The 144,179-nt window shown below is 46.4% G+C and overlaps 4 protein-coding genes across 4 annotated transcripts; 1 reads left to right on the plus strand and 3 right to left on the minus strand.

Annotated features, from left to right (window-relative positions):
* Window positions 1-6,165: 6,165 nt before the first annotated feature.
* On the minus strand, window positions 6,166-86,738 carry abcb6b (ATP-binding cassette, sub-family B (MDR/TAP), member 6b). The gene is made up of 17 exons (XM_042320113.1): window positions 86,602-86,738; window positions 86,136-86,376; window positions 72,430-72,622; window positions 71,965-72,086; window positions 70,378-70,487; window positions 70,176-70,241; window positions 69,449-69,574; window positions 67,902-67,978; window positions 66,412-66,475; window positions 62,495-62,580; window positions 61,958-62,015; window positions 61,717-61,821; window positions 55,937-56,111; window positions 55,751-55,863; window positions 53,960-54,054; window positions 46,717-46,785; window positions 6,166-6,969 (listed from the first exon to the last, which is right to left on the minus strand). The coding sequence occupies exons 1-17, from the start codon at window positions 86,647-86,649 to the stop codon at window positions 6,834-6,836; spliced, it is 1,884 nt and encodes a 627-aa protein (XP_042176047.1). The 5' UTR covers window positions 86,650-86,738; the 3' UTR covers window positions 6,166-6,833.
* A 13,428-nt stretch (window positions 86,739-100,166) lies between these two features.
* LOC112243561 lies at window positions 100,167-102,942 on the minus strand. Its single transcript, XM_024411380.2, has 3 exons — window positions 101,738-102,942; window positions 101,106-101,591; window positions 100,167-100,954 (listed from the first exon to the last, which is right to left on the minus strand). Exons 1-3 carry the CDS (start codon window positions 102,570-102,572, stop codon window positions 100,317-100,319), a joined length of 1,959 nt encoding a protein of 652 aa, XP_024267148.2. The 5' UTR covers window positions 102,573-102,942; the 3' UTR covers window positions 100,167-100,316.
* A 1,107-nt stretch (window positions 102,943-104,049) lies between these two features.
* On the plus strand, window positions 104,050-118,056 carry LOC112224970 (proline-rich extensin-like protein EPR1). Its single transcript, XM_042320114.1, has 3 exons — window positions 104,050-104,092; window positions 114,793-117,239; window positions 118,003-118,056. The coding sequence occupies exons 1-3, from the start codon at window positions 104,050-104,052 to the stop codon at window positions 118,054-118,056; spliced, it is 2,544 nt and encodes an 847-aa protein (XP_042176048.1).
* Window positions 118,057-124,824: 6,768 nt separating this feature from the next.
* Window positions 124,825-129,035, minus strand: LOC112246177 (cytotoxic T-lymphocyte protein 4). Its single transcript, XM_024414465.2, has 4 exons — window positions 128,456-129,035; window positions 127,836-128,198; window positions 127,116-127,252; window positions 124,825-125,045 (listed from the first exon to the last, which is right to left on the minus strand). Exons 1-4 carry the CDS (start codon window positions 128,511-128,513, stop codon window positions 124,959-124,961), a joined length of 645 nt encoding a protein of 214 aa, XP_024270233.1. The 5' UTR covers window positions 128,514-129,035; the 3' UTR covers window positions 124,825-124,958.
* Window positions 129,036-144,179: the final 15,144 nt, after the last annotated feature.

The following is a 144,179-nucleotide window of genomic DNA, read 5'->3' on the forward strand; positions in this document are numbered from 1 at the left end:
ACAGATTCAACAACATGGACAATCCACAGCACATACAGGCACTAGGACATACAGGCACTAGGACAGTGCCACGAGAATTTTCAATTCCAATAATGATTATTATTATTATTTATTTTACCTTTATTTAACCAGGTAGGCCAGTTGAGAACAAGTTCTCATTTACAACTGCGACCTGGCCAAGATAAAGCAAAGCAGTTCGACACATACAACAACACAGAGTTACACATGGAATAAACAAAACATAGTCAATAATACAGTAGAACAAAAGAAAACAAAGTCTATATACAGTGAGTGCAAATGAGGTAAGTTAAGGAAATAAATAGGCCATGGTGGCGAAGTAATTACAATATAGCAATTAAACACTGGAATGGTAGATTGGCAGAAGATGAATGTGCAGGTAGAGATACTGGGGTGCAAAGGAGCAAAATAAATAAATAAATACAGTATGGGGATGAGGTAGGTAGATAGATGGGCTGTTTACAGATGGGCTATGTACAGGTGCAGTGATCTGTAAAATGCTCTGACAGCTGGTGCTTAAAGCTAATGAGGGAGATGTGAGTCTCCAGCTTCAGAGATTTTTGCAATTCGTTCCAGTCATTGGCAGCAGAGAACTGGAAGGAAAGACGACCAAAGGAGGAATTGGCTTTGGGGGTGACCAGTGAGATATACCTGCTGGAGCGTGTGCTACGGGTGGGTGCTGCTATGGTGACCAGTGAGCTGAGATAAGGGGGGACTTTACTTAGCAGAGACTTGTAGATGACCTGTTGCCAGTGGGTTTGGCGACGAGTATGAAGTGAGGGCCAACCAACGAGAGCGTACAGGTCGCAATGGTGGGTAGTATATGGGGCTTTGGTGACAAAACGGATGGCACTGTGATAGACTGCATCCAGTTTGTTGAATAGAGTGTTGGAAGCTATTTTGTAGATGACATCACCGAAGTCGAGGATTGGTAGGATGGTCCGTTTTACGAGGGTATGTTTGGCAGCATGAGTGAAGGATGCTTTGTTGCGATATAGGAAGCCAATTCTAGATTTAATTTTGGATTGGAGATGTTTAATGTGAGTCTGGAAGGAGAGTTTACAGTCTAACCAGACACCTAGGTATTTGTAGTTGTCCACATATTCTAAGTCAGAGCCGTCCAGAGTAGTGATGCTGGACGGGCAAGTGCGGGCAGTGATTGGTTGAATACCATGCATTTAGTTTTACTAGCGTTTAAGAGCAGTTGGAGGCCACGGAAGGAGTGTTATATGGCATTGAAGCTTGTTTGGAGGTTTGTTAACACAGTGTCCAAAGAAGGGCCAGAAGTTTACAGAATGGTGTCGTCTGCGTAGAGGTGGATCAGAGACTCACCAGCAGCGAGAGCGACATCATTGATGTATACAGAAAAGAGAGTCGGTCCAAGAATTGAACCCTGTGGCACCCCCATAGAGACTGCCAGAGGTCCGGACAACAGGCCCTCCGATTTGACACACTGAACTCTATCTGAGAAATAGTTGGTGAACCAGGCGAGGCAGTCATTTGAGAAACCAAGGCTGTTGAGTCTGCCAATAAGAATGCTGTGATTGACAGATTCGAAAGCCTTGGCCAGGTCAATGAATACGGCTGCACAGTACTGTCTTTTATCGATGGCGGTTATGATGCCGTTTAGGACCTTGAGCGTGACTGAGGTGCACCCATGGCCAGCTCTGAAACCAGATTGCATAGCGGAGAAGGTACGGTGGGATTCGAAATGGTCGGTAATCTGTTTGTTAACTTGGCTTTCGAAGACCTTAGAAAGGCAGGGTAGGATAGATATAGGTCTGTAGCAGTTTGGGTCTAGAGTGTTCCTGCCTTTGAAGAGGGGGATGACCGCGGCAGCTTTCCAATCTTTAGGAATCTCAGACGATGCGAAAGAGAGGAACAGGCTAGTAATAGGGGTTGCAACAATTTCGGCAGATAATTTTAGAAAGAGAGGGTCCAGATTGTCTAGCCCAGCTGATTTGTAGGGGTCCAGATTTTGCAGCTCTTTCAGAACATCGGCTATCTGGATTTGGGTAAAGGAGAAATGGTGGGGGCTTTGGCGGGTTTCTGTAGAGGGTGCCGGGCAGTTGACCGGGGTAGGGGTAGCCAGGTGGAAAGCATGGCCAGAAGTAGAGAAATGCTTATTGAAATTCTCAATTATAGTGGATTTATCGGTGGTGACAGTGTATCCTAGTCTCAGTGCAGTGGGCAGCTGGGAGGAGGTGCTCTTATTCTCCATGGACTTTACAGTGTCCCAGCTCTTATTCTCCATGGACTTTACAGGGGAGGAGGTGCTCTTATTCTCCATGGACTTTACAGTGTCCCAGAAGGAGGTGCTCTTATTCTCCATGGACATTACAGTGTCTTTACAGTGTCCCAGAAGGAGGTGCTCTTATTCTCCATGGACTTTACCCAGTGTCCCAGAAGGTGTCCCAGGTGCTCTTATTCTCCATGGACTTTACAGTGTCCCAGAAGGAGGTGCTCTTATTCTCCATGGACTTTACGCTCCTCAGAAGGAGTGTCCCAGTGCTCTTATTCTCCATGGTCTTTACAGTGTCCCAGAAGGAGGTGCTCTTATTCTCCATGGTCTTTATTCTCAGTGTCCCAGAAGGAGGTGCTCTTATTCTCCATGGACTTTACAGTGTCCCAGAGGAGGTGCTCTTATTCTCCTTGGACTTTACAGTGTTCCAGAACTTTTTTGATTTAGTGCTGCAGGATGCACATTTCTGTCTGAAAAAGCTCGCCTTAGCTTTTCTAACTGACTGTGTATATTTGTTCCTAACTTCCCTGAAAAGTTGCATATCACGGGGCTATTCAATGCTAAAGCAGAACACCACAGGATGTTTTTGTGCTGGTCAAGGGCAGTCAGGTCTGGAGTGAACCAAGGACTATATCTATTCCTAGTTCTACATTTTTTAAAATAATAGCCAGGCATCATCTGAAAGGCCTGAAGTGTTTTAGGGAGCAAATATAGGCACTAGCATGCACACATATCCATCTCGCTCATTGCAAGAACTGAATGCTGTCCTGAAACAAACATCTTGTTTCTACATCACATCCCCAATTACACGTTATGATGTTAATGATCTCTCTAGCTACACGTTATGACGTTAGCGATCTCTCTAGCTACGTGTTATGTTAACGATCTCTCTAGCTCCATGTTATGTTAACGATCTCTCTAGCTACATGTTATGTTAATGATCTCTCTAGCTACATGTTATGACGTTAACGATCTCTCTAGCTACACGTTATGTTAATGATCTCTCTAGCTACATGTTATGATGTTAACGATCTCTCTAGCTACACGTTATGTTAATGATCTCTCTAGCTACATGTTATGATGTTAATGATCTCTCTAGCTACATGTTATGATGTTAATGATCTCTCTAGCTCCATGTTATGATGTTAATGATCTCTCTAGCTACACGTTATGACGTTAACGATCTCTCTAGCTACGTGTTATGTTGTTAATGATCTCTCTAGCTACACGTTATGACGTTAGCGACCTCTCTAGCTACGTGTTATGTTAACGATCTCTCTAGCTACATGTTATGATGTTAATGATCTCTCTAGCTACGTGTTATGACGTTAGCGATCTCTCTAGCTACATGTTATGTTAATGATCTCTCTAGCTACATGTTATGTTAATGATCTCTCTAGCTACATGTTATGATGTTAATGATCTCTCTAGCTACATGTTATGATGTTAATGATCTCTCTAGCTACATGTTATGTTAATGATCTCTCTAGCTACATGTTATGTTAATGATCTCTCTAGCTACATGTTATGTTAATGATCTCTCTAGCTACATGTTATGTTAATGATCTCTCTAGCTACATGTTATGATGTTAACGATCTCTCTAGCTACATGTTATGATGTTAATGATCTCTCTAGCTACATGTTATGATGTTAATGATCTCTCTAGCTACATGTTATGTTAATGATCTCTCTAGCTACGTGTTTTGTGGTGATGTATGGATGTGGGAGTCACACGTTCAAGTTAATTTACCATGTTGAATGAATACATGGAAAAACTGACTCACCCGAGCTCTCAAAATAGATAGCAATAAGTTACTGCCCCCATATCCTTCATGTACATCCCATGTTCCACTCGGCTTTAAGAAAACCATTGAAATTCAAAGTGTACTGTAGGTTACTGATTCATGAGTTTCAATGGAAACTGGATTTTAAATATACATTTTCTGTGTAATTTTAAAGCCGTAGGTAAGCAGATGAATATATTCCAAATAAATACACTTTGTAGATACAATGGTAGGTATGTTTCTATTTATTGCAATGTACTTATGGGAGATGTGCAACTGATCAAGACTTTAATAAATGTCCGTCACAATCAGTTTAATAGAACAGCAGTAGAATTCACAGTTAAAGTTGGAGTGTTTCCTCTAACACACAATTCATCATCTTTGGTCTGAGGGTATTTGACACAGCTTATCCAGAGTTGGGAGTCTGCTTCCCACGTGCACCACGTGTTATCATTAAATATAGTGTGACGCGCTTTGTAAAGTCACCATCTAGTGTAACTAGCTTTGTAAAGTCACCATCTAGTGTAACTAGCTTTGTAAAGTTACAGTGCCTTGCGAAAGTATTCGGCCCCCTTGAACTTTGCGACCTTTTGCCACATTTCAGGCTTCAAACATAAAGATATAAAACTGTATTTTTGTGAAGAATCAACAACAAGTGGGACACAATCATGAAGTGGAACGACATTTATTGGATATTTCAAACTTTTTTAACAAATCAAAAACTGAAAAATTGGGCGTGCAAAATTATTCAGCCCCTTTACTTTCAGTGCAGCAAACTCTCTCCAGAAGTTCAGTGAGGATCTCTGAATGATCCAATGTTGACCTAAATGACTAATGATGATAAATACAATCCACCTGTGTGTAATCAAGTCTCCGTATAAATGCACCTGCACTGTGATAGTCTCAGAGGTCCGTTAAAAGCGCAGAGAGCATCATGAAGAACAAGGAACACACCAGGCAGGTCCGAGATACTGTTGTGAAGAAGTTCAAAGCCGGATTTGGATACAAAAAGATTTCCCAAGCTTTAAACATCCCAAGGAGCACTGTGCAAGCGATAATATTGAAATGGAAGGAGTATCAGACCACTGCAAATCTACCAAGACCTGGCCGTCCCTCTAAACTTTCAGCTCATACAAGGAGAAGACTGATCAGAGATGCAGCCAAGAGGCCCATGATCACTCTGGATGAACTGCAGAGATCTACAGCTGAGGTGGGAGACTCTGTCCATAGGACAACAATCAGTCGTATATTGCACAAATCTGGCCTTTATGGAAGAGTGGCAAGAAGAAAGCCATTTCTTAAAGATATCCATAAAAAGTGTTGTTTAAAGTTTGCCACAAGCCACCTGGGAGACACACCAAACATGTGTAAGAAGGTGCTCTGGTCAGATGAAACCAAAATTGAACTTTTTGGCAACAATGCAAAATGTTATGTTTGGCGTAAAAGCAACACAGCTCATCACCCTGAACACACCATCCCCACTGTCAAACATGGTGGTGACAGCATCATGGTTTGGGCCTGCTTTTCTTCAGCAGGGACAGGGAAGATGGTTAAAATTGATGGGAAGATGTATGGAGCCAAATACAGGACCATTCTGGAAGAAAACCTGATGGAGTCTGCAAAAGACCTGAGACTGGGACGGAGATTTGTCTTCCAACAAGACAATGATCCAAAACATAAAGCAAAATCTACAATGGAATGGTTCAAAAATAAACATATCCAGGTGTTAGAATGGCCAAGTCAAAGTCCAGACCTGAATCCAATCGAGAATCTGTGGAAAGAACTGAAAACTGCTGTTCACAAATGCTCTCCATCCAACCTCACTGAGCTCGAGCTGTTTTGCAAGGAGGAATGGGAAACAATTTCAGTCTCTTGATGTGCAAAACTGATAGAGACATACCCCAAGCGACTTACAGCTGTAATCGCAGCAAAAGGTGGCGCTACAAAGTATTAACTTAAGGGGGCTGAATAATTTTTCACGCCCAATTTTTCAGTTTTTGATTTGTTAAAAAAGTTTGAAATATCCAATAAATGTCATTCCACTTCATGATTGTGTCCCACTTGTTGTTGATTCTTCACAAAAAAATACAGTTTTATATCTTTATGTTTGAAGCCTGAAATGTGGCAAAAGGTCGCAAAGTTCAAAGGGGGCGAATACTTTCGCAAGGCACTGTACCATCTAGTGTAACTAGCTTTGTAAAGTCACCATCTAGTGTAACTAGCTTTGTAAAGTCACCATCTAGTGTAACTCGCTTTGTAAAGTTACCATCTAGTGTAACTAGCTTTGTAAAGTCACCATCTAGTGTAACTCGCTTTGTAAAGTTACCATCTAGTGTAACTAGCTTTGTAAAGTCACCATCTAGTGTAACTAGTTTTCTAAAGTCACCGTCTAGTGTAACTCGCTTTGTAAAGTTACAATCTAGTGTAACTAGTTTTCTAAAGTCACCGTCTAGTGTAACTAGTTTTCTAAAGTCACCATTTAGTGTAACTAGTTTTCTAAAGTCACCGTCTAGTGTAACTCGCTTTGTAAAGTTACAATCTAGTGTAAGTAGTTTTCTAAAGTCACCGTCTAGTGTAACCAGCTTTTCTTGGAGCAGCAGTAATGTATCTTGGATGCTGTACATTAGGATGCTAAGTTTGAAACTCGCCTCAGAACCTCGCCGTACCCGCCCAAAATGCCACAATATGATTTGAATCTTTTCCTTCAGATGGTTGAGCTCTATCCTGGCTCAATCTGCTCCTCTGTTCCCTGGTTAGCTGTAGGTTAGCTCTGTGCTGGGATACTGGCTCAGGGACCGTGGTGGGGAGTAGTGGCCTGCTGACCCTCTGGGTTAGAGTTGTATGTCTCTGTCTTGGCTGTGCTGTGCTGCTGTTTCAGCCACATAGCAGAGTACAAACCTCCCTGGGACAGCAACTCCTCATGCCTGGAGGGAGGGAGGGAGGGAGGGGGAGAGGGAGAGAGAGAGGTTAAAGAGGAGAGAGAGGGAAGTGGAAGAGGAGAGAGGGGGAGTCAAAGAGGAGAGAAGGGGAGTCAAAGAGGAGAGAGGGGGAGTCAAAGAGGAGAGAGGGAGTCAAAGAGGAGAGAGGGAGTCAAAGGGGAGAGAGGGGGAGTCAAAGAGGAGAGAGGGGGAGTCAAAGAGGAGAGAGGGGGAGTCAAAGAGGAGAGAGGGGGAGTCAAAGAGGAGAGAGGGGGAGTCAAAGAGGAGAGAGGGGGAGTCAAAGATGAGAGAGGGGGAGTCAAAGAGGAGAGAGGGGGAGTCAAAGAGGAGAGAGGGGAGTCAAAGAGGAGAGGGGGAGTCAAAGAGGAGAGAGGGGGAGTCAAAGAGGAGAGAGGGGGAGTCAAAGAGGAGAGAGGGGGAGTCAAAGGGGAGAGAGGGGAGAGTCAAAGAGGAGAGAGAGAGAGTCAAAGAGAGAGAGAGAGAGACAGAGAGAGACAGAGAGAGAGAGAGAGAGAGAGAGAGAGAGAGAGAGAGAGAGAGAGAGAGAGAGAGAGAGAGAGAGAGAGAGAGAGAGAGAGAGAAGAGAAAGGCAGCAGGAGAGGGGAGAGTTTCAAGTCAATGTCACCTGTTAAGTACAGTGAAATGCCTTTCTTGCAAGTTCTAACCCCACCAATGCAGTAATCAATATCAATGTAAAGATAACAAGGTAGAACAAACAGAAACAAACCTAAAAATAACATCACAATGTAAGAAGCTATATACAGGGTCAGTTAATACCATACTATATACAGGGTCAGTTAGTACCATACTATATACAGGGTCAGTTAGTACCATACTATATACAGGGTCAGTTAATACCATACTATATACAGGGTGAGTTAATACCATACTATATACAGGGTCAGTTAATACCATATTATATACTGGGTCAGTTAATACCATACTATATACAGGGTCAGTTAATACCATACTATATACAGAGTCAGTTAATACCATACTATATACAGGGTCAGTTAATACCATACTATATACAGGGTCAGTTAATACCATACTATATACAGGGTCAGTTAATACCATACTATATACAGGGTCAGTTAATACCATACTATATACAGGGTCAGTTAATACCATACTATATACAGGGTCAGTTAATACCATACTATATACAGGGTCAGTTAGTACCATACTATATACAGGGTCAGTTAATACCATACTATATACAGGGTCAGTTAATACTATATACAGGGTCAGTTCAATAGCATATTTATAATGTACAGGGATACTGGAGTGATGGAGGTAGATATGTATAGGGGGAAGGGGACAGGGATACTGGAGTGATGGAGGTAGATATGTATAGGGGGAAGGAGACAGGGATACTGGAGTGATGGAGGTAGATATGTATGGGGGAAGGAGACAGGGATACTGGAGTGATGGAGGTAGATATGTATAGGGGGAAGGAGACAGGGATACTGGAGTAATGGAGGTAGATATGTATGGGGGAAGGAGACAGGGATACTGGAGTGATGGAGGTAGATGCAGTTGAAGTCGGAAATTTACGTACACCTTAACCAAATACATTTAAACTCAGTTTTTCACAACTCCTGACATTTAATCCTCGTAAAAATGCCCTGTCTTAGGTCAGTTAGGATCACCACTTTATTTTCAGAATGTGAAATGTCAGAATAATAGTTGAGAGAATGATTTATTTCAGCTTTTATTTCTTTCATCACATTCTCAGTGGGTCAGAAGTTTAGAATGTTTCAGGTAGCCTTCCACAAGCTTCCCACAATAAGTTGGGTGAATTTTGGCCCATTCCTCCTGACAGAGCTGGTGTAACTGAGTCAGGTTTGTAGGCCTCCTAGCTCGCACACACTTTTCCAGTTCTGCCCACAAATGTTCTATAGGATTGAGGTCAGGGCTTTGTGATGGCCACTCCAATACCTTGACTTTGTTGTCCTTAAGCCATTTGCCACAACTTTGATAGTATGCTTGGGGTCATTGTCCATTTGGAAGACCCATTTGCAACCAAGCTTTAACTTCCTGACTGATGTCTTGAGATATTGCTTCAATATATCCACATAATTTTCATCGCTCATGATGCCATCTATTTTGTGAAGTCTACCAGTCCCTCCTGCAGCAAAGCACCCCCACAAAATGATGCTGCCAGCCGTGTGCTTCATGGTTGGGATGGTGTCCTTCGGCTTGCAAGCCTCCCCCTTTTTCCTCCAAACATAACAATGGTCATTATGGCCAAACAGTTCTATTTTTGTTTCATCAGATCAGAGGACATTTCTCCAAAAAGTACGATCTTTGTCCCCATGTGCAGTTGCAAACCGTAGTCTGGCTTTTTTATGGTGGTTTTGGAGCAGTGGCTTCTTCCTTGCTGAGTGGCATTTCGGGTTATGTCGATGTAGGACTCATTTTACTGTGGATATAGATACTTTTGTACCTGTTTCCTCCAGTATCTTCACAAGGTCCTTTGTTGTTGTTCTGGGATTGATTTTCAATTTTCGCACCAAAGTACGTTCATCTCTAGGAGACAGAACACGTCTCCTTCCTGAGCAGTATGACGGCTGCGTGGTCCCTTGGTGTTTATACTTGCGTACTATTGTTTGTACAGATGAACGTGGTACCTTCAGGGGTTTGGAAATGACTCCCAAGGATGAACCAGACTTGTGGAGGTCTACAATTTTTTTTCTGAGGTCTTGGCTGATTTATTTTGATTTTCCTGTTTTGGGGATAGAAGCTGTTCAGGAGCCTGTTGGTGTCAGACTTGATGCTCCGGTACCGCCTGCCATCAGGAATCAGAGAGGATAGTCTATGTCTTGGGGATAGAAGCCGTTAGGAGCCTGTTGGTGTCAGACTTGATGCTCCGGTACCGCCTGCCATCAGGAAGCAGAGAGGATAGTCGATGTCTTGGGTGGTTGGAGTCTTTAACCATTTTCCGGGACTTCCTTTCACACCGCCTGATATAGAGGTCCTGGATGGCAAGGAGCTTGGCCCCAGTGATGTACCGGGCTGGCCGCACCACCCTCTGATATAGAGGTTCTGGATGGCAGGGAGCTCAGTCCCAGTGATATACCGGGCTGGCCGCACCACCCTCTGTAGCGCCATGCGATTGAAGGCAATGCTGTTGCCATAACCAGCAGTTATGCAGCCAGTCAAGATGCTCTCAATGGTGCAGCTGTAGAACTTTTGAGGATTTGAGGGCCCATGCTAAACCTTTTCAACCTCCTGAGGGGAAAGAGGTGCTGTCATTAGTGATTTGGACACCGAGGAACTTGAAGCTCTCGAGCCGCTCTACTACAGCCCGGTTGATGTGGATGGGGCCACCCTGTTTCCTTTAGTCAACGATCAGCTCCATTGATGTTGAGGGAGAGGTTGTTGTCCCGGCACCACATCCCACTGGTGACAAGCTTGGAGGGAACAATGGAGACGATGTTGGAGGGGACAATGGTGACGATGTTGGAGGGGACGATGTTGGAGGGAACAATGGAGACGATGTTGGAGGGGACAATGGTGATGATGTTGGAGGGAACAATGGAGACGATGTTGGAGGGGACAATGGAGACAATGTTGGAGGTGACGATGTTGGAGGGGACAATGGTGACGATGTTGGAGGGGACAATGGTGACAATGTTGGAGGGGACAATGGAGACGATGTTGGAGGGGACAATGGAGACGATGTTGGAGGGGACGATGTTGGAGGGGACAATGGAGACGATGTTGGAGGGGACAATGGTGACGATGTTGGAGGGGACAATGGTGACGATGTTGGAGGGGACAATGGTGACGATGTTGGAGGGAACAATGGAGACGATGTTGGAGGGGACAATGGTGACAATGTTGGAGGGGACAATGGTGACAATGTTGGAGGGGACAATGGAGACGATGTTGGAGGAACAATGGAGACGATGTTGGAGGGAACAATGGAGACGATGTTGGAGGGAACAATGGAGACGATGTTGGAGGGGACAATGGTGACGATGTTGGAGGGAACAATGGAGACGATGTTGGAGGGAACAATGGAGACGATGTTGGAGGGGAGGGGAAATGGAGACAATGTTGGAGGGGACAATGGTGACAATGTTGGAGGGGACAATGGAGACGATGTTGGAGGGAACAATGGAGACGATGTTGGAGGGAACAATGGAGACGATGTTGGAGGTGACGATGTTGGAGGGAACAATGGTGACGATGTTGGAGGGGACAATGGAGACGATGTTGGAGGTGACGATGTTGGAGGGACAATGGTGACAATGTTGGAGGGGACAATGGAGACGATGTTGGAGGGGACAATGGTGACGATGTTGGAGGGGACAATGGAGACGATGTTGGAGGGACAATGGTGATGATGTTGGAGGGAACAATGGAGACGATGTTGAAGGGGACAATGGAGACGATGTTGGAGGGAACAATGGAGACGATGTTGGAGGTGACGATGTTGGAGGGGACAATGGTGACAATGATGTTGGAGGGGACAATGGTGACGATGTTGGAGGGGACAATGAAGACGATGTTGGAGGGGACAATGGAGACGATGTTGGAGGGGACAATGGTGACAATGTTGGAGGGAACAATGGAGACAATGTTGGAGGGGACGATGTTGGAGGGGACAATGGTGACGATGTTGAAGGGACAATGGAGACGATGTTGGAGGGAACAATGGAGACGATGTTGGAGGTGAGACGATGTTGGAGGGGACAATGGTGACGATGTTGGAGGGGACAATGGTGACAATGTTGGAGGGGACAATGGAGACGATGTTGGAGGGGACAATGAAGACGATGTTGGAGGGGACAATGGTGACGATGTTGGAGGGACAATGGAGACGATGTTGGAGGGGACAATGGTGACGATGTTGGAGGGAACAATGGAGACGATGTTGGAGGGGACAATGGTAACAATGATGTTGGAGGGGACAATGTTGGAGGGGACAATGGAGACGATGCTGGAGGGGACAATGGAGACGATGTTGGAGGGGACAATGGAGACGATGTTGGAGGGGACAATGGAGATGATGAGACAATGGTGACGATGTTGGAGGGGACAATGGTGACAATGTTGGAGGGGACAATGGTGACGATGTTGGAGGAACAATGGAGACGATGTTGGAGGGGACAATGGAGACAATGTTGGAGGGGACAATGGAGACGATGTTGAGGGGACAATGGAGACAATGTTGGAGGGACAATGGAGACGATGTTGGAGGGGACAATGGAGACGATGTTGGAGGGGACAATGGAGACGATGTTGGGACAATGGTGACGATGTTGTAGGGAACAATGGAGACGATGTTGGAGGAACAATGGAGACGATGTTGGAGGGGACAATGGAGGGGACAATGGAGACAATGTTGGAGGGGACAATGGTGACAATGTTGGAGGGGACAATGGAGACGATGTTGAGGACAATGGGACAATGGAGACGATGTTGAGGACAATGGAGACGATGTTGGAGGGACAATGGAGACGATGTGGAGGGGACAATGGACGATGTTGGAGGGGACAATGGACGGTTGGACAATGGTGACGATGTTGGAGGGACAATGGAGACAATGTTGGAGGACAATGGTGACAATGTGTTGGAGGGGACAATGGAGACGATGTTGGAGGGACAATGGAGACGATGTTGGAGGGAACAATGGAGACGATGTTGGAGGGACAATGGAGACGATGTTGGAGGGAACAATGGTGACGATGTTGGAGGGAACAATGGAGACGATGTTGGAGGGAACAATGGAGACGATGTTGGAGGGGACAATGGAGACGATGTTGGAGGGACAATGGAGACAATGTTGGAGGACAATGGTGACGATGTTGGAGGGACAATGGAGACGATGTTGGAGGGAACAATGGAGACGATGTTGGAGGGGGACAATGGAGACGATGTTGGAGGGGACAATGGAGACGATGTTGACGAGGGTTGACAATGGTGACGATGTTGGAGGGGACAATGGAGACGATGTTGGAGGGGACAATGGTGACGATGTTGGAGGGACAATGGAGACAATGTGGAGGGGACAATGTTGAGGGGACAATGGAGACGATGTTGGAGGGGACAATGGAGACGATGTTGGAGGGGACAATGGAGACGATGTTGGAGGGGACAATGGTGACGATGTTGGAGGGGACAATGGACGATGTTGGAGGACAATGTTGGAGGTGACGATGTTGGAGGGACAATGGAGACGATGTTGGAGGGGACAATGGAGACAATGTTGGAGGGGACAATGGTGACGATGTTGGAGGGGACAATGGAGATGTTGAGGGACAATGGAGGAGGGGAAATGGAGACGATGTTGGAGGGACAATGGAGACGATGTTGGAGGGGACAATGGAGACGATGTTGGAAGGACGATGTTGAGGGGACAATGGTGACGATGTTGGAGGTGACGATGTTGGAGGGGACAACAGTGACGATGTTGGAGGGAACAATGGAGATGATGCTGGTGGGGACAATGGTGACGATGTTGGAGGGGACGATGTTGGAGGGGACCATGATGACGATGTTGGAGGGGACAATGGAGACGATGTTGGAGGGAACAATGGAGACGATGTTGGAGGGGACAATGGAGATGATGTTGAAGGGGACAATGGAGACGATGTTGGAGGGAACAATGGAGACGATGTTGGAGGTGACGATGTTGGAGGGGACAATGGTGACGATGTTGGAGGGGACAATGGAGACGATGTTGGAGGGGACAACGGTGACGATGTTGGAGGGAACAATGGAGACGATGTTGGTGGGGACAATGGGACAATGTTGAGGGGACGATGTTGGAGGGGACAATGATGACGATGTTGAGGGGACAATGGAGACGATGTTGGAGGGAACAATGGAGACGATGTTGGAGGGGACAATGGAGACGATGTTGAAGGGACAATGGAGACGATGTTGGAGGGAACAATGGAGACGATGTTGGAGGTGAAGATGTTGGAGGGGACAATGGTGATGATGTTGGAGGGGACAATGGTGACGATGTTGGAGGGGACAATGGAGACGATGGGAGGGGACAATGGTGACGATGTTGGAGGGGACAATGGAGACGATGTTGGAGGGACAATGGTGACGATGTTGAGGACAATGGAGACGATGTTGGAGGGGACAATGGTGACGATGTTGGAGGGGACAATGGAGACGATGTTGGAGGGAACAATGGAGACGATGTTGAAGGGGACAATGGAGACGATGTTGGAGGGAACAATGGAGACGATGTTGGAGGTGACGATGTTGGAGGGGACAATGGTGACGATGTTGGAGGGGACAATGGTGACGATGTTGGAGGGGACAATGAAGACGATGTTGAGGACAATGGAGACGATGTTGGAGGGGACAATGGTGATGATGTTGGAGGAACAATGGAGACGATGTTGGAGGGGACAATGGAGACAATGTTGGAGGGGACAATGTTAGAGGGGACAATGGTGACGATGTTGGAGGAACAATGGAGACGATGTTGGAGGGGACAATGGAGACGATGTTGAAGGGGACAATGGAGACGATGTTGGAGGGAACAATGGAGACGATGTTGGAGGTGACGATTTTGGAGGGGACAATGGTGACGATGTTGGAGGGGACAATGGTGACGATGTTGGAGGGGACAATGGTGACGATGTTGGAGGGGACAATGGTGACGATGTTGGAGGGGACAATGAAGACGATGTTGGAGGGGACAATGGTGACGATGTTGGAGGTGACGATGTTGGAGGGGACAACGGTGACGATGTTGGAGGGAACAATGGAGACGATGTTGGTGGGGACAATGGTGACGATGTTGGAGGGGACGATGTTGGAGGGGACAATGGAGACGATGTTGGAGGGGACAATGGTGACGATGTTGGAGGGGACAATGTTGGAGGGGACAATGGTGCCGATGTTGGAGGGGACAATGGTGACGATGTTGGAGGGGACAATGGAGACGATTTTGGAGGGGACAATGGAGACGATGTTGGAGGGGACAATGGTGACGATGTTGGAGGGGACAATGGAGACGATGTTGGAGGGGACAATGGGGACGATGTCGGAGGTGACGATGTTGGAGGGGACAATGGTGACGATGTTGGTGGTGACGATGTTGGAGGGGACAATGGTGACGATGTTGGAGGGGACAATGGAGACGATGTTGGAGGGGACAATGGTGATGATGTTGGAGGGAACAATGGAGACGATGTTGGAGGGGACAATGGAGACGATGTTGGAGGGGACAATGGTGACGATGTTGGAGGGGACAATGGAGACGATGTTGGAGGGAACAATGGAGACGATGTTGAAGGGGACAATGGAGACGATGTTGGAGGGAACAATGGAGACGATGTTGGAGGTGACGATGTTGGAGGGGACAATGGTGACGATGTTGGAGGGGACAATGGTGACGATGTTGGAGGGGACAACGGTGACGATGTTGGAGGGAACAATGGAAACGATGTTGGTGGGGACAATGGTGACGATGTTGGAGGGGACGATGTTGGAGGGGATAATGGAGACGATGTTGGAGGGGACAATGGAGATGATGTTGGAGGACAATGAAGACGATGTTGGAGGGGACAATGGTGACGATGTTGGAGGGGACAATGTTGAGGGGACAATGGTGCCGATGTTGGAGGGTGACAATGGAGGTGACGATGTTGGAGGACAATGGAGACGATGTTGGTGGGGGACAATGGACGATGTTGGAGGGGACAATGGAGACGATGTTGGAGGGGACAATGGTGATGATGTTGGAGGAACAATGGAGACGATGTTGAAGGGGACAATGGAGACGATGTTGAGGAACAATGGAGACGATGTTGGAGGTGACGATGTTGGAGGGGACAATGGTGACGATGTTGGAGGACAATGGTGACGATGTTGGAGGGGACAATGAAGACGATGTTGGAGGGGACAATGGAGACGATGTTGGAGGGGACAATGGAGACGATGTTGAAGGGGACAATGGAGACGATGTTGGAGGGAACAATGGAGACGATGTTGGAGGTGAAGATGTTGGAGGGGACAATGGTGACGATGTTGGAGGGGACAATGGTGACGATGTTGGAGGGACAATGCAGACGATGTTGGAGGGGACAATGGTGACGATGTTGGAGGGGACAATGGAGACGATGTTGGAGGGACAATGGTGACGATGTTGGAGGGGACAATGGAGATGATGTTGGAGGAACAATGGAGACGATGTTGAAGGGGACAATGGAGACGATGTTGGAGGAACAATGGAGACGATGTTGGAGGTGACGATGTTGGAGGGGACAATGGTGACGATGTTGGAGGGGACAATGGTGACGATGTTGGAGGGGACAATGGTGACGATGTTGGAGGGGACAATGAAGACGATGTTGGAGGGGACAATGGAGACGATGTTGGAGGGGACAATGGTGACGATGTTGGAGGAACAATGGAGACGATGTTGGAGGACAATGGAGACAATGTTGGAGGACGATGTTAGAGGGGACAATGGTGACGATGTTGGAGGGGACAATGGTGACGATGTTGGAGGGACAATGGAGATGATTTTGGAGGGACAATGGAGACGATTTGAGGGGACAATGGAGACGATGTTGGAGGGGACAATGGTGATGATGTTGGAGGGACAATGGAGACGATGTTGGAGGGGACAAAGGAGACGATGTTGAGGGGATAATGGTGACGATGTTGGAGGTGACGATGTTGGAGGGGACAATGGAGACGATGTTGGTGGGGACAATGGTGACGATGTTGGAGGGGACAATGGTGATGATGTTGGAGGAACAATGGAGACGATGTTGAAGGGGGACAATGGAGACGATGTTGGAGGGAACAATGGAGACGATGTGGAGGTGACGATGTTGGAGGGGACAATGGTGACGATGTTGGAGGGACAATGGTGACGATGTTGGAGGGGACAATGAAGATGATGTTGGAGGGGACAATGGAGACGATGTTGGAGGGGACAATGGAGACGATGTTGGAGGAACAATGGAGACGATGTTGGAGGTGAAGATGCTGGAGGGGACAATGGTGACGATGTTGAGCCCACAATGGTGACGATGTTGAGGGGACAATGGAGACGATGTTGGAGGGGACAATGGTGACGATGTTGGAGGACAATGGAGACGATGTTGGAGGGGACAATGGTGACGATGTTGTAGGGGACAATGGAGATGATGTTGGAGGGAACAATGGAGACGATGTTGAAGGGGACAATGGAGACGATGTTGGAGGGAACAATGGAGACGATGTTGGAGGTGACGATGTTGGAGGACAATGGTGACGATGTTGGAGGGGACAATGGTGACGATGTTGGAGGGGACAATGAAGACGATGTTGGAGGACAATGGAGACGATGTTGAGGGGACAATGGTGACGATGTTGGAGGGAACAATGGAGACGATGTTGGAGGGGACAATGGAGACAATGTTGGAGGGGACGATGTTAGAGGGGACAATGGTGACGATGTTGGAGGGAACAATGGAGACGATGTTGGAGGGGACAATGGAGACGATGTTGAAGGGGACAATGGAGACGATGTTGGAGGGAACAATGGAGACGATGTTGGAGGTGACGATGTTGGAGGGGACAATGGTGACGATGTTGGAGGGGACAATGGTGACGATGTTGGAGGGGACAATGGAGACGATGTTGGAGGGGACAATGGAGACGATGTTGGAGGGGACAATGGAGACGATGTTGAAGGGGACAATGGAGACGATGTTGGAGGGAACAATGGAGACGATGTTGGAGGTGACGATGTTGGAGGGGACAATGGTGACGATGTTGGAGGGACAATGGTGACGATGTTGGAGGGGACAATGCAGACGATGTTGGAGGGGACAATGGTGACGATGTTGGAGGGGACAATGGAGACGATGTTGGAGGGGACAATGGTGACGATGTTGGAGGGGACAATGGAGATGATGTTGGAGGAACAATGGAGACGATGTTGAAGGGGACAATGGAGACGATGTTGGAGGGAACAATGGAGACGATGTTGGAGGTGACGATGTTGGAGGACAATGGTGACGATGTTGGAGGGGACAATGGTGACGATGTTGGAGGGGACAATGGTGACGATGTTGGAGGGGACAATGAAGACGATGTTGGAGGACAATGGAGACGATGTTGGAGGGACAATGGTGACGATGTTGGAGGAACAATGGAGACGATGTTGGAGGGACAATGGAGACAATGTTGGAGGACGATGTTAGAGGGACAATGGTGACGATGTTGGAGGGGACAATGGTGACGATGTTGGAGGGGACAATGGAGACGATGTTGGAGGGGACAAAGGAGACGATGTTGGAGGGGATAATGGTGACGATGTTGGAGGTGACGATGTTGGAGGGGACAATGGAGACGATGTTGGTGGGGACAATGGTGACGATGTTGGAGGGGACAATGGTGATGATGTTGGAGGGAACAATGGAGACGATGTTGAAGGGGACAATGGAGACGATGTTGGAGGGAACAATGGAGACGATGTTGGAGGTGAAGATGTTGGAGGGGACAATGGTGACGATGTTGGAGGGACAATGGTGACGATGTTGGAGGGGACAATGAAGACGATGTTGGAGGGGACAATGGAGACGATGTTGGAGGGGACAATGGAGACGATGTTGGAGGAACAATGGAGACGATGTTGGAGGTGAAGATGTTGAGGGGACAATGGTGACGATGTTGAGGACAATGGTGACGATGTTGAGGGGACAATGGAGACGATGTTGGAGGGGACAATGGTGACGATGTTGGAGGGGACAATGGAGACGATGTTGGAGGGGACAATGGTGACGATGTTGTAGGGGACAATGGAGATGATGTTGGAGGAACAATGGAGACGATGTTGAAGGGGACAATGGAGACGATGTTGGAGGGAACAATGGAGACGATGTTGGAGGTGACGATGTTGGAGGGACAATGGTGACGATGTTGGAGGACAATGGTGACGATGTTGGAGGGAACAATGGAAACGATGTTGGTGGGGACAATGGTGACGATGTTGGAGGGGACGATGTTGAGGGGACAATGGAGACGATGTTGGAGGACAATGGAGATGATGTTGGAGGGGACAATGAAGACGATGTTGGAGGGGACAATGGTGATGATGTTGGAGGGGACAATGTTGAGGGACAATGGTGCCGATGTTGGAGGGGACAATGGTGACGATGTTGGAGGACAATGGAGATGATGTTTGGAGGGGACAATGGAGACGATGTTGGAGGGGACAATGGTGATGATGTTGGAGGGGACAATGGAGACGATGTTGGAGGGGACAAAGGAGACGATGTTGGAGGATAATGGAGACGATGTTGGAGGACGATGTTGGAGGTGACGATGTTGGAGGGACAATGGAGACGATGTTGGTGGGGACAATGGTGACGATGTTGGAGGGGACAATGGAGACGATGTTGGAGGGGACAATGGTGATGATGTTGGAGGAAACAATGGAGACGATGTTGAAGGGGACAATGGAGACGATGTTGGAGGAACAATGGAGACGATGTTGGAGGTGACGATGTTGGAGGGGACAATGGTGACGATGTTGGAGGGGACAATGGTGACGATGTTGGAGGGGACAATGGAGACGATGTTGGAGGGGACAATGGAGACGATGTTGGAGGGGACAATGGAGACGATGTTGAAGGGGACAATGGAGACGATGTTGGAGGGAACAATGGAGACGATGTTGGAGGTGAAGATGTTGGAGGGGACAATGGTGACGATGTTGGAGGGGACAATGGTGACGATGTTGGAGGGGACAATGGAGACGATGTTGGAGGGGACAATGGTGACGATGTTGGAGGGGACAATGGAGACGATGTTGGAGGGGACAATGGTGACGATGTTGGAGGGGACAATGGAGATGATGTTGGAGGGAACAATGGAGACGATGTTGAAGGGGACAATGGAGACGATGTTGGAGGGAACAATGGAGACGATGTTGGAGGTGACGATGTTGGAGGGGACAATGGTGACGATGTTGGAGGGGACAATGGTGACGATGTTGGAGGGGACAATGGTGACGATGTTGGAGGACAATGAAGACGATGTTGGAGGGGACAATGGAGACGATGTTGGAGGGGACAATGGTGACGATGTTGGAGGGAACAATGGAGACGATGTTGGAGGACAATGGAGACAATGTTGAGGACGATGTTAGAGGACAATGGTGACGATGTTGGAGGGGACAATGGTGACGATGTTGGAGGGGACAATGGAGATGATTTTGGAGGGGACAATGGAGACGATGTTGGAGGGGACAATGGTGATGATGTTGGAGGGGACAATGGAGACGATGTTGGAGGGGACAAAGGAGACGATGTTGGAGGGGATAATGGTGACGATGTTGGAGGTGACGATGTTGGAGGGGACAATGGAGACGATGTTGGTGGGGACAATGGTGACGATGTTGGAGGGGACAATGGTGATGATGTTGGAGGGAACAATGGAGACGATGTTGAAGGGGACAATGGAGACGATGTTGGAGGAACAATGGAGACGATGTTGGAGGTGACGATGTTGGAGGGGACAATGGTGACGATGTTGGAGGGGACAATGGTGACGATGTTGGAGGACAATGAAGATGATGCTGGAGGGGACAATGGAGACGATGTTGAGGGACAATGGAGACGATGTTGGAGGGAACAATGGAGACGATGTTGGAGGTGAAGATGTTGGAGGGGACAATGGTGACGATGTTGGAGTCGACAATGGTGACGATGTTGGAGGGGACAATGGAGACGATGTTGGAGGGGACAATGGTGACGATGTTGGAGGGGACAATGGAGACGATGTTGGAGGGGACAATGGTGACGATGTTGTAGGGGACAATGGAGATGATGTTGGAGGGAACAATGGAGACGATGTTGAAGGGGACAATGGAGACGATGTTGGAGGGAACAATGGAGACGATGTTGGAGGTGACGATGTTGGAGGGGACAATGGTGACGATGTTGGAGGGGACAATGGTGACGATGTTGGAGGGGACAATGGTGACGATGTTGGAGGGGACAATGGAGACGATGTTGGAGGGGACAATGGAGACGATGTTGGAGGGGACAATGGTGACGATGTTGGAGGAACAATGGAGACGATGCTGGAGGGGACAATGGAGACAATGTTGGAGGGGACGATGTTAGAGGGGACAATGGTGACGATGTTGGAGGGAACAATGGAGACGATGTTGGAGGGGACAATGGAGACGATGTTGAAGGGGACAATGGAGACGATGTTGGAGGAACAATGGAGACGATGTTGGAGGTGACGATGTTGGAGGGGACAATGGTGACGATGTTGGAGGGGACAATGGTGACGATGTTGGAGGGGACAATGAAGACGATGTTGGAGGGACAATGGAGACGATGTTGAGGGGACAATGGAGACGATGTTGAAGGGGACAATGGAGACGATGTTGAGGAACAATGGAGACGATGTTGGAGGTGAAGATGTTGGAGGGGACAATGGTGACGATGTTGAGGGGACAATGGTGACGATGTTGGAGGGGACAATGCAGACGATGCTGAGGGGACAATGGTGACGATGTTGGAGGGGACAATGGAGACGATGTTGGAGGGGACAATGGTGACGATGTTGGAGGGGACAATGGAGATGATGTTGGAGGAACAATGGAGACGATGTTGAAGGGGACAATGGAGACGATGTTGGAGGAACAATGGAGACGATGTTGGAGGTGACGATGTTGGAGGACAATGGTGACGATGTTGGAGGGGACAATGGTGACGATGTTGAGGGGACAATGGTGACGATGTTGGAGGGGACAATGAAGACGATGTTGGAGGACAATGGAGACGATGTTGGAGGGGACAATGGTGACGATGTTGGAGGGAACAATGGAGACGATGTTGGAGGGGACAATGGAGACAATGTTGGAGGGGACGATGTTAGAGGACAATGGTGACGATGTTGGAGGGGACAATGGTGACGATGTTGGAGGACAATGGAGATGATTTTGGAGGGGACAATGGAGACGATGTTGAGGGGACAATGGTGATGATGTTGGAGGGGACAATGGAGACGATGTTGGAGGACAAAGGAGACGATGCTTGGAGGACAATGGTGACGATGTTGGAGGTGACGATGTTGGAGGACAATGGAGACGATGTTGGTGGGGACAATGGTGACGATGTTGGAGGGGACAATGGTGATGATGTTGGTAGGAACAATGGAGACGATGTTGAAGGGGACAATGGAGACGATGTTGGAGGAACAATGGAGACGATGTTGGAGGTGACGATGTTGGAGGGGACAATGGTGACGATGTTGGAGGGGACAATGGTGACGATGCTGGAGGGGACAATGAAGACGATGTTGAGGGGACAATGGAGACGATGTTGAGGGGACAATGGAGACGATGTTGGAGGAACAATGGAGACGATGTTGGAGGTGAAGATGTTGGAGGGGACAATGGTGACGATGTTGAGCCCACAATGGTGACGATGTTGGGGGACAATGGAGACGATGTTGGAGGGGACAATGGTGACGATGTTGGAGGGGACAATGGAGACGATGTTGGAGGGGACAATGGTGACGATGTTGGAGGGGACAATGGTGACGATGTTGGAGGAACAATGGAGACGATGTTGGAGGGAACAATGGAGACGATGTTGGAGGGAAACAATGGAGACGATGTTGGAGGGAACAATGGAGACGATGTTGGAGGGACAATGGTGACAATGTTGGAGGGACAATGGTGACAATGTTGGAGGGGACAATGGAGACGATGTTGGAGGGAACAATGGAGACGATGTTGGAGGAACAATGGAGACGATGTTGGAGGGAACAATGGAGACGATGTTGGAGGACAATGGTGACGATGTTGGAGGGAACAATGGAGACGATGTTGAGGGAACAATGGAGACGATGTTGAGGGGACGATGTTGGAGGACAATGGAGACGATGTTGGAGGGGACAATGGTGACAATGTTGGAGGGGACAATGGAGACGATGTTGGAGGACAATGGAGATGATGCTGAGGACGATGTTGGAGGGGACAATGGAGACGATGTTGGAGGGGACAATGGTGACGATGTTGGAGGGACAATGGTGACGATGTTGGAGGACAATGGTGACGATGTTGGAGGGAACAATGGAGACGATGTTGGAGGACAATGGTGACAATGTTGGAGGGACAATGGTGACAATGTTGGAGGGGACAATGGAGACGATGTTGGAGGGAACAATGGAGACGATGTTGGAGGGGACAATGGTGACGATGTTGGAGGGAACAATGGAGACGATGTTGGAGGGAACAATGGAGACGATGTTGGAGGGGACAATGGTGACAATGTTGGAGGGGACAATGGTGACAATGTTGGAGGGGACAATGGAGACGATGTTGGAGGGAACAATGGAGACGATGTTGGAGGGAACAATGGAGACGATGTTGGAGGTGACGATTTTGGAGGGGACAATGGTGACGATGTTGGAGGGGACAATGGTGACGATGTTGGAGGGGACAATGGAGACGATGTTGGAGGGGACAATGGTGATGATGTTGGAGGGAACAATGGAGACGATGTTGGAGGGGACAATGGAGACAATGTTGGAGGGAACAATGGAGACGATGTTGGAGGGGACAATGGTGACGATGTTGGAGGGGACAATGGTGACGATGTTGGAGGAACAATGGAGACGATGTTGGAGGTGACGATGTTGGAGGGGACAATGGTGACGATGTTGGAGGGGACAATGGTGACGATGTTGGAGGGGACAATGAAGATGATGTTGAGGGGACAATGGAGACGATGTTGGAGGACAATGGAGACGATGTTGGAGGAACAATGGAGACGATGTTGGAGGTGAAGATGTTGGAGGGACAATGGTGACGATGTTGAGCCCACAATGGTGACGATGTTGGAGGACAATGGAGACGATGTTGGAGGGGACAATGGTGACGATGTTGGAGGACAATGGAGACGATGTTGGAGGGGACAATGGTGACGATGTTGTAGGGGACAATGGAGATGATGTTGGAGGGAACAATGGAGACGATGTTGAAGGGACAATGGAGACGATGTTGGAGGGAACAATGGAGACGATGTTGGAGGTGACGATGTTGGAGGGACAATGGTGACGATGTTGGAGGACAATGGTGACGATGTTGGAGGGGACAATGGTGACGATGTTGAGGGGACAATGAAGACGATGTTGGAGGACAATGGAGACGATGTTGGAGGACAATGGTGACGATGTTGGAGGAACAATGGAGACGATGCTGGAGGACAATGGAGACAATGTTGAGGACGATGTTAGAGGGGACAATGGTGACGATGTTGGAGGGAACAATGGAGACGATGTTGGAGGGGACAATGGAGACGATGTTGAAGGGGACAATGGAGACGATGTTGGAGGGAACAATGGAGACGATGTTGGAGGTGACGATGTTGGAGGGACAATGGTGACGATGTTGGAGGGGACAATGGTGACGATGTTGGAGGACAATGAAGACGATGTTGGAGGGGACAATGGAGACGATGTTGGAGGACAATGGAGACGATGTTGAAGGGGACAATGGAGACGATGTTGGAGGGAACAATGGAGACGATGTTGGAGGTGAAGATGTTGGAGGACAATGGTGACGATGTTGGAGGGGACAATGGTGACGATGTTGGAGGGGACAATGCAGACGATGTTGGAGGGGACAATGGTGACGATGTTGGAGGGGACAATGGAGACGATGTTGGAGGGGACAATGGTGACGATGTTGGAGGGGACAATGGAGATGATGTTGGAGGGAACAATGGAGACGATGTTGAAGGGGACAATGGAGACGATGTTGGAGGAACAATGGAGACGATGTTGGAGGTGACGATGTTGGAGGGGACAATGGTGACGATGTTGGAGGGACAATGGTGACGATGTTGGAGGGGACAATGGTGACGATGTTGGAGGGGACAATGAAGACGATGTTGGAGGGGACAATGGAGACGATGTTGGAGGGACAATGGTGACGATGTTGGAGGGAACAATGGAGACGATGTTGGAGGACAATGGAGACAATGTTGGAGGACGATGTTAGAGGGGACAATGGTGACGATGTTGGAGGGGACAATGGTGACGATGTTGGAGGACAATGGAGATGATTTTGGAGGGGACAATGGAGACGATGTTGGAGGACAATGGTGATGATGCTGGAGGGACAATGGAGACGATGCTTGGAGGGGACAAAGGAGACGATGTTGGAGGGATAATGGTGACGATGTTGGAGGTGACGATGTTGGAGGGGACAATGGAGACGATGTTGGTGGGGACAATGGTGACGATGTTGGAGGACAATGGTGATGATGTTGGTAGGAACAATGGAGACGATGTTGAAGGACAATGGAGACGATGTTGGAGGGAACAATGGAGACGATGTTGGAGGTGACGATGTTGGAGGACAATGGTGACGATGTTGGAGGACAATGGTGACGATGTTGGAGGACAATGAAGACGATGTTGGAGGGGACAATGGAGACGATGTTGAGGGACAATGGAGACGATGTTGGAGGGAACAATGGAGACGATGTTGGAGGTGAAGATGTTGGAGGGGACAATGGTGACGATGTTGAGCCCACAATGGTGACGATGTTGGAGGGACAATGGAGACGATGTTGGAGGACAATGGTGACGATGTTGGAGGGGACAATGGAGACGATGTTGGAGGACAATGGTGACGATGTTGGAGGACAATGGTGACGATGTTGGAGGGAACAATGGAGACGATGTTGGAGGAACAATGGAGACGATGTTGGAGGGAACAATGGAGACGATGTTGGAGGGAACAATGGAGACGATGTTGGAGGGGACAATGGTGACAATGTTGGAGGGGACAATGGTGACAATGTTGGAGGGGACAATGGAGACGATGTTGGAGGGAACAATGGAGACGATGTTGGAGGGAACAATGGAGACGATGTTGGAGGGAACAATGGAGACGATGTTGGAGGGGACAATGGTGACGATGTTGGAGGAACAATGGAGACGATGTTGGAGGGAACAATGGAGACGATGTTGGAGGACGATGTTGGAGGGGACAATGGAGACGATGTTGGAGGACAATGGTGACAATGTTGGAGGGGACAATGGAGACGATGTTGGAGGGACAATGGAGATGATGCTGGAGGACCCATGTTGGAGGACAATGGAGACGATGTTGGAGGGACAATGGTGACGATGTTGGAGGACAATGGTGACGATGTTGGAGGGGACAATGGTGACGATGTTGGAGGAACAATGGAGACGATGTTGGAGGGGACAATGGTGACAATGTTGGAGGACAATGGTGACAATGTTGGAGGGGACAATGGAGACGATGTTGGAGGAACAATGGAGACGATGTTGAGGGGACAATGGTGACGATGTTGGAGGGAACAATGGAGACGATGTTGGAGGGACAATGGAGACGATGTTGGAGGACAATGGTGACAATGTTGGAGGGGACAATGGTGACAATGTTGGAGGGGACAATGGAGACGATGTTGGAGGAACAATGGAGACGATGTTGGAGGAACAATGGAGACGATGTTGGAGGTGACGATTTTGGAGGGACAATGGTGACGATGTTGGAGGGACAATGGTGACGATGTTGGAGGGACAATGGAGACGATGTTGGAGGGGACAATGGTGATGATGTTGGAGGAACAATGGAGACGATGTTGGAGGGGACAATGGAGACAATGTTGGAGGTGACGATGTTGGAGGGGACAATGGTGACGATGTTGGAGGGGACAATGGTGACAATGTTGGAGGGGACAATGGAGACGATGTTGGAGGACAATGGAGACGATGTTGGAGGGGACAATGGAGACGATGTTGAAGGGACAATGGAGACAATGTTGGAGGGAACAATGGAGACGATGTTGGAGGGGACGATTTGGAGGGACATTGGTGACGATGTTGGAGGGGACAATGGTGACGATGTTGGAGGGGACAATGGAGACGATGTGGAGGGGACAATGGTGATGATGTTGGAGGAACAATGGAGACGATGTTGGAGAGGGAGACAATGTTGGAGGTGACGATGTTGGAGGGGACAATGACTGACGATGTTGGAGGGACAATGGTGACAATGTTGGAGGGGACAATGGAGACGATGTTGGAGGGACAATGGAGACGATGTTGGAGGGGACGATGTTGGAGGACAATGGAGATGATGTTGAGGGGACAATGGTGACGATGTTGGAGGGGACAATGGTGACGATGTTGGAGGGGACAATGGTGACGATGTTGGAGGAACAATGGAGACGATGTTGGAGGGACAATGGTGACAATGTTGGAGGGGACAATGGTGACAATGTTGGAGGGACAATGGAGACGATGTTGAGGAACAATGGAGACGATGTTGGAGGAACAATGGAGACGATGTTGGAGGGAACAATGGAGACGATGTTGGAGGGAACAATGGTGACGATGTTGGAGGAACAATGGAGACGATGTTGGAGGGAACAATGGAGACGATGTTGGAGGACGATGTTGGAGGGACAATGGAGACAATGTTGGAGGGGACAATGGTGACAATGTTGGAGGGGACAATGGAGACGATGTTGAGGACAATGGAGACGATGTTGAGGACGATGTTGGAGGGGACAATGGAGACGATGTTGGAGGACAATGGTGACGATGTTGGAGGGGACAATGGTGACGATGTTGGAGGGGACAATGGTGACGATGTTGGAGGGAAACAATAGAGACGATGTTGGAGGGGACAATGGTGACAATGTTGGAGGGGACAATGGTGACAATGTTGGAGGGGACAATGGAGACGATGTTGGAGGGAACAATGGAGACGATGTTGGAGGGAACAATGGAGACGATGTTGGAGGAACAATGGAGACGATGTTGGAGGACAATGGTGACGATGTTGGAGGGAACAATGGAGACGATGTTGGAGGGAACAATGGAGACGATGTTGGAGGACAATGGTGACAATGTTGGAGGGGACAATGGTGACAATGTTGGAGGGGACAATGGAGACGATGTTGGAGGGAACAATGGAGACGATGTTGGAGGGAACAATGGAGACGATGTTGGAGGTGACGATGTTGGAGGGAACAACGGTGACGATGTTGGAGGGGACAATGGAGATGATGTTGGAGGTGACGATGTTGGAGGGGACAATGGTGACAATGTTGGAGGGGACAATGGAGACGATGTTGGAGGGGACAATGTTGAGGGGACAATGGTGACGATGTTGGAGGTGACGATGTTGGAGGGGACAATGGTGACGATGTTGGAGGAACAATGGAGACGATGTTGGTGGGGACAATGGTGACGATGTTGGAGGACAATGTTGAGGGGACAATGATGATGATGTTGGAGGGGACAATGGAGACGATGTTGGAGGACAATGGTGACGATGTTGGAGGGAACAATGGAGACGATGTTGGAGGGACAATGGAGACGATGTTGAAGGGGACAATGGAGACGATGTTGGAGGGAACAATGGAGACGATGTTGGAGGTGACGATTTTGGAGGGACAATGGTGACGATGTTGGGGACAATGGTGACGATGTTGGAGGGACAATGGAGACGATGTTGGAGGACAATGGTGATGATGTTGGAGGAACAATGGAGACGATGTTGGAGGACAATGGAGACAATGTTGGAGGACGATGTTGGAGGGGACAATGGTGACGATGTTGGAGGACAATGGTGACAATGTTGGAGGGGACAATGGAGACGATGTTGAGGGGACAATGGAGACGATGTTGGAGGACGATGTTGGAGGAACAATGGAGACGATGTTGGAGGACAATGGTGATGATGTTGGAGGGAACAATGGAGACGATGTTGGAGGGGACAATGGTGACGATGTTGGAGGAACAATGGAGACGATGTTGGAGGGGACAATGGTGACAATGTTGGAGGGGACAATGGTGACAATGTTGGAGGGACAATGGAGATGATGTTGGAGGAACAATGGAGACGATGTTGGAGGGAACAATGGAGACGATGTTGGAGGTGACGATGTTGGAGGAACAACGGTGACGATGTTGGAGGGGACAATGGAGACGATGTTGGAGGTGACGATGTTGGAGGACGATGCTGGAGGACAACGGACGATGTTGGAGGGGACAATGGAGACGATGTTGGAGGGGACAATGGAGACGATGTTGGAGGGAACAATGGAGACGATGTGGAGGGGACAATGGAGACAATGTTGGAGGGGACGATGTTAGAGGGGACAATGGTGACGATGTTGGAGGGAACAATGGAGACAATGTTGGAGGGGACAATGGAGACGATGTTGAAGGGGACAATGGAGACGATGTTGGAGGGAACAATGGAGACGATGTTGGAGGTGACGATGTTGGAGGGGACAACGGTGACGATGTTGGAGGGAACAATGGAGACGATGTTGGTGGGGACAATGGTGACGATGTTGGAGGGGACGATGTTGGAGGGGACAATGATGATGATGTTGGAGGGGACAATGGAGACGATGTTGGAGGGGACAATGGTGACGATGTTGGAGGGAACAATGGAGACGATGTTGGAGGGGACAATGGAGACGATGTTGAAGGGGACAATGGAGACGATGTTGGAGGGAACAATGGAGACGATGTTGGAGGGGACAATGGTGACGATGTTGGAGGGAACAATGGAGACGATGTTGAGGACAATGGAGACAATGTTGGAGGGGACGATGTTGAGGGGACAATGGTGACGATGTTGGAGGAACAATGGAGACAATGTTGAGGACAATGGAGACGATGTTGAAGGACAATGGAGACGATGTTGGAGGGAACAATGGAGACGATGTTGAGGACGATTTTGGGGAGACAATGGTGACGATGTTGGAGGGGACAATGGTGACGATGTTGGAGGGGACAATGGTGACGATGTTGGAGGGACAATGGTGACGATGTTGGAGGGGACAATGAAGACGATGTTGGAGGGGACAATGGTGACGATGTTGGAGGTGACGATGTTGGAGGGAACAATGGAGACGATGTTGGTGGGGACAATGGTGACGATGTTGGAGGACGATGTTGGAGGGGACAATGGAGACGATGTTGGAGGGGACAATGGTGATGATGTTGGAGGGAACAATGGAGACGATGTTGGAGGGACAATGGAGACAATGTTGGAGGTGACGATGTTGGAGGACAATGGTGACGATGTTGGAGGACAATGGTGACAATGTTGGAGGACAATGGAGACGATGTTGGAGGGACAATGGAGACGATGTTGGAGGGATGATGTTGGAGGAACAATGGAGACGATGTTGGAGGGACAATGGTGATGATGTTGGAGGAACAATGGAGACGATGTTGGAGGACAATGGAGACAATGTTGGAGGTGACGATGCTGGAGGGGACAATGGTGACGATGTTGGAGGGGACAATGGTGACAATGTTGGAGGGACAATGGAGACGATGTTGGAGGGGACAATGGAGACGATGTTGGAGGACGATGTTGGAGGGGACAATGGAGACGATGTTGGAGGGGACAATGGTGACGATGTTGGAGGGGACAATGGTGACGATGTTGGAGGGAACAATGGAGACGATGTTGAGGGGAAAATGGTGACAATGTTGGAGGGGACAATGGTGACAATGTTGGAGGGGACAATGGAGACGATGTTGGAGGGAACAATGGAGACGATGTTGGAGGGAACAATGGAGGCGATGTTGGAGGTGACGATGTTGGAGGAACAACGGTGACGATGTTGGAGGGGACAATGGAGACGATGTTGGAGGTGACGATGTTGGAGGTGACGATGTTGGAGGGGACAACGGTGACGATGTTGGAGGGAACAATGGAGACGATGTTGGTGGGGACAATGGTGACGATGTTGGAGGACCCATGCTGAGGACGATGGAGACGATGTTGAGGGGACAATGGTGACGATGTTGGAGGGACAATGGTGACAATGTTGGAGGGGACAATGGAGACGATGTTGGAGGGGACAATGGAGACGATGTTGGAGGGACGATGTTGGAGGGGACAATGGAGACGATGTTGGAGGGAACAATGGAGACGATGTTGGAGGAACAATGGAGACGATGTTGGTGGGGACAATGGTGACGATGTTGGAGGGGACGATGCTGGAGGGGACGATGGAGACGATGTTGGAGGACAATGGTGACGATGTTGGAGGGACAATGGTGACAATGTTGGAGGGGACAATGGAGACGATGTTGGAGGGGACAATGGAGACGATGTTGGAGGGGACCCATGTTGGAGGACAATGGAGACGATGTTGGAGGACAATGGTGACGATGTTGGAGGGACAATGGTGACGATGTTGGAGGGGACAATGGTGACGATGTTGGAGGAACAATGGAGACGATGTTGGAGGGACAATGGTGACAATGTTGGAGGACAATGGTGACAATGTTGGAGGGGACAATGGAGACGATGTTGAGGGAACAATGGAGACGATGTTGGAGGGAAAAATGGAGACGATGTTGGAGGTGACGATGTTGGAGGGAACAACGGTGACGATGTTGGAGGGGACAATGGAGACGATGTTGGAGGTGACGATGTTGGAGGTGACGATGTTGGAGGGGACAACGGTGACGATGTTGGAGGGGACAATGGAGACGATGTTGGAGGGGACAATGGTGACGATGTTGGAGGGAACAATGGAGACGATGTTGGAGGGGACAATGGAGACAATGTTGGAGGGGACGATGTTAGAGGGGACAATGGTGACGATGTTGGAGGAACAATGGAGACGATGTTGGAGGGGACAATGGAGACGATGTTGAAGGGGACAATGGAGACGATGTTGGAGGAACAATGGAGACGATGTTGGTGGGGACAATGGTGACGATGTTGGAGGACGATGTTGGAGGGGACGATGGAGACGATGTTGGAGGACAATAGTGACGATGTTGGAGGGGACAATGGTGACAATGTTGGAGGGGACAATGGAGACGATGTTGGAGGGGGACAATGGAGACGATGTTGGAGGTGACGATGTTGGAGGGACAATGGTGACGATGTTGGAGGGACAATGGTGACAATGTTGGAGGACAATGGAGACGATGTTGGAGGGGACAATGGAGACGATGTTGGAGGATGATGTTGGAGGGAACAATGGAGACGATGTTGGAGGGGACAATGGTGATGATGTTGGAGGAACAATGGAGACGATGTTGGAGGACAATGGAGACAATGTTGGAGGTGACGATGTTGGAGGGACAATGGTGACGATGTTGGAGGACAATGGTGACAATGTTGGAGGACAATGGAGACGATGTTGGAGGGACAATGGAGACGATGTTGGAGGACGATGTTGGAGGGGACAATGGAGACGATGTTGAGGGGACAATGGTGACGATGTTGGAGGACAATGGTGACGATGTTGGAGGGAACAATGGAGACGATGTTGGAGGAAAATGGTGACAATGTTGGAGGGGACAATGGTGACAATGTTGGAGGGGACAATGGAGACGATGTTGGAGGAACAATGGAGACGATGTTGGAGGGAACAATGGAGGCGATGTTGGAGGTGACGATGTTGGAGGGAACAACGGTGACGATGTTGGAGGGGACAATGGAGACGATGTTGGAGGTGACGATGTTGGAGGTGACGATGTTGGAGGGGACAACGGTGACGATGTTGGAGGAACAATGGAGACGATGTTGGTGGGGACAATGGTGACGATGTTGGAGGACGATGTTGGAGGGGACGATGGAGACGATGTTGGAGGGGACAATGGTGACGATGTTGGAGGGGACAATGGTGACAATGTTGGAGGGACAATGGAGACGATGTTGGAGGGACAATGGAGACGATGTTGGAGGGGACGATGTTGGAGGGACAATGGAGACGATGTTGGAGGGAACAATGGAGACGATGTTGGAGGAACAATGGAGACGATGTTGGTGGGGACAATGGTGACGATGTTGGAGGGGACGATGTTGGAGGGACGATGGAGACGATGTTGGAGGGACAATGGTGACGATGTTGGAGGGACAATGGTGACAATGTTGGAGGGACAATGGAGACGATGTTGAGGGGACAATGGAGACGATGTTGGAGGACGATGCTGGAGGGGACAATGGAGACGATGTTGGAGGGGACAATGGTGACGATGTTGAGGGACAATGGTGACGATGTTGGAGGGGACAATGGTGACGATGTTGGAGGAACAATGGAGACGATGTTGAGGGACAATGGTGACAATGTTGGAGGACAATGGTGACAATGTTGGAGGGGACAATGGAGACGATGTTGGAGGAACAATGGAGACGATGTTGGAGGGAAAAATGGAGACGATGTTGGAGGTGACGATGTTGGAGGGAACAACGGTGACGATGTTGGAGGGACAATGGAGACGATGTTGGAGGTGACGATGTTGGAGGTGACGATGTTGGAGGGGACAACGGTGACGATGTTGGAGGGACAATGGAGACGATGTTGGAGGGGACAATGGTGACGATGTTGGAGGGAACAATGGAGACGATGTTGGAGGGACAATGGAGACAATGTTGGAGGGACGATGTTAGAGGACAATGGTGACGATGTTGGAGGGAACAATGGAGACGATGTTGGAGGACAATGGAGACGATGTTGAAGGGGACAATGGAGACGATGTTGGAGGGAACAATGGAGACGATGTTGGTGGGGACAATGGTGACGATGTTGGAGGGGACGATGTTGGAGGGGACGATGGAGACGATGTTGGAGGGGACAATAGTGACGATGTTGGAGGGGACAATGGTGACAATGTTGGAGGGGACAATGGAGACGATGTTGGAGGGGACAATGGAGACGATGTTGGAGGGGACGATGTTGGAGGGGACAAAGGAGACGATGTTGGAGGGGACAATGGTGATGATGTTGGAGGGAACAATGGAGACGATGTTGGAGGGGACAATGGAGACAATGTTGGAGGTGACAATGGAGACAATGTTGGAGGTGACGATGTTGGAGGGGACAACGGTGACGATGTTGGAGGACAATGGTGACAATGTTGGAGGGGACAATGGAGACGATGTTGGAGGACAATGGAGACGATGTTGGAGGACGATGTTGGAGGAACAATGGAGACGATGTTGGAGGGGACAATGGTGATGATGTTGGAGGGAACAATGGAGACGATGTTGGAGGACAATGGAGACAATGTTGGAGGTGACGATGTTGGAGGGGACAATGGTGACGATGTTGGAGGGGACAATGGTGACAATGTTTGAGGGGACAATGGAGACGATGTTGGAGGGACAATGGAGACGATGTTGGAGGGGACGATGTTGGAGGGTCAATGGAGACGATGTTGGAGGGGACAATGGTGACGATGTTGGAGGGGACAATGGTGACGATGTTGGAGGGGACAATGGTGACGATGTTGGAGGGAACAATGGAGACGATGTTGGAGGGGACAATGGTGACAATGTTGGAGGGGACAATGGTGACAATGTTGGAGGGGACAATGGAGACGATGTTGGAGGGAACAATGGAGACGATGTTGGAGGGAACAATGGAGACGATGTTGGAGGTGACGATGTTGGAGGGAACAACGGTGACGATGTTGGAGGGGACAATGGAGACGATGTTGGAGGTGACGATGTTGGAGGTGACGATGTTGGAGGGGACAACGGTGACGATGTTGGAGGGAACAATGGAGACGATGTTGGTGGGGACAATGGTGACGATGTTGGAGGGGACGATGTTGGAGGGGACGATGGAGACGATGTTGGAGGGGACAATGGTGACGATGTTGGAGGGGACAATGGTGACAATGTTGGAGGGGACAATGGTGACAATGTTGGAGGGGACAATGGAGACGATGTTGGAGGACAATGGAGACGATGTTGAGGACGATGCTGGAGGACAAATGGAGACGATGTTGGAGGGACAATGGTGACGATGTTGGAGGGGACAATGGAGACGATGTTGGAGGTGACGATGTTGGAGGTGACGATGTTGGAGGGGACAACGGTGACGATGTTGGAGGGGACAATGGAGACGATGTTGGAGGGGACAATGGTGACGATGTTGGAGGGAACAATGGAGACGATGTTGGAGGGGACAATGGAGACGATGTTGAAGGGGACAATGGAGACGATGTTGGAGGGAACAATGGAGACGATGTTGGAGGTGACGATTTTGGAGGGGACAATGGTGACGATGTTGGAGGGGACAATGGTGACGATGTTGGAGGACAATGGTGACGATGTTGGAGGGGACAATGAAGACGATGTTGGAGGGGACAATGGTGACGATGTTGGAGGTGACGATGTTGGAGGGAACAATGGAGACGATGTTGGTGGGGACAATGGTGACGATGTTGGAGGGACGATGTTGAGGGGACAATGGAGACGATGTTGGAGGGGACAATGGTGATGAGGTTGAGGGAACAATGGAGACGATGTTGGAGGGACAATGGAGACAATGTTGGAGGTGACGATGTTGGAGGACAATGGTGACGATGTTGGAGGACAATGGTGACAATGTTGGAGGGACAATGGAGACGATGTTGGAGGGACAATGGAGACGATGTTGGAGGATGATGTTGGAGGGAACAATGGAGACGATGTTGGAGGACAATGGTGATGATGTTGGAGGGAACAATGGAGACGATGTTGAGGGACAATGGAGACAATGTTGGAGGTGACGATGTTGGAGGACAATGGTGACGATGTTGGAGGGGACAATGGTGACAATGTTGGAGGGACAATGGAGACGATGTTGGAGGACAATGGAGACGATGTTGGAGGACGATGCTGGAGGACAATGGAGACGATGTTGGAGGGCACAATGGTGACGATGTTGGAGGACAATGGTGACGATGTTGGAGGGGACAATGGTGACGATGTTGGAGGGAACAATGGTGACAATGTTGGAGGGGACAATGGTGACAATGTTGGAGGGGACAATGGAGACGATGTTGGAGGGAACAATGGAGACGATGTTGGAGGGAAAAATGGAGACGATGTTGGAGGTGACGATGTTGGAGGGAACAACGGTGACGATGTTGGAGGGGACAATGGAGACGATGTTGGAGGTGACGATGTTGGAGGTGACGATGTTGGAGGGGACAACGGTGACGATGTTGGAGGAACAATGGAGACGATGTTGGTGGGGACAATGGTGACGATGTTGGAGGGCACGATGTTGAGGACAATGGAGACGATGTTGGAGGGGACAATGGTGATGATGTTGGAGGGAACAATGGAGACGATGTTGGAGGGACAATGGAGACAATGTTGGAGGTGACGATGTTGGAGGACAATGGTGACGATGTTGGAGGGACAATGGTGACAATGTTGGAGGATAATGGAGACGATGCTTGGAGGACAATGGAGACGATGTTGGAGGACGATGTTGGAGGGAACAATGGAGACGATGTTGGAGGGGACAATGGTGATGATGTTGGAGGGGACAATGGTGACAATGTTGGAGGGGACAATGGTGACAATGTTGGAGGGGACAATGGAGACGATGTTGGGGGAACAATGGAGACGATGTTGGAGGAACAATGGAGACGATGTTGGAGGTGACGATGTTGGAGGGAACAACGGTGACGATGTTGGAGGGACAATGGAGACAATGTTGAGGGACAATGGAGACAATGTTGAGGGGACAATGTTGAGGGACAATGGTGACGATGTTGGAGGTGACGATGTTGGAGGACAACGGTGACGCATGTTGGAGGGAACAATGGAGACGATGTTGGTGGGGACAATGGTGACGATGTTGGAGGGGACCCATGTTGAGGGGACAATGATGACGATGTTGGAGGGGACAATGGAGACGATGTTGGAGGGACGATGGAGACGATGTTGAAGGGGACAATGGAGACGATGTTGGAGGGAACAATGGAGACGATGTTGAGGGGACGATGTTGGAGGGGACAATGATGACGATGTTGGAGGGACAATGGAGACGATGTTGGAGGACAATGGTGACGATGTTGGAGGACAATGGTGACGATGTTGGAGGGACAATGGAGACAATGTTGAGGACGATGGAGACGATGTTGAAGGGGACAATGGAGACGATGTTGGAGGGAACAATGGAGACGATGTTGGAGGTGACGATTTGGAGGGACAATGGTGACGATGTTGGAGGGGACAATGGTGACGATGTTGGAGGGGACAATGGTGACGATGTTGGAGGGGACAATGGTGACGATGTTGGAGGGGACAATGAAGACGATGTTGGAGGGGACAATGTTGGAGGGACAACGGTGACGATGTTGGAGGGAACAATGGAGACGATGTTGGTGGGGACAATGGTGACGATGTTGGAGGGACGATGGAGACGATGCTGGAGGGGACAATGGAGACGATGCTGGAGGGACAATGGAGACGATGTTGGAGGACAATGAAGACGATGTTGGAGGACAATGGTGACGATGTTGGAGGGGACAATGCTGGAGGGACAATGGTACCGATGTTGAGGACAATGGTGCCGATGTTGGAGGACAATGGTGACGATGTTGGAGGGACAATGGAGACGATGTTGAGGGGGACAATGGAGACGATGTTGGAGGGGACAATGGAGACGATGTTGGAGGGGACAATGGAGACGATGTTGGAAGGGACGATGTTGAGGGGACAATGGTGACGATGTTGGAGGTGACGATGTTGGAGGGGACAACAGTGACGATGTTGGAGGGAACAATGGAGATGATGTTGGTGGGGACAATGGTGACGATGTTGGAGGGGACGATGTTGAGGGGACCATGATGACGATGTTGGAGGGGACAATGGAGACGATGTTGGAGGGAACAATGGAGACGATGTTGAGGGACAATGGAGATGATGTTGAAGGGGACAATGGAGACGATGTTGGAGGGAACAATGGAGACGATGTTGGAGGTGACGATGTTGGAGGGGACAATGGTGACGATGTTGGAGGGACAATGGAGACGATGTTGGAGGGGACAACGGTGACGATGTTGGAGGGAACAATGGAGACGATGTTGGTGGGGACAATGGTGACGATGTTGGAGGACGATGTTGGAGGGACAATGGTGACGATGTTGGAGGGACAATGGAGACGATTTTGGAGGGGACAATGGAGACGATGTTAGAGGGGACAATGGTGATGATGTTGGAGGAACAATGGAGACGATGTTGGAGGGGACAATGGAGACGATGTTGGAGGGGACAATGGTGACGATGTTGGAGGGGACAATGGAGACGATGTTGGAGGGACAATGGAGACGATGTTGAAGGGACAATGGAGACGATGTTGGAGGGAACAATGGAGACGATGTTGGAGGGACGATGTTGGAGGGACAATGGTGACGATGTTGGAGGGGACAATGGTGACGATGTTGGAGGACAATGTGTGAGGGGACAATGGTGACGATGTTGGAGGGAACAATGGAGACGATGTTGGAGGGGACAATGGAGACGATGTTGGAGGGAACAATGGAGACGATGTTGGAGGGGACAATGGAGACGATGTTGGAGGGAACAATGGAGACGATGTTGGAGGGAACAATGGAGACGATGTTGGAGGGAACAATGGAGACGATGTTGGAGGGGACAACGGAGACGATGTTGGAGGGAACAATGGAGACGATGTTGGAGGAACAATGGAGACGATGTTGGAGGGGACAATGGTGACAATGTTGATGAGGGGGACAATGGTGACGATGTTGGAGGGGACAATGGAGACGATGTTGGAGGACAATGGAGACGATGTTGGAGGGACAATGGAGACGATGTTGGAGGGGACAATGGAGACGATTGCTGAGGGGACAACGGAGACGATGTTGGAGGGGATAATGGAGACGATTTTGGAGGTGACGATGTTGGAGGTGACGATGTTGGAGGGGACAATGGAGACGATGTTGGTGGGGACAATGGTGACGATGTTGGAGGGGACAATGGAGACGATGTTGGAGGGGACAATGGTGATGATGTTGGAGGGAACAATGGAGACGATGTTGAAGGGGACAATGGAGACGATGTTGGAGGGAACAATGGAGACGATGTTGGAGGTGACGATGTTGGAGGGGACAATGGTGACGATGTTGGAGGGGACAATGGTGACGATGTTGGAGGGGACAATGAAGACGATGTTGGAGGGGACAATGGAGACGATGTTGGAGGGGACAATGGTGACGATGTTGGAGGGAACAATGGAGACAATGTTGGAGGGGACGATGTTAGAGGGGACAATGGTGACGATGTTGAAGGGGACAATGGAGACGATGTTGGAGGGAACAATGGAGACGATGTTGGAGGTGACGATGTTGGAGGGGACAATGGTGACGATGTTGGAGGGGACAATGGTGACGATGTTGGAGGGGACAATGGTGACGATGTTGGAGGGGCCAATGAAGACGATGTTGGAGGGGACAATGGTGACGATGTTGGAGGTGACAATGTTGGAGGGGATAACGGTGACGATGTTGGAGGGAACAATGGAGACGATGTTGGTGGGGACAATGGTAACGATGTTGGAGGGGACGATGTTGGAGGGGACAATGGAGACGATGTTGGAGGGGACAATGGAGACGATGTTGGAGGGGACAATGAAGACGATGTTGGAGGGGACAATGTTGGAGGGGACAATGGTGCCGATGTTGGAGGGGACAATGGTGACGATGTTGGAGGGGACAATGGAGATGATTTTGGAGGGGACAATGGAGACGATGTTGGAGGGGACAATGGTGACGATGTTGGAGGGGACAATGGAGACGATGTTGGAGGTGACGATGTTGTAGGGGACAATGGTGACGATGTTGGAGGTGACGATGTTGGAGGGGACAATGGAGACAATGGTGCCGATGTTGGTGGGGACAATGGTGACGATGTTGGAGGGGACAATGGAGACGATGTTGGAGGGGACAATGGTGACGATGTTGGAGGGGACAATGGAGACGATGTTGGAGGGGACAATGGAGACGATGTTGGAGGTGACAATGTTGTAGGGGACAATGGTGACGATGTTGGAGGTGACGATGTTGGAGGGGACAATGGAGACGATGTTGGTGGGGACAATGGTGACGATGTTGGAGGGGACAATGGAGACGATGTTGGAGGGGACAATGGTGATGATGTTGGAGGGGAACAATGGAGACGATGTTGGAGGGGACAATGGAGACGATGTTGGAGGTGACAATGGTGACGATGTTGGAGGGGACAATGGAGACGATGTTGGAGGGGACAATGGAGACGATGTTGAAGGGGACAATGGAGACGATGTTGGAGGGAACAATGGAGACGATGTTGGAGGGGACGATGTTGGAGGGGACAATGGTGACGATGTTGGAGGGGACAATGAAGACGATGTTGGAGGGGACAATGGTGACGATGTTGGAGGTGACGATGTTGGAGGGGACAACGGTGACGATGTTGGAGGGAACAATGGAGACGATGTTGGTGGGGACAATGGTGACGATGTTGGAGGGGACGATGTTGGAGGGGACAATGGAGACGATGTTGGAGGGGACAATGGAGACGATGTTGGAGGGGACAATGGAGACGATGTTGGAGGGGACAATGAAGACGATGTTGGAGGGGACAATGGAGATGATTTTGGAGGTGACAATGTTGGAGGTGACGATGTTGGAGGGGACAATGAAGACGATGTTGGAGGGGACAATGGAGATGATTTTGGAGGTGACGATGTTGGAGGTGACGATGTTGGAGGGGACAATGGAGACGATGTTGGTGGGGACAATGGTGACGATGTTGGAGGGGACAATGGAGACGATGTTGGAGGGGACAATGGAGATGATGTTGGAGGGAACAATAGAGACGATGTTGGAGGGGACAATGGAGATGATGTTGGAGGGGACAATGGAGACGATGTTGGAGGGGACAATGGAGACGATGTTGGAGGGGACAATGGAACGATGTTGGAGGTGACGATGTTGGAGGGGACAATGGAGACGATGTTGGAGGGGACAATGGTGACGATGTTGGAGGGGACAATGGAGACGATGTTGGAGGACAAATGAGACGATGTTGGAGGGGACAATGGAGACGATTTTGGAGGTGACAATGTTGGAGGAGACGATGTTGGAGGGGACAATGGAGACGATGTTGGTGGGGACAATGGTGACGATGTTGGAGGGGACAATGGAGACGATGTTGGAGGGGACAATGGTGATGATGTTGGAGGGAACAATGGAGACGATGTTGGAGGGGACAATGGAGACGATGTTGGAGGGGACAATGGTGACGATGTTGGAGGGGACAATGGAGACGATGTTGGAGGGAACAATGGAGACGATGTTGGAGGGGACAATGCAGAAGATGTTGGAGGGGACGATGTTGGAGGGGACAATGGAGACGATGTTGGAGGGGACAATGGAGACGATGTTGGAGGGGACAATGGAGACGATGTTGGAGGGACGATGTTGGAGGGGACAATGGTGACGATGTTGGAGGGGACAATGGTGACGATGTTGGAGGGGACAATGGTGACGATGTTGGAGGGGACAATGAAGACGATGTTGGAGGGGACAATGGTGACGATGTTGGAGGTGACGATGTTGGAGGGGACAACGGTGACGATGTTGGAGGGAACAATGGAGACGATGTTGGTGGGGACAATGGTGACGATGTTGGAGGGGACGATGTTGGAGGGGACAATGGAGACGATGTTGGAGGGGACAATGGAGATGATGTTGGAGGGGACAATGGAGACGATGTTGGAGGGGACAATGAAGACGATGTTGGAGGGGACAATGGTGATGATGTTGGAGGGGACAATGTTGGAGGGGACAATGGTGCCGATGTTGGAGGGGACAATGGTGACGATGTTGGAGGGGACAATGGAGATGATTTTGGAGGGGACAATGGAGACGATGTTGGAGGGGACAATGGTGATGATGTTGGAGGGGACAATGGAGACGATGTTGGAGGGGACAAAGGAGACGATGTTGGAGGGGATAATGGAGACGATTTTGGAGGTGACGATGTTGGAGGTGACGATGTTGGAGGGGACAATGGAGACGATGTTGGTGGGGACAATGGTGACGATGTTGGAGGGGACAATGGAGACGATGTTGGAGGGGACATTGGTGATGATGTTGGAGGAAAACAATGGAGACGATGTTGGAGGGGACAATGGAGACGATGTTGGAGGGGACAATGGTGACGATGTTGGAGGGGACAATGGAGACGATGTTGGAGGGAACAATGGAGACGATGTTGGAGGACAATGCAGAAGATGTTGGAGGGGACGATGTTGGAGGGAACAATGGTGACGATGTTGGAGGGGACAATGGTGACGATGTTGGAGGGGACAATGGAGACGATGTTGGAGGACGATGTTGGAGGGGACAATGCAGACGATGTTGGAGGTGACGATGTTGGAGGAACAATGGAGACGATGTTGGAGGGACAATGGAGACGATGTTGGAGGGGACAATGGTGACGATGTTGGAGGGGACAATGGAGACGATGTTGGAGGTGACGATGTTGGAGGGAACAATGGTGACGATGTTGGAGGGAACAATGGAGACGATGTTGGAGGGAGGGACCAGGATGACGATGTTGGAGGGGACAATGGTGACGATGTTGGAGGGGACAATGGAGACGATGTTGGAGGGGACGATGTTGGAGGGGACAATGGTGACGATGTTGGAGGGAACAATGGAGACGATGTTGGAGGGGACAATGCAGAAGATGTTGGAGGGGACGATGTTGGAGGGGACAATGGTGACGATGTTGGAGGGGACAATGGTGACGATGTTGGAGGGGACAATGGAGACGATGTTGGAGGTGACGATGTTGGAGGGAACAATGGTGTTGAACACTGAGCTGTTGTCAATGAATATCATTCCCACATAGGTGTCCCTCTTATACAGGTGGGTGAGGGAAGTGTAGAGTGCAAATGAGATTACATTGTCTATGGATCTGTTGGGGCGCTATGCAAACTGGAGTGGTTCTAGGGCGTCTGGTTGATGTGTGCCATTACCAGCCTTTCAAATCACGTCATGATTACAGAAGTGAGTGATACAGGGCAGTAGTCATGAGTGATATGGGGTGGTAGTCATGAGTGATACGGGGTGGTAGTCATGGATACAGGGAGGTAGTCATGAGTGATATGGGGTGGTAGTCATGGATACAGTGCCTTGCGAAAGTATTCGGCCCCCTTGAACTTTGCGACCTTTTGCCACATTTCAGGCTTCAAACATAAAGATATAAAACTGTATTTTTTTGTGAAGAATCAACAACTGAAACAACAACTGAGAGACTGACATTTTTTCCCATTCCTCCTCCAGCTCGAGCTCAGTGAGGTTGGATGGAGAGCATTTGTGAACAGCAGTTTTCAGTTCTTTCCACAGATTCTCGATTGGATTCAGGTCTGGACTTTGACTTGGCCATTCTAACACCTGGATATGTTTATTTTTGAACCATTCCATTGTAGATTTTGCTTTATGTTTTGGATCATTGTCTTGTTGGAAGACAAATCTCCGTCCCAGTCTCAGGTCTTTTGCAGACTCCATCAGGTTTTCTTCCAGAATGGTCCTGTATTTGGCTCCATCCATCTTCCCATCAATTTTAACCATCTTCCCTGTCCCTGCTGAAGAAAAGCAGGCCCAAACCATGATGCTGTCACCACCATGTTTGACAGTGGGGATGGTGTGTTCAGGGTGATGAGGTGTGTTGCTTTTACGCCAAACATAACGTTTTGCATTGTTGCCAAAAAGTTCAATTTTGGTTTCATCTGACCAGAGCACCTTCTTCCACATGTTTGGTGTGTCTCCCAGGTGGCTTGTGGCAAACTTTAAACGACACTTTTTATGGATATCTTTAAGAAATGGCTTTCTTCTTGCCACTCTTCCATAAAGGCCAGATTTGTGCAATATACGACTGATTGTTGTCCTATGGACAGAATCTCCCACCTCAGCTGTAGATCTCTGCAGTTCATCCAGAGTGATCATGGGCCTCTTGGCTGCATCTCTGATCAGTCTTCTACTTGTATGAGCTGAAAGTTTAGAGGGACGGCCAGGTCTTGGTAGATTTGCAGTGGTCTGATACTCCTTCCATTTCAATATTATCGCTTGCACAGTGCTCCTTGGGATGTTTAAAGCTTGGGAAATCTTTTTGTATCCAAATCCGGCTTTAAACTTATTCACAACAGTATCTCGGACCTGCCTGGTGTGTTCCTTGTTCTTCATGATGCTCTCTGCGCTTTTAATGGACCTCTGAGACTATCACAGTGCAGGTGCATTTATACGGAGACTTGATTACACACAGGTGGATTGTATTTATCATCATTAGTCATTTAGGTCAACATTGGATCATTCAGGGATCCTCACTGAACTTCTGGAGAGAGTTTGCTGCACTGAAAGTAAAGGGGCTGAATAATTTTGCAAGCCCAATTTTTCAGTTTTTGATTTGTTAAAAAAGTTTGAAATATCCAATAAATGTCATTCCACTTCATGATTGTGTCCCACTTGTTGTTGATTCTTCACAAAAAAATACAGTTTTATATCTTTATGTTTGAAGCCTGAAATGTGGCAAAAGGTCGCAAAGTTCAAGGGGGCCGAATACTTTCACAAGGCACTGTACAGGGAGGTAGTCATGAGTAATACGGGGAGGTAGTCATGAGTGATATGGGGCGGTAGTCATGAGTGATACGGGGCGGTAGTCATGAGTGATACGGGGTGGTAGTCATGGATACAGGGAGGTAGTCATGAGTGACACAGGGTGGTAGTCATGGATACAGGGAGGTAGTCATGAGTGATACAGGGTGGTAGTCATGAGTGATACAGGGTGGTAGTCATGGATACAGGGTGGTAGTCATGAGTGATACAGGGTGGTAGTCATGGATACAGAGCGGTAGTCATGAGTGATACGGGGCGGTAGTCATGAGTGATACAGGGTGGTAGTCATGGATACAGGATGGTAGTCATGAGTGATATGGGGTGGTAGTCATGGATACAGGGAGGTAGTCATGAGTGATACGGGGAGGTAGTCTTGAGTGATACGGGGCGGTAGTCATGAGTGATACGGGAGGTATTCATGAGTGATACGGGGCGGTAGTCATGAGTGATACGGGGCGGTAGTCATGAGTGATACGGGGCGGTAGTCATGAGTGATACGGGGCAGTAGTCATGAGTGATACAGGGGGTAGTCATGAGTGATACGGGGCGGTAGTCATGAGTGATACAGGGGTGGTAGTCATGGATACAGGGAGGTAGTCATGAGTGATACGGGGCGGTAGTCATGAGTGATACGGGGTGGTAGTCATGAGTGATACGGGCGGTAGTCATGAGTGATACGGGGCGGTAGTCATGAGTTATACGGGGTGGTAGTCATGGATACAGGGAGGTAGTCATGAGTGATACGGGGCGGTAGTCATGAGTGATACGGGGTGGTAGTCATGAGTGATACAGGGTGGTAGTCATGGATACAGAACGGTAGTCATGAGTGATACGGGCGGTAGTCATGAGTGATACGGGGTGGTCGTCATGAGTGATACGGGCGGTAGTCATGAGTGATACGGGGTGGTAGTCATGGATACAGAACGGTAGTCATGAGTGATATGGGGCGGTAGTCATGAGTGATACGGGGCGGTAGTCATGGATACAGAACGGTAGTCATGAGTGATACGGGGCGGTAGTCATGAGTGATACGGGGTGGTAGTCATGAGTGATACGGGGCGGTAGACATGAGTGATACGGGGCGGTAGTCATGAGTGATATGGGGAGGTAGTCATGAGTGATACGGGGTGGTAGTCATGAGTGATACGGGGTGGTAGTCATGGATACAGGGAGGTAGTCATCAGTGATACAGAGCGGTAGTCATGAGTGTTACAGGGTGGTAGTCATGGATACAGAGCGGTAGTCATGAGTGATACGGGGTGGTAGTCATGAGTGATACGAGGTGGTAGTAATGAGTGATACAGGGTGGTAGTCATGGATACAGGGTGGTAGTCATGGATACGGGGCGGTAGAGTAATTGTTGAGCCTGCTAGCTTATGTTTTTATATGTTGTGTATCTTTCCTATATCCACTTCCAGTTCTGTCTGGTTTGTTTAAACACAAAGCTAGCGCCCATCTAGCTTAGATGCTCCTCCCTCTACCTGTCTTCGTTATTTTAACACCAAAGCATCATGGGAACTGTAATAATCTCAGTATTCTAACACCAAAGCATCATGGGAACTGTAGTAATCTCAGTATTCTAACAGCCAAGCATCATGGAAGCTGTAGTAATCTCAGTATTCTAACAGCCAAGCATCATGGGAACTGTAGTAATCTCAGTATTCTAACAGCCAAGCATCATGGAAGCTGTAGTAATCTCAGTATTCTAACAGCCAAGCATCATGGAAGCTGTAGTAATCTCAGTATTCTAACAGCCAAGCATCATGGGAACTGTAGTAATCTCAGTATTCTAACAGCCAAGCATCATGGGAACTGTAGTAATTGAATAATTTTGGGCAATTTGGATAACTAGGGCCACTAAAACCTTTCTCTGGAGTCGTGGAGACAAGCTGTGGAACGTTCCTTTAACTCTCTCTTTTCAAAGACACCTCTTAAAACAGTTTCTCACAGATTTGTTGAAAGCACAAGAACGAAATGCAACAATGAGATGGGAACAAGAGGTCAAGTTTGCTCAGCAAACGTGATATAAAAATGACTGTATAGTAAAAGCCTGTTTCTACCAGTAGAATAGAACCCAATGGAACAGTTTTGTGCTTTCAGTTGTCCAGCAAGGGAACAGCTCTCGGCATAATGGAAAATCACACCAGGACACTATTTCACAGGTAGTGGCACCCTCTACTACACTGAAGCTGGAGGTTAACTGCCTGACAGACTGGATCTTTTGCAAGTGTATAGCATCTTGTATAGGGTTTACTATCACTAAAGCCAGTTACTCACCTCCCTCTCTCGGCAATCTGGCCATCATGGACTACCAGGATCTGGTCTGAGCCAACGATGGTCGACAGTCTGAAACAAAACACAATAACATTCACTTCAGCAAGAATGCCTTGGTTAGAACCAGCATTGGTGTAGAATGGAACACTATAATAATGACTTGGTTAGAACCAGCATCGGTGTAGAATGGAACACTATAAGAATGACTTGGTTAGAACCAGCATCGGTGTAGAATGGAACCCTATAAGAATGACCTGGTTAGAACCAGCATCGGTGTAGAATGGAACCCTATAAGAATGACTTGCTGTTAGAACCAGCATCGGTGTAGAATGGAACACTATAAGAATGACTTGGTTAGAACCAGCATTGGTGTAGAATGGAACACTATAATAATGACTTGGTTAGAACCAGCATCGGTGTAGAATGGAACACTATAAGAATGACTTGGTTAGAACCAACTTAAACTGCTTTATTCTTAACGGTATTAGATGCTAGTGGTGCTATCATCTTAATGGTATTAGATGCTAGTGGTGCTATCATTTTATCATCTCAAATCAAATCAAATCAAATCAAATCAAATCAAATCAAATCAAATCAAATCAAAGTCATCTTAATGGTATTAGATGCTAGCGGTGCTTTCATCTTAATGGTATTAGATGCTAGTGGTGCTATCATCTTATCATCTTAATGGTATTAGATGCTAATGGTGCTATCATCTTAACGGTATTAGATGCTAGTGGTGCTATCATCTTATCATCTTAACGGTATTAGATGCTAGTGGTGCTATCATCTTAACGGTATTAGATGCTAGTGTTGCTATCATCTTAACGGTATTAGATGCTAGTGGTGCTATCATCTTATCATTTTAACGATATTAGATGCTAGTGGTGGTATCATCTTAACCGTATTAGATGCTAGTGGTTCTATCATCTTAATGGTTTTAGATGCTAGTGGTGCTATCATCTTATCATCTTAACGGTATTAGATGCTAGTGGTGCTATCATCTTATCATCTTAACGGTATTAGATGCGAGTGGTGCTATCATTTTAACGGTATTATATGCTAATGGTGCTATCATCTTATCATCTTAACGGTATTAGATGCTAGTGGTGCTCTCATCTTATCATCTTAATGGTATTAGATGCTAGTGGTGCTATAATCTTAACGGTATTAGATGCTAGTGGTGCTATCATCTTAATGGTTTTAGATGCTAGTGGTGCTATCATCTTATCATCTTAATGGTATTAGATGCTAGTGGTGCTTTCATCTTAATGGTATTAGATGCTAGTGGTGCTAAATTCTTAATGGTATTAGATGCTAGTGGTGCTATTATCTTAACGGTATTAGATGCTAGTGGTGCTATCATCTTAACGGTATTAGATGCTAGTGGTGCTATCATCTTATCATCTTAATGGTATTAGATGCTAGTTGTGCTATCATCTTAACGGTATTAGATGCTAGTGGTGCTATCATCTTATCATCTTAATGGTATTAGATGCTAGTGGTGCTATCATCTTAACGGTATTAGATGCTAGTGGTGCAATCATCTTATCATCTTAACGGTATTAGATGCTAGTGGTGCTTTCATCTTAATGGTATTAGATGCTAGTGGTGCTATCATCTTAACGTTATTAGATGCTAGTGGTGCTGTCATCTTATCATCTTAACGTTATTAGATGCTAGTGGTGCTATCATCTTATCATCTTAACGTTATTAGATGCTAGTGGTGCTATCATCTTATCATCTTAACGTTATTAGATGCTAGTGGTGCTATCATCTTATCATCTTAACGTTATTAGATGCTAGTGGTGCTATCATCTTATCATCTTAACGTTATTAGATGCTAGTGGTGCTATCATCTTATCATCTTAACGTTATTAGATGCTAGTGGTGCTATCATCTTATCATCTTAATGTTATTAGATGCTAGTGGTGCTATCATCTTATCATCTTAACGTTATTAGATGCTAGTGGTGCTATCATCTTATCATCTTAACGTTATTAGATGCTAGTGGTGCTATCATCTTAATGGTATTAGATGTTAGTGGTGCTTTCATCTTAATGGTATTAGATGCTAGTGGTGCTATCATCATAACGTTATTAGATGCTAGTGGTGCTATCATCTTATCATCTTAACGTTATTAGATGCTAGTGGTGCTATCATCTTATCATCTTAACGTTATTAGATGCTAGTGGTGCTATCATCTTATCATCTTAACGGTATTAGATGCTAGTGGTGCTATCATCTTAACGGTATTAGATGCTAGTGGTGCTATCATCTTATCATCTTAACGTTATTAGATGCTAGTGGTGCTATCATCTTATCATCTTAACGTTATTAGATGCTAGTGGTGCTATCATCTTATCATCTTAACGTTATTAGATGCTAGTGGTGCTATCATCTTATCATCTTAACGGTATTAGATGCTAGTGGTGCTATCATCTTAATGGTATTAGATGCTAGTGGTGCTATCATCTTATCATCTTAACGTTATTAGATGCTAGTGGTGCTATCATCTTATCATCTTAACGTTATTAGATGCTAGTGGTGCTATCATCTTATCATCTTAACGTTATTAGATGCTAGTGGTGCTATCATCTGTTGTTCAATATTTAATCTAGACCTTGATCAAAGGAAGGCTTATCCATGTTTCCACCTAGGTTGCGTCTGAAATGGCACTCTATTCCCTTTATAGGGCACTACATTTGACCAGGGCCCATAGGACAATATACTGCTCAACCAACAGCAGTAACTTTGTAACTTAAAAAATGTATATTTTGTACATTATGTTGCCGCTGCCGTCTCTTATGAATGTATATAATTTCTGGACATCAGAACTGCGATTGGACAACTGGACAAATCCTTTTTTTCCTTTAACGAGTCTGACGAGCCCGACGCGAATGATACAGTGCTCTCCCAGGAACAGGCCCAGATTCTGTGATTTGTGTGAAGAAAAAGGGGCCAGAGGGCGGGCTGCCTCCTGAGAATTCATAGGCGATCTAATAAACCCCACTTCCTTCCATTCTCCTAGCAAACGTGCAATCTTTGGAGAATAAAATCAATGACCTACGCAGAAGATTAAACTACCAACGGGACATTCAAAACTGTAATAGCTTATGCTTCACGGAGTCGTGGCTGAACGACGACATTATCAACATACAGCTGGCTGGTTATACGCTGTCCCGGCAGGATAGAACAGCGGTGTCTGGTAAGACAAGGGGCGGGGGTCTATATAGTTTTGTAAATAACAACTGGTGCACGATATCTAAGGAAGTCTGAAGCTATTGCTTGCCTGAGGTAGAGTATCTCATGATAAGCTGTAGACCACACTATCTACCTAGAGTTTTCATCTGTATTTTTCGTAGCTGTTTTACATACCACCACAGACTGAGGCTGACACTAAGACAGCATTCAATGAACTGTACTGCACCTTAAGCAAACAAGAAAACGCTCACCCAGAGACGGCGCACCTAGTAGCCGGGGACTTTAATTCAGGGAAACATCAGCATGTTAAATGTGCAACCAGAGGGGGAAAAAAAAACTCTACACCATCTTTACTCCACACACAGAGACGCGTACAAAGCTCTCCCTCGCCCTCCATTTAGCAAACCTGACCATAATTCTATCCTCCTGATTCCTGCTTACAAGCTAAAATTAAAGCAGGAAGCACCAGTGACTAGATCAATGGAAGGTCAGTGGAAGCAGATGCTACAGGACTGTTTTGCAGCACATACTGGAATATTTTCTGGGATTCCTCCGATGGCATTGAGAAGTACACGACATCAGTCACTGGCTTTATCAATAAGTGCATTGATGATGTCGTCCCCACTGTGACCGTACGTGCATACCCCAACCAGAGGCCATGGATTACAGGTAGCATCAGCACTGAGCTAAAGGCTAGAGCTGCCGCTTTCAAGGAGTGGGACTGTAACCCTAAGCTTATAAGAAATGCCGCTATGCCCTCTGATGAAACATCAAACAGGCAAAGCATCAATTCAGGACTAAGATCGAATCGTACTACACCGGCTCTGACACATTTAGGATGTCTGTAATACCAACATGTTTCAAGCAGACCACCATAGTCCCTGTGCCCAAGAACACTAAGGTAACCTGCCGAAATGACAACCGACCCATAGCACTCACGTCTGTAGCCATGAAGTGCTTTGAAAGGCTGGTAATGTCTCACATCAACACCATTATCCCAGAAACCCTAGACCCACTTCAATTTGCATACCGCCCAAACAGATCCACAGATGATGCAAACTCTATTGCACTCCACACTGCCCTTTCCCACCTGGACAAAAGGAACACCTATGTGATAATGCTGTTCATTGACTACAGCTCAGCGTTCAACACCATAGTGCCCTCAAAGCTCATCACTAAGCTAAGGACCCTGGGACTAAACACCTCCCTCTGCAACTGGATCCTGGACTTCCTGACGGGCCGCCCCCAGGTGGTAAGGGTAGGCAACAACACATCTGCCACGCTGATCCTCAACACAGGGGCCCCTCAGGGGTGCGTGCTCAGTCCCCTCCTGTACTCCCTGTTCACTCATGACTGCACAGCCAGGCACGACTCCAACACCATCATTAAGCACGGCAGAGCTTCAAGTTCCAACACCAATAAACTAACATGGTCCAAACATACTAAGACAGTCGTGAAAAGTGCACGACAAAACCTATTCCCCATCAGAAGACTGAAAAGATTTGGCATGGGTCCTCACATCCTCAAAATGTTCTACAGCTGCACCATCGAGAGCATCCTGACGGGTTGCATCACTGCCTGGTATAGCAACTGCTCGGCCTCCGACCGCAAGGCGCTACAGAGGGCCCAGAACGGCCCAGTACATCACTGGGGCCAAGGTTCCTGCCATCCAGGACCTAAATACCAGGCGGTGTCAGAGGAAGGCCCTGAAAATTGTCAAAGACTCCAGCCACCCTAGTCATAGACTGACACCACTAACATTGAGTGGCTGCTGCCAACACACTGACTCAACTCCAGCCACTTTAATAATGGGAATTGATGGGAAATGATGTAAAATATATCACTAGCCACTTTAAACAATGCTACCTAATATAATGTCTACATACCCTACATTATTCATCTCATATGTATATGCATATACTGTACTCTATATCATCTACTGCATCCTTATGTAATACATGTATCACTAGCCACTTTAACTAAGCCACTTTGTTTACATACTCATCTCATATGTATATACTGCACTCAATACCATCTACTGTATCTTGCCTATGCCGCTCTGTACCATCACTCATTCATATATCTTTATGTACATATTCTTTATCCCCTTACACTTGTGTCTATAAGGTAGTAGTTTTGGAATTATTAGTTAGATTACTTGTTCGTTATTACTGCATTGTCGGAACTAGAAGCACAAGCATTTCGCTACACTCACATTAACATCTGCTAACCATGTGTATGTGACAAATACAATTTGATTTGATTTGATTTTGATTTGACTCTGTACCGGTACACCCTGTATATAGTCTCCACACTGACTCTGTACCGGTACCCCCTGTATATAGTCTCCACATTGACTCTGTACCGGTACCCCCTGTATATAGTCTCCACATTGACTCTGTACCGGTACCCCCTATATATAGTCTACTACACCTGTTGTATTCAGCATTTCACTGTGAGGTCTACCTACACCTGTTGTATTCAGCATTTCACTGTGAGGTCTACTACACCTGTTGTATTCAGCATTTCACTGTAAGGTCTACTAAACCTGTTGTATTCAGCATTTCACTGTGAGGTCTACTACACCTGTTGTATTCAGCATTTCACTGTGAGGTCTACTACACCTGTTGTATTCAGCATTTGACTGTAAGGTCTACTACACCTGTTGTATTCAGCATTTCATTGTGAGGTCCACTACACCTGTTGTATTCAGCATTTCACTGTGATGTCTACTACACCTGTTGTATTCAGCATTTGACTGTAAGGTCTACTCCACCTGTTGTATTCAGCATTTCACTGTGAGGTCCACTACACCTGTTGTATTCAGCATTTGACTGATAAAATATGATTTTATTTAATATCTGCAATAGGAGACAGCAGAGAGAAGTGGGGGAGGTATTTGTTGTAGAGGTATTTTCATTTTCATTCATTTGCATTGGCAAGACTGGTTAGATAATGTAACTTATGAATTAAAGAATAAAGTCAGGGATTTTGATGCAAGACTGGAGTCAGGATTTTGGGTTTCAGTGGGATTGGAAAGGAAGGACCGGAGAACATAGACTTTTCCATCATGGCCTCTGAATCGTTAACAGACTTCATGTCTGTGACAGAGATGCCTATGTAATGAATTGTGTATAGGACTATCAAATTTGGGACTGTCTGAAAGAGTCACAATGACCGCTCGAAGAGGCACACAAGATCAGGGGATTTAGAGCTGAGGCAGCTGGATGTCTGTCTGGCACTCTTTCTGTTTTCATGCCCTTAAACTGACACTGCGTCCCAAACAGGCACCCTATTCCCTTTAGTCAGATACCCTATTCCCTTTGGTCAGGTACCCTATTTTCCATTGGCCTCTGAATCGTTAACAGACTTCATGTCTGTGACAGAGATGCCTATTCCCTTTTGGGACTGTCAGGTTTCCCTATTCCCTTTAGTCAGACCCTATTCCCAAGATCAGGGATTTAGTCAGGCAGCTGGATGTCTGTTCCCTTTCTGTTTTTAGTCAGATACCCTATTCTGACACTATTCCCAAACAGGCACCCTATTCCCTTTAGTCAGATACCCTATTCCCTTTGGTCAGGTACCCTATTCCCTTTGGTCAGGTACCCTATTCCCTTTGGTCAGATACCCTATTCCCTTTAGTCAGATACCCTATTCCCTTTGGTCAGATACCCTATTCCCTTTGGTCAGGTACCCTATTCCCTTTAGTCAGATACCCTATTCCCTTTAGTCAGATACCCTATTCCCTTTGGTCAGGTACCCTATTCCCTTTAGTCAGATACCCTATTCCCTTTAGTCAGATACCCTATTCCCTTTAGTCAGATACCCTATTCCCTTTGGTCAGGTACCCTATTCCCTTTAGTCAGATACCCAATTCCCTTATGCATCCTGAGATATAAAGGCCAGAAACACACAGTGTTAGGGGTCGATCTGTGACATTACATCACTGTAAACACATGTAGACAGCTGGGACACAGATTGAGGGAGGATTACATCTGTTAACACAACAGCTGATGACTGACTGGCTCTCTGAAAGCGTTACCTGTGCGTTACTACTATAGTGGTCCTGTTGGCACAGACTTTGGAGAGTGAAGCCTGGATGTTGCGTTCTGTCTGTGTGTCCAGGGCTGACGTGGCCTGCAGAGAGAGAGAGAAAGACAGGGAGAGAGAGAGACAGGGAGAGAGAGAGACAGGGAGAGAGAGAGACAGAGAGAGAGAGTTAGTACGTGGCCTGCAGAGAGAGAGACAGGGAGAGAGAGAGACAGGGAGAGAGAGAGTTAGTACGTGGCCTGCAGAGAGAGAGAAAAGACAGGGAGAGAGAGAGACAGGGAGAGAGAGAGACAGGGAGAGAGAGAGACAGAGAGAGATAGTTAGTACGTGACCTGCAAAGAGAGAGACAGGGAGAGAGAGAGACAGGGAGAGAGAGAGTTAGTACGTGGCCTGCAGAGAGAGAGACAGGGAGAGAGAGAGACAGGGAGAGAGAGAGTGGGAGAGAGAGACAGGGAGAGAGAGACAGGGAGAGAGAGAGACAGGCAGAGAGAAAGACAGGGAGAGAGAGAGACAGGGAGAGAGAGAGACAGGGAGAGAGAGAGACAGGGAGAGAGAGAGAGGGAGAGAGAGAGAGGGGTAGTATGTAGCCTGTAGCATAGAAAATAATAACATGGGACCAACATGAGAATATAACAAAAAGTTATGATATGAAGTCTATCAGACTGTAAGTCCTATTGTTTCCCAACCAGCAGGGTTTGACTGCAATTCAACAGAACCTTCAGAACACACATTATTCGTATCCAGCTCAAAGAACCATTGGCCCTTCTATCTACAGCAAAGCAATGTAAAGCTAGGTTGAGGACCTGTGTGACAGAGACGAGGAGGGTTTTATACACACATGGTCCCTGACATGACTCCCACCTGCCCCCCCTCCTGCCCTCCTCCCTCCCCACTGCCCTCCTCTCTCCCCTACCCTCTTCCCCCTGCCCTCCCACCTGCCCCCCCCACCTGCCCTCCTCCCTCCTCCTGCCCTCCTCCCTCCCCACTGCCCTCCCCCTCCCCTACCCTCTTCCCCCTGCCCTCCCCCATCTGCCCTCCCTCCCTCCCCCTCCCTCCCCTTACTCTCTTCCCCCTGCCCCCCATCTGCCCTCCTCCCTCCCCCTGCCCTCTTCCCCCTGCCCCCCATCTGCCCTCCTTCCTCCCACCTGCCCTCCTCCCTCCCACCTGCCCTCCTCCCTCCCCATTAACCTCCTCCCTCCCGCCTACACTCTTCCCCCTGCCCTCCCACCTGCCCTTTTCCTCCCTGCCCTCCTCCCTCCCCCTGCCCTCCTCCCTCCCACCTGCCCTCTTCCCCCTGCCCCCCACCTGCCCTCTTCCCCCTGCCCTCCTCCCTCCCACCTGCCTCTTCCCCCTACCCTCCTCCCTCCCACCTGCCCTCTTCCTCCCTGCCCTCATCCCTCCCACCTGCCCTCTTCACCCCTGCTCCCCCACCTGCCCTCTTCCCCCCCTGCCCTCCCCCTCCCACCTGCCCTTTTCCCCTCCCTCCCCCTCCCACCAGCCCTCTTCCCCCTGCCCTCCTCCCCCCACCTCCCACCCCCCTGCCCTCCTCCCTCCCCCCTGCCCTCTTCCCCCTGCCCTCCTCCCTCCCACCTGCCCTCTTCCTCCCTGCCCTCATCCCTCCCACCTGCCCTCTTCACCCCTGCTCCCCCACCTGCCCTCTTCCCCCTGCCCTCCTCCCTCCCACCTGCCCTCTTCCCCCTGCCCTCCTCCCTCCCACCAGCCCTCTTCCCCCCTGCCCTCCTCCCTCCCACCAGCCCTCTTCCCAACCCCCCCTATCTCTGACCTCATCCAGCAGTATAATACGGGGGTCCTTCAGGATTGTACGGGCGATGGCTACTCTCTGTTTCTCTCCTCCACTCAGCTTCAGACCCCTCTCTCCCACCTGGGTCTCATACCCTGTGGAGACAACACACATTATCCTCCTCGTCCTCCTCGTCATCTTCATCCTCTTCATCATCCTCTTCCTCACCCTCGGGCAGTGACAGGATCTTGTAGTGTATGTCCGCAGCGAGGGCAGCCACCTCCACCTCCTGGTCGCTAGCGGGAATGCGTCCGTACCGGATGTTGTTTCTTATGCTGTCATTAAAGAGCACCGTGTCCTGAGGAACCACACCGATGTAGGAGCGGAGAGAGGTCTGGGTCACCTATAGCCAGGGATGGTACAGATTAGGATTACAGAGAGAGGTCTGGGTCACCTATAGCCAGGGATGGTACAGATTAGGATTACAGAGAGAGTTCTGGGTCACCTATAGCCAGGGATGGTACAGATTAGGATTACAGAGAGAGGTCTGGGTCACCTATAGCCAGGGATGGTACAGATTAGGATTACAGAGAGAGGTCTGGGTCACCTATAGCCAGGGATGGTACAGATTAGGATTACAGAGAGAGGTCTGGGTCACCTATAGCCAGGGATGGTACAGATTAGGATTACAGAGAGAGGTCTGGGTCACCTATAGCCAGGGATGGTACAGATTAGGATTACAGAGAGAGGTCTGGGTCACCTATAGCCAGGGATGGTACAGATTAGGATTACAGAGAGAGGTCTGGGTCACCTATAGCCAGGGATGGTACAGATTAGGATTACAGAGAGAGGTCTGGGTCACCTATAGCCAGGGATGGTACAGATTAGGATTACAGAGAGAGGTCTGGGTCACCTATAGCCAGGGATGGTACAGATTAGGATTACAGAGAGAGGTCTGGGTCACCTATAGCCAGGGATGGTACAGATTAGGATTACAGAGAGAGGTCTGGGTCACCTATAGCCAGGGATGGTACAGATTAGGATTACAGAGAGAGGTCTGGGTCACCTATAGCCAGGGATGGTACAGATTAGGATTACAGAGAGAGGTCTGGGTCACCTATAGCCAGGGATGGTACAGATTAGGATTACAGAGAGAGGTCTGGGTCACCTATAGCCAGGGATGGTACAGATTAGGATTACAGAGAGAGGTCTGGGTCACCTATAGCCAGGGATGGTACAGATTAGATTACAGAGAGAGGTCTGGGTCACCTATAGCCAGGGATGGTACAGATTAGGATTACAGAGAGAGGTCTGGGTCACCTATAGCCAGGGATGGTACAGATTAGGATTACAGAGAGAGGTCTGGGTCACCTATAGCCAGGGATGGTACAGATTAGGATTACAGAGAGAGGTCTGGGTCACCTATAGCCAGGGATGGTACAGATTAGGATTACAGAGAGAGGTCTGGGTCACCTATAGCCAGGGATGGTACAGATTAGGATTACAGAGAGAGTTCTGGGTCACCTATAGCCAGGGATGGTACAGATTAGGATTACAGAGAGAGGTCTGGGTCACCTATAGCCAGGGATGGTACAGATTAGGATTACAGAGAGAGGTCTGGGTCACCTATAGCCAGGGATGGTACAGATTAGGATTACAGAGAGAGGTCTGGGTCACCTATAGCCAGGGATGGTACAGATTAGGATTACAGATTAGAGGTCTGGGTCACCTATAGACAGGGATGGTACAGATTAGGATTACAGAGAGAGTCTGGGTCACCTATTAGCCAGGGATGGTACAGATTAGGATTACACTGAGAGAGGTCTGGGTCACCTATAGCCAGGGATGGTACAGATTAGGATTACAGAGAGAGGTCTGGGTCACCTATAGCCAGAGATGGTACAGATTAGGATTACAGAGAGAGGTCTGGGTCACCTATAGCCAGGGATGGTACAGATTAGGATTACAGAGAGAGGTCTGGGTCACCTATAGCCATAGATGGTAGAGATTAGGATTGCAGAGAGAGGTCTGGGTCACCTATAGCCAGGGATGGTACAGATTAGGATTACAGAGAGAGGTCTGGGTCACTAGCCAGGGATGGTACAGATTAGGATTACAGAGAGAGGTCTGGGTCACCTATAGCCAGGGATGGTACAGATTAGGATTACAGAGAGAGGTCTGGGTCACCTATAGCCAGGGATGGTACAGATTAGGATTACAGAGAGAGGTCTGGGTCACCTATAGCCATGGATGGTACAGATTAGGATTACAGAGAGAGGTCTAGGTCACCTATAGCCAGGGATGGTACAGATTAGGATTACAGAGAGAGGTCTGGGTCACCTATAGCCAGGGATGGTACAGATTAGGATTACAGAGAGAGGTCTGGGTCACCTATAGCCAGAGATGGTACAGATTAGATTACAGAGAGAGGTCTGGGTCACCTATAGCCAGGGATGGTACAGATTAGATTACAGAGAGAGGTCTGGGTCACCTATAGCCATAGATGGTAGAGATTAGGATTGCAGAGAGAGGTCTGGGTCACCTATAGCCAGGGATGGTACAGATTAGGATTACAGAGAGAGATCTGGGTCACCTATAGCCAGGGATGGTACAGATTAGGATTACAGAGAGAGGTCTGGGTCACCTATAGCCAGGGATGGTACAGATTAGGATTACAGAGAGAGGTCTGGGTCACCTATAGCCAGGGATGGTACAGATTAGGATTACAGAGAGAGGTCTGGGTCACCTATAGCCATGGATGGTACAGATTAGATTACAGAGAGAGGTCTAGGTCACCTATAGCCAGGGATGGTACAGATTAGGATTACAGAGAGAGGTCTGGGTCACCTATAGCCAGGCATGGTACAGATTAGGATTACAGAGAGAGGTCTGGTCACCTATAGCCAGGGATGGTACAGATTAGATTACAGAGAGAGGTCTGGGTCACCTATAGCCAGGGATGGTACAGATTAGATTACAGAGAGAGGTCTGGGTCCCAGTAGAATGCTGCGCCACTGGGAGCCCCTACAGACCAGACAGTGTAGCCTGAGTCTGGCTAAAATGGTATACAGGGCACAGGTAAACAAGCGTGTGTGCACGCACGCACGAGTTAACACCCTGTATATACCACGAGTTAACACGCACGCACGCACGCACACACACACACACACACACACACACACACACACACACACACCCCCTACATTCACACACAGACATTAACAAGAAAACATTCATGTTTTTATACCTTACGAATATGTTAAACTGGGTCCTCTATCCACCGTGACATTACAACTGACATTACAACTGACATTACTACTGACATTACTACTGACATTACTACTGACATTACTACTAACATTACTACTGACATTACTACTAACATTACAACTGACATTACTACTGACATTACTACTGACATTACTACTGACATTACTACTAACATTACAACTGACATTACTACTGACATTACTACTAACATTACTACTGACATTATTACTGACATTACTACTGAGTTAACTCACCCTGTATGTAGATCCTATAGAGTTAACTCACCCTGTATATAGATCCTATAGAGTTACCTCACCCTGTATGTAGATCCTATAGAGTTAAATCACCCTGTATGTAGATCCTATAGAGTTAACTCACCCTGTATATAGATCCTATAGAGTTAACCCACCCTGTATATAGATCCTATAGAGTTAACTCACCCTGTATGTAGATCCTATAGAGTTAACCCACCCTGTATGTAGATCCTATAGAGTTACCCACCCTGTATATAGATCCTATAGAGTTACCTCACCCTGTATATAGATCCTATAGAGTTAACTCACCCTGTATATAGATCCTATAGAGTTAACTCACCCTGTATCCTATAGAGTTAGATCCTATAGAGTTAACCCACCCTGATATAGATCCTATAGAGTTAACCTCACCCTGTATATAGATCCTATAGAGTTAACCTCACCCTGTATATAGATCCTATAGAGTTAACCCACCCTGTATATAGATCCTATAGAGTTAACTCACCCTGTATATAGATCCTATAGAGTTAACCCACCCACCCTGAGTTATATAGATCCTATAGAGTTAACTCACCCTGTATATAGATCCTATAGAGTTAACTCACCCTGTATATAGATCCTATAGAGTTAACTCACCCTGTATATAGATCCTATAGAGTTACCTCACCCTGTATATAGATCCTATAGAGTTAACTCACCCTGTATATAGATCCTATAGAGTTAACTCACCCTGTATATAGATCCTATAGAGTTACCTCACCCTGTATATAGATCCTATAGAGTTACCTCACCCTGTATGTAGATCCTATAGAGTTAACTCACCCTGGATATAGATCCTATAGAGTTAACCTCACCCTGTATGTAGATCCTATAGAGTTAACCTCACCTGTATATAGATCCTATAGAGTTAACTCACCCTGTATATAGATCCTATAGAGTTAACTCACCCTGTATATAGATCCTATAGAGTTAACCCACCCTATATATAGATCCTATAGAGTTAACCCACCCTGTATATAGATCCTATAGAGTTAACCCACCCTGTATGTAGATCCTATAGAGTTAACCCACCCTGTATATAGATCCTATAGAGTTAACTCACCCTGTATATAGATCCTATAGAGTTAACTCACCCTGTATATAGATCCTATAGAGTTAACCCACCCTGGATATAGATCCTATAGAGTTAACCCACCCTGGATATAGATCCTATAGAGTTAACCCACCCTGTATATAGATCCTATAGAGTTAACCCACCCTGTATATAGATCCTATAGAGTTAACTCACCCTGTATATAGATCCTATAGAGTTAACTCACCCTGTATATAGATCCTATAGAGTTAACTCACCCTGTATATAGATCCTATAGAGTTAACCCACCCTGTATATAGATCCTATAGAGTTAACTCACCCTGGATATAGATCCTATAGAGTTAACTCACCCTGTATATAGATCCTATAGAGTTAACTCACCCTGTATATAGATCCTATAGAGTTAACTCACCCTGGATATAGATCCTATAGAGTTAACCCACCCTGTATATATATCCTATAGAGTTAACCCACCCTGTATATAGATCCTGTATATAGATCCTATAGAGTTAACTCACCCTGTATATAGATCCTATAGAGTTAACTCACCCTGTATATAGATCCTATAGAGTTAACTCACCCTGTATATAGATCCTATAGAGTTAACTCACCCTGTATATAGATCCTATAGAGTTAACCCACCCTGTATATAGATCCTATAGAGTTAACCCACCCTGTATATAGATCCTATAGAGTTAACCCACCCTGTATATAGATCCTATAGAGTTAACCCACCCTGTATATAGATCCTATAGAGTTAACCCACCCTGTATATAGATCCTATAGAGTTAACCCACCCTGTATATAGATCCTATAGAGTTAACCCACCCTGTATATAGATCCTATAGAGTTAACCCACCCTGTATATAGATCCTATAGAGTTAACCCACCCTGTATATAGATCCTATAGAGTTAACTCACCCTGTATATAGATCCTGTATATAGAGTTAACTCACCCTGTATATAGATCCTATAGAGTTAACCTCACCCTGGATATAGATCCTATAGAGTTAACTCACCCTGTATATATATCCTATAGAGTTAACTCACCCTGGATATAGATCCTATAGAGTTAACCCACCCTGTATATAGATCCTATAGAGTTAACTCACCCTGTATATAGATCCTATAGAGTTAACCCACCCTGTATATAGATCCTATAGAGTTAACCCACCCTGGATATAGATCCTATAGAGTTAACCCACCCTGTATATAGATCCTATAGAGTTAACTCACCCTGTATATAGATCCTATAGAGTTAACTCACCCTGTATATAGATCCTATAGAGTTAACTCACCCTGTATGTAGATCCTATAGAGTTAACCCACCCTGGATATAGATCCTATAGAGTTAACCCACCCTGTATATAGATCCTATAGAGTTAACCCACCCTGGATATATCCTGTTCATCAATACGGATGCATCCTCCCTGGACGTCATAGAAGCGAAACAGCAGACGGAGGATAGTGCTTTTACCTGAACCAGACTGGCCCACCTGCAGACACACACAGGGAATGTGGATGTTAAATGTGGGTGTCTGGGTATCCCAAAAGGGGAGGTCATGTGTTTTTATGCTCCTTTTAGTTCATGTTAGTCATGTAATGAAAGGCTATCTGGAGAGTTGAACATACCAGAGCAACAGTCTGGCCAGCCATCACAGTGAACGATATACCCCTGAGGATCACATTCCTGAGGACAGCAACACAGATACACAGTCCTACTTCATTTGATTAGGGTGGACACAATGCCAAGAGTTTTACAGATTCTAAATTGACAGGTGAAGGCAAATGACAGGTTGATGCCTAGATGTAGTACAAGCTCTGTTCTGCTCTGTCCATGACTATCCATCTGTTAAATGTATGTATTGTCTGTCATGAGAGAATATGTCCATCATATCAGAGATAAACTACACACATTCTCATGACATCAGAGAGTAAATACACATTCTCATGACATCAGAGAGTAACTACACACATTCTCATAACATCAGAGATAAACTACACACATTCTCATGACATCAGAGATTATCTAAACATTCTCATAACAGAGATTAACTACACATTCTCATAATATCAGAGATTAACTACACACGTTCTCATGACATCAGAGATTAACTACACACATTCTCATGACATCAGAGAATAACTACACATGTTTTTATGACCTACCCCTCAGTGTAGCTGAAGCACACGTTCTGAAACTTCACCTCGCCGGTTGTCAACTGGAGGTCTGTGGCGCTGACATCGTCTTTCACCTGGACAAGACAACATGACAGGAAATGAGATCATCAGTGTGGTGAAACTCAGGGACTAGATGGTCTACTTCCTCCATGGATCAGGGTCTCAGGTCAAGCCGCACACAGTGGATCTCAGACATAACAACAATATAAAGCACCGCCTTGCAGTTACCGGCAAAGCATTTTTAGCCTCCTCTCGCTTCACTCCTCTCTCCACAGTCCCACAGCCCACAGTCTCACAGCCCAGAGTCCCACAGCCCAGAGTCCCACAGCCCAGAGTCCTACAGCTCAGAGTCCCACAGTCCCACAGCCTAGAGTCTCACAGCCCAGAGTCCCACAGTCTCACAGCCTAGAGTCCCACAGCCCAGTCCCACAGCCCAGAGTCCCACAGTCCCAGAGTCCCACAACCCAGAGTCCCAGCACCCACAACCCAGAGTCCCAGCCCAGTCCCACAGTCCAGAGTCCCACAGTCCCACAGTCCCACAGCCCAGAGTCCCACAACCCAGAGTCCCACAACCCAGAGTCCCACTGCCTAGAGTCCCACAGCCCAGAGTCCCACAGCCCAGAGTCCCACAGTCCCAAAGCCCACAGTCCCACAGCCCAGATCAGTCCCACAGCCCCAGCACCACAGTCCCACAGTCTCAAAGCCCACAGTCCCACAGCACTACAGTCCCACAGTCCCACAGCACCACAGTCCCACAGCCCAGAGTCTCACAGTCCCACAGCCCAGAGTCCCACAGCCCACAACCCAGAGTCCCACAGCCCACAGCACCACAGTCCCACAGCCCACAGTCCAGAATCCCACAGCCCCACAGCCCACAGCACCACAGCCCAGAGTCCCAAAGCCCACAGCACCACAGTCCCACAGTCCAGATCCAGAGTCCCACAGCCCAGAGTCCCACAGTCCAGAGTCCCACAGCCCAGAGTCCCACAGCCCAGAGTCCCACAGCCCACAGTCCCACAGTCCAGAGTCCCACAGCACCACAGTCCCACAGCCCAGAGTCCCACAGCCCAGTCCCACAGCCCACAGCCCAGAGTCCCACAGCCCAGAGTCCCACAGCCCAGAGTCCCACAGCCCATAGTCCCACAGTCCCACAGCCCCGAGTCCCACAGCACCACAGCCCAGAGTCCCACAGCCCACAGCACCACAGTCCCACAGCCCAGAGTCCCACAGCCCAGAGTCCCACAGCCCATAGCACCACAGTCCCACAGCACCACAGTCCCACAGTCCACAGTCCCACAGTCCCACAGTCCCACAGCCCCCACAGTCCCACCCACAGCCCACAGCCCACAGTCCCACAGCACCACAGTCCCACAGCACCACAGTCCCCACAGCACCACAGTCCCACAGCACCACAGTCCCACAGCCCACAGCACAGAGTCCCACAGCACCACAGTCCCACAGTCCCACAGCACCACAGTCTCACAGCACCACAGTCCCACAGCCCACAGTCCCACAGCACAACAGTCCCACAGCACCACAGTCCCACATCACCACAGTCCCACAGCCCACAGCACACAGTCCCACAGCACCACAGTCCCACAGCACCAGAGTCCCACAGTCCCACAGCACCACAGTCCCACAGCCCAGAGTCCCACAGCCCAGAGTCCCACAGCAGTCCCACAGCACCACAGTCCCACAGCCCACAGCACCACAGTCCCACAGCCCACAGTCCCACAGCCCAGAGTCCCAGCAGCCCAGAGTCCCACAGCACCACAGTCCCACAGCCCAGTCTCACAGCACCACAGTCCCACAGTCCAGAGTCCCACAGCCCAGTCCCACAGCCCACAGTCCCAGAGTCCCAGCCCCCAGCCCAGTCCCACAGTCCATAGTCCCACAGTCCCACAGCCCAGCCCACAGCCCACAGCCCCGAGTCCCACAGCACCACAGCCCAGAGTCCCACAGCCCACAGCCCAGAGTCCCACAGCACCACAGTCCCACAGACCAGAGTCCCACAGCCCACAGCACCACAGTCCCACAGTCCACAGCACCACAGCCCAGAGTCCCACAGCCCAGTCCCACAGCCCACAGCCCAGAGTCCCACAGTCCAGAGTCCCACAGCACCACAGTCCCACAGCCCAGAGTCCACAGTCCATAGTCCCACAGTCCCACAGCCCACAGCCCCGAGTCCCACAGCACCACAGCCCAGAGTCCCACAGCCAACAGCACCACAGTCCCACAGCCCACAGCACCACAGTCCCACAGCTCACAGTCCCACAGCACCACAGTCCCACAGCACCACAGTCCCATAGCCCACAGCACTACAGTCCCACAGCACCACAGTCCCACAGTCCCACAGCACCACAGTCCCACAGCCCACAGTCCCACAGCACAACAGTCCCACAGCACCACAGTCCCAGCAGCCCACAGTCCCACAGCCCAGAGTCCCACAGCACCACAGTCCCACAGACCAGAGTCCCACAGCCCACAGTCCCACAGTCCCACAGCCCACAGCCCACAGCACCACAGTCCCACAGCACCACAGTCCCACAGCCCACAGCACCACAGCACCACAGTCCCACAGCACCACAGTCCCACAGCCCAGAGTCCCACAGTCCCAGAGTCCCACAGTCACACAGCAACACAGCCCACAGTCCCACAGCCCAAGGTCCCACAGTCCCACAACCCTGAGTCCCACAGCCCACAGAACCACTGTCCACAGTCCCACAGTCCCATAGCCCCACAGCCCACAGTCCACAGTCCCACAACCCCAAGCCAACAGTCCCACAGCCAACAGTCCCACAATCCCACAGCCCACAGTCCCACATTCCACAGTCCCATAGACCACAGTCCCAAAATACACAGTCCCACAGTCCCACATTCCAAAGTCCACAGTCCCACAGCACACAGTCCCATAGCCCACAGTTCCCAACCCACAGTCCCACAGCTCACAGTCCCACAGTTCCCAGCCCACAGTCCCACAGCTCACAGTCCCATAGTTTACAGACTGGGGAGAGTTTGTGGGAGAGTTTTCCCACAGAGAGGCCCTCCACAAGCCTCAGGGAGGTAGAGGGAGAGGGAACGGGAGCAGGAGAGGGAGAGGGAGACGGAGCGGGAGAGGGAGACGGAGCGGGAGAGGGAGAGGGAGACGGAGCGGGAGAGGGAGAGGGAGACGGAGCGGGAGAGGGAGACGGAGCGGGAGAGGGAGACGGAGCGGGAGAGGGAGACAGAGATAGAGCGGGAGAGGGAGACAGAGAGGGGGAGAGGGAGAGGGAGACGGAGAGGGGGAGAGGGAGAGGGAGACGGAGCGGGAGAGGGAGAGGGAGCAGGAACAGGAGACAGAGATGGAGCGGGAGAGGGAGACGGAGAGGGGGAGAGGGAGACGGAGCAGGAGACAGAGATGGAGCGGGAGAGGGAGACGGAGAGGGGGAGAGGGAGACGGAGAGGGGGAGAGGGAGAGGGAGCAGGAGGCAGAGATGGAGCGGGAGAGGGAGACAGAGAGGGGGAGAGGGAGACGGAGAGGGGGAGAGGGAGAGGGAGCAGGAGACAGAGATGGAGCGGGAGAGGGAGACGGAGAGGGGGGGAGGGAGACGGAGCAGGAGACAGAGATGGAGCGGGAGAGGGAGACGGAGAGGGGGAGAGGGAGACGGAGAGGGGGAGAGAGGGAGAGGGAGCAGGAGACAGAGATGGAGCGGGAGAGGGAGACGGAGAGGGGGAGAGGGAGACAGAGAGGGGGAGAGGGAGACGGAGAGGGGGAGAGGGAGACAGAGGGGGAGAGTGAGAAGGAGAGGGAGGGCAGGAGCAGGGGCAAACACACGGACGGGGACACAAACACAAACCTGACCATGGCCTCAGCAGTTTAAATGATAAACACATCTCATTACCCCTCAGATACAGGAGTAACTCACCTCTTTGTGTTCTGTTAAGATCTTGAACATGTTCTCCATGTCAATAAAGGAACTCTGGATTAGTCTGTGGAGAGAATATGTTGAGTTATCCAGTAACGAAGACAGCGAAATGCATGTGACTGTCTCCCTTACAGTGAAATTGTAGATCTCACCTGTAATACATACTAGACCAGGTGATCTCACCTGTAATACATACTAGACCAGGTGATCTCACCTGTAATATGTACCAGGCCAGTTGATCTCACCTGTAATCTGTACCAGACCAGGTGATCTCACCTGTAATATGTACCAGACCAGTTGATCTCACCTGTAATACGTACCAGACCAGGTGATCTCACCTGTAATATGTACCAGACCAGTTGATCTCACCTGTAATATGTACCAGACCAGTTGATCTAACCTGTAATACGTACCAGACCAGGTGATCTCACCTGTAATATGTACCAGACCAGTTGATCTCACCTGTAATATGTACCAGACCAGTTGATCTAACCTGTAATACGTACCAGACCAGGTGATCTCACCTGTAATATGTACCAGGCCAGTTGATCTCACCTGTAATCTGTACCAGACCAGGTGATCTCACCTGTAATATGTACCAGACCAGTTGATCTAACCTGTAATACGTACCAGACCAGGTGATCTCACCTGTAATATGTACCAGGCCAGTTGATCTCACCTGTAATACGTACTAGACCAGGTGATCTCACCTGTAATCTGTACCAGACCAGTTGATCTCACCTGTAATCTGTACCAGACCAGTTGATCTAACCTGTAATACGTACCAGACCAGGTGATCTCACCTGTAATATGTACCAGGCCAGTTGATCTCACCTGTAATACGTACTAGACCAGGTGATCTCACCTGTAATCTGTACCAGACCAGTTGATCTCACCTGTAATCTGTACCAGACCAGGTGATCTCACCTGTAATATGTACCAGACCAGGTGATCTCACCTGTAATATGTACCAGACCAAGTGATCTCACCTGTAATATGTACCAGACCAGTTGATCTAACCTCTAATATGTACCAGACCAGGTGATCTCACCTGTAATATGTACAAGACCAGTTTGATCTCACCTGTAATATGTACCAGACCAGTTGATCTAACCTGTAATATGTACCAGACCAGGTGATCTCACCTGTATGTAATATGTACCAGACCAGTTGATCTCACCTGTAATATGTACCAGACCAGTTGATCTCACCTGTAATATGTACCAGACCAGTTGATCTCACCTGTAATATGTACCAGACCAGTTGATCTCACCTGTAATATGTACCAGACCAGTTGATCTCACCTGTAATACGTACCAGACCAGGTGATCTCACCTGTAATATGTACCAGACCAGTTGATCTTACCTGTAAAATGTACCAGACCAGTTGATCTCACCTGTAATCTGTACCAGACCAGTTGATCTCACCTGTAATCTGTACCAGACCAGGTGATCTCACCTGTAATCTGTACCAGACCAGGTGATCTCACCTGTAATATGTACCAAACCAGTTGAGAGGAGTGTACAGCTGGATGATGTAGGTGCCAAACAGGACATAGTCACCAACCTAAGGAGAAGTGGGCAGACCAATAACACACAACCACATTCAATTCACTATCATCCCTGCTGACTAACACCCTGACTAACACCCTGCTAACTAACACCCTGACCAACACCCTGCTGACTATGACCCTGCTGACTAACACCCTGCTGATCAACACCCTGCTGACTAACACCCTGCTGACTAACACCCTGCTGACTAACACCCTGCTGACCAACACCCTGCTGACTAACACCCTGCTGACCAACACCCTGCTGACCAACACCCTGCTGACTAACACCCTGCTGACCAACACCCTGCTGACTAACACCCTGACCAACACCCTGCTGACTAACACCCTGCTGACCAACAGCCTGCTGACTAACACCCTGCTGACTAACACCCTGCTGACTAACACCCTGCTGACCAACACCCTGCTGACTAACACCCTGCTGACCAACACCCTGCTGACTAACACCCTGACCAACACCCTGCTGACTAACACCCTGCTGACCAACAGCCTGCTGACTAACACCCTGCTGACTAACACCCTGCTACCAACACCCTGCTGACCAACACCCTGCTGACTAACACCCTGCTGACCAACACCCTGCTGACTAACACCCTGACCAACACCCTGCTGACTAACACCCTGCTGACCAACACCTGCTGACTAACACCCTGCTGACTAACACCCTGACCAACACCCTGCTGACTAACACCCTGCTGACTAACACCCTGCTAACTAACACCCTGCTGACTAACACCCTGCTGACTAACACCCTGCTGACCAACACCCTGCTGACCAACACCCTGCTGACTAACACCCTGCTGACTAACACCCTGCTGACTAACACCCTGCTGACTAACACCCTGCTGACCAACACCCTGCTGACTAACACCCTGCTAACACCCTAACTAACACCCCTGCTGACCAACACCCTGCTGACTAACACCCTGACCAACACCCTGCTGACTAACACCCTGCTGACCAACAGCCTGCTGACTAACACCCTGCTGACTAACACCCTGACCAACACCCTGCTGACTAACACCCTGCTGACTAACACCCTGCTGACTAACACCCTGCTGACTAACACCCTGCTGACTAACACCCTGCTGACCAACACCCTGCTGACTAACACCCTGCTGACTAACACCCTGCTGACTAACACCCTGCTGACTAACACCCTGCTGACCAACACCCTGCTGACTAACACCCTGCTAACTAACACCCTGCTGACCAACACCCTACTGACTAACACCCTGACCAACACCCTGCTGACTAACACCCTGCTGACCAACAGCCTGCTGACTAACACCCTGCTGACTTACACCCCGCTGACTAACACCCCGTTGACTAACACCCTGCTGACTAACACCCTGCTGACTAACACCCTGACTAACATCAAGAGAGATCACGTGTAAATAGAGAAGGAATCAGAGGATGCCAATGTGGTCTGATGTGAGCCCATATGAAGGTAGAGAAGACTGTACCTGGAACTGGCCTTCTGTGACCATGTAGGCACAGAGCAGAGAACCTGCTAATAGCCCTGAGCCAATGATCAGGTTCTGGGTCTGGTTCAGTAGGGCCAACGAGGCGTTGGTCTTCCACTCTGACTGCTGCAGACAGGACAGGGGAACACCAATCACCAGCTAGCTACCTCAACATCAACCAATCAGGACAGGGGAACACAATCACCAGCTAGCTACCTCAACTTTAACCAATCAGAACAGGGGAACACAATCACCAGCCAGCTACCTCAACATCAACCAATCAGGACAGAGGAGCACAATCCTCAGCTAGCCACCTCAACACTCAACCAATCAGGAAAGGGGAGTCCAATCATCAGCTAGCTTCCTCAAAATCAACCAATCAGGACAAGAGAGCAAAATCCTCAGCAAGCTACCTCAACATCAACCAATCAGGACAAGAGAGCAAAATCCTCAGCAAGCTTACCTCAACATCAACCAATCAGGACAGGAGAGCACAATTCTCAGCTAGCTACCTCAACATCAACCAATCAGGACAGGAGAGCACAATCCTCAGCTAGCTACCTTAACATCAACCAATCAGGACAGGAGAGCACAATCCTCAGCTAGCTACCTCAACATCAACCAATCAGGAGAGCACAATATCTAAATCTCAGACTGTATAGATGTCAATACCCCAACAACAGGACCTGGAGATTGTAAAGTCGGGGAATGTTCGATATCCTTTTACCTGGTACTTCAGAATTGCCTCCTCGAAGCAGGCCACTTCATACCCCTCAGCATTGTAATATTTCACCTGCAACAAAAGGTTTGACTGAAAGCAGGGTTTATCTGGGTAGTAAGCTGTAGAGGAGGTTGGGATGTGAAAAGGGGTCTGGGTAAAGTTTAGGTTTGGGGTTAGCAGGGGGTATTGGATATGGCTCAGTCAGTACCGTCTCAAAGTTGAGCAGCGAGTCCACAGCCTTAGACTTGGCATTGTTGTCCTGAGTGTTCATGTCTCGTCTGTACTTGGTCCTCCACTCAGTGATCAGGATGGTGAAAGCTGGGGAATAAAATGTGCTTTCAGAGGACAACCTGGACTCCAAACCAGGGACCCTCTGAACACCTCGACCACTGTCACCCACAATGCATCGTTATCTGTCACGCTACTAACGCTGCTATCGGCTACAAGAAGTCATCAAACTGAGTCTGTCCTCTGTCAGTATCACTGTGTCATAGAATAGGACCCGTCACTGATATGCACCAAACTTCATACTCAAGAAACACTGTCAATACCACTGATTTCTGCATCCAGGTTGAAAGGTTTTTTGGGTTCAGTGGCATTGACAGTGTTTCTTGAGTATGAAGTTTTGGTGCATATCAGAAACTCTAGTTATACGGGCGGAGACGTCCAGGGTGACAGAAACTCTAGTTCTACGGGCGGAGACATCGAGGGTGACAGAAACTCTAGTTATACGGGCTGGGGATGTCCAGGGTGACAGAAACTCTAGTTCTACGGGCGGAGACGTTGAGGGTGACAGAAACTCTAGTTCTACGGGCTGGAGATGTCCAGGGTGACAGAAACTCTAGTTCTACGGGCGGAGACGTTGAGGGTGACAGAAACTGTAGTTCTACGGGCGGAGATGTCGAGGGTGACAGAAACTCTAGTTCTACGGGCTGGAGATGTCCAGGGTGACAGAAACTCTAGTTCTACGGGCGGAGACATCGAGGGTGACAGAAACTCTAGTTATACGGGCGGAGACGTTGAGGGTGACAGAAACTCTAGTTCTACGGGCGGAGACGTCGAGGGTGACAGAAACTCTAGTTCTACGGGCTGGAGATGTCCAGGGTGACAGAAACTCTAGTTATACGGGTTCGGAACATCGAGGGTGACAGAAACTCTAGTTCTACGGGCGGAGACGTTGAGGGTGACAGAAACTCTAGTTCTACGGGCGGAGACGTTGAGGGTGACAGAAACTCTAGTTATACGGGCTGGAACATCGAGGGTGACAGAAACTCTAGTTCTACGGGTTCAATACGTCGAGGGTGACAGAAACTCTAGTTCTACGGGCGAGAGACATCGAGGGTGACAGAAACTCTAGTTCTACGGGCTGGAGACATCGAGGGTGACAGAAACTCTAGTTCTACGGGCTGGAGACATCGAGGGTGACAGAAACTCTAGTTCTACGGGTTCAATACGTCGAGGGTGACAGAAACTCTAGTTCTACGGGCGAGAGACATCGAGGTTGACAGGAACTCTAGTTCTACGGGCTGGAGACATCGAGGGTGACAGAAACTCTAGTTATACGGGCTGGAGACGTCCAGGGTGACAGAAACTCTAGTTCTACGGACTGGGGACGTCATGACGGCCACTACTTGTGCACACACAACTAACTAGCTAGTGATTCCACACAACTAACTAGTTAGTGATTCCACACAACTAACTAGCTAGCGATGCCACACAACTAATTAGCTAGCGATTCCACACAACTAACTAGCTAGCGATTCCACATCAGCTAAACCTGAATTAGTCAACTCACTGAGGTAGATTAGCAAGCAGATGAAGACGATGAGGCCGAACAAGGCACTGAAGTAGGATACAAAGTAGAGGATGGCGATGACTATATCAGCGATGGTGGGCAGGATACTGAAGATGATGTAGCTGAGGAGAGAGAGGGGGGAGAGAGGGTGGCAGGATACTGAAGATGATGTAGCTGAGGAGAGAGAGGGGAGAGAGGGTGGCAGGATACTGAAGATGATGTAGCTGAGGAGAGAGAGAGGGGAGAGAGGGTGGCAGGATACTGAAGATGATGTAGCTGAGGAGAGAGAGTGGAGAGAGGGTGGCAGGATACTGAAGATGATGTAGCTGAGGGGTGAGAGGGGAGAAAGGGTGGCAGGATACTGAAGATGATGTAGCTGAGGGGAGAGAGGGGAGAGAGGCTGGCAGGATACTGATAGGATGGATTGAGCTGATATGGGTTAGTGTGTGTGTGGAGGGGGTGTACCTGAGCAGGTTGTTGATAGAAGATGTTCCTCGGTCTACACTACTCAGAACGTCCCCAGTATGTCTCCCCAGGTGCCAGCGCAACGACAGGGAGTGGAGGTGACCAAACAGACGGACCTGAACCACCCTACTGGTGTACTGCTGGACCTGCGTCCACAGGAAGGACCTCAGGTTACTGATAAACCCTGATGTACCTGGGGAGGGAGGGAGGGAGGGAGAGTCAAATCCAGCCAGTGAGAGATTCAGAGGAAGCCATTAATAGGTAACAGTAGCCATTAATAGGTAACAGTAGCCATCAATAGGCCATTAATAGGTAACAGTAGCCATGAATAGATTACAGTGGCCATTAATAGGTAACAGTGGTCATTAATAGGTAACGGTGGCCATTAATAGGCCATTAATAGGTAACAGTGGTCATTAATAGGTCGATAATAGGTAACAGTAGCCATTAATAGGTAACAGCGGCCATTAATATGCCATTAATAGGTAACAGTGGTCATTCATAGGCCATTAATAGGTAACAGTAGCCATTAATAGGTAACAGTGGCCATTAATATGCCATTAATAGGTAACAGTAGCCAAGAATAGGTAACAGCAGCCATTAATAGGTAACAGTAGCCATTAGTTGGTAACAGTAGCCATTAATAGGTAACAGCAGCCATTAGTTGGTAACAGTGGTCATTAATAGGTAACAGTAGCCATTAGTAGGTAACAGTAGCAATTAATAGGTAACAGTAGCCATTAGTAGGCCATTAGTTGGTAACAGTAGCCATTAGTTGTTAACAGTAGCCATTAGTATGTAACAGTAGCCATTAGTTGGTAACAGTAGCCAGTTATTAGTTGGTAACAGTAGCCATTAACAGTAGCCATTAATAGGTAACAGTAGCCATTAGTAGGTAACAGTAGCCATTAGCCATTAGGTAACAGTAGCCATTAATAGTAACAGTGGCCATTAGTTGGTAACAGTAGCCATTAGTAGGTAACAGTTAATAGGTAACAGTAGCCATTAATAGGTAACAGTAGCCATTAGTAGGTAACAGTAGCCATTAGTTGGTAACAGTAGGTAACAGTAGCCATTAGTAGGTAACAGTAGCCATTAATAGGTAACAGTAGCCATTAATAGGTAAGCCATTACAGTAGCCATTAGTAGGTAACAGTAGCCATTAATATAGCCATTAATAGGTAACAGTAGCCATTAGTAGGTAACAGTAGCATTAATAGGTTAATTAGTAGCAGTAGCCATTAATAGGTAACAGTAGCCATTAATAGGTAACAGTAGCCATTAGTTAAGGTAACAGTAGCCATTAATAGGTAACAGTAGCCATTAATAGGTAACAGTAGCCATTAATAGGTAACAGTAGCCATTAATAGGTAACAGTAGCCATTAATAGGTAACAGTAGCCATTAATAGGTAACAGTAGCCATTAATAGGTAACAGTAGCCATTAATAGGTAACAGTAGCCATTAATAGGTAACAGTAGCCATTAATAGGTAACAGTAGCCATTAATAGGTAGCCATTAGGTAACAGTAGCCATTAGTAGGTAACAGTAGCCATTAGTAGTTAGGTAACAGTAGCCATTAATAGGTAACAGTAGCCATTAGTTAACAGTAGCCATTAGTAGCCAGGTAACAGTAGCCATTAGTAGGTAACAGTAGCCATTAATAGGTAACAGTAGCCATTAATAGGTAACAGTAGCCATTAGTATTAATAGTAACAGTAGCCATTAATTGGTAACAGTAGCCATTAGTAGGTAACAGTAGCCATTAATAGGTAACAGTAGCCATTAGGTAACAGTAGCCATTAGGTAACAGTAGCCATTAATAGGTAACAGTAGCCATTAGTTGGTGACAGTAGCCATTAGTTGGTAACAGTAGCCATTAGTAGGTAACAGTAGCCATTAGTTGGTAACAGTAGCCATTAGTTGGTAACAGTAGCCATTAGTTGGTAACAGTAGCCATTAGTAGGTAACAGTAGCCATTAGTAGGTAACAGTAGCCATTAGTAGGTAACAGTAGCCATTAGTAGGTAACAGTAGCCATTAATAGGTAACAGTAGCCATTAATAGGTAACAGTAGCCATTAATAGGTAACAGTAGCCATTAATAGGTAACAGTAGCCATTAGTAGGTAACAGTAGCCATTAGTAGGTAACAGTAGCCATTAGTAGCCATTAATAGGTAACAGTAGCCATTAATAGGTAACAGTAGCCATTAATAGGTAACAGTAGCCATTAATAGGTAACAGTAGCCATTAATAGGTAACAGTAGCCATTAGTAGGTAACAGTAGCCATTAGTAGGTAACAGTAGCCATTAATAGGTAACAGTAGCCATTAGTAGGTAACAGTAGCCATTAGTAGGTAACAGTAGCCATTAGTAGGTAACAGCAGCCATTAATAGGTAACAGTAGCCATTAATAGGTAACAGTAGCCATTAATTGGTAACAGTAGCCATTAATAGGTAACAGTAGCCATTAGTAGGTAACAGTAGCCATTAATAGGTAACAGTAGCCATTAATAGGTAACAGTTTTCATTAGTAGGTAACAGTGGCCATTAATAGGCCATTAATAGCTAACAGTAGCCATTAGTAGGTAACAGCAGCCATTAGTTGGTATCAGTAGCCATTAATAGGTAACAGTAGCCATTAGTATGTAACAGTAGCCATTAGTTGGTAACAGTAGCCATTAGTTGGTAACAGTAGCCATTAATAGGTAACAGTAACCCATTAATAGGTATTACAACAGTAGCCATTAAACAGTAGGTAACAGTAACAGTAGTTAATAGGTAACAGTAGCCATTAGTAGGTAACAGTAGCCATTAATAGGTAACAGTAGCCATTAGTAACAGTAGCCATTAGTAGGTAACAGTAGCCATTAGTTGGTAACAGTAGCCATTAATAGGTAACAGTAGCCATTAGTTAACAGTAGCCATTAGTAGGTAACAGTAGCCATTAATAGGTAACAGTAGCCATTAATAGGTAACAGTAGCCATTAATAGGTAACAGTAGCCATTAACAGTATAGGTAACAGTAGCCATTAATAGGTAACAGTAGCCATTAATAGGTAACAGTAGCCATTAGTTGGTAACAGTAGCCATTAATAGGTAACAGTAGCCATTAATAGGTAACAGTAGCCATTAGTAGGTAACAGTAGTATTACAGTAGCCATTAGTAGGTAACAGTAGCAGTAGCCATTAATAGGTAACAGTAGCCATTAGTAGGTAACAGTAGCCATTAGTAGGTAACAGTAGCCATTAATAGGTAACAGTAGCCATTAGTTGGTAACAGTAGCCATTAATAGGTAACAGTGGCCATTAATAGGCCATTAATAGGTAACAGTAGCCATTAGTAGGTAACAGCAGCCATTAGTAGGTTACAGTAGCCATTAATAGGTAACAGTGACCATTGATAGGCCATTAATAGGTAACAGTAGCCATGAATAGGTAACAGTAGCCATTAATAGGTAACAGTAGCCATGAATAGGTAACAGTAGCCATTAGTAGGTAACAGTAGCCATTAATAGGTAACAGTAGCCATGAATAGGTAACAGTAGCCATTAATAGGTAACAGTAGCCATTAATAGGTAACAGTAGCCATTAATAGGTTAACAGGTAACAGTAGCCATTAATAGGTAACAGTAGCCATTAATAGGTAACAGTAGCCATTAGTAGTAACAGTAGCCATTAGTTGGTAACAGTGGTCATTAATAGGTAACAGTAGCCATTAGTAGGTAACAGTAGCCATTAGTTGGTAACAGTAGCCATTAGTAACAGTAGCCATTAGTAGGTAACAGTAGCCATTAGTTAACAGGTAACAGTAGCCATTAGTTGGTAACAGTAGCATTAGTAGTAACAGTAGCCATTAGTAGGTAACAGTAGCCATTAGTAGGTAACAGTTAATAGGTAACAGTAGCCATTAGTAGGTAACAGTAGCCATTAGTTAACAGTAACAGTAGCCATTAATAGGTAACAGTAGCCATTAGTAGGTAACAGTAGCCATTAATAGGTAACAGTAGCCATTAATAGGTAACAGTAGCCATTAATAGGTAACAGTAGCCATTAATAGGTAACAGTAGCCATTAGTTGGTAACAGTAGCCATTAGTTGGTAACAGTAGCCATTAGTAGGTAACAGTAGCCATTAGTTGGTAACAGTAGCCATTAGTTGGTAACAGTAGCCATTAGTTGGTAACAGTAGCCATTAGTAGGTAACAGTAGCCATTAGTTGGTAACAGTAGCCATTAGTTAGGTAACAGTAGCCATTAGTTGGTAACAGTAGCCATTAATAGGTAACAGTAGCCATTAATAGGTAACAGTAGCCATTAGTAGGTAACAGTAGCCATTAGTTAATAGGTAACAGTAGCCATTAATAGGTAACAGTAGCCATTAATAGGTAACAGTAGCCATTAGGTAGGTAACAGTAGCCATTAGTAGGTAACAGTAGCCATTAATAGGTAACAGTAGCCATTAGTAGGTAACAGTAGCCATTAATAGGTAACAGTAGCCATTAATAGGTAACAGTAGCCATTAGTAGGTAACAGTAGCCATTAATAGGTAACAGTAGCCATTAGCCATTAGGTAACAGTAGCCATTAGTAGGTAACAGTAGCCATTAGTAGGTAACAGTAGCCATTAGTAGGTAACAGTAGCCATTAGTAGGTAACAACAGTAGCCATTAATAGGTAACAGTAGCCATTAGTAGGTAACAGTAGCCATTAGTAGGTAACAGTAGCCATTAATAGGTAACAGTAGCCATTAGTAGGTAACAGTAGCCATTATAGGTAACAGGTAACAGTGGCCATTAATCTCCTTCCTCCCCTCAACAGACCATTAATTAACAGGCCATTAATAGGTAAGTAGCCATTAGTAGGTAACAGTTAGCCATTAGTAGGTAACAGTAGCCATTAGTAGGTAACAGTAGCCATTAATAGGTAACAGTAGCCATTAGTAGCCATTAACAGTAGCCATTAGTAGGTAACAGTAGCCATTAGTAGGTAACAGTAGCCATTAGTAGGTAACAGTAGCCATTAATAGGTAACAGTAGCCATTAATTAACAGTAGCCATTAATAGGTAACAGTAGCCATTAATAGGTAACAGTAGATTTTATTATTAACAGGTAACAGTAGCAGTAGCCATTAATAGGTAACAGTAGCCATTAAGTAGCCATTAACAACAGTAGCCATTATTAGGGTAACAGTAGCCATTAGTAGTTATTAGTTAGGTAACAGTAGCCATTAGTAGGTAACAGTAGCCATTAGTTGGTAAGTAGCATTAATAGCCATTAGTAGGTAGCCACAGTAGGTAACAGTTAGCCATTATTAGCCATTAGTAGGTAACAGTAGGCAATTAATAGGTAACAGTAGCCATTAGTAGCCAGCCATTAGTAGGTAACAGTAGGCCATTAGTTGGTAACAGTAGCCAGTAGCCATTAATTAGTTGGTAACAGTAATTAGTAGTAGCCATTAGTAGGTAACAGTAGCCATTAGTTGGTAACAGTAATTAATAGTAGCCATTAGCCATTAGGTAACAGTAGCCATTAAGGTAACAGTAGGTAACAGTAATAGGTAACAGTAGCCATTAGTAGGTAACAGTAGCCATTAATAGGTAACAGTAGCCATTAATAGGTAACAGTAGCCATTAATAGGTAACAGTAGGTAACAGTAGCCATTAATAGGTAACAGTAGCCATTAGTTAACAGGTAACAGTAGCCATTATTGGTAACAGTAGCCATTAGTAGGTAACAGTAGCCATTAATAGGTAACAGTAGCCATTAGGTAACAGTAGCATTAATAGGTAACAGTAGCCATTAGTAGGTAACAGTAGCCATTAGTAGGTAACAGTAGCCATTAATAGGTAACAGTAGCCATTAGTAGGTAACAGTAGCCATTAGTTGTAACAGTAGCCATTAGTAGGTAACAGTAGCCATTAGGTAACAGTAGCATTAGTAGGTAACAGTAGCCATTAGTAGGTAACAGTAGCCATTAATAGGTAACAGTAGCCATTAGTAGGTAACAGTAGCCATTAGTAACAGTAGCCATTAATAGGTAACAGTAGCCAGTTAGCCATTAGTAGGTAACAGTAGCCATTAGTAGGTAACAGTAGCCATTAATTAGGTAACAGTAGCCATTAGTAGGTAACAGTAGCCATTAGTAGGTAACAGTAGCCATTAATAGGTAACAGTAGCCATTATTCAGTAGCCATTAGTAGGTAACAGTAGCCATTAGTTAGGTAACAGTAGCCATTAGTAGGTAACAGTAGCCATTAATAGGTAACAGTAGCCATTAGTAGGTAACAGTGATTCAGAGTGACCTGGGAATTATTCACCTAGACAGACCACAGGAGGATTATTCACAGACAGACACACAGGGACATTATTCAATACAGATGGTTATTAGACAGACACAGCTGACACTAGACATTACACAGGGACAGATTATTCACTAGACAGACACACAGGGACAGATTATTCACTAGACAGACAGACACACAGACACACAGGGACAGATTATTCATTTATTCAGACACATAGACAGACACACAGGGACAGATTATTCATTAGACAGACACAGGGACAGACAGACACACAGGGACAGATTATTCATTTATTCACTAGACAGACACACAGGGACAGATTATTCACTAGACAGACACACAGGGACAGATTATTCACTAGACAGACACACAGGGACAGATTATTCACTAGACAGACACACAGGGACAGATTATTCATTTATTCACTAGACAGACACACAGGGACAGATTATTCACTAGACAGACACACAGGGACAGATTATTCATTAGACAGACACACAGGGACAGATTATTCACTAGACACACAGGGACAGATTATTCACTAGACAGGGACACACAGGGGACAGATTATTCATTAGACAGACACACAGGGACAGATTATTCACTAGACAGACACACAGGGACAGATTATTCACTAGACAGACACACAGGGACAGATTATTCACTAGACAGACACACAGGGACAGATTATTCACTAGACAGACACACAGGGACAGATTATTCACTAGACAGACACACAGGGACAGATTATTCACTAGACAGACAGACAGACACACAGGGACAGATTATTCACTAGACAGACACACAGGGACAGATTATTCACTAGACAGACACACAGGACAGATTATTCACTAGACAGACACACAGGGACAGATTATTCACTAGACAGACACACAGGGACAGATTATTCAGACACTAGACAGACACACAGGGACAGATTATTCACTAGACAGACACAGGGACAGATTATTCACAGACAGGGACAGATTATTCACTAGACAGACACACAGGGACAGATTATTCACTAGACAGACACACAGGGACAGATTATTCACTAGACAGACACACAGGACAGATTATTCACTAGACAGACACACAGGGACAGATTATTCACTAGACAGACACACAGGGACAGATTATTCATTAGACAGACACACAGGGACAGATTATTCACTAGACAGACACACAGGGACAGATTATTCAGTAGACAGACACACAGGGACAGATTATTCACTAGACAGACACACAGGGACAGATTATTCACAGACAGACAGACACACAGGGACAGATTATTCACAGACAGACAGACACACAGGGACAGATTATTCACTAGACAGACACACACAGGACAGACAGATTATTCACTAGACAGACACACAGGGACAGATTATTCACTAGACAGACACACAGGGACAGATTATTCACTAGACAGACACACAGGGACAGATTATTCACTAGACAGACACACAGGGACAGATTATTCACACAGGGACAGATTAGACAGACACACAGGGACAGATTATTCATTAGACAGACACACAGGGACAGATTATTCATTAGACAGACACACAGGGACAGATTATTCACTAGACAGACACACAGGAACAGATAATTCACTAGACAGACATACAGGGAAAGATTATTCAGTAGACAGACACACAGGGACAGATTATTCATTAGACAGACACACAGGGACAGATTATTCAGTAGACAGACACACAGGGACAGATTATTCATTAGACAGACACACAGGGACAGATTATTCACTAGACAGACACACAGGGACAGATTATTCACTAGACAGACACACAGGGACAGATTATTCACTAGACAGACACACAGGGACAGATTATTCACTAGACAGACACACAGGGACAGATTATTCATTAGACAGACACACAGGGACAGATTATTCACTAGACAGACACACAGGGACAGATTATTCACTAGACAGACACACAGGGACAGATTATTCAGTAGACAGACACACAGGGACAGATTATTCACTAGACAGACACACAGGGACAGATTATTCACTAGACAGACACACAGGGACAGATTATTCAGTAGACAGACACACAGGGACAGATTATTCACTAGACAGACACACAGGGACAGATTATTCATTAGACAGACACACAGGGACAGATTATTCACTAGACAGACACACAGGGACAGATTATTCAGTAGACAGACACACAGGGACAGATTATTCACTAGACAGACACACAGGGACAGATTATTCACTAGACAGACACACAGGGACAGATTATTCAGACAGACAGACACACAGGGACAGATTATTCACTAGACAGACACACAGGGACAGATTATTCACTAGACAGACACACAGGGACAGATTATTCACTAGACAGACACACAGGGACAGATTATTCACTAGACAGACACACAGGGACAGATTATTCACTAGACAGACACACAGGGACAGATTATTCACTAGACAGACACACAGGGACAGATTATTCACTAGACAGACACACAGGGACAGATTATTCACTAGACAGACACACAGGGACAGATTATTCATTAGACAGACACACAGGGACAGATTATTCACTAGACAGACACACAGGGACAGATTATTCACTAGACAGACACACAGGGACAGATTATTCACTAGACAGACACACAGGGACAGATTATTCAGTAGACAGACACACAGGGACAGATTATTCACTAGACAGACACACAGGGACAGATTATTCATTAGACAGACACATAGGACAGACACACAGGGACAGATTATTCACTAGACAGACACACAGGGACAGATTATTCACTAGACAGACACACAGGGACAGATTATTCAGTAGACAGACACACAGGGACAGATTATTCACTAGACAGACACACAGGGACAGATTATTCACTAGACAGACACACAGGGACAGATTATTCAGTAGACAGACACACAGGGACAGTTTATTCACTAGACAGACACACAGGGACAGATTATTCACTAGACAGACACACAGGGACAGATTATTCATAGACAGACAGGGACAGATTATTCACAGACACACAGGACAGATTATTCACTAGACAGACACACAGGGACAGGACAGACAGGGACAGATTATTCACTAGACAGACACACAGGGACAGATTATTCATTAGACAGACACACAGGGACAGATTATTCACTAGACAGACACACAGACAGATTATTCACAGACACACAGGACAGATTATTCACTAGACAGACACACAGGGACAGATTATTCACTAGACAGACACACAGGGACAGATTATTCACTAGACAGACACACAGGGACAGATTATTCATTACACAGACACACAGGGACAGATTATTCACTAGACAGACACACAGGGACAGATTATTCATTAGACAGACACACAGGGACAGATTATTCATTAGACAGACACACAGGGACAGATTATTCATTAGACAGACATTCACAGACACACAGGACAGATTATTCACTAGACAGACACACAGGGACAGATTATTCAGACAGACACAGACAGACACACAGGGACAGATTATTCATTAGACAGACACACAGGGACAGATTATTCACTAGACAGACACACAGGGACAGATTATTCACTAGACAGACACACAGGGACAGATTATTCACAGACAGACACACAGGGACAGATTATTCATTAGACAGACACACAGGGACAGATTATTCACTAGACAGACACACCGGGGCAGATTATTCACTAGACAGACACACAGGGACAGATTATTCATTAGACAGACACACAGGGACAGATTATTCACTAGACAGACACACAGGGACAGATTATTCAGTAGACAGACACACAGGGACAGATTATTCACTAGACAGACACACAGGGACAGATTATTCAGTAGACAGACACACAGGGACAGATTATTCATTAGACAGACACACAGGGACAGATTATTCACTAGACAGACACACAGGGACAGATTATTCACTAGACAGACACACAGGGACAGATTATTCATTAGACAGACACACAGGGACAGATTATTCACTAGACAGACACACAGGGACAGATTATTCACTAGACAGACACACAGGGACAGATTATTCAGAGACAGACACACAGGGACAGATTATTCACTAGACAGACACACAGGGACAGATTATTCATTAGACAGACACACAGGGACAGATTATTCACTAGACAGACACACAGGGACAGATTATTCACTAGACAGACACACAGGGACAGATTATTCACTAGACAGACACACAGGGACAGATTATTCATTAGACAGACACACAGGGACAGATTATTCATTAGACAGACACACAGGGACAGATTATTCATTAGACAGACACACAGGGACAGATTATTCACTAGACAGACACACAGGGACAGATTATTCAGTAGACAGACACACAGGGACAGATTATTCATTAGACAGACACACAGGGACAGATTATTCACTAGACAGACACACAGGGACAGATTATTCAGTAGACAGACAAACAGGGACAGTTTATTCATTAGACAGACACACAGGGACAGATTATTCACTAGACAGACACACAGGGACAGATAATTCACTAGACAGACACACAGGGACAGATTATTCATTAGACAGACACACAGGGACAGATTATTCACTAGACAGACACAAAGGGACAGATTATTCAGTAGACAGACACACAGGGACAGATTATTCATTAGACAGACACACAGGCACAGATTATTCACTAGACAGACACACAGGGACAGATTATTCACTAGACAGACACACAGGGACAGATTATTCAGTAGACAGACACACAGGGACAGATTATTCATTAGACAGACAACACGGGAAGATATTGTCGCTGTTTGATAAAAACCTCTTATCTCCAAAACAGAAACTTTTCAAGAAATGAACATTTCCATTTTTTCCCGTTAAACTAACATTAGGAAACTTCAGACGATACTTTAAATACATTTTCCTTCATGAAATCGACTCATAGCATATTAAAAATGAAAATATACAACACTCAAAGACTAAATAGAGTAGGGAGCAGACTGGTTCATCTGAAATACTCCTTTAACTTATAAATGCAATCTCAACCACAGTGCCCTAACCCATCTGGACAAGAGGAATACCTATGTGAGAATGCTGTTCATCGACTACAGCTCAGTATTTAACACCATAGTACCCTCCAAACTCGTCATCAAGCTAGAGACCCTGGGTCTCAACCCCGCTCTGTGCAACTGGGTCCTGGACTTCCTGACGGGCCGTCCCCAGATGGTGAAGGTAGGAAACAACATCTCCACCCCGCTGATCCTCAACACTGGGGCCCCACAAGGGTGCGTTCTGAGCCCTCTCCTGTACTCCCTGTTCACCCACGACTGCGTGGCCACGCACGCCTACAATTCAATCATCAAGTTTGCGGACGACACTACAGTGGTAGGCTTGATTACCAACAACGACGAGACGGCCTACAGGGAGGAGGTGAGGGCCCTCGGAGTGTGGTGTCAGGAAAATAACCTCACACTCAACGTCAACAAAACAAAGGAGATGATTGTGGACTTCAGGAAACAGCAGAGGGAGCACCCCCCTATCCACATCGATGGGACAGTAGTGGAGAGGGTAGCAAGTTTTAAGTTCCTCGGCGTACACATCACGGACAAACTGAATTGGACCACCCACACAGACAGCATCGTGAAGAAGGCGCAGCAACGCCTCTTCAACCTCAGGAGGCTGAAGAAATTCGGCTTGTCACCAAAAGCACTCACAAACTTCTACAGATGCACAATCGAGAGCATCCTGTCGGGCTGTATCACTGCCTGGTACGGCAACTGCTCCGCCCACAACCGTAAGGCTCTCCTGAGGGTAGTGAGGTCTGCACAACGCATCACCGGGGGCAAACTACCTGCCCTCCAGGACACCTACACCACCCGATGTTACAGGAAGGCCATAAAGATCATCATGGACAACAACCATCCGAGCCACTGCCTGTTCACCCCGCATATCATCCAGAAGGCGAGGTCAGTACAGGTGCATCAAAGCAGGGACCGAGAGACTGAAAAACAGCTTCTATCTCAAGGCCATCAGACTGTTAAACAGCCACCACTAACATTGAGTGGTTGCTGCCAACACACTGACTCAACTCCAGCCACTTCAATAATGGGAATTGATGGAAATTGATGTAAAATATATCACTAGCCACTTTAAACAATGCTACTTAATATAATGTTTGCATACCCTACATTACTCATCTCATATGTATATGTATATACTGTACTCTATATCATCTACTGCATCTTTATGTAATACATGTATCACTAGCCACTTTAAACTATGCCACTTTGTTTACATACCCTACATTATTCATCTCATATGTATATACTGTACTCGGTACCATCTACTGTATCTTGCCTATGCCGCTCTGTACCATCACTCATTCATATATCTTTATGTAAATATTCTTTATCCCTTTACACTTGTGTGTATAAGGTAGTAGTTTTGGAATTGTTAGTTAGATTACTCGTTGGTTATTACTGCATTGTCGGAACTAGAAGCACAAGCATTTCGCTACACTCGCATTAACATCTGCTAACCATGTGTATGTGACAAATAAATTAGATTTGATTTTAAACGTAGAACAAGAGATTTGCAGAACAAAATGGTGACTGATTTTGGTATGCCAAAAACAAATCACATAAAAGGTTGACAAACGGTGCCAGCCAATAGCTACCAGACAGTGAGAGTTACCAGTTCTTTGGGAAGCAGTGTTTCATTGTCATTCATACCCATTAGGACTGAGAATCAGCACCAGATGAATGGAGAAAAGAAAGGAACAATCAAACCTGGAGCCCACAGAGGGAAAGTACCCCTTTACGTCTTGTTGGGGGGGACAGGATGGAGAGGAGGAGAGGGAGGGTAAAGGGAGACGAGGGGTGCTGATTTTTTAGCCTTGGCACGGGGTCGGAGGAGGCCAGGGACAAAACTTCCCTTGTAGCAGCATGTTAAGTCCTCTAAAAGCCCCATAATCATGACTGGCAAGGTGAGTGACCTCCCACACTATATACAGGGGCGCAACTTTTACTGGGTACGGGGGGGACGTCCCCCCTACATTCTGAAATTGTATTTTTGGAGTAGGGGACAGACAGTCTCACCTATGTTTTTGGAGTAGGGGACAGTCTCACCTATGTTTTTGGAGTAGAGGACAGGCAGTCTCACCTATGTTTTTGGAGTAGGGGACAGACAGTCTCACCTATGTTTTTGGAGTAGGGGACAGACAGCCTCACCTATGTTTTTGGAGTAGGGGACAGTCTCACCTATGTTTTTGGAGTAGGGGACAGACAGTCTCACTTATGTTTTTGGAGTAGGGGACAGGCAGTCTCACCTATGTTTTTGGAGTAGGGGACAGTCTCACTTATGTTTTTGGAGTAGGGGACAGGCAGTCTCACCTATGTTTTTGGAGTAGATGGGGACGAAGACGTTGATGACCCTTTCCATGGCCAGTAGGGCCAGACAGAGCAGGACCATTACCTGAAGAGGCAGGCTGCCCCGGGGCCACAGGTAAGGGGTCAGGAGACGCACCTTCTGCCCAAAACCATGCCATGTTGACACGGTCTGGGACGACTTGGATGTGGATGGGAAGGACATAGATGGAGGCTCACTGTCTTTCTGTTGTCTTCTATTGTCAGACTGTAGAGGGAAGAGTGACACTTTTTTTTAGGAAACAAAGTAACAAATGACTCTCAGCGTACTACAACTGTTGAAGCTCGCCGTAAGAACACTGATGTGTAATGCATTAAAAAACAAAACAAAATGAACAGGTTAACCAATTACAAAATACAACATTATCATCCATTGTGTCATATTTCCATGCATTATACTTGTGCCTAACAATGGAAATAAATAGGTGTTTACCTCAATAGTCAGAGTAATTCCAGCTCCTGTTGCATCTCGATTTGCCATTTGATAAACTGAACTAGAGGACTTGTTCCTCGTGCCTCCAGCTCTGACTAATGTTCAACAGTGGGTCGCCTGCAGGCCACATACCGATGTTACCAGGTTGCTGTGCTTTTTTTTTTGGGGGGGGGGGCAAACTGCACCGTCAGCACGTTCTGCGTTCTAAACTTTCACACGGCACTCAGGGAGAACAGATGATAGAATTCGCATGCTTTAAAAGAGTGACATCATACACGTCTGTCAAGGGACTGACCGTTCCAGTGGTATATATGAACCATTGGTTTTTAGAGAGAACATAATAACACATGTCTACTTAGCAGTCAGGATGGATCATAGAGATAGATAGAGGACTCATCTTTGTATCTGTGACATTATAGTGTCTGTGACAGCATGGGCAGTGCCATTGATGCTATCACCATTTTAAAGTAGTTACTTTTTTTTTTCTTCACGATTGGCTGATCTCTCCTGATGACCTGGTTGGACACGACTCAAACAGGGTCACCACGAGGGATCAGCCAATGAGGTTGGATGTCCCACCCAGTTGAATATATTATAATGGTGGAAGCTCTCAATGGCACTGCCCATGCTAATGCAGCCTTTTGGCCACTAGAGGCCTCTATCATTCTCTATGGTATGGATTGGGTGGTATTTCTCACATGACCGGGCATGTGGTCATGTGAGAGGTTCTGCCCTGCCATTGTCCAGTTTAAATAGAGGTCAATTCAGCTTTAATACTTCATTCTAAAGCAGTTACAAGGAAAGTTGTTACATGTTGTATCATTGTTACATTGTATCGTTGTCTCCAGTGTTTTCTCCTAGAAGTTGTTACATGTTGTATCATTGTTACATTGTCTCCAGTGTTTTCTCCTAGAAGTTGTTACATGTTGTATCATTGTTACATTGTCTCCAGTGTTTTCTCCTAGAAGTTGTTACATGTTGTATCATTGTTACATTGTCTCCAGTGTTTTCTCCTAGAAGTTGTTACATTGTATCGTTGTCTCCAGTGTTTTCTCCTAGAAGTTGTTACATGTTGTATCATTGTTACATTGTATCGTTGTCTCCAGTGTTTTCTCCTAGAAGTTGTTACATGTTGTATCATTGTTACATTGTATCGTTGTATCCAGTGTTTTCTCCTAGAAGTTGTTACATGTTGTATCATTGTTACATTGTATCCAGTGTTTTCTCCTAGAAGTTGTTACATGTTGTATCATTGTTACATTGTCTCGTTGTCTCCAGTGTTTTCTCCTAGAAGTTTTTACGTTGTATCATTGTCTCCAGTGTTTTCTCCTAGAAGTTGTTACATGTTGTATCATTGTTACATTGTCTCGTTGTCTCCAGTGTTTTCTCCTAGAAGTTTTTATGTTGTATCATTGTTACATTGTATCGTTGTATCCAGTGTTTTCTCCTAGAAGTCGTTACATGTTGTATCATTAGTAGAGCAGTGAGTATGGCGAGCTGTTGTACATTGTTACATTGTCTCCAGTGTTTTCTCCTAGAAGTTGTTACATATTGTATCATTAGTAGAGCAGTGAGTATGGCCAGCTGTTGTACATTGTATAACTTCACCTGTTAGTGAGAGTGAAGACGAAATTCAACAACTTTTTTTTGTTTTAAATGTCAACTTCATAGGGGGTAGAGACGTCCCAAGGAACCCGCAGAGCACAGACCCTTGGTGGTGAACTTGATAAACCTGTTTTTTTTCAAATAAATGTGACAGGGCTCTTCGTCTTTTTTATTTAATGGCAGTACAGTGAGAGGTAATGGCAGTACAGTGAGAGGTAATGGCAGTACAGTGAGAGGTAATGGTAGTACAGTGAGAGGTAATGGCAGTACAGTGAGAGGTAATGGCAGTACAGTGAGAGGTAATGGCAGTACAGTGAGAGGTAATGGCAGTACAGTGAGAGGTAATGGCAGTACAGTGAGAGGTAATGGTAGTACAGTGAGAGGTAATGGCAGTACAGTGAGAGGTAATGGTAGTACAGTGAGTACAGTACAGGAGAGGTAATGTCAGTACAGTGAGAGGTAATGGCAGTACAGTGAGAGGTAATGGCAGTGCAGTGAGAGGTAATGACAGTACAGTGAGAGGTAATGGCAGTACAGTGAGAGGTAATGGTAGTACAGTGAGAGGTAATGGCAGTACAGTGAGAGGTAATGGTAGTACAGTGAGAGGTAATGGCAGTACAGTGAGAGGTAATGGTGGTACAGTGAGAGGTAATGGCAGTACAGTGAGAGGTAATGGTAGTACAGTGAGAGGTAATGGCAGTACAGGAGAGGTAATGTCAGTACAGTGAGAGGTAATGGCAGTACAGTGAGAGGTAATGGCAGTGCAGTGAGTAATGACAGTACAGTGAGAGGTAATGGCAGTACAGTGAGAGGTAATGGTAGTACAGTGAGAGGTAATGGCAGTACAGTGAGAGGTAATGGTAGTACAGTGAGAGGTAATGGCAGTACAGGAGAGGTAATGTCAGTACAGTGAGAGGTAATGGCAGTACAGTGAGAGGTAATGGTAGTACAGTGAGAGGTAATGGCAGTACAGTGAGAGGTAATGGCAGTACAGTGAGAGGTAATGGCAGTACAGTGAGAGGTAATGGCAGTACAGTGAGAGGTAATGGCAGTACAGTGAGAGGTAATGGTAGTACAGTGAGAGGTAATGGCAGTACAGTGAGAGGTAATGGTAGTACAGTGAGAGGTAATGGTAGTACAGGAGAGGTAATGTCAGTACAGTGAGAGGTAATGGAAGTACAGTGCGAGGTAATGGCAGTACAGTGAGAGGTAATGGCAGTACAGTGAGAGGTAATGGCAGTACAGTGAGAGGTAATGGCAGTACACTTCACTGAACCTCTGAGTAGCTAAAGACATTAGTCCGAATGCACCGGCATTTTCATTTAAGGAAATTATGAAGGAAAAAGGAAACCCGCACACTGCTCTTGATCGACCTCACAACCTTCGTCAGAGCTCTGACGATACGTAAAGCTTATTAAAGATCAGTGATACTATCAAGAGCAGTGTGCGGTTTCCTTTTTCCTTCGTCTTGTTCAATTGTTGCCATGCACCTGCAAAAAAGATTGCTCCGATGTGTGAGTGCCTTTTGAATTTAAGGAAATATGAAAGTTATTTTTACACATTTATGTAATAATCTGTTAGAGGAGACTCCAGGGGGAGCTGACGACACACTAACGCAAAGTAGCCAATGACCTAAGAAGACGACAGAGAAACAAGCAACGTGTGATCAAACAACCAGTCTTGTGCCTCATGTTGACAGCTCAGATTATTGAATGGCATCTTTGCAGATTGAACCTGCTGTATTTGTTTATAGTATACCGTGTTCACCACATTGGGTAAACACGTTCACTCTGAATTATACATCACATACAGTATACAGGACTGGTGATAGTTTCACAATGTCTTAACCAACCAGATAGGAATTCAAATCAAAGTGTACAGGATACAGCAGATGAAAACGGAACAGTGAAGTTGCTGAATAGCAGCTCTTCCTCAACAGAGCAGAATACATGCAAAGTACTGTCGTAAACTGTATCAAACTCAAACTCAAATTTCCTCAAACATATAAAACAAAGGGTAATAACGGTATAATCTTTGTAAATGACATCATAAATAGGACTGGAGGGAGTTATGTCACACAAATATATGGGAATGTCTGCTCTATCTAAAATCACAAGCAACTGACTGCAGCATCACCGCAAAAATGGAGGAGGGGGAGAAGGTAAGGTCTGTCAGCCCTGCAGTGTTAGAGTTGCGTAAATTCAAATCTGGTATTAGGATAAATATAACAATGAGTCACCGATTTTATACTATGTATTTTTTATTAGCTAAGTAATAAATGGCAAATGCAACTTTCGTTTATACGGGCTCACTGTAATACCACGCAGGGCAGAACAGAGAACTGACTGGGCTCACTGTAATACCACGCAGGGCAGAACAGAGAACTGACTGGGCTCACTGTAATACCACGCAGGGCAGAACAGAGAACTGACTGGGCTCACTGTAATACCACGCAGGACAGAACAGAGAACTGACTGGGCTCACTGTAATACCACGCAGGGCAGAACAGAGAACTGACTGGGCTCACTGTAATACCACGCAGGGCAGAACAGAGAACTGACAGGATGTATGTAAACAGTATTCTTTATACTGTGATAGACTTAGTTCCAACCCGTCTGTTGGCCTATCACAGTAGAGGCTGGGCGTGGTTTAAACTTGCCCAGCCTATCGCAGGCGCTCAGGTGGGTCCCCGCCTCTTGGCGCTTCTTGGAGTCCTCCCTCCATCGATGTATAGATCCTTACTGTTCTGGTATCGCAGCCTAGTTAGAACAGTTGCTCAGTTCCTGCTATTGTGTTGTTCAGTATTTTTCCATCTCAGTTAAACCTCGTGATGACCACCCCTCCCTGTCACAACTTTGTAAGATACAGCAAGTCACACCATGTCCTCAATATTGTTACATACAAACACAAGGACAAAGCATCTGCTGGGCTGTTATCTACAGTTTTGCAACATGCAGGTCACACCATGTCACTCAGTTCTTGTCACACACAAACAGGCAAGTAGCAAGCAGTTGTTTAATCTCATAATGATGCTCCAGTGCACAAATGCAGACACCTCACACAACCAACATCAGATAATATTTAAATCATATCTAATGGCTATAATGTAAAATACAGGATCCAACAGCAGTAACCCCCTGCAGTAACCCCCTGCAGTAACCCCCTGCAGTAACCCCCTGCAGTAACCACCTGCAGTAACCCCCTGCAGTAACCACCTGCAGTAACCCCCTGCAGTAACCCCCTGCAGTAACCCCCAGTAACCCCTGCAGTAACCCCCTGCAGTAACCCCCCTGCAGTAACCACCTGTTCCAGTAACCCCATACAGGTTGACAGTAACCTTGACATTGACAGCTGTTCCATACAGGTTGACAGCTGGTCCATACAGGTTGACAGCTGGTCCATACAGGTTGACAGCTGTTCCATACTGTTCCATACAGGTTGACAGCTGGTCCATACAGGTTGACAGCTGTTCCATACAGGTTGACAGCTGTTCCATACAGGTTGACAGCTGTTCCATACAGGTTGACAGCTGTTCCATACAGGTTGACAGCTGTTCCATACAGGTTGACTGCTGGTCCATACAGGTTGACAGCTGTTCCATACAGGTTGACTGCTGGTCCATACAGGTTGACAGCTGTTCCATACAGCTGGTCCATACAGGTTGACAGCTGTGTCATATAAATTGCAAAATAGTTGGGAGGGGATTTTCGACGTACCGATTCCATGGCACATGGTTTATGAACTGATACGCAAAACACCGGACTCAAAACTTTAGAGTTTTTCCAATTTAAATTATTGTACAAAATTCTTGCAACCAATAGAATATCATATAATAGGTTGATACAACCTTCCCTGCTCTGCAGATTTTGCTGCGAAGAGACAGAACCATTAGATCACTTGTTTTGGTACTGTCCATATGTAGCTTGTTTTGGTACTGTCCATATGTAGCTTGTTTTGGTACTGTCCATATGTAGCTTGTTTTGGTACTGTCCATATGTAGCTTGTTTTGGTACTGTCCATATGTAGCTTGTTTTGGTACTGTCCATATGTAGCTTGTTTTGGTACTGTCCATATGTAGCTTGTTTTGGTACTGTCCATATGTAGCTTGTTTTGGTACTGTTCATATGTAGCTTGTTTTGGTACTGTTCATATGTAGCTTGTTTTTGGTCGCAGGTTCAGGTATGGCAACATTTACTTGGAGCTAACTCTGCAAAATAGCACTACTGGGTGATTTAAAAAGTCATAGTCAATCGATCAATGATATAATCATACTCAAAAATGTTATCTTTAATTTACAATCTGTAGGAACTCTGAGAATAGAAAGGTTGAGATATTTTGGCAAACATCACAGCAGTTAAAAAATATATGTCAGCTAGAAATCAAAACTGGATGGTGTTCAGAGATAGATGGGAGGGGTTGAGGGGAGCTGAAGGATGGGACTGGATGGTGGTCAGAGATAGATGGGAGGGGTTGGGGGAGTGGGACTGCTGAAGGACTGGATGGTGGTCAGAGATAGATGGGAGGGGTTGAGGGTAGCTGAAGGATGTGACTGGATGGTGTTCAGAGATAGATGGGAGGGGTTGAGGGTAGCTGAAGGATGGGACTGGATGGTGGTCAGAGATAGATGGGAGGGGTTGAGGGGAGCTGAAGGATGGGACTGGATGGTGGTCAGAGATAGATGGGAGGGGTTGAGGGGAGCTGAAGGATGGGACTGGATGGTGGTCAGAGATAGATGGGAGGGGTTGGGGGGTTGAGGGGAACCCATAGACATCACCAGATGCTGGGTTTCTTCCCTGGTGACGCTCTGTCTTCACTTCCTGCTTGTACTTGGAGTGTTTTGCCTTCAGCAAGTGAAATGCCTGCTCAGTTGGATTCCGGTCAGGTGATTGACTTGGCCATTGCAGAACATTCCACTTCTTTGCCTTAACAAAGTATTGGGTTGCTTTCGCAGTATGCTTCGGGTCATTGTCACTGTGATGCGCCGTCCCATGAAACTTGAAGCATTTGGCTGAATCTGAGCAGATAATAACATCAGCCGTAAACACTTCGGAATTCATCCTGCTGCTTTTGTCAGCAGTCACATCATCACTAAATACAAGGGAAGCAGTTCCATTAGCAGCCATACATTCCCACACCGTAACACCACCTCCTCCATGCTTCACAGATGAGGTGGTATGCTCTGATGATGAGCAGTTCCTTCCCTTCTCCATACTCTTCTCTTCCCATCATTCTGGTACAAGTTGATCTTTGTCTCATCTGTCCATAGGATGCTTTTAGATGTTGTTTGAAACACTCTAATCTGCTCTTCCTGTTATTGAGGCTGACCAATGGTTTACATCAACCGGGTCGGACTGTTCTCAGTACTACACAAGCTGACCAATGGTTTACATCAACCGGGTCGGACTGTTCTCAGTACTACACAAGCTGACCAATGGTTTACATCAACCGGGTCGGACTGTTCTCAGTACTACACAAGCTGACCAATGGTTTACATCAACCGGGTCGGACTGTTCTCAGTACTACACAAGCTGACCAATGGTTTACATCAACCGGGTCGGACTGTTCTCAGTACTACACAAGCTGACCAATGGTTTACATCAACCGGGTCGGACTGTTCTCAGTACTACACAAGCTGACCAATGGTTTACATCAACCGGGTCGGACTGTTCTCAGTACTACACAAGCTGACCAATGGTTTACATCAACCGGGTCGGACTGTTCTCAGTACTACACAAGCTGACCAATGGTTTACATCAACCGGGTCGGACTGTTCTCAGTACTACACAAGCTGACCAATGGTTTACATCAACCGGGTCGGACTGTTCTCAGTACTACACAAGCTGACCAATGGTTTACATCAACCGGGTCGGACTGTTCTCAGTACTACACAAGCTGACCAATGGTTTACATCAACCGGGTCGGACTGTTCTCAGTACTACACAAGCTGACCAATGGTTTACATCAACCGGGTCGGACTGTTCTCAGTACTACACAAGCTGACCAATGGTTTACATCAACCGGTCGGACTGTTCTCAGTACTACACAAGCTGACCAATGGTTTACATCAACCGGGTCGGACTGTTCTCAGTACTACACAAGCTGACCAATGGTTTACATCAACCGGGTCGGACTGTTCTCAGTACTACACAAGCTGACCAATGGTTTGCATCAACCGGGTCGGACTGTTCTCAGTACTACACAAGCTGACCAATGGTTTACATCAACCGGGTCGGACTGTTCTCAGTACTACACAAGCTGACCAATGGTTTACATCAACCGGGTCGGACTGTTCTCAGTACTACACAAGCTGACCAATGGTTTACATCAACCGGGTCGGACTGTTCTCAGTACTACACAAGCTGACCAATGGTTTACATCAACCGGGTCGGACTGTTCTCAGTACTACACAAGCTGACCAATGGTTTACATCAACCGGGTCGGACTGTTCTCAGTACTACACAAGCTGACCAATGGTTTACATCAACCGGGTCGGACTGTTCTCAGTACTACACAAGCTGACCAATGGTTTACATCAACCGGGTCGGACTGTTCTCAGTACTACACAAGCTGACCAATGGTTTGCATCAACCGGGTCGGACTGTTCTCAGTACTACACAAGCTGACCAATGGTTTACATCAACCGGGTCGGACTGTTCTCAGTACTACACAAGCTGACCAATGGTTTACATCAACCGGGTCGGACTGTTCTCAGTACTACACAAGCTGACCAATGGTTTACATCAACCGGTCGGACTGTTCTCAGTACTACACAAGCTGACCAATGGTTTACATCAACCGGGTCGGACTGTTCTCAGTACTACACAAGCTGACCAATGGTTTACATCAACCGGGTCGGACTGTTCTCAGTACTACACAAGCTGACCAATGGTTTACATCAACCGGGTCGGACTGTTCTCAGTACTACACAAGCTGACCAATGGTTTACATCAACCGGGTCGGACTGTTCTCAGTACTACACAAGCTGACCAATGGTTTACATCAACCGGGTCGGACTGTTCTCAGTACTACACAAGCTGACCAATGGTTTACATCAACCGGGTCGGACTGTTCTCAGTACTACACAAGCTGACCAATGGTTTGCATCAACCGGGTCGGACTGTTCTCAGTACTACACAAGCTGACCAATGGTTTACATCAACCGGGTCGGACTGTTCTCAGTACTACACAAGCTGACCAATGGTTTACATCAACCGGGTCGGACTGTTCTCAGTACTACACAAGCTGACCAATGGTTTGCATCTTGTGGTAAACGCTCTGTATTTACTCTGGTGAAGTCTTCTCTTGACTGTTGACTTTGACACAGATACACCTACCTCCTTGACACAGGTACACCTACCTCCTCGACACAGATACACCTACCTCCTTGACACAGATACACCTACCTCCTTGACAGATACACCTACCTCCTTGACAGGTACACCTACCTCATTGACAGATACACCTACCTCCTTGACAGATACACCTACCTCCTTGACAGATACACCTACCTCCTTGACAGATACACCTACCTCCTTGACAGATACACCTACCTCCTTGACAGATACACCTACCTCCTTGACAGATACACCTACCTCATTGACAGATACACCTACCTCCTTGACAGATACACCTACCTCCTCGACACAGATACACCTACCTCCTCGACACAGATACACCTACCTCCTTGACACAGATACACCTACCTCCTTGACAGATACACCTACCTCCTTGACAGATACACCTACCTCCTTGACACAGATACACCTACCTCCTCGACACAGATACACCTACCTCCTTGACACAGATACACCTACCTCCTTGACACAGATACACCTACCTCCTTGACACAGATACACCTACCTCCTTGACACAGATACACCTACCTCCTTGACACACCTACCTCCTTGACAGATACACCTACCTCCTTGACACAGATACACCTACCTACCCTTGACAGATACACCTACCTCCTTGACAGATACACCTACCTCCTTGACACAGATACACCTACCTCCTTGACACAGATACACCTACCTCCTTGACACAGATACACCTACCTCCTTGACAGATACACCTACCTCCTTGACAGATACACCTACCTCCTTGACAGATACACCTACCTCCTTGACACAGATACACCTACCTCCTCCTTGACACAGATACACCTACCTCCTTGACACAGATACACTGACCTCCTTGACACAGATACACCTGACCTCCTTGACAGATACACCTACCTCATTGACAGATACACCTACCTCCTCGACACAGATACACCTACCTCCTTGACACAGATACACCTACCTCCTTGACACAGATACACCTACCTCCTTGACACAGATACACCTACCTCCTTGACACAGATACACCTACCTCCTTGACACAGATACACCTACCTCCTTGACACAGATACACCTACCTCCTTGACACAGATACACCTACCTCCTTGACAGATACACCTACCTCCTTGACAGATACACCTACCTCCTTGACACAGATACACCTACCTCCTTGACAGATACACCTACCTCCTTGACACAGATACACCTACCTCCTTGACAGATACACCTACCTCCTTGACACAGATACACCTACCTCCTTGACACAGATACACCTACCTCCTTGACAGATACACCTACCTCCTTGACAGATACACCTACCTCCTTGACACAGATACACCTACCTCCTTGACACAGGTACACCTACCTCCTTGACACAGATACGGCTCCCTCCTAGACTTTGACACAGATAATCCTACCTCCTTGAGGGTGTTCTTGATCTGGCCAACTGTTGTGAAGGGGTTGTTCTTCACCAGAGAAAGAATCCTTCTGCCATCCAGCTCCCTGAGACATGAAACAGATCGGTGGGATGGCATACAGGCTATCGCCATTTTATTAACGCACAATTTGCCCAAATGGATCAGGGAAACCACTTCAACCACTTCCTTTTCATTCCACACTCGGTTTTCTCTAAGTGTTTTTTAAATATTTTTTATAGGTGTGACGTCATTCCATCCAGCTGTTTTCATGAACAATGGAAACGCACAGTAACAGGAAATTGTCCCATCTATTTTCTATGCAAACTTTCTAAATGCTGTCAAAACATAACTGACAGGACAGGTTCATGGAAACAGCTGTTCACCTTGAACACTGCTAATGAAACTATCAAGTAGGGACAAGAGGAATGAAGCAAGAGAAATTCCGTCTGATCAAAGACTAGGCCTAACTCTAAAAAGTGACTCATAATGTATTGGATAGTTTCCTATTATCTCATTGAATAGGCCTATATCTGAATAGAGCTTATAAGTATTATTATCATGATTTAAATCCAGTTGCAGAGCAATACAATGTATAAATAACAGTTGATTAAATAATATTGACAATGAAGTTTGCCAAATAAAATCATTCGTTTGACCTAGATGCAAGACGATTCTATCAGTTATCCAAGTACAGTGATTTATCCTCCATATTTCAAGACATGTAGGGATGGTCATTATTCAAGTTAACATAAATAATGTGTTTTAATAAAAATACTGTTGTTGTACATTAAAACATTCTCAGGTAATTAAAACAAAAAGCAATTCAATTATCATCATTAGGCTGTTATCCTAAATTAAAAGCCTTTTTGATCAATTTGTCACAGGCAATTTAGATAATTTTGCATTCACACAATTCCCCTTGACATATCTCATGTTATTGGCCCTGCATCAGAAGGCATAGGCTGTGTCTGAAAATGACACCCTATATCCTATATTGTGCACTACTTTTGACCAGAGCCATAAAGACCTTTGTCAAACATAGTGCACTACATAGAGAATAGGGTGCCATACAACGGAGTGACTCCACAAAACACATCATCTGCTCTATTGTTACTGGTAGAGTAGAACTGGTACTGGTAGAGTAGAACTGGTAGAGTAGAACTGGTACTGGTAGAGTAGAACTGGTACTGGTAGAGTAGAACTGGTAGAGTAGAACTGGTACTGGTAAAGTAGAACTGGTACTGGTAGAGTAGAACTGGTAGAGTAGAACTGGTACTGGTAGAGTAGAACTGGTACTGGTAGAGTAGAACTGGTACTGGTAGAGTAGAACTGGTACTGGTAAAGTAGAACTGGAACTGGTAGAGTAGAACTGGTAGAGTAGAACTGGTACTGGTAGAGTAGAACTGGTACTGGTAGAGTAGAACTGGTACTGGTAGAGTAGAACTGGTAGAGTAGAACTGGTACTGGTAGAGTAGAACTGGTAGAGTAGAACTGGTACTGGTAGAGTAGAACTGGTACTGGTAGAGTAGAACTGGTACTGGTAGAGTAGAACTGGTAGAGTAGAACTGGTACTGGTAAAGTAGAACTGGTACTGGTAGAGTAGAACTGGTACTGGTAGAGTAGAACTGGTAGAGTAGAACTGGTACTGGTAGAGTAGAACTGGTAGAGTAGAACTGGTACTGGTAGAGTAGAACTGGTAGAGTAGACCTGGTAGAGTAGAACTGGTAGAGTAGAACTGGTAGAGTAGAACTGGTAGAGTAGAACTGGTAGAGTAGAACTGGTACTGGTAGAGTAGAACTGGTAGAGTAGACCTGGTAGAGTAGACCTGGTAGAGTAGAACTGGTAGAGTAGAACTGGTACTGGTAGAGTAGAACTGGTACTGGTAGAGTAGAACTGGTAGAGTAGACCTGGTAGAGTAGACCTGGTAGAGTAGAACTGGTAGAGTAGAACTGGTACTGGTAGAGTAGAACTGGTACTGGTAGAGTAGAACTGGTAGAGTATAACTGGTGCTGGTAAAGTAGAACTGGTAGAGTATAACTGGTACTGGTAAAGTAGAACTGGTAGAGTAGAAATGGTACTGGTAGAGTTGAACTGGTAGAGTAGACTGGTACTGGTAGAGTAGAACTGGTAGAGTAGAACTGGTACTGGTAGAGTAGAACTGGTAGAGTATAACTGGTACTGGTAAAGTAGAACTGGTAGAGTAGAACTGGTACTGGTAGAGTAGAACTGGTACTGGTAGAGTAGAACTGGTACTGGTAGAGTAGAACTGGTAGAGTAGACCTGGTACTGGTAGAGTAGACCTGGCAGAGTAGCACTGGTACTGGTAGAGTAGAACTGGTACTGGTAGAGTAGACCTGGTAGAGTAGAACTGGTACTGGTAGAGTAGAACTGGTACTGGTAGAGTAGAACTGGTACTGGTAGAGTAGAACTGCTACTGGTAGAGTAGAACTGCTACTGGTAGAGTAGAACTGGTAGAGTGGTACTGGTAGAGTATAACTGGTAGAGTAGAACTGGTACTGGTAGAGTAGTACTGGTACTGGTAGAGTAGAACTGGTAGAGTAGACCTGGTAGAGTATAACTGGTACTGGTAAAGTAGAACTGGTAGAGTAGAACTGGTACTGGTAGAGTAGAACTGGTAGAGTAGGACTGGTACTGGTAGAGTAGACCTGGTACTGCAATGTTGGTCTCCTGCCCTCTAATTCAAATGTGGACCAAAGCCAATTCCACTCTTCCCCTCTAATCGGGGACTGATTTAGACCTGGGACACCAGGTGGGTGATTCTCCTCTAATCAGGGACTGATTTAGACCTGGGACACCAGGTGGGTGATTCCCCTCTAATCAGGGACTGATTTAGACCTGGGACACCAGGTGGGTGATTCCCCTCTAATCAAGGCCTGGTTTAGACCTGGGACACCAGGTGGGTGATTCCCCTCTAATCAAGGCCTGGTTTAGACCTGGGACACCAGGTGGTTGATTCCCCTCTAATCAGGGACTGATTTAGACCTGGGACACCAGGTGGGTGATTCCCCTCTAATCAGGGACTGATTTAGACCTGGGACACCAGGTGGGTGATTCCCCTCTAATCAGGGCCTGATTTAGACCTGGGACACCAGGTAGGTGATTCCCCTCTAATCAGGGCCTAGTTTAGACCTGGGACACCAGGTAGGTGATTCCCCTCTAATCAGGGCCTGATTTAGACCTGGGACACCAGGTGGGTGATTCCCCTCTAATCAGGGCCTGATTTAGACCTGGGACACCAGGTGGGTGTAATTCATTATCAGGTAGAACAACAACAAAAAACAGCAGTAATCCAGAACTTGTTGGGTAAGATTTGAATACCCATGATCCCTTGTTACTGGTAGAGCTCAGAGTCTGTCAGGGAGAGGCCCTGCTGTGAGGATGATGTCATTGTAGGCTGCATAATGTGCTCCACCATATTGTGTCCTCCATGTTGCCCCAGCATTAGAGAGGAGTTGAACTGGAGAGGAGGGTAGTTAACATTACCAGCCCCAGTCTCACAGTGACTTCTGTTGTACAAAAAACTGTTATTGTACTGCGATTGAGAGATGGCAGCACTGTTCCTCTGCGGAGTCTGAGTGGGGCCTGTGGTTTTGTGTTGTGTGTGGTGGCTAATCTGGCTATGATTCCCCAGCCCACTGTTCAGACTATTCCCCTGGCCCAGTCCCGGTCCAGTCTGTTGGTGTTGTGTCTGTTGGGTCATCTGAGTCAGTAGACAGGCCTGCAGCTTCCTCTTGGCTCTCCAGCGGGCCACTCTGAGCCGGGTCTTCTCCCGTCTCTCCTTCACCAGGTCAGCTAATAGAGGCTGGGGAAGGTTCTTCTCCATCTCCCTCTGACGGGTCTGGCTCCTCCTCCTCAGCTCAGTTCGTCTCATTTTAAACTCCTCGTACAGACTCAGGTCCTTGGGCCACGGACGCACCATGGGCCTGGGAGCAACTCCTGACATGGACATCACTGCCTGGGACAGCCCATCTGAGGATGAAGAGTACAAAAAAACATTACTTTAGATTGGATAAATTATATTTTATTGAACAGAAGCATAGTGACCACAACAAAGCAGTATTTTGACTTGGGACATGGCTGTAGATTATGGAACCATCATGTCTCGGGAGATTTAACTCACATGAACAAGAGTCAGCTGAGGTGAAGGGTGTATTCTCTGCTAAGGTCCTCTGGCTCTGTGGTGGACGGGGTGCTCTCCTATCCCTCTGGCTTTGAGAGCCTGGGATGGTCCTATGACTGTCCAGGAGGAGGTTGCCCTGAGTCTGCCTATCTAAAAGGTTGCCCTGAGAGTTGAAGCCTTCGGCAGCCAGGTTTATCAGCAGGGTCTCCACCTCCTCTGGTTCCTGTTTGATACAGATGATCTCCACCTCAGATTCCTCCTCTTTCACTTGGAACTGGGACAGGGGCTGGGAGGATGGCAGTACACTCCTGGCAGAGCAGTCTGCTCCGTCAGTCCTGGGAGGGGAGAGGACCAGCTGGGCCCCAGGGTCTGTGCTTGTCTCTGGTGGCTGTGTACTAATGGTCCACTCAGCCTGACACTCTTCTTCCTCCTCCCTCCTCTGGCTCTCATCAGACACCTCGGGGTCTAGGAGGGCTGGGGGCTCCTCTGGGGGGATAGAGAGGTAACATGGTGGTCAACAAACACGGGGAGGGCTATACTAGTTCAGTCAGGCCACCAATTTACATACACAAGCAAACACAGAATAATAGCCACATACAAAACCCGACAAGATCTGAGAAAAGACATCCTACCTTTCAAAGGTTCCAGATGCTCTGATGAACTATTCATTGCAGAGACAGTGGGTGTCAATGTCCGGTCCTCCAGAGTCTGGGAGATCACAGTTGTCAGATCATCGTGAGTGTCAAAGGATGTTGATGTTGCCCTAACAGTTACCATATTATCAGAGGGCTGGGTGGGCCTGACCAAGTTATCAGAAGGCTGGGTGGCCCTGACCAAATTATCAGAGGGCTGGGTGGCCCTGACCAAATTATCAGAGGGCTGGGTGGCCCTGACTAAATTATCAGAGGGCTGGGTGGCCCTGACTAAATTATCAGAGGGCTGGGTGGCCCTGACCAAGTTATCAGAAGGCTGGGTGGCCCTGACCAAATTATCAGAGGGCTGGGTGGCCCTGACCATATTCTCAGAGGGTATGGTGATGGTGACTCGATTCCTTGCCTGTACGTTTCCATTTGTAGTGGGAATTTGGTTGTTGTTTGGAACCGTCCTTCTCGGCGGCTGTGGTAAACCCGAGGACAGTGCGGCCTCGGAGGACCCGTGAATTCTGCGGGGATCAGAATGGCCGAATGCTGTCCGGTAGGTCTGATAAGTGGCAGAGTGCGCGTTCTCACCCAGAACGTTCATGTGTTTCCGCATGGTCTTCATCTGAGATCGGGATATCTCCAACATCTGTCTTATGTTCTCCGCCTCTTTCTCTTTAGCTACTACCTCCATCTTCAGCTCGTCGAATTTAATGCCGACCACTCTAAGCATCTCTCCCAACACCGTCTCAACAGCGGCACTAACCGCTCTCTCTATCACGGTACCCATCTGTCCCCGCATTAGGGAAATTGTTAGACTGATATCCATTTTTGTAAAACTGCAAATAACAACCTTTCAATTTGTTTATAACATCGGAGGTCAAATTTTATAGTCTGTCGTCCATCGTGAAATGCATAGCAAGCGATAGATTGCTGCTAACATCGAGCTAGCTAGCTACCCTCGTAGTAAGCGGAAAACCTGCTCCAGAGAGCTAACTAAACAAGCCAATTGAAAGGCTTTTCACTGTTTGTAAGTTATTAAATAGTAAAATGTCCCTGGCTAATTTTGAAACCAGAAGATGTCAGAGAAACTGAAAATATTTCAACTTCGGATCTATGTAAACAAATAGGTTCTCCTTTAATCGTTCCCGTGTTTCATCAAATATGTCCGATAGGATCGCCGGATTGGAGGTTTAAGTTCCGGGTAGGAGCATGACGAGAAATCTTTAACGGCCTTACCTTGGAAGGTATGCTATGCTGTGCAAATCGTGAACTCAACAGGTTACAATACGATATTATTTGTTAAAATTGGACTGAATATGGCTAGAACGTAGAATTAGCTCCAACAGTGCAGTAGTATCTAACAATTCACAATACACACAAATCTAAAAGTAAAAGTATGGAATTAAGAAATAATGTCGAAGTGGCACTGACAAAAATACAGTAGAATACAGTATATACATATTCAATGAGTAAAACAGTATGTAAACATTATTTAAGTGACCAGTTAGATCAGAATCGCTGTCATTGTCATTGGCCTGGACAAAGAATTAAGCTAGCTATTGCAGAACACCAACACAAGCAGACCAGAAACAGAAGTTTTTATGAAAATTACGTTTTGCCAAATCCAAACTGGCCTCCCTTTGGGGGCGTTTTGCTGCACATTGACAACCCATAGTGGAGCGCAGCTCAACGCTGATTGGAAAAGTATTTTATCAAGGGAGACCAAAAGCTTCCTGGCATCAATCAATCAAATGCTACCTCAGCAACATGTTGAACTCTTTTGGTCCAGACAGCATCAGATCCTGAGACAGGGGTGCTGAAAGATTTTATTTTAAAAATTAAAATATTGGTGAAATATTTGGGGAAGCCTGCCTTCCCTTGGCATCCATGAATACACACCACTGCTTCTGAACACATTTCTGTTGGTTGTCAATTCTTGCACATGTTTTCAAATACATACGTTTATGTTTGCTAGCTGGACAGTCAAGTGCTCAACTGTAAACCAATCAAAACTTGTTTACTATCCATGGTATATCTCTGCTGATCATGTCTGCCAATCACGTTATCCGTATATACTGTAAATAGTAGACAACTGGTGACTGTTTTACGGGAGGGGACGAGACAGCCCTTTACGTTGCTGGTTTCGTAGTTAATGGAGCCCCGTTATTTTGGTCAATAATCAACATTGGAACAGAAGGAGCACTTGAAGGAGCACTTTGGACCAGAACATTCCGTTTCGAAAGTGAACACAGTATTGCGTTTGGTTGCCAGATCTGCAGAGCTGTACTGAGACTGAGGTAGGCATGGCAGATGGCTCAGATGGGAGTAAGTCTGAGATGGATAAAGGTAGAAAGTGGATTAACCACAGATGGGGCCATAGAACAATGGGGACACAGATGGGGTCATAGAACAATGGGGACACAGATGGGGACATAGAACAATGGGGACACAGATGGTTACACAGATGGGGACATAGAACAATGGGGACTGGCTGTATCAAAACCGGCCGTGATTGGGAGTTCTATAGGGCGCCGCACAACTGCCCAGCGTCGTCCGGGTTTGGCCGGTGTAGGGCCGTCATTGTAAATAAGAATTTGTTCTTAACTGACTTGTCTAGTTAAATAAAGGGGGGGAAAAAGACAAGGCAAATAAACCTGGTAAATATCTCACATGACCTCACAAAACAAATACATTCTAAACCAGTTATAATTTGAACAGATAAGGATACAAATGCTTTAATGAGAAACAACACTGTTAATGACTATTTTATAGCTTTTATGAAATCTGTATACATCAGAAGGAAATAACAGTTGGACTGACAGAACATAACATAACTAACGACAATTAAGGGACATTTATGTTTAATCCAGTATGCACTACTGTGCAGAATGTATGTTTAATCCAGTATGCACTAATGTACAGAATGTATGTTTAATCCAGTATGCACTACTGTGCAGAATGTATGTTTAATCCAGTATGCACTACTGTGAAGAATGTATGTTTAATCCAGTATGCACTACTGTGCAGAATGTATGTTTAATCCAGTATGCACTACTGTGCAGAATGTATGTTTAATCCAATATAAATGAATGTACTGAATGTATTATACAAGAGACAATTCACAAATTCTAACAATGACTCAATAATTCATGCCTTCTGGTAGTGCAATAACATTAAAAAGTTATGGGCGGAGTTAGAATGTTGGCTGTCAGACATTTTACAATTTAAATGTTGCTTTAATCTGTCTATCTGCATATTTCAAGACATGGCATATTGGGGTGCAGTGTGATACCCAATGGGTTGGACTGAACCTTTCTCATCAATCATTTTGAGAGAAAAAAAATCTTAAACTGGAAATCAAATGACCCTCCATCATTAAAACAGTGGATGATTGAAATGACCCTCCATCATTAAAACAGTGGATGATTCAAATGACCCTCCATCATTAAAACAGTGGATGATTCAAATGACCCTCCATCATTAACAGTGGATGATTCAAATGACCCTCCATCATTAAAACAGTGGATGATTCAAATGCATTATTACCTAAATATGGGCTACAGAGAGAGGCAGAATAGTGCAGTTTGAAGCTATATGGCATGAAATATTGCAAGAGATGCCCAGGGGATGAGAGATGAAACGACCTATAGTCTAATACATTCCACTACCTATAGTCTAATACATTCCTATAGTCTAATACATTCCTATAGTCTAATACATTCCTATAGTCTAATACATTCCACTACCTATAGTCTAATACATTCCTATAGTCTAATACATTCCTATAGTCTAATACATTCCTATAGTCTAATACATTCCCCTACCTATAGTCTAATACATTCCTATAGTCTAATACATTCCTATAGTCTAATACATTCCTATAGTCTAATACATTCCCCTACCTATAGTCTAATACATTCCTATAGTCTAATACATTCCCCTAGTCTAATACATTCCCCTACCTATAGTCTAATACATTCCCCTACCTATAGTCTAATACATTCCTATAGTCTAATACATTCGTATAGTCTAATACATTCCCCTACCTATAGTCTAATACATTCCTATAGTCTAATACATTCCTATAGTCTAATACATTCCTATAGTCTAACTCTAATACATTCCTCTACCTATAGTCTAATACATTCCTATAGTCTAATACATTCCTATAGTCTAATACATTCCTATAGTCTAATACATTCCACTACCTATAGTCTAATACATTCCTATAGTCTAATACATTCCACTACCTATAGTCTAATACATTCCTATAGTCTAATACATTCCACTACCTATAGTCTCATACATTCCACTACCTATAGTCTAATACATTCCTATAGTCTAATACATTCCTATAGTCTAATACATTCCTATAGTCTAATACATTCCTATAGTCTAATACATTCCCCTACCTATAGTCTAATACATTCCTATAGTCTAATACATTCCTATAGTCTAATACATTCCCCTACCTATAGTCTAATACATTCCTATAGTCTAATACATTCCTATAGTCTAATACATTCCTATAGTCTAATACATTCCCCTACCTATAGTCTAATACATTCCTATAGTCTAATACATTCCTATAGTCTAATACATTCCGATAGTCTAATACATTCCACTACCTATAGTCTAATACATTCCTATAGTCTAACTCTAATACATTCCTCTACCTATAGTCTAATACATTCCTATAGTCTAATACATTCCTATAGTCTAATACATTCCTATAGTCTAATACATTCCACTACCTATAGTCTAATACATTCCTATAGTCTAATACATTCCACTACCTATAGTCTAATACATTCCTATAGTCTAATACATTCCTCTACCTATAGTCTAATACATTCCTATAGTCTAATACATTCCTATAGTCTAATACATTCCTATAGTCTAATACATTCCTATAGTCTAATACATTCCGATAGTCTAATACATTCCACTACCTATAGTCTAATACATTCCTATAGTCTAACTCTAATACATTCCTCTACCTATAGTCTAATACATTCCTCTACCTATAGTCTAATACATTCCACTACCTATAGTCTAATACATTCCTATAGTCTAATACATTCCACTACCTATAGTCTAATACATTCCTATAGTCTAATACATTCCTATAGTCTAATACACTCCTATAGTCTAATACATTCCACTACCTATAGTCTAATACATTCCTATAGTCTAATACATTCCTATAGTCTAATGCACTCCTATAGTCTAATACCTTCCCCTACCTATAGTCTAATACATTCCTATAGTCTAATACATTCCTATAGTCTAATACATTCCTATAGTCTAATACATTCCCCTACCTATAGTCTAATACATTCCCCTACCTATAGTCTAATACATTCCTATAGTCTAATACATTCCTATAGTCTAATACATTCCGATAGTCTAATACATTCCACTACCTATAGTCTAATACATTCCTATAGTCTAATACATTCCTATAGTCTAATACATTCCTATAGTCTAATACATTCCCTACCTATAGTCTAATACATTCCTATATAGTCTAATACATTCCTATAGTCTAATACATTCCCTACCTATAGTCTAATACATTCCTATAGTCTAATACATTCCTATAGTCTAATACATTCCTATAGTCTAATACATTCCCTACCTATAGTCTAATACATTCCTATAGTCTAATACATTCCTATAGTCTAATACATTCCCCTACCTATAGTCTAATACATTCCTATAGTCTAATACATTCCTATAGTCTAATACATTCCTATAGTCTAATACATTCCTCTACCTATAGTCTAATACATTCCCCTATATAGTCTAATACATTCCTATAGTCTAATACATTCCTATAGTCTAATACATTCCATAGTCTACCCTATAGTCTAATACATTCCTATAGTCTAATACATTTCCCTACCTATAGTCTAATACATTCCTATAGTCTAATACATTCCACTACCTATAGTCTAATACATTCCTATAGTCTAATACATTCCTATAGTCTAATACATTCCTATAGTCTAATACATTCCTATAGTCTAATACATTCATATAGTCTAATACATTTCCCTACCTATAGTCTAATACATTCCTATAGTCTAATACATTCCCCTACCTATAGTCTAATACATTCGTATAGTCTAATACATTCCTATAGTCTAATACATTCCTATAGTCTAATACATTCCCCTACCTATAGTCTAATACATTCCTATAGTCTAATACATTTCCCTACCTATAGTCTAATACATTCCTATAGTCTAATACATTCCTATAGTCTAATACATTTCTATAGTCTAATACATTCCTATAGTCTAATACATTCATATAGTCTAATACATTCCTATAGTCTAATACATTCCTATAGTCTAATACATTCCCCTACCTATAGTCTAATACATTCCTATAGTCTAATACATTCCCCTACCTATAGTCTAATACATTCCTATAGTCTAATACATTCCTATAGTCTAATACATTCCTATAGTCTAATACATTCCTATAGTCTAATACATTCCTATAGTCTAATACATTCCTATAGTCTAATACATTCCCCTACCTATAGTCTAATACATTCCTATTGTCTAATACATTCCTATAGTCTAATACATTCCTATAGTCTAATACATTCCTATAGTCTAATACATTCCTATAGTCTAATACATTCATATAGTCTAATACATTCCACTACCTATAGTCTAATACATTCATATAGTCTAATACATTCATATAGTCTAATACATTCCTATAGTCTAATACATTCATATAGTCTAATACATTCATATAGTCTAATACATTCCACTACCTATAGTCTAATACATTCATATAGTCTAATACATTCCACTACCTATAGTCTAATACATTCCTATAGTCTAATACATTCCTATAGTCTAATACATTCCTATAGTCTAATACACTCCTATAGTCTAATACATTCCACTACCTATAGTCGAATACATTCCTATTGTCTAATACATTCCTATAGTCTAATACATTCCCCTACCTATAGTCTAATACATTCCTATAGTCTAATACATTCCTATAGTCTAATACATTCCTATAGTCTAATACATTCCTATAGTCTAATACATTCATATAGTCTAATACATTCCTATAGTCTAATACATTCCCCTACCTATAGTCTAATACATTCCTATAGTCTAATACATTCCCCTACCTATAGTCTAATACATTCCTATAGTCTAATACATTCCCCTACCTATAGTCTAATACATTCCTATAGTCTAATACATTCCCCTACCTATAGTCTAATACATTCCTATAGTCTAATACATTCCTATAGTCTAATACATTCCACTACCTATAGTCTAATACATTCCTATAGTCTAATACATTCCTATAGTCTAATACATTCCTATAGTCTAATACATTCCTATAGTCTAATACATTCCTATAGTCTAATACATTCCCCTACCTATAGTCTAATACATTCATATAGTCTAATACATTCCCCTACCTATAGTCTAATACATTCCTATAGTCTAATACATTCATATAGTCTAATACATTCCTATAGTCTAATACATTGCTATAGTCTAATACATTTCCCTACCTATAGTCTAATACATTCCTATAGTCTAATACATTCATATAGTCTAATACATTCCTATAGTCTAATACATTCCTATAGTCTAATACATTCATATAGTCTAATACATACCTATAGTCTAATACATTCCTATAGTCTAATACATTCCCCTACCTATAGTCTAATACATTCCCCTACCTATAGTCTAATACATTCCTATAGTCTAATACATTCCCCTACCTATAGTCTAATACATTCCTATAGTCTAATACATACCTATAGTCTAATACATTCCTATAGTCTAATACATTCCTATAGTCTAATACATTCCCCTACCTATAGTCTAATACATTCCTATATTCTAATACATTCCTATAGTCTAATACATTCCTATAGTCTAATACATTCCTATAGTCTAATACATTCCTATAGTCTAATACATTCCTATAGTCTAATTCCTATAGTCTACATTCCTAATACCTATAGTCTAATACATTCCTATTGTCTAATACATTCCTATAGTCTAATACATTCCTATAGTCTAATACATTCCTATAGTCTAATACATTCCACTACCTATAGTCTAATACATTCATATAGTCTAATACATTCCACTACCTATAGTCTAATACATTCCTATAGTCTAATACATTCCTATAGTCTAATACATTCCTATAGTCTAATACATTCCTATAGTCTAATACATTCCCCTACCTATAGTCTAATACATTCCTATAGTCTAATACATTCCTATAGTCTAATACATTCCCCTACCTATAGTCTAATACACTCCTATAGTCTAATACATTCCTATAGTCTAATACATTCCACTACCTATAGTCTAATACATTCCTATAGTCTAATACATTCCTATAGTCTAATACATTCCTATTGTCTAATACATTCCTATAGTCTAATACATTCCTATAGTCTAATACATTCATATAGTCTAATACACTCCACTACCTATAGTCTAATACATTCCTATAGTCTAATACATTCCTATAGTCTAATACATTCCTATAGTCTAATACATTCCTATAGTCTAATACATTCCTATAGTCTAATACATTCTTATAGTCTAATACATTCCCCTACCTATAGTCTAATACATTCCACTACCTATAGTCTAATACATTCCACTACCTACACCCTAAAACACCCCAACATCATGGCTAAATTCCCAATCTGGCCCTCAAACCATCACGGTCACCTAATAATCCCCAGTTTACAATTGGCTCATTCATCCCCCTCCTCTCCCCTGTAACTATTCCCCAGGTCGTTGCTGCAAATGAGAACGTGTTCTCAGTCAATTTACCTGGTAAAATAACGGATAAATAAATAAAAAAGTCACCTACACATTTAGGCTCTGAGATGTTCCCTCTTTAGCCTATAGGGAAGAAGAGTAATCTTGTTTTTAGAATAAAATGGTTGAGTATAACTTTATTTTTGACATCCCCTCTAGCTAGCTAGCTAATTTATATTTTCAGTTTATATCCCTACTCTTAGTTAACGTAGCTAGTTATGGCTAGCTGCGTCATGTCTGTTCTAGCTAATGTTAGCTAGCTAGCTATCCCCCAACCTGTGCCAGCTAACATCCAAAAAACACACTAGCTCATTGAACAAAGACCAACATATCTGTATATTACATTTTAACATTATGTAAAAAATAATCTTAGCTAATTACTATTTATAATGATTATGTCTTGGCTACATTTGGTGTTTTGGCTACTCCTGATGTAGCCGCCTGCTAGACTGGAGTGGTTCCCGCCATCTGACTGATGTAGCTAGAGAGGACGAGAGAGCGAGACAGGGTCCTTCTAACGATCACCTTTTACACTAGCTAGCTATCCCAAAACAAGTTACATAGCTAGCTACAATCTACAATCCTGACTCCTAAAATGGACAGAAATTAAATTAAGTAAATATGTTGGGTAATTAAACTGTAGGTTTATGTCCTATTGAATAACTAACTAGCCACGGTAAGTTTGAAAATAACGTTGGCTAACGTTAGTCACGATTAGCCTACAGCTAACGTTAGCTAGCTAGCTACCTAGCATAAACAACCTAACTTTACTGTAGCTAGTTTAAGTCACATTACAGTAGCTTAGTTGGAGGCCATGGTTATCTAATGTTAGCTTGCTGTCTCTGCCTGGCCGGTTCCCCTCTTTCCACTGGGATTCTCTGCCTTTAACCCTATTACAGGGGCTGAATCACTGGCTTACTAGGGCTCTTTCATACCGTCCCTGGAAGGGGTGCGTCACCTGAGTGGGTTGATTCACTGATGTGATCTTCCTGTCTGGGTTGGCGTCCCCCTTGGGTTGTGCCGTGGCGGAGATCTTTGTGGGCTATACTCGGCCTTGTCTCAGGATGGTAAGTTGGTGGTTGAAGATATCCCTCTAGTGGTGTGGGGGCTGTGCTTTGGCAAAGTGGGTGGGGTTATATCCTCCTGACCCCTCCTGTCTCAGCCTCCAGTATTTATGCTGCAGTAGTTTGTGTCGGGGGGCTAGGGTCAGTTTGTTATATCTGGAGTACTTCTCCTGTCCTATCCGGTGTCCTGTGTGAATTTAAGTATGCTCTCTCTAATTCTGTCTTTCTCTCTTTCTTTCTTTCTCTCGGAGGACCTGAGCCCTAGGACCATGCCTCAGGACTACCTGACATGATGACTCCTTGCTGTCCCCAGTCCACCTGGCCGTGCTGCTGCTCCAGTTTCAACTGTTCTGCCTGTGATTATTATTATTTGACCATGCTGGTCATTTATGAACATTTGAACAGCTTGGCCATGTTCTGTTATAATCTCCACCCGGCACAGCCAGAAGAGGACTGGCCATCCCACATAGCCTGGTTCCTCTCTAGGTTTCTTTCTTTTGGCCTTTCTAGGGAGTTTTTCCTAGCCACCGTGCTTCTACACCTGCATTGCTTGCTGTTTGGGGTTTTAGGCTGGGTTTCTGTACAGCAATTTGAGATATCAGCTGATGTACGAAGGGCTATATAAATACATTTGATTTGATTTAGCTAACATTAGACTAAAGCTAGCTATAACATTCATGTAGCTGCCTAGTCTAAGGCATATCCTTATTAACAATGACCCATTGTAATGATTGTTTTAAAATACATATATATATATCTTACCTTTATTTAACTAGGCAAGTCAGTTAAGAACTCATTCTTATTTTCAATGACGACCTAGGAACAGTGGGTTAACTGCCTGTTCAGGGGCAGAACGACAGATTTGTACCTTGTCAGCTCAGGGATTCGATCTTGCAATCTTCCAGTTACTAGTCCAACGCTCTAACCACTAGGTTACCCTGCCGCCTCTACACTCTAACCACTAGGCTACGCTCCCGCCCCATGTTTAACCTACAGATAGGTGGGTGCTAATCGAGTGGCAGGAGGAACCAACCCAAATGTGATATTGTACAAGACAACAAATGACTCATAGAGGACATCCACCTGGGGGAAATGTTGTGTGGGAGGACGAGAGTCCTGGGGGAAATGTTGTGTGGGAGGACAAGAGTCCTGGGGAAAATGTTGTGTGGGAGGACAAGAGTCCACCTGGGGGAAATGTTGTGTGGGAGGACAAGAGTCCTCGGGGAAATGTTGTGTGGGTTGACAAGAGTCCTCCTGGGGAAATGTTGTGTGGTTGGCTGGCTGTGCTTCTATGTCTGTCTGGCTGGTTGTCCTTCTATGTCTGTGTGGCTGGCTGTGCTTCTATATCTGTCTGGTTGTCCTTCTATGTCTGTCTCTAATGTTTGCATGTATATGTTAAACTGGTGATTCTTATATTATTGTTTAGGTAATGTTTGCCTAATTGTTGCTGTCTATCAACTCACACATTTATAGAGCACAAAAAGAAATTGATGAGGAAATTACTCAAACTAAAGGCACCTGAGAGTCAAAGGAAGGACGTGGAGCCCTAAAGCAAAATACAAACAAAGACTAAGCACCCATGCACTCCCCCCAGCACTGCCCCATCCCCCAGCACTGCCCCACTCCCCATACACTCCCCATACACTCCCCCAGCACTGCCCCACACTGCCCCATACACTCCCCCATACACTCCCCCCCATACACTCCCCCCAGCACTGCCCCATACACTCCCCATACACTCCCCACTACACTGCCCCATACACTCCCCCCAGCCTCCCCCTCCCCAGCACTCCCCCATACACTCCCCATACACTCCCCCAGCACTCCCCATACACTCCCCCCCCATAGCACTCCCCATACACTGCCCCCATACACTCCCCCAGCACTGCCCCATACACTCCCCATACACTCCCCAGCACTCCCCATACACTGCCCCATACACTCCCCCAGCACTGCCCCATACACTCCCCATACACTCACTGCCCCACTCCCCAGCACTCCCCATCCCCATACACACTCCCCCATGCCCCATACACTCCCCCAGCACTGCCCCATACACTCCCCATACACTCCCCATACACTCCCCCATACACTCCCCCATACACTCCCCCAGCACTGCCCCATACACTCCCCCAGCACTGCCCCATACACTCCCCCAGCACTCCCCCACTCCCCACACTCCCCCATACACTCCCCCAGCACCCCCATACATACACTCCCCCCAGCACTCCCCATACACTGCCCCATACACTCCCCCCCACACTCCCCCAGCACTGCCCCATACACTCCCCATACACTCCCCATACACTCCCCAGCACTCCCCATACACTGCCCCATACACTCCCCATACACTCCCCATACACTCCCCCAGCACTCCCCAGCATACACCATCCCCCCACAGCCTCCCCCATCCCCCACACTCCCCATACACAGCACTCCCCATACACTCCCCCAGCACTCCCCATACAGCACTCCCCATACAGCACTCCCCCAGCCCCCCATACTCCCCACACTCCCCCATACAGCCCCACTCCCCCATACACTCCCCATACACTCCCCATACACTCCCCATACATACACTCCCCCCCATACACTCCCCATACACTCCCCATACACTCCCCATACACTCCCCAGCCTCCCCATACACTCCCCCAGCACTCCCCATACACTCCCCATAGCACTCCCCCCAGCACTCCCCCATACACTCCCCCATACACTCCCCATACACTCCCCATACACTCCCCCATACACTCCCCCATACACTCCCCCATACACTCCCCCTCCCCAGCACTCCCCCCCCCCAGCACACTCCCCCAGCACTCCCCCACACTCCCCCAGCACTGCCCATACACTCCCCCACAGCACTGCCCCATACACTCCCCACTCCCCATACACTCCCCCAGCACTCCCCACAGCACTACTCCCCCATACACTCCCCACAGCACTCCCCCCCCATACACTCCCCTCCCCCCATACACTCCCCCAGCACTCCCCATACACTCCCCCACAGCACTGCCCCATACACTCCCCCATACACTCCCCATACACTCCCCCATACACTCCCCAGCACTCCCCCATACACTCCCCCATACACTCCCCCACAGCACTCCCCACTCCCCCACACTCCCCCCCCCAGCACTCCCCCAGCACTGCCCATACACTCCCCAGCACACTCCCCCAGCACTGCTCCATACACTCCCCCAGCAGCATACACTCCCCCAGCACTCCCCATACACTCCCCCAGCACTCCCCATACACTCCCCCTCCCCCTTAGCACTCCCCCATACACTCCCCACTCCCCAGCACTCCCCCATACACACTCCCCCAGCACTCCCCATACACTCCCCAGCACTCCCCCCCCATACACTCCCCCAGCACTCCCCCATACACTCCCCCCAGCACTCCCCATACACTCCCCCATACACTCCCCCTCCCCCATACACTCCCCCCATACACTCCCCCATACACTCCCCCAGCACTCCCCATACACTCCCCCAGCAGCACTCCCCCATACACTCCCCCAGCACTCCCCACACTCCCCCATACACTCCCCCATACACTCCCCCACACTCCCCATACACTCCCCCAGCACTCCCCATACACTCCCCACAGCACTCCCCATACACTCCCCCACAGCACTCCCCCATACACTCCCCATACAGCCCCACTCCCCATACCCCCCACAGCACTGCCCCATACTCCCCACACTCCCCCAGCAGCACTGCCCATACACTCCCCACAGCACTCCCCCATACACTCCCCCAGCACTCCCCCATACACTCCCCCAGCACTCCCCCATACACTCCCCCACACACTCCCCAGCACTCCCCACTCCCCAGCACTCCCCCACTCCCCCCATACACTCCCCAGCACTCCCCCATACACTCCCCCCAGCACACTCCCCCATACACTCCCCCCCAGCACTCCCCCATCCCCCACACTCCCCCATACACACTCCCCCAGCACTCCCCCATACACTCCCCCCCAGCACTCCCCAGCACTCCCCCATACACTCCCCATACACTCCCCCAGCACTCCCCATACACTCCCCAGCACTCCCCCAGCACTCCCCCAGCACTCCCCATACACTCCCCCAGCACTCCCCCCCACTCCCCCCAGCACTCCCCCATATACACTCCCCAGCACTCCCCATACACTCCCCATACACTCCCCCAGCACTCCCCATACACTCCCCCAGCACTCCTCCCATACACTCCCCCAGCACACTCCCCCATACACTCCCCCCAGCAGCACTGCTCCATACACTCCCCCCATACACTCCCCCAGCACTCCCCCATACACTCCCCCCCCCAGCACTCCCCCATACACTCCCCCAGCACTGCTCCATACACTCCCCCAGCACTCCCCCCATACACTCCCCCAGCACTGCCCCATACACTCCCCCAGCCCCCCCATAGCACTCCCCAGCATTCACCCCCCCATCCAGCACTCCCCACAGCACTGCCCCACTCCACTCCCCCCAGCACTCCCCCATACACTCCCCCAGCACCCCATCCCCCCCCCATACACTCCCCAGCACTCCCCATACACTCCCCACATACACTCCCCCAGCACTCCCCCATTCACACTCCCCCCAGCACTCCCCATTCACTCCCCCAGCACTCCCTCCCCATCACAGCACTGCCCCCCCATACACTCCCCCAGCGCTCCCCCATACACTCCCCCAGCACTCCCCCCCCATTCACTCCCCCCCAGCACTCCCCATACAGCACTGCCCCATACACTCCCCCAGCGCTCCCCCATTCAGCACTCCCCCCCATACAGCACTCCCCATTCACTCCCCCCCAGCACTCCCCAGCACTCCCCACAGCACTCCCCACAGCACTGCCCCCATACACTCCCCCAGCGCTCCCCCAGCATACACTCCCCCAGCACTCCCCCATACACTCCCCCAGCACTCCCCATAGCACTCCCCCAGCAGCACTCCCCATACACTCCCCCCAGCACTCCCCCATACACTCCCCCAGCACTGCTCCATACACTCCCCCCCAGCACTGCTCCCCCATACACTCCCCCCAGCACTCCCCATACACTCCCCCAGCACTGCTCCATACACTCCCCCACAGCACTCCCCCATACACTCCCCCAGCAGCACTCCCCCAGCACTCCCCCCATACACTCCCCCAGCACTGCTCCCCATACACTCCCCACACTCCCCCAGCACTCCCCCATACACTCCCCCAGCACTCCCCATACACTCCCCCCAGCACTGCCCCCCATACACTCCCCCAGCACTCCCCCATTCACTCCCCCAGCCAGCACTCCCCACAGCACTGCCTCCCCATACACTCCGCTCCCCCATACACTCCCCATACACTCCCCAGCACTCCCCCATACACTCCCCCCCAGCGCTCCCCATACACTCCCCATACACTCCCCCAGCGCTCCCCCATTCACTCCCCAGCACTCCCCCATTCACTCCCCCAGCACTCCCCCCAGCACTCCCCACAGCACTGCCCCCCATACACTCCCCCAGCGCTCCCCCATACACTCCCCCAGCACTCCCCATACACTCCCCATTCACTCCCCCAGCACTCCCTCACTCCCCCACAGCACTGCCCCGTACACTCCCCCAGCACTCCCCATACACTCCCCCATACACTCCCCATACACTCCCCCATACACTCCCCCATACATCCTCCCTCATACACTCCCTCACACTCCCCCAGCACTCCCCATACACTCCCCATACACTCCCCCAGCTCCCCATACACTCCCCCAGCACTCCCCATACACTCCCCCAGCCCTCACTCCCCCATACACTCCCCCAGCCCCACACTCCCCATTCACTCCCCATACACTCCCCCAGCACTCCCCATACACTCCCCATACACTCCCCATACACTCCCCACAGCACTCCCCCAGCACTCCCCATACACTCCCCATACTCACTCCCCCATACACTCCCCAGCACTCCCCACTCCCTCATACACTCCCCCATCACACTCCCCAGCACTCCCACTCCCCCATACACTCCCCCACTTCATACTCCCCCATACACTCCCCCAGCACTCCCCCAGCACTCCCCCATACACTCCCCCAGCACTCCCCATACACTCCCCATACACTCCCCCCATACACTCCCCAGCACTCCCCATACACTCCCCATACACTCCCCCATACACTCCCTCATACACTCCCTCATACACTCCCCCATACACTCCCCATACACTCCCTCAGCACTCCCCCATACACTCCCCATACACTCCCTCATACACTCACCTAACTGTTGTTATTTCCTGTCACTGTTCCTCATGTAACACACACAGAGTTTTTTTCCATCCTGTGAACTCTACCCCTCTCATCTCTCTCCTGTCCTCCTCAGTTAACAGGGCCTGTAAACAACAGTAAGACTGACAAACACAGAAGGCAGCACTGAACAGCCGTGCAGGCGAAGGTAACACCCCACACAGTCTCAAACTATCCTGTCTCCCTTTAAAACAAAGTTTAATACACATGGATACTCACAGATGTTGTTGGTGTGCCAGATGGATACTCACAGATGTTGTTGGTGTGCCAGATGGATACTCACAGATGTTGTTGGTGTGCCAGATGGATACTCACAGATGTTGTTGGTGTGCCAGATGGATACTCACAGATGTTGTTGGTGTGCCAGATGGATACTCACAGATGTTGTTGGTGTGCCAGATGGATACTCACAGATGTTGTTGGTGTGCCAGATGGATACTCACAGATGTTGTTGGTGTGCCAGATGGATACTCACAGATGTTGTTGGTGTGCCAGATGGATACTCACAGATGTTGTTGGTGTGCCAGATGGATACTCACAGATGTTGTTGGTGTGCCAGTTTACCATTGCAGACCTCAGTTTCCCTTCACACCAATACACATAAGCTGTTCCTGTGATGTCACCATTACTCTCACTTGTTACAAAATATTCTTTCACCATATTTATTCAATATCTTTTATTTCTCTCCCAGGAATCATATTTTTGCAGTGCTGGTGAAATGGACAATCAAACATGTCAGCTGTTGCTTCGTTGGATAATACAATTTTAATGCAATTTATATCTTGTACAATCTATCCATTATTTTGAAAGAATATGAATTGTCCTAAATTAAATTCTCTGAACAATGACGAAGGAATCCAGCAGGTTGTCCTACAGGAAAATGGCCACCCTGCAAATCTTGTGGAATTACCTGCAGGACTCTTACCTACAGGATATCCCACAGGATTTTGGGGCCATTTTGGTGTAAGACAATTCCAATAGGCAGTCCTTCAGGATTTATTTGAGGACTACTAGGATCCTGTAGGAATCCTGCAGGAAAGTGGCCCCGGAAATCTGGTGGGATATATATTCTGCTGGATTCCTGTAGGACTTTTTTGTAAGGGCTGAACAAATTGGAGGTCTTGTGAGCGGAAAAACTTGAACGTTGTGAGAAATGGTTGCAACTTCCTGTGCGTGTTTACAGTGAACACTGAGACTGTACCCTTACAGTTTTAGACAGTACCCAATAGCCTATTATCAGGACTCAGGCTAAGACAGTGAACACTGAGGCTGTACCCTTACAGTTTTAGACAGTACCCAATAGCCTATTATCAAGGACTCAGGCTAAGACAGTGAACACTGAGGCTGTACCCTTACAGTTTTAGACAGTACCCAATAGCCTATTATCAGGACTCAGGCTAAGACAGTGAACACTGAGGCTGTACCCTTACAGTTTTAGACAGTACCCAATAGCCTATTATCAGGACTCAGGCTAAGACAGTGAACACTGAGGCTGTACCCTTACAGTTTTAGACAGTACCCAATAGCCTATTATCAGGACTCAGGCTAAGACAGTGAACACTGAGGCTGTACCCTTACAGTTTTAGACAGTACCCAATAGCCTATTATCAGGACTCAGGCTAAGACAGTGAACACTGAGGCTGTACCCTTACAGTTTTAGACAGTACCCAATAGCCTATTATCAGGACTCAGGCTAAGACAGTGAACACTGAGGCTGTACCCTTACAGTTTTAGACAGTACCCAATTAGCCTATTATCAGGACTCAGGCTAAGACAGTGAACACTGAGGCTGTACCCTTACAGTTTTAGACAGTACCCAATAGCCTATTATCAGGACTCAGGCTAAGACAGTGAACACTGAGGCTGTACCCTTACAGTTTTAGACAGTACCCAATAGCCTATTATCAGGACTCAGGCTAAGACAGTGAACACTGAGGCTGTACCCTTACAGTTTTAGACAGTACCCAATAGCCTATTATCAGGACTCAGGCTAAGACAGTGAACACTGAGGACAAATTAGTTTATAGCCTCAACTCAGTTTGAACACTGCTACACAGTTTTAGACAGTCACATCTCAGGCTAAGACAGTGAACACTACTGACTTCAGACTAGTCCTCAGGGGTGAATGGTACTGGGTTACCTTCAGACTAGTCCCGGGGAATGGTACTGGGTTACCTTCAGACTAGTCCTGGGGGAATGGTACTGGGTTACCTTCAGACTAGTCCTGTGGGGCCGGTACTGGGTTACCTTCAGACTAGTCCCGGGGAATGGTACTGGGTTACCTTCAGACTAGTCCTGGGGAATGGTACTGGGTTACCTTCAGACTAGTCCTGGGGGCCGGTACTGGGTTACCTTCAGACTAGTCCTGGGGGACTAGTCCCGGGGAATGGTACTGGGTTACCTTCAGACTAGTCCTGGGGGAATGGTACTGGGTTACCTTCAGACTAGTCCTGTGGGGCCGGTACTGGGTTACCTTCAGACTAGTCCTGTGGGGCCGGTACTGGGTTACCTTCAGACTAGTCCCGGGGGAATGGTACTGGGTTACCTTCAGACTAGTCCCGGGGAATGGTACTGGGTTACCTTCAGACTAGTCCCGGGGAATGGTACTGGGTTACCTTCAGACTAGTCCTGTGGGGCCGGTACTGGGTTACCTTCAGACTAGTCCCGGGGAATGGTACTGGGTTACCTTCAGACTAGTCCTGTGGGGCCGGTACTGGGTTACCTTCAGACTAGTCCCGGGGGAATGGTACTGGGTTACCTTCAGACTAGTCCCGGGGGAATGGTACTGGGTTACCTTCAGACTAGTCCTGTGGGGCCGGTACTGGGTTACCTGCAGACTAGTCCCGGGTGGTTTTTGGGGGTTGTAGAGCAAAACGGAGAACACCATCGTGTTCGTGAGAGTCTAATCTTTCCATAGAGTGGACATAGTTTGTAGGCCAAACCACTTTCCACCGTAGAAATGGAAGACCGACATAGGCGATTTTGGTGGATTGAGACAGAGCCCATTGTCACGACTTCGGCCGAAGTCGATGCCTCTCCTTGTTCGGGCGGTGTTCGGCAGGCGACGTCACCGGCCTTCTAGCCATCGCTGATCCATTTTCCATTTGTTTTGTCTCGTTTTTCCACACACCTGGTTCTCATTGTCCCTCATATGTGTTGTGTATTTAACCCTCTGTTTCCCCCATGTCTTTGTGTGGTATTGTTTATCTGTGTTTAATGTATGCGCACGTTAGTCTGGTTGCGCTGGGTTATGTTTACCCGTGTTCATTGTGCCATGTGCTTTTGGTTCGCCTGAATAAAAGGCTCCGTGTGCTACCTAACACCTGCTCTCCTGCGCCTGACTTCCTTACAGCCACTTACGCGGACACAGGAGATTGTGGTGGATTGAGACTGAGCCCATTCAAAAAATACATTTCTCTATCTTAAACAGACACATTTTTTATTTTATTTTAAATTTGACCCATTTTTCTCCCCAATTTTGTGGTATCCAATTGTTAGTAGCTACTATCTTGTCTCATCTCTACAACTCCCGTACGGGCTCGGGAGAGACGAAGGTTGAAAGCCATGCGTCCTCCGATACACAACCCAACCAAGCCGCACTGCTTCTTAACAGAGCGTGGGCGCGAACCCAGAGTCTCTGGTGGCACAGCTGGCGCTGCAGTACAGCGCCCTTAACCACTGCGAGGGAGGCCCAAAACAGACACATTTTGATGGGAATTTTTGTAGAATTAAATTATACAGGTGTGTCAATAGACTCTCAAAGTTAAATATTGTTGAAATGCAGATACAGTTGCAGCCATGTATATTGGCACCCTTGCACATTTCTTAAATTATTCCCTATTTCTTCAAAGAAATTAATTGAAATTGAAAAAACACTTCTTTTTTAAACCTTATTTTCTAAATTAAAATTGTAAACTTAAAGAAAAATGGCATGGACAAAATTATTGGCACCTCGGAGCTAGTGCTTGGTAGTCCATGGCCAAGATAACTGCAGACAAATGCTTCTTGAAGCCATCAGTGAGCACCTTTCTACTGCTAATTAGGCAGCAAACTGCTCTAATTATTCAATGTTTTCAAGGTGCAACTGCTGTTTTCAGATCTCATGGGAGGGTATGGATGTGATACCGATCTGGACTCAACGCTGGCCACTCCAGAACAGCCTTAACATTTCTTCTTGAATCATTCCAAGGTGCTTTTAAGTTTTCACGTTTTATCAGTCATATGTACAGTGTACGGATGTCCAACTAAATGCTTACATTCAGGTTCCTTCTGGACATATCAACAGCAATAAGAACTAATAAAAGATAAGAACAAGAGAGCCCTGTATACATTACAATAAAAACAGAATAACAAAACATACGTGTACAAAACAATATAATTCAGCACACAATAACAAACATATTTAATAAAAGAAATCACATTCAACTACCATTATTAATAATCAGTGTGAATAAAAAAAAGTTTAGATCATATCAGTTCATTCAGAGCGTTCAGACTCTGGCTACAGGAGGAGGCAACAGATCTGGGACCAGGCTACAGGAGGAGACAGCATATCTGGGACAAGGCTATAGGAGGAGGCAACTGATCTGGGACCAGGCTACAGGAGGAGACTACAGATCTGGGACCAGGCTATAGGAGGAGACAACCGATCTGGGACCAGGCTATAGGAGGAGACTACAGATCTGGAACCAGTCTATAGGAGGAGACTACAGATCTGGGACCAGGCTATAGGAGGAGACTACAGATCTGGGACCAGGCTATAGGAGGAGACTACAGATCTGGGACCAGGCTATAGAAGGAGACTACAGATCTGGGACCAGGCTATAGGAGGAGACTACAGATCTGGGACCAGGCTATAGGAGGAGACTACAGATCTGGGACCAGGCTATAGGAGGAGACTACAGATCTGGGACCAGGCTATAGGAGGAGACTACAGATCTGGGACCAGGCTATAGGAGGAGACTACAGATCTGGGACCAGGCTATAGGAGGAGACAACAGATCTGGGACCAGGCTATAGGAGGAGACTACAGATCTGGGACCAGGCTATAGGGAGACTACAGATCTGGGACCAGGCTATAGGAGGAGACTACAGATCTGGGACCAGGCTATAGGAGGAGACAACCGATCTGGGACCAGGCTATAGGAGGAGACTACAGATCTGGGACCAGGCTACACAAAGTAAATGTCTCAGTAGAATAGTAGAATAAAATTTTAGCATCAGTATAATACAGGAAGGCACAATTTATAGTCCAATATTTACACGTGTTCTGGGGAAGGGTGGGATGGGGGGCAACTGTATAAACTGAGCAGTATAATAAGGGTAATTTATTTAACCCTTAAATGAACGAGAGGGTTGTCAATAGTTAACCCAGCCACAATAGTCATAAACCCCGGGGCGACAGGTAGCCTAGTGGGCCCGTAACTGAAAAGTTGTGAGATCAAATCCCCGAGCTGACAAGGTAAAAATCTGGCATTCTGCAACAAGGCAGTTCCCCTGTAGGCACTGTTCCCCCGGTAGGCCGTCATTGTAAATAAGAAATTGTTCTTAACTGACTTACCTAGTTAAATGATAAGTATGTATCTTCTTAAAATGTAAATGTAAACCTTACCTTAACCACACTGCTACCCTTATGATGAACCCTAACCTCATAGATCGAGTTATTCCAACACCAATCCTCTCTGATTTTAGATTTTTAAAATTTTTCCTTTATTTAACTAGGCAAATCAGTTAATAAGAACAAATTCTTATTTTCAATGATGGCCTACCGGGGAACATTGGGTTAACTGGGGCAGGACAACATATTTTTACCTTGTCAGCTCGGGGATTCGATCTTGCAACCTTTCGGTTACTAGTCCTTACGGTTACTAGGCTACCTGCCGCCCCATGATAATACAGAGACCCTATCTCTAGAGATCACAATAATATAAACATTTATTTAACATTATAAGAAATCCTATTGACTAAGACAGAAAGGAATCATGAAAAGTTTTCAAACCATTGATCACATTCGAAATCTCATTCAAAATCACGTTCTAAATCTCATTCGAAATCACATTCGAAATCACATTTGAAATCTAAATCTCATTCCAAATCTCTAACCTGTTGGACACTTACAGCTGGTATCCAAGGTCCAATGCAGATGTTTTTATCCAATTATTTCTGGGTAACAATTGAGTACCTTACTATGATTTGTTTCTATTGTCTAAACTGTCAAAAAGAAACAAATATAGCTTCTTAGCTAAGAACAATTTCTCAAGCAAGAATTTTGCTAGGACTGTCTGGGAGTGGCCTGAGTAGGGAGGGGGATAATAAAAAACTGGCTGGTATTGTCAGAGAGGTTTGACTTGGTTTATTAACTATAGTTAAAAAATATGTAAACGCAACAAATTTCATCGTTAAATATAGGTGAAATATATGTTTTTTATTATCAATGATTTACTGAGTTACAGTTCATATAAGGAAATCAGTCAATTTAAATTAATTCATTAGGCCCTAATCTATGGATTTCACATGACTGGGCAGTGGCACAGCAATGGGTGGGCCTGGGAAGACATAGGCCCACCCACTGGGGAGCCAGGCCCGCCAATCAGAAAGTCTTGGACTGGCATAGTTAAATGTGGTCTGCGGTTGTGAGGCCGGTTGGACGTACTGCCAAATTCTTTAGAACGATGTTGGAGGCGGCTTATGGTAGAGAAATTAACATTACATTCTCTGGCAACAGCTCTGGTGGACAATCCTACACTCATCCGTCAAAACTTGAGACTTCTGTGGCATTGTGTTGTGTGACAAAACAGCACATTTTAGTGTCCTTTTATTGTTCCCAGCACAAGGTGCACCTGTGTAATTATCATGTTGTATGTATTTATATGTGTATGTGTGTATTTATGTGTATGTATGTATGTATGTATGTATGTATGTATGTATGTATGTATGTATGTATGTATGTATGTACAGTATGTATGTTTGTATATATTTGCAAAAAAAATATATGGGGGGTTGGAGGTGATGCAGACAATTGATGAAAATTCTTCATTGGAAGTTTCCGTAACCAAATCTTCCATCATTCTGTGAAATCATCTGTGTTATTCCTCCAAACCTTCTTTTCCTCTGTAGACCCTAGACGGTGAATAGGTGAAAATGTATTATTATATCTATTACAGGATTTGATTTGATTTGAAAAAAGGTTTTCTCAAGTATTTTTTAACAATGTTGTCGATTTTTCAAAACGGAGTCTGCAAGACACAGAACTCTGTTGCAAAACACTAAATGCTTTTTCAAAATGTAGTTGTCTTCTCGAAACACAAATACATTCATTAAAACTATACTACACCGCCAACATTCATCAAAGGAACACAACTGTCTGCTAAAAGATTAACGCAAACATACTTCTTAATGGGCACACACTGGTTAAATCAACATTGCTTCCATGTCATTTCAATTAAATTACCGTTGAACCAACATGAAATAGACATATTCACACCCCTGAGTCAATACTTTGTAGAAGAACCAGCCATTACAGCTGGAGGTTGTTCTGGGTAAAGTCTCTAAGAGCTTTCCACACCTGGATCATTGCTAAACAACCATTTTAATGTCTTGCCATAGATTTTCAAGTAGATTTAAGCAAAACTGTAACTCAGTCACTCAGGAACATTCACTGTCTTCTTGGTAAGAAACTACAGTGTAGATTTGGCCTTGTGTTTTTAGGTTATTGTCCTGCTGAATGTATTCATCAAGGCAGACTTCTGGGTTTTCCTCTGTGCTGAGCTCCATTCTGTTTCTTTTTTATCCTGAAAACCTCCCCGGTCCTTAACGATTACAAGCATACCCATAACGGAAAACCTCCCCAGTCCTTAACGATTACAAGCATACCCATAACGGAAAACCTCCCGTCCTTAACGATTACAAGCATACCCATAACGGAAAACCTCCCCAGTCCTTAACGATTACAAGCATACCCATAACGGAAAACCTCCCCAGTCCTTAACGATTACAAGCATACCCATAACGGAAAAGCATACCCATAACCCTCCCCAGTCCTTAACGATTACAAGCATACCCATAACGGAAAACCTCCCCAGTCCTTAACGATTACAAGCATACCCATAACGGAAAACCTCCCCGGTCCTTAACGATTACAAGCATACCCATAACGGAAAACCTCCCGGTCCTTAACGATTACAAGCATACCCATAACGGAAAACCTCCCCGGTCCTTAACGTCCATACCCATAACGGAAAACCTCCCCGGTCCTTAACGATTACAAGCATACCCATAACGGAAAACCTCCCCAGTCCTTAACGATTACAAGCATACCCATAACGAAAACCTCCCCGGTCCTTAACGATTACAAGCATACCCATAACGGAAAACCTCCCCAGTCCTTAACGATCAAGCATACCCATAACGGAAAACCTCCCCAGTCCTTAACGATTACAAGCATACCCATAACGGAAAACCTCCCCGGTCCTTAACGATTACAAGCATACCCATAACGGAAAACCTCCCCGGTCCTTAACGATTACAAGCATACCCATAACGGAAAACCTCCCCGGTCCTTAACGATTACAAGCATACCCATAACGGAAAACCTCCCCGGTCCTTAACGATTACAAGCATACCCATAACGGAAAACCTCCCTGGTCTCTGTGGTTAAATCTATGTTTGAAATTCACTGCTCGACTGAGGGACCTTACAGATAGTTGTATGTGTGGGGCACAGAGATGTTAAACACTATTATTGCACACAGAGTGAGTCCACTTATTATGTGACTTGTTAAGCACATTTTTACTCCTGAACTTATTTAGTCTTGCCATAACAAACAGGGGTTGAATACTTATACTTATACATTTCAGCTTAAAAATGTTACGTAAAAATGTCTAAAAACACAATTCCACTTCGACATTATGGGGTATTGTGGGTAGGCCAGTGACACAACGTCTACACTTAATCCATTTTAAATTCAGGCTGTGACAACAGAAATTAGGAAAAAAATCAAAGGGTGTGAATAGTTTCTGAAGGCTCTGTGGTGGAGAAAACTATAAAAGAACATATCAACAAGTAGTGTCTCTCAACCAAAATAACTTTTGGTATTTAGGTTCATGTTGGTCATGAATTTGAACAAAACAGACGTGTACAGTATCAAGGGAGTGATCCGTGTTAAAGCAGAGGTTGTTTGTAATGGTTTACCTGGTAAAGGAGAAAGGTGACAACAGAGATGACCATCAGTATGTTGGCTGCGACCAGTCCTGCTAGAGCTAGTCGGACTGACGTTTCTCCCATGTCACTTGTTCTCTGGGCCTCTGGCAACGAGCAGCCTGGTTCCTCTACAGAAGGTCACACATATAGACTCAGTTTCATTGACTGTAGCTCTTTCCTAACAGTCAATGACCAAAAGCGCCCTCTTTGGCCTCATGGGTGGAACGTTATTCATATTTATCATAATTAATCATGTTTGGGGGGTTTTTTCTGCCGAAAATCTGGTGTTTCTACGTCAAACGGTTTTGTTATATTTCAGTCTTCTGTGATGTATGTGAAGTGTAATATTGGGATGCAAACTCCAAATGTAACACATTTCAACTATATATCTGACATGGTACAGGTGTCTTCTTTTTGTTAAGCCTATAACCATGTGTGTGAGGTGTATACGCTTGTTTCCAAGTAGATTTGTTTCAGACAACCACGAAACACTCTGTGTTATCCTGTAGTATAAGGTTATTAAGGAATTCAGAGATTTAAACAAATCTGTTTCTTTCACTGAACCCTAACATAAAATATACACCTGTAACTAGAATTTTTCCCCAAATCTCCCATCAACTTCATAGTCCACCTTACAGCTTCATACACAGTCACACAGTTTTATACGCCTAAGAATGTATTATCTCAGTATACATTAGTATACAGATTTACCTGGTATGAAGAGAAGAGTACCATTTCCAAACCTCCTGAGGTATGGCGGAGGGTACATGACCTCTATGCCACAGTAGTACAGGTCAGTGTCGTTACCCCGGAGACCAGAAATAGTCAGGTTCACCCTGCCTGGCCCTAACTGGCCCCGACAACGCACCTCCCCCACTCCCTCCACCTGGAAGGATGTCTGGTTGTGGGTGAAGGAGGAGGTGCACACCTCCTGCTTCCCCTCCCTGTACACCCCCCGGTACAGTGTGACCCTTAGCTCCTCCGGTTCATGTCTCCCTGTGTGGTGGTAGGAGCAGAACAGCTCCACCTCACCACGAAAACCGACCACACGGTACGGCTGGGTGACCCTCAGCGCTGGGGAGAGAGGCGGGAGAGAGGTGGACAGAGAGAGGTAGAGAGCAGCAGAAAGAGGGAGAGAGAGAGAGGGGGGAAAGGTCTGATTCACTCACTGCTGTTGCTGAGCTTGTATCTTATACAGCTCCACATTATCCAGAAACAGGGGTCCACCTCATAACACCTGAGGTCCCAACAACACAATACAACTAACAACTAACTCTGCATTGACTAAATCTAGTCCTTAAAGAAATGTATCATATTTGAAAAGAACTCACCATTCCACACTGGGAGGTAAAGACCGAGACAGAGAAATGTCAACAGGCTGAGACTCATGATGACGAGAAGAAATGTTCCTCCAAAAATAATCTTGTCAGTGTTTTATATAACCAAGTGTTTCGGAAAGAGTTTGAGATGGTGCTCTGATACATATGCCATAGAAAGCCCATATGTACCTCAGTACCAGTAATCCCAAAACCACCCAGTCGAGTAGCCTATACAGTTCACTATTCTGCTGAAATAGGTTCCAATAACAACGGAAAATATGCAAAGTGAATATAAAGAGAGAGAGAAAAAAAACGCCCTAAGTACAACAATGAAACGATTAGTCATAATGAAAATGCTGATTAGTGAGATTTTACCCTTTTTGACGTCATCAGTGTTGATTGGAACATATTTGGTGCTGCAGTGATAATACTCAAAAACCAACGATGGACGATCGGGGTTACACCTCTATTGTGGTAGATATTTAATTTAACGAGACAAGTCATTTAATTACAAATTCTTATTTATAATGACGGCCTACCAAAAGGCCTCCTGTGGGGACGGGGGGGACGGGGGGGGTCTGGGATTGAAAATACAAATATAGGACAAAACACATTTCAGGACAAGAGAGACAACACAACACTACATAAAGAGAGACCTACTAAGACACCACAACACTACATAAAGAGAGACCTAAGACACCACTACATAAAGAGAGACCTAAGACAACACAACACTACATAAAGAGAGACCTAAGACAACACTACATAAAGAGAGACCTAAGACACCACAACACTACATAAAGAGAGACCTAAGACAACACAACACTACATAAAGAGAGACCTAAGACAACACTACATAAAGAGAGACCTAAGACAACACAACACTACATAAAGAGAGACCTAAGACAACACTACATAAAGAGAGACCTAAGACAACACAACACTACATAAAGAGAGACCTAAGACAACACAACACTACATAAAGAGAGACCTAAGACAACACAACACTACATAAAGAGAGACCTAAGACAACACACACTACATAAAGAGAGACCTAAGACAACACAACACTACATAAAGAGAGACCTAAGACAACACTACATAAAGAGAGACCTAAGACAACACAACACTACATAAAGAGAGACCTAAGACAACACAACACTACATAAAGAGAGACCTAAGACAACACAACACTACATAAAGAGAGACCTAAGACAACACAACACTACATAAAGAGAGACCTAAGACAACACCACACTACATAAAGAGAGACCTAAGACAACACAACACTACATAAAGAGAGACCTAAGACAACACAACACTACATAAAGACAACACAACACTAGATAAAGAGAGACCTAAGACACCACAACACTACATAAAGACACCACAACACTACATAAAGAGAGACCTAAGACAACACTACATAAAGAGAGACCTAAGACAACACTACATAAAGAGAGACCTAAGACAACACAACACTACATAAAGAGAGACCCACAACACTACATAAAGAGAGACCTAAGACAACACTACATAAAGAGAGACACCACAACACTACATAAAGAGAGACCTAAGACAACACTATATAAAGAGAGACCTAAGACAGCACAACACTACATAAAGAGAGACACCACAACACTACATAAAGAGAGACCTAAGACAACACTACATAAAGAGAGACCTAAGACAACACAACACTACATAAAGAGAGACCTAAGACAACACTACATAAAGAGAGACCTAAGACAACACTACATAAAGAGAGACCTAAGACAACACAACACTACATAAAGAGAGACCTAAGACAACACAACACTACATAAAGAGAGACACCACAACACTACATAAAGAGAGACCTAAGACAACACAACACTACATAAAGAGAGACCTAAGACAACACTACATAAAGAGAGACCTAAGACAACACAACACTACATAAAGAGAGACCTAAGACAACACAACACTACATAAAGAGAGACCTACCACAACACTACATAAAGAGAGACCTAAGACAACACTACATAAAAGAGACCTAAGACACCACAACACTACATAAAGAGAGACCTAAGACACCACAACACTACATAAAGACAACACAACACTACATAAAGAGAGACCTAAGACACCACAACACAAAGACAACACAGCACTACATAAAGAGAGACCTAAGACACCACAATACTACATAAAGACACCACAACACTACATAAAGAGAGACCTAAGACAACACTACATAAAGAGAGACCTAAGACAACACAACACTACATAAAGAGAGACCTAAGACAACACAACACTACATAAAGAACACCACAACACTTTAAAGAGAGATTACCACAACACTATTTAAAGAGAGACATCCATCAACACTACATAAAGAGAGACACCACAACACTACATAAAGAGAGTGTGACAACACTACATAAAGAGAGACACCACAACACTACATAAAGAGAGACCTAAGACAACACTCATAAAGAGAGACCTAAGACAACACAACACTACATAAAGAGAGACCTAAGACAACACTACACTACATAAAGAGAGACCTAAGACAACACAACACTACATAAAGAGAGACCTAAGACAACACAACACTACATAAAGAGAGACCTAAGGCGACAACACAGCACAGTAGCAACACCACAAGACAACACAGCACGGTAGCAACACATGACAACACAGCACGGTAGCAACACCACATGACAACAACATGGCAGCAATACAACATGGTAGCAGTACAAAAACATGGAACAAACATTATTGGGCCCAGACAACAGCACAAAGGGCAAGAAGGTTAGAGACAACAATACATCACGCAAAGCAGCCTGTCAACTGTCAGAAAAAGGGGTTTGTCTGAAATGGGACCCTATTCCCTTATGGGCCCTGGATAAAAGTAGTGCCCTATTTATGGAACAGAGTGCCATTTTTAATGAGGGATTATCCACATATTTACCATCCATCACTCAATATTTATGTGTGCTTACAGTATTTGAGGTTGTGTGAAACTGCTCAGTGATACGCAGTAGACATGATCTTTGATTTCCTAGAATAGGTGTGAAAATGTCTCGGTGGGGTCCCAAATGGCACCCTATTCCCTATATTATAGTGCACTACTTTAGACCAGAGCCCATATGCACCCTGGTCAACAGTAGTGCACTACATAGGGAATAGGGTGCCATTTGAGCGTGAGCCCTGGCATGTCAGGAAGAACGTGTGGTGAGGGCCTAACGTGAGGGTATGAAGTGAAACTCACATGAACTTTCTCCTTCCTTTACTTTTGAAACACAAACAGCTTTGTACAAAGCATTAAACAATAGGGAGGGAGTCATTGTTATGGAACAACACAGAGATTATACAGTGTCGGTTAACAACCTACAAACATCCTGATTGGTAAAACTTTACTTAAAGCCTGTAAGAATAATGTATTCTGAAGGCGTTCCAATGCAGTATGAAGCCGTTCCAATGCAGTATGAAACAGTTCTAATGCAGTATGAAGCCATTCTAATGCAGTATGAAGCAGTTCTAATGCAGTATGAAACAGTTCTAATGCAGTATGAAACAGTTCTAATGCAGTATGAAGCCATTCTAATGCAGTATGAAACAGTTCTAATGCAGTATGAAACAGTTCTAATGCAGTATGAAGCAGTTCTAATGCAGTATGAAACAGTTCTAATGCAGTATGAAACAGTTCTAATGCAGTATGAAACAGTTCTAATGCAGTATGAAGCCGTTCTAATGCAGTATGAAGCCGTTCCAATGCAGTATGAAGCCTGTCCAATGCATCGTGAAGCCGGTCCAATGCAGTATGAAGCCTGTCCAATGCATCGTGAGTTCCAATGCAGTATGAAGCCGTTCCAATGCAGTATGAAGCCGGTCCAATGCATCGGTCCAATGCAGTATGAAGCCGTTCCAATGCAGTATGAAGCCTGTCCAATGCATCGTGAAGCCGGTCCAATGCATCGTGAAGCCGGTCCAATGCATCGTGAAGCCGGTCCAATGCATCGTGAAGCCGGTCCAATGCATCGTGAAGCCATTCAAGCCGTTGAATGCGTCAGTAGATTGATTGAAGAGCCAATCGGCTAAGTCCCAGATGGCACCCTATTCCCTACATAGTGCACAAAAGTAGTGCACGCACAGCCTTAGGAAGGTCAGCATCAGAACCTTCCGGTGACTGGATACTGGACTCTCTGAGGACCTCTCTTCTGTCCTAGCTTTATGTTCAGGTATGTACTCTGAGCAGACACTTCCTTCTTCAGCTTCCTCTGAGGAAAAAAGATATCAACCCATTAGTAATAGAATAATACAGGGTCATCTGTACGTACTATACATACATTACCATCAGAATACAGGGTCATCTATACATACATCACTGTCAGAATACAGTGTCATCTATACATACATTACCATCAGAATACAGGGTCATCTATACATACATTATCATCAGAATACAGGGTCATCTATACATACATTACCATCAGAATACAGGGTCATCTATACATACTATACATACATTACCGTCAGAATACAGGGTCATCTATACATACATTACCATCAGAATACAGGGTCAAATCAAAATCAAATCAAATTTTATTTGTCACATACACATGGTTAGCAGATGTTAATGCGAGTGTAGCGAAATGCTTGTGCTTCTAGTTCCGACAATGCAGTAACAACGAACAAGTAATCTAACTAACAATTCCAAAAAACTACTGTCTTATACACAGTGTAAGGGGATAAAGAATATGTACATAAGGATATATGAATGAGTGATGGTACAGAGCAGCATAGGCAAGATACAGTAGATGGTATCGAGTACAGTATATACATATGAGATGAGTATGTAAACCAAGTGGCATAGTTAAAGTGGCTAGTGATACATGTATTACATAAGGATGCAGTCGATGATATAGAGTACAGTATATACGTATGCATATGAGATGAATAATGTAGGGTAAGTAACATTATATAAGGTAGCATTGTTTAAAGTGGCTAGTGATATATTTACATCATTTCCCATCAATTCCCATTATTAAAGTGGCTGGAGTTGAGTCAGTGTCATTGACAGTGTGTTGGCAGCAGCCACTCAATGTTAGTGGTGGCTGTTTAACAGTCTGATGGCCTTGAGATAGAAGCTGTTTTTCAGTCTCTCGGTCCCAGCTTTGATGCACCTGTACTGACCTCGCCTTCTGGATGACAGCGGGGTGAACAGGCAGTGGCTCGGGTGGTTGATGTCCTTGATGATCTTTATGGCCTTCCTGTAGCATCGGGTGGTGTAGGTGTCCTGGAGGGCAGGTAGTTTGCCCCCGGTGATGCGTTGTGCAGACCTCACTACCCTCTGGAGAACCTTACGGTTGAGGGCTGTGCAGTTGCCATACCAGGCGGTGATACAGCCCGCCAGGATGCTCTCGATTGTGCATCTGTAGAAGTTTGTGAGTGCTTTTGGTGACAAGCCGAATTTCTTCAGCCTCCTGAGGTTGAAGAGGCGCTGCTGCGCCTTCTTCACGATGCTGTCTGTGTGAGTGGACCAATTCAGTTTGTCTGTGATGTGTATGCCGAGGAACTTAAAACTTGCTACCCTCTCCACTACTGTTCCATCGATGTGGATGGGGGTGTTCCCTCTGCTGTTTCCTGAAGTCCACAATCATCTCCTTAGTTTTGTTGACGTTGAGTGTGAGGTTATTTTCCTGACACCACACTCCGAGGGCCCTCACCTCCTCCCTGTAGGCCGTCTCGTCGTTGTTGGTAATCAAGCCTACCACTGTTGTGTCGTCCGCAAACTTGATGATTGAGTTGGAGGCGTGCATGGCCACGCAGTCGTGGGTGAACAGGGAGTACAGGAGAGGGCTCAGAACGCACCCTTGTGGGGCCCCAGTGTTGAGGATCAGCGGGGAGGAGATGTTGTTGCCTACCCTCACCACCTGGGGGCGGCCCGTCAGGAAGTCCAGTACCCAGTTGCACAGGGCGGGGTCGAGACCCAGGGTCTCGAGCTTGATGACGAGCTTGGAGGGTACTATGGTGTTGAATGCCGAGCTGTAGTCGATGAACAGCATTCTCACATAGGTATTCCTCTTGTCAAATCAAATCAAATCAAATCAAATCCCCCGGTGATGTCCAGATGGGTTAGGGCAGTGTGCAGTGTGGTTGAGATTGCATCGTCTGTGGACCTATTTGGGCGGTAAGCAAATTGGAGTGGGTCTAGGGTGTCAGGTAGGGTGGAGGTGATATGGTCCTTGACTAGTCTCTCAAAGCACTTCATGATGACGGATGTGAGTGCTACGGGGCGGTAGTCGTTTAGCTCAGTTACCTTAGCTTTCTTGGGAACAGGAACAATGGTGGCCCTCTTGAAGCATGTGGGAACAGCATACTGGTATAGGGATTGATTGAATATGTCCGTAAACACACCGGCCAGCTGGTCTGCGCATGCTCTGAGGGCGCGGCTGGGGATGCCGTCTGGGCCTGCAGCCTTGCGAGGGTTAACACGTTTAAATGTCTTACTCACCTCGGCTGCAGTGAAGGAGAGACCGCATGTTTTCATTGCAGGCCGTGTCAGTGGCACTGTATTGTCCTCAAAGCGGGCAAAAAGTTATTTAGTCTGCCTGGGAGCAAGACATCCTGGTCCGTGACTGGGCTGGATTTCTTCCTGTAGTCCGTGATTGACTGTAGACCCTGCCACATGCCTCTTGTGTCTGAGCCGTTGAATTGAGATTCTACTTTGTCTCTGTACTGGCGCTTAGCTTGTTTGATAGCCTTGCGGAGGGAATAGCTGCACTGTTTGTATTCAGTCATGTTACCAGACACCTTGCCCTGATTAAAAGCAGTGGTTCGCGCTTTCAGTTTCACACGAATGCTGCCATCAATCCACGGTTTCTGGTTAGGGAATGTTTTAATCGTTGCTATGGGAACGACATCTTCAACGCACGTTCTAATGAACTCGCACACCGAATCAGCGTATTCGTCAATATTGTTATCTGACGCAATACGAAACATCTCCCAGTCCACGTGATGGAAGCAGTCTTGGAGTGTGGAGTCAGCTTGGTCGGACCAGCGTTGGACAGACCTCAGCGTGGGAGCCTCTTGTTTTAGTTTCTGTCTGTAGGCAGGGATCAACAAAATGGAGTCGTGGTCAGCTTTTCCGAAAGGAGGGCGGGGCAGGGCCTTATATGCGTCGCGGAAGTTAGAGTAACAATGATCCAGGGTCTTTCCACCCCTGGTTGCGCAATCGATATGCTGATCAAATTTAGGGAGTCTTGTTTTCAGATTAGCCTTGTTAAAATCCCCAGCTACAATGAATGCAGCCTCCGGATAAATCGTTTCCAGTTTGCAGAGAGTTAAATAAAGTTCATTCAGAGCCATCGATGTGTCTGCTTGGGGGGGATATATACGGCTGTGATTATAATCGAAGAGAATTCTCTTGGTAGATAATGCGGTCTACATTTGATTGTGAGGAATTCTAAATCATCTATACTTACATTACCATCAGAATACAAGGTCATCTATACATACATTACCATCGGACTACAGGGTCATCTATACATACTATACATACATTACCGTCAGAATACAGGGTCATCTATACATACATTACCGTCAGAATACAGGGTCATCTATACATACATTCCCATCAGAATACAGGGTCATCTATACATACATTACCGTCAGAATACAGGGTCATCTATAGATACATTACCATAAGAGTACCGTGTCATCTATACATACTATACATACATTACCATCAGAATACAGGGTCATCTATACATACGATACATACATTACCATCAGAATACAGGGTCATCTATACTTACATTACCGTCAGAATACAAGGTCATCTATACATACGATACATACATTACCATCAGAATACAGGGTCATCTATACATACATTACCATCAGAATACAGGGTCATCTATACAAACTATACATACATTACCGTCAGAATACAGGGTCATCTATACATACATTACCGTCAGAATTCAGTGTCATCTATACACACATTACCATCAGAATACAGTGTCATCTATACATACATTATCATCAGAATACAGAATACAGGGTCATCTAAACATACATTACCGTCAGAATACAGGGTCATCTATGCATACATTACCATCAGAATACAGGGTCATCTATATCAGTCTGTCTGACACATTGCTGTCAGTCTGTCTGACATGTTGTTGTCAGTCTGTCTGAAACGTTGCTGTCAGTCTGTCTGACATGTTGTTATCAGTCTGTCTGACATGTCATGCTATCACATTGTCAGAATACAAGGTCATGCTGTCAGTCTGTCATGACCATGTTGTTATCATCTGTCATGACATGTTGTTATCAGTCTGTCTGACATGTTGCTGTCAATCTGTCTGACATACGTTGCTGTACAGTCTGTCTGACATGTTGTTATCAGTCTGTCTGACACGTTGCTGTCAGTCTGTCTGTCTGACATGTTGCTGTCAGCCTGTCTGACATGTTGTTATCAGTCTGTCTGACATGTTGCTGTCAGTCTGTCTGACATGTTGTTATCAGTCTGTCTGACATGTTGCTATCAGTCTGTCTGACATGTTGAGGTCAGTCTGTCGGACATGTTGTTATCAGTCTGTCTGACACGTTGCTGTCAGTCTGTCTGACATGTTGTTGTCAGTCTGTCTGACATGTTGTTGTCAGTCCGTCTCTCTGACACGTTGTTGTCAGTCTGTCTGACATGTTGTTGTCAGTCTGTCTGACATGTTGCTGTCAGTCTGTCTGTCTGACATGTTGCTGTCAGTCTGTCTGACATGTTGCTGTCAGTCAGTCTGTCTGACATGTTGTTGTCAGTCTGTCTGTCTGACATGTTGTTGTCAGTCCGTCTGTCTGACACGTTGTTGTCAGTCTGTCTGACACGTTGCTGTCAGTCTGTCTGACATGTTGCTGTCAGTCTGTCTGACATGTTGCTGTCAGTCTGTCTGTCATGTTGCTGTCAGTCTGTCTGTCATGTTGCTGTCTGTCTGTCTGACACGTTGCTGTCAGTCTGTCTGTCTGACACGTTGTTGTCAGTCTGTCTGTCTGAAATGTTGTTGTCAGTCTGTCTGACATGTTGTTGTCAGTCTGTCTGCCTGACACGTTGTTGTCAGTCTGTCTGTCTGACACGTTGTTGTCAGTCTGTCCGTCAGACATGTTGTTGTCAGTCTGTCTGACACGTTGCTGTCAGTCTGTCTGACATGTTGTTATCAGTCTGTCTGACATGTTGCTGTCAGTCTGTCTGACACGTTGCTGTCAGTCTGTCTGACATGTTGTTATTAGTCTGTCTGACATGTTGTTATCAGTCTGTCTGACATGTTGTTGTCAGTCTGTCTGACATGTTGCTGTCAGTCTGTCTGACATGTTGTTATCAGTCTGTCTGACATGTTGTTGTCAGTCTGTCTGACATGTTGTTATCAGTCTGTCTGACATGTTGTTGTCAGTCTGTCTGACATGTTGTTGTCAGTCCGTCTGTCTGACACGTTGTTGTCAGTCTGTCTGACATGTTGTTGTCAGTCTGTCTGACATGTTGCTGTCAGTCTGTCTGTCTGACATGTTGTTGTCAGTCCGTCTGTCTGACACGTTGTTGTCAGTCTGTCTGACACGTTGCTGTCAGTCTGTCTGACATGTTGCTGTCAGTCTGTCTGACATGTTGTTGTCAGTCCGTCTGTCTGACATGTTGTTGTCAGTCCATCTGTCTGACACGTTGCAGTCAGTCTGTCTGACATATTGTTGTCAGTCTGTCTGACATGTTGCTGTCAGTCTGTCTGACACGTTGCTGTCAGTCTATCTGACACGTTGCTGTCAGTCTGTCTGTCTGACACATTGCTGTCAGTCTGTCTGTCTGACACGTTGTTGTCAGTCTGTCTGTCTGACATGTTGTTGTCAGTCTGTCTGTCTGACATGTTGTTGTCAGTCTGTCTGACATGTTGTTGTCAGTCTGTCTGTCTGACATGTTGCTGTTAGTCTGTCTGACATGTTGTTGTCAGTCTGTCTGACATGTTGCTGTCAGTCTGTCTGACACGTTGCTGTCAGTCTGTCTGACACGTTGCTGTCAGTCTGTCTGACATGTTGTTGTCAGTCTGTCTGACACGTTGCTGTCAGTCTGTCTGTCTGACATGTTGTTGTCAGTCTGTCTGACATGTTGTTGTCAGTCTGTCTGACACATTGCTGTCAGTCTGTCTGACACGTTGCTGTCAGTCTGTCTGACACGTTGCTGTCAGTCTGTCTGACACGTTGCTGTCAGTCTGTCTGACACGTTGCTGTCAGTCTGTCTGTCTGACATGTTGTTGTCAGTCTGTCTGACATGTTGTCAGTCTGTCTAACACATTGCTGTCAGTCTGTCTGACATGTTGTCAGTCTGTCTAACACGTTGCTGTCAGTCTGTCTGACATGTTGTCAGTATGTCTGACACGTTGCTGTCAGTCTGTCTGACACGTTGCTGTCAGTCTGTCTAACACGTTGCTGTCAGTCTGTCTAAGACGTTGCTGTCAGTCTGTCTAACACGTTGCTGTCAGTCTGTCTAACACGTTGCTGTCAGTCTGTCTAACACGTTGCTGTCAGTCTGTCTGACATGTTGTCAGTCTGTCTAACACGTTGCTGTCAGTCTGTCTGACATGTTGTCAGTATGTCTGACACGTTGCTGTCAGTCTGTCTGACACGTTGTTGTCAGTCTGTCTAACACGTTGCTGTCAGTCTGTCTGACATGTTGTCAGTATGTCTGACACGTTGCTGTCAGTCTGTCTGACACGTTGCTGTCAGTCTGTCTGCGTCCCAAATGACTGATTTTTTGTGACCTATCCAGACAATACATTTTAAATTGTTTCGAGGATTACACTGACTGTTTTCTATCGCAGTTCCATAAAGTGCATGATGCAGTAAAGTGGCCTACCATAGGCTGCAATTTGGAACGCAGGCTCTGTCAATGTGCTGGATCTACCTACCCAGATGAGGACGACGATGATGGTGAGGATGGTGCTGTAGAGGAGTAGCACCCCACATCCGACCAGCAGCAGAAGGAGGGGATTAGGATCCTCCACACAACTCTGTTTGGCCAGTGGATCATGGGGTTTCAGACACTGCTTCTCTGTGAACCAATCAGAACACACAAGAAGCCCGTAATAACAAATAAGATCTGGGACCAGGCAAGGAATGTATAGTTCTGTTATAGATCTGGAACCAGGCTAGGATAGTATGGTTCTGTTATAGATCTGGGACCAGGCTAGGATGGTGTGGGGGCTGTGCTTTGGCAAAGTGGGTGGGGTTATATCCTTCCTGTTTGGCTGTTATAGATCTGGGACCAGGCTAGATGTATGGCCATGGTTACAGATCTGGGACCAGCCTCCAGTATTTATGGTTCAGTGTTTATGATCTGGGACCAGGCTAGGGTCAGTTCTGTTATATCTGGGACTTCTCTGTTGTATTTCTGTTGATCTGGGACCAGGCTAGAAGTATGGTTCTGTTATAGATTTCTCCTTCTAGAATTTATGGTTCTGTTAAAGGACCTGAGCCCTAGGACCTGAGCTCCAGGACTACCTGATGATGACTGTTATGTCCCCAGTCCACCTGGCCATGCTGCTGTTCCAGTTTCTGTTGACCTGAGATCTGGGACCAGGCCCCAGGACTACCTGACATGATGACTCCTTGCTGTCCCCAGATCTGGGACCAGGCTATGATTGTATGCTTCTGTTATAGATCTGGGACCTGACTGTGCTGGGCAGTTTCAACTGTTCTGCCTTATTAGATTGGGACCATGCTGGTCATTTATGAACATTTGAACATCTTGGACCATGTTCTGTTATAGATCTCCACCACAGCCAGAAGAGGACTGGCCACCCCACATAGATCTGGTTCCTCTCTATGGTTTCTTTATAAATTTTGGCCTTTCTGGGATAGTTTTTCTAGTTACCTAGATTCTACACCTGCTTGTTTGGGGTTTTAGGCTGGGTTTCTGTACAGCACTTTGAGATATCAGCTGATGTACGAAGGGCTATATAAATAAATTTGATTTGATTTGATTTAGTATTGTTCTGTTATAGATCATGGACTAGCTAGGATAGTATGGTTCTGTTATAGATCATGGACCAGGCTAGGATAGTATGGTTCTTTTATAGATTATGGACCAGGCTAGGATAGTATGGCTCTGTTTCGATTTCGGACCAGGCTAGGATAGTATGGTTCTGTTATAGATCTGGGACCAGGCTAGGATAGTATGGTTCTGCTATAGATCTGGGTCCAGGCTAGGATAGTACGGTTCTGTTATAGATCTGGGACCAGGCTAGGATAGTATGGTTCTGTTATAGATCTGGGACCAGGCTAGGATAGAATGGTTCTGTTATTGATCTGGGACACAGGCTAGGATAGTATGGTTCTGTTATAGATCATGGGACCAGGCTAGGATAGTATGGTTCTGTATGATTCTGTATTGATCTGGGACCAGGCTAGGATAGTATGGTTCTGTTATAGATCTGGGACCAGGCTAGGATAGTATGGTTCTGTTATAGATCTGGGACCAGGCTAGGATAGGATGGTTCTGTTATAGATCTGGGACCAGGCTAGGATTATATGGTTCTGTTATAGATCTGGGACCAGGCTAGGATAGTATGGTTCTGTTATAGATCTGGGACCAGGCTAGGATAGTACGGTTCTGTTATAGATCTGGGACCAGGCTAGGATAGAATAGTTCTGTTATAGATCTGGGACCAGGCTAGGATATTATGGTTTTGTTATTGATCTGTGCACAGGCTAGGATAGTATGGTTCTGTTATAGATCTGGGACCAGGCTAGGATAGTATGGTTCTGTTATAGATCTGGGACCAGGCTAGGATAGTATGGTTCTGTTATAGATCTGGGACCAGGCTAGGATAGTATGGTTCTGTTATAGATCTGGGACCAGGCTAGGATAGTATGGTTCCATTATAGATCTGGGATCAGGCTAGGATTGTAAGGTTCTGTTATAGATCTGGGACCAGGCTAGGATAGTATGGTATGGTTACAGATCTGGGACCAGGCTAGGATAGTATGGTTCTGTTATAGATCTGGGACCAGGCTAGGATTGTATGGTTCTGTTATAGATCTGGGACCAGGCTAGGATTGTATGGTTCTGTTATAGATCTGGGACCAGGCTAGGAGAATATGGTTCTGTTATAGATCTGGGACCAGGCTAGGATTGTATGGTTCTGTTATAGATCTGGGACCAGGCTAGGATAGTATGGTTCTGTTATAGATCTGGGACCAGGCTAGGATTGTATGGTTCTGTTATAGATCTGGGACCAGGCTAGGATTGTATGGTTCTGTTATAGATCTGGGACCAGGCTAGGATTGTATGGTTCTGTTATAGATCTGGGACCAGGCTAGGAATAGTATGGTTCTGTTAAAGATCTGGGACCAGGCTAGGATAGAATGGTTCTGTTATAGATCTGGGACCAGGCTAGGATAGTATGGTTCTGTTATAGATCTGGGACCAGGCTAGGATTATATGGTTCTGTTATAGATCTGGGACCAGGCAGGAATAGTATGGTTCTGTTATAGATCTGGGACCAGGCTAGGAGAGTATGGTTCTGTTATAGATCTGGGATCAGGCTAGGATTGTAAGGTTCTGTTATAGATCTGGGACCAGGCTAGGATTGTATGGTTCTGTTATAGATCTGGGACCAGGCTAGGATAGTATGGTTCTGTCATAGATCTGGGACCAGGCTAGAATTGTATGGTTCTGTTAAAGATCTGGAACCAGGCTAGGATAGAATGGTTCTGTTAAAGATCTGGGACCAGGCTAGGATAGGATGGTTCTGTTATAGGTATGGGACCAGGCTAGGATTATATGGTTCTGTTATTGATCTGGGACCAGAATGGGATAGTATGGTTCTGTTATAGATCTGGGACCAGGCTAGGAATGTATGGTTCTGTTATAGATCTGGGACCAGGCTAGGATAGTATGGTTCTGTTATAGATCTGGGACCAGGCTAGGATAGTATGGTTCTGTTATAGATCTGGGACCAGGCTAGGATAGTATGGTTCTGTTAAAGATATGGGACCAGGCTAGGATAGTATCGTTCTGTTATAGATCTGGGACCAGGCTAGGATAGGGTTCTGTTATAGATCTGGGACCAGGCTAGTTAGTATGGTTCTGTTATAGATCTGGGACCAGGCTAGGATAGTATGGTTCTGTTATAGATCTGGGACCAGGCTAGGATAGTATGGTTCTGTTATAGATCTGGGACCAGGCTAGGAATGTATGGTTCTGTTATAGATCTGGGACCAGGCTAGGATAGTATGGCTCTGTTTCGATTTCGGACCAGGCTAGGATAGTATGGTTCTGTTATAGATCTGGGACCAGGCTAGGATAGTATGGTTCTGCTATAGATCTGGGTCCAGGCTAGGATAGTATGGTTCTGTTATAGATCTGGGACCAGGCTAGGATAGTATGGTTCTGTTATAGATCTGGGACCAGGCTAGGATAGTATGGTTCTGTTATAGATCTGGGACCAGGCTAGGATAGTATGGTTCTGTTATAGATCTGGGATCAGGCTAGGATTGTATGGTTCTGTTATAGATCTGGGACCAGGCTAGGATAGTATGGTTACGTTATAGATCTGGGACCAGGCTAGGATTTTATGGTTCTGTTATAGATCTGGGACCAGGCTAGGATAGTATGGTTACGTTATAGATCTGGGACCAGGCTAGGATATTATGGTTCTGTTATAGATATGGGACCAGGCTAGGAAAGTATCGTTCTGTTATAGATCTAGGACCAGGCTAAGAGAATATGGTTCTGTTATAGATCTGGGACCAGGCAGGAATAGTATTATTCTTTTATAGATCTGGGACCAGGCTAGGATAGAATGGTTCTGTTATAGATCTGGGACCAGGCTAGTATAGTATGGTTCTGTCATAGATCTGGGACCAGGCTAGGATAGTATGGTTCTGTTATAGATCTGGGACCAGGCTAGGATTGTATGGTTCTGTTATAGATCTGGGACCAGGCTAGGATCGTATGGTTCTGTTAAAGATCTGGGACCGGGCTAGGATAGAATGGTTCTGTTAAAGATCTGGGACCAGGCTAGTATAGTATGGTTCTGTTAAAGATCTGGGACCAGGCTAGGATAGTATGGTTCCATTATAGATCTGGGATCAGGCTAGGATTGTAAGGTTCTGTTATAGATCTGGGACCAGGCTAGAATAGTATGGTTCTGTTATAGATCTGGGACCAGGCTGAATAGTATGGTTCTATTAGTGATGTTATAGATCTGGAACCAGGCTAGGATAGTATGGTTCTGTTATAGATCTGGGACCAGGCTAGGATAGTATGGTTCTGTTATAGATCTGGGACCAGGCTAGGATAGTATGGTTCTGTTATAGATCTGGGACCAGGCTAGGATTATGGTTCTGTTATAGATCTGGGACCAGGCTAGGATAGTATGGTTCTGTTATAGATCTGGGACCAGGCTAAGCATTGTATGGTTCTGTTTTAGATCTGGGACCAGGCTAGGATAGTAATGTTCTGTTATAGATCTGGGACCAGGCTAGGATTAGTATGGTTCTGTTTAGATCTGGGACCAGGCAAGGATAGTATGGTTCTGTTATAGATCTGGGACCAGGCTAGAATAGTATGGTTCTGTTATAGATCTGGGACCAGGCTAGGATAGTATGGTTCTGTTACAGATCATGGACCAGGCTAGGATAGTATGGTTCTGTTATAGATCTCGGGACCAGGCTAGGATAGTATGGTTCTGTTATAGATCTTGGA

Source organism: Oncorhynchus tshawytscha, linkage group LG03 (assembly GCF_018296145.1).
Source record: "Oncorhynchus tshawytscha isolate Ot180627B linkage group LG03, Otsh_v2.0, whole genome shotgun sequence".
Lineage (NCBI taxonomy): Eukaryota > Metazoa > Chordata > Actinopteri > Salmoniformes > Salmonidae > Oncorhynchus > Oncorhynchus tshawytscha.

What these genes read in the sequence shown, in the direction of transcription:
- abcb6b (XM_042320113.1), bottom strand. Translation starts at nt 86,649, where the DNA reads ATGGCAAATCGAGATGCAACAGGAGCTGGAATTACTCTGACTATTGAG. An exon ending in TCTATCAACAACCTGCTCAG is followed by an intron (nt 72,087 to 72,429) that starts GTACACCCCCTC and finishes CTCTCTCCTCAG; the next exon opens with CTACATCATCTTCAGTATCC. An exon ending in TCTTAACAGAACACAAAGAG is followed by an intron (nt 62,581 to 66,411) that starts GTGAGTTACTCC and finishes TGTCTTGTCCAG; the next exon opens with GTGAAAGACGATGTCAGCGC.
- LOC112243561 (XM_024411380.2), bottom strand. Translation starts at nt 102,572, where the DNA reads ATGGATATCAGTCTAACAATTTCCCTAATGCGGGGACAGATGGGTACC. An exon ending in GCATCTGGAACCTTTGAAAG is followed by an intron (nt 101,592 to 101,737) that starts GTAGGATGTCTT and finishes CTATCCCCCCAG; the next exon opens with AGGAGCCCCCAGCCCTCCTA. An exon ending in CTCAGCTGACTCTTGTTCAT is followed by an intron (nt 100,955 to 101,105) that starts GTGAGTTAAATC and finishes CTTCATCCTCAG; the next exon opens with ATGGGCTGTCCCAGGCAGTG.
- LOC112224970 (XM_042320114.1), top strand. Translation starts at nt 104,050, where the DNA reads ATGGCAGATGGCTCAGATGGGAGTAAGTCTGAGATGGATAAAG. An exon ending in TAAGTCTGAGATGGATAAAG is followed by an intron (nt 104,093 to 114,792) that starts GTAGAAAGTGGA and finishes TCCCCCCCCCAG; the next exon opens with CACTCCCCCAGCACTGCCCA. An exon ending in CTCCCCCACAGCACTGCCCC is followed by an intron (nt 117,240 to 118,002) that starts GTACACTCCCCC and finishes TGTCCTCCTCAG; the next exon opens with TTAACAGGGCCTGTAAACAA.
- LOC112246177 (XM_024414465.2), bottom strand. Translation starts at nt 128,513, where the DNA reads ATGAGTCTCAGCCTGTTGACATTTCTCTGTCTCGGTCTTTACCTCCCA. An exon ending in TTACCTCCCAGTGTGGAATG is followed by an intron (nt 128,199 to 128,455) that starts GTGAGTTCTTTT and finishes CTCTCTCCCCAG; the next exon opens with CGCTGAGGGTCACCCAGCCG. An exon ending in TCACCTTTCTCCTTTACCAG is followed by an intron (nt 125,046 to 127,115) that starts GTAAACCATTAC and finishes TTCACCGTCTAG; the next exon opens with GGTCTACAGAGGAAAAGAAG.